This window comes from Phacochoerus africanus, chromosome 5 (assembly GCF_016906955.1).
Source record: "Phacochoerus africanus isolate WHEZ1 chromosome 5, ROS_Pafr_v1, whole genome shotgun sequence".
In the NCBI taxonomy this organism is placed as follows: Eukaryota; Metazoa; Chordata; class Mammalia; order Artiodactyla; family Suidae; genus Phacochoerus; species Phacochoerus africanus.
The window spans coordinates 2,035,949-2,159,181 of NC_062548.1; the positions used below are offsets into that span (position 1 = coordinate 2,035,949).

At 61.9% G+C, this 123,233-nt stretch overlaps 2 protein-coding genes across 7 annotated transcripts; both read right to left on the bottom strand.

Moving 5' to 3' along the window:
- Nucleotides 1–6,574: 6,574 nt before the first annotated feature.
- PDGFA (platelet derived growth factor subunit A) lies at nucleotides 6,575–24,232 on the bottom strand. 3 transcript variants are annotated; one of them, XM_047779349.1, is made up of 7 exons: nucleotides 23,634–24,232; nucleotides 22,065–22,161; nucleotides 17,353–17,457; nucleotides 15,873–16,060; nucleotides 9,624–9,750; nucleotides 7,661–7,771; nucleotides 6,575–7,341 (listed from the first exon to the last, which is right to left on the bottom strand). In XM_047779349.1, exons 1-7 carry the CDS (start codon nucleotides 23,694–23,696, stop codon nucleotides 7,331–7,333), a joined length of 702 nt encoding a protein of 233 aa, XP_047635305.1. In that variant the 5' UTR covers nucleotides 23,697–24,232; the 3' UTR covers nucleotides 6,575–7,330. The 3 variants fall into 3 exon arrangements, with proteins under 3 accessions (XP_047635305.1, XP_047635306.1, XP_047635307.1); XM_047779350.1 differs by lacking the exon at nucleotides 7,661–7,771 and adding an exon at nucleotides 9,130–9,198 and having other exon boundaries at nucleotides 23,634–24,229; XM_047779351.1 differs by lacking the exon at nucleotides 7,661–7,771 and having other exon boundaries at nucleotides 23,634–24,225.
- Nucleotides 24,233–45,450: 21,218 nt separating this feature from the next.
- Nucleotides 45,451–120,843, bottom strand: PRKAR1B (protein kinase cAMP-dependent type I regulatory subunit beta). 4 transcript variants are annotated; one of them, XM_047779352.1, is made up of 12 exons: nucleotides 120,756–120,841; nucleotides 119,879–120,084; nucleotides 106,713–106,898; nucleotides 105,269–105,360; nucleotides 79,851–79,912; nucleotides 79,148–79,194; nucleotides 70,136–70,195; nucleotides 69,797–69,955; nucleotides 65,649–65,709; nucleotides 59,784–59,905; nucleotides 46,960–47,041; nucleotides 45,451–46,677 (listed from the first exon to the last, which is right to left on the bottom strand). In XM_047779352.1, the coding sequence occupies exons 2-12, from the start codon at nucleotides 120,053–120,055 to the stop codon at nucleotides 46,505–46,507; spliced, it is 1,221 nt and encodes a 406-aa protein (XP_047635308.1). In that variant the 5' UTR covers nucleotides 120,056–120,084; nucleotides 120,756–120,841; the 3' UTR covers nucleotides 45,451–46,504. The 4 variants fall into 4 exon arrangements, with proteins under 4 accessions (XP_047635308.1, XP_047635311.1, XP_047635310.1 ...); XM_047779355.1 differs by lacking the exon at nucleotides 70,136–70,195 and having other exon boundaries at nucleotides 106,713–106,883; nucleotides 119,879–120,081; nucleotides 120,756–120,843; XM_047779354.1 differs by lacking the exon at nucleotides 70,136–70,195 and having other exon boundaries at nucleotides 106,713–106,883.
- Between the last annotated feature and the right edge of the window lie 2,390 nt (nucleotides 120,844–123,233).

Here is a 123,233-nt window from a genome sequence, read left to right on the forward strand (position 1 = left end):
CTGGACGCACAGCCTGGGATCTTCCACTGCTGGGGACTTGTCTCCATGTGCTTGTGCAGCCCCCTCAGCCATTCCGAGAAGGGTGCTGGGGTGCACACACACTGCCAGGGGCGGGGAGGGTGGCAGGATGTGACAAGGACCTTTAAATGTGTGCTTCCTCTTCTATAAGACTTTGCACCCAGGAACCGAGCCAGAGCCTGCAGGGAGCAGGGAGGATGGCCACAGAGGGGCCCGTGGGACAGCAGTCCCGGCAGGGGTCTCTTGGGAAGCTGCAGAAATCATGGTTCTGAAGACCGTTTAGGGCCTGGGGAGGTGCTCTTCTCATCAGCAGAAAGCGAGCAGAGACAGAAGGACACACAAGGAGCACTCGAGGGCAATTAAAACTACTTCGAGGTAAATGGAGTGAAAACACACACCCCAGAACTTCAGAGATGCAGCTAATGCAGCGCTCAGAGGGCAATTTATAACTCCAGGCCCCTGTGTCGTGAAGAGATCTCTACCTAGATCAGCAACTTAATGCGCCACTCAAAGAGGCTGGAACAAGAGCAAACAACCCCAAACATGCAGAGGAATGAGATAATTAAGATTAGAGGGGAAGGAGTTCCCACTGTGGCTCAGCACTAACAAACCCAACCAGTATCCATGAGGACACAGGTTTGATCCCTGGCCTCGCTCAGCGGGTTAAGGATCCAGCATTGCTGTGCCTGTGGTGTGGGCTGGCAGCTGTAGCTTAGACTCGCCCCCTATCCTGGGGACTTCCATATGCTGCAGGTGCAGCCCTAAGAAGACAAAAAGAAGAAGGAGATTAGAGAGGAAATAAGTCATGATTAGAAGAACAACAGAGAATATTAACAGAGGCAAAAGCTGTTTCTTTTAAAAGATCAACATAATTGATGGAGCTTCAGCTGCACTGACCAAGAAAAGGAAGAGAGACGACTCAAGCGACTAACATCAGAAATGAAAGAGGCAAAGTTACTACAAACCTTACAGAAGTAAAAAGAATTGTAAGGGGAAGACCCTTGGCAAGTATTAGCCAAGAAATTAAATAACCTGGATGAAATGGAAGAACTCTCAGAGACACACCAACCACCAAGAATGACTCAAGAAGAAACGATTCCAGGAAAAATGAGGGTCTCTAACAAGCAAAACACTTCCTACAGGAGTTCCCGTCGTGGCGCAGTGGTTAATGAATCTAACTGGGAACCATGAGGTTGTGGGTTCGATCCCCAGCCTTGCTCGGTGGGTTAAGACTCTGGCGTTGCCCAGAGCTCGTGGTATGGGTCGCAGACATGGCTCGGGTCCCACGTGGCTCTGGCTGTGGCGTAGGCCGGCGGCTACAGCTCCGATTGGACCCCTAGCCTGGGAACCTCCATATGCCGCAGCGGCGGCCCAAGAAATGGCAAAAAGACCAAAACAAAACAAAAACAAAAACAAAACAAAAACAAAAAACAAACTTCCTACAAGAAAAGGCCAGGAGGATTGCCCATTATGGCACAGCAGAAACGAATCTGACTAGCATCCCTGAGGACGCAGGTTCTATCCCTGGCCTCGCTCGGTGGGTTAAGGACCCAGTGTTGCTGTGGCTGTGGTGTAGGCCTGCAGCTACAGCTCTGATTTGACCCTTAAAAAGACGAAAAAAAGAAAAAAAAAAAAAAAAGAAAGAAAGAAAAAGGCCGGGACTAGACAGATCCACTGGTGAATTCTACCAAATTGTTTTTTAACGAATTAACACGTCACACACTCTTTCAAAAAATGTAAGAGGAAGGTACTCGCCCTCCTCAGGTCGTTATTTTTATGTGTTGACACCAAAATCAAAGACATCGTAAGAAAAGAAAACACAGCCCACTACCTTTACAAACAGATATAAACATCTTAGCAAACCACATGCATAAAAATAATGACTGCACCCCAGGCCCGGGGGGCTTCGGCCCAGGAGTGCGAGTCTGGTCCGACACATAAGCATTAGTCGACATGGATGTGTGTACACACACACACGCACATAGTCCATCCAGGGTATATCATCAATAGGATAAAGAAAAAAAGGACAATCGTCTCAGGTGACGTGGAAAAAGCATCGCCCAGAAAAATCCAACAGCCTCTCGTGATAAAAGCAGAAAGCACTCAGCAAACTGGAATCAGAAGGGACCCTCTCGACCCGGACGGAAAACAGGACCCGCCCTGCACAGAGTGGAGAGAAACGTAAAACCTCCCCTCGCCGAGATCGGGAGCAGGACACTGACGCCCGCTCTCCCCGCTTCTACTCAATGGTTCTTGCCAGGCCCACCGAACAAGAAAAAAAATAACTTAAACAGGTGTTCTCTTGGGGCTCCCCGGGCGAAGGATCTGGCGCTGTCACTGCTGTGGGGCAGGCTCAATCCCTGGCCCTGGAACTTCCGGAGGCCATAGGCAGGGCCAAAAATAAACAAATGAATAAAATAAAATAATAAAAATAATAAAACATATCCAGATTGAGAAGAAAAGAGTCACCTCCTCCTATTTGAATAGGCCATGAGGGTGTTCCCATCGTGGCACAGCAGAAATGAATCCGACTAGGAACCATGAGGTTGTGGGTTCGATCCCTGCCCTCGCTCAGCAGGTTAAGGATCTGGCATTGCTGTGAGCTGTGGTGTAGGTCGTGGACGCAGCTCAGATCTGGCGTTGCTGTGGCTGTGCTGTAGGCTGGCAGCTGTAGCTCTGACTGGCCCCCTAGCCTGGGAACCTCCATATGCTGCAGGTGCGGCCCTAAAAAGAAAAAAAAAAAAATAGGACATGAACTCGTCCATAGAAATGCCAAGGAATTTGAACACACACACACACACACACACACACACACACTAGCACAAAAAACAAGGCAGCAAAGCTGCGGGAAGCAAGATCGATACATAAAAACCAACTGCACAGTGATCAGTATGCACCAGCTACAAACAATCCAAAAATTAACTTAAGAAAACAATTCCACTGACAACAGCCGACAGAAAGAATAACATATTTGGGAATAAATTTAACCAAAGAATCTAAGACTGTAACATCGAAAAGTACAAAAATGTCTTTGGAAGGAAATCAATGACGTTAATTAAATGGAAAGATCTCCCGTGTCCCCAGTCGGAAGTCTTCATATTTAGGCAGCAAACCCCACGCTGATCCACAGATTCAACACGACCCCCAGCCAAGTCCCAGCTGCCTCTTGGCAGACTTGACAAGTGCACCCTAAAACTCAAATGGACCGTGGGCCCTAAATCGTCAAAATGGTGTCGGCAGAAGAACCAAGCTGGAGGACACACCCTCCTGAGTGCTTTTTTGGGGTTTTTTTTTTTTGTTTTAGGGCCACACCCGCAGCATATGGAGGCTCCCAGGCAAGGGTCAAATTGGAGCCACAGCCACACCAGATGCAAGCCACGTCTGTGACCTACACCACAGCTCAGGGCAACACCGGATCCTTTACCCACGGAGGGAGGCCAGGGATGGAACCCGCATCCTCAAGGTTCCTAGTGGGACTTGTTGCCACTGTGCCATGATGGGACCTCCTCACCCTCCTGATTTCAACATCCTACAAAATACAATAAGGGGTCAGTCCTGGCAGAACAGACGTATCAGTGGACCTGAACTGAGGACCCAGAAACACACCATCGCTTCTGTGGTCAAAGATTTTCAACACGGAGTTAAGACAGTTCAATGGGAGGAAAAGCCTTTTGACAAATGGACAACTGGACATTCACATGCAAAAGACAGCGGACCCTACATCACACCAGGTAGAAAAAGTACTCAAAACAGATCCTGACCCGCATTGAGAGCTGAGATTGGCAAGCTCCGAGAAGGAAACACGATCATACGGTTTTATCACTGCGCCGCATGAAGCGATTTTGTGCACAAAGCTTGGGGAATCCGGCCAGCTACAGCCTCACGCAACGGGGTTGTCACCTTACAGATGAGGAAACTGAGGCCCAGAGAGGGCCCTGTGTGAGGCCACCGCCCTGCCTCTGACACCTCTGGACGCTGTCCCTGCTGAGACAAGGATGAGTGAGTGAATGAATGAATGGATTTGCAGAGACCCAGCAGCCAGGGGTCTCAAACTCAAGAGTTCAGTTTTTCTGCCCATCGGGCCCCAGAGGAAGTCAGGCTCCTGATTCTGGTCAAGGGGACAGTGGCTGTGCCAGGGGGGACAAGGTGGAGAGCCAGGGACCAGCAGAGGAAAGAAAGCTGGCTCTGGGGTCAAGTTGAGTTCGTGGGCGCCGTGGGGTGAGTGGACTCGTCTTGACCAGGCAGCAGCCCTCCGGCTCCAGCTAGCAGCCGGCTCCCTAGGGGCCCGGGTCCTGGCAGCCTGCAGCAGCTCCTCCCGAGGACCCCAGGACACCTGGGGTATGGCAGGGGTACGGGGGCTGTGATGGGGATACCTGACTTTCCCTGAGACCCCGCAGGCTGAGCACGGACCTGAAGGGCCCTGGGAGCAGCTAGACAGAAAGGCCAGAGTTCCTGGGGCCCAGCCCTCAAAGCACCCAAGGAAGGAGCCACAGCACCCGAGCTGCTACAGGATGACGCCCACTGGACCAGCAGCTCGGAGGTGCAGCAGGAAGAGCTGGATCGGGGCTCAGCCAGCCTCCCCGCCAGGCCCTCGGTGGGCCTCCCCACTCTGCAGGGGGCACGCCCGCCCAGAACCAAGACATGCCAGAGGGCAGGACACACCAGGCAGGGGCTCGGGGGCCTGACCGCTGCGGGCTCTGACTTTCTTATCTCCAAGTGAGGGTGATGGGGGCTGGGGCCCAGGCCCCTTGGGAGCTTCATCTGGCAGCGGCTCCTCCACCAAGTCTGGGGCCCCCAGTGGGTCCCCGCCTGGAGCACACTTCTGTCTGTCCCCTCGCACAGCAGAACCACGAGGGACCCCTGCTCAGACCAGGACACCAGGCCTGGGAACATGGAGGATAACGGAGGCACCTGGACCCCTGGTGGTGGTGCCACCCAGCAGGGAGCCAGCCAGGACAGGTGTGACTGGGTGACTGCAGCCTCCGGGGGGCTTCGTTCCCCTGCAACGGGGCCACAAACACGGGAGAGGATGAGCCAGCGCCGGAGCGACATGCCTCTGCCCAGGAGGCCGAACAGCCCGAGCTCCAAGCCCAGATCCCAGCCCCTCCGGCGCTCAGCATCACACCCGTTTACAGACGAGCAGGACGAGGTCAGACAGGCCTGGCGCGTGGCCCACGGCTCGCACCCAAAGTAACAGGGGACTTCCTGGGTGCACCGGGGATGCCCAGGGTTACAGGGCCAGGAGGGGCCGGGCAGGAGCAGCAAGGCCAGCCTGCAGGGCGGAGTCACAGGACAGCCTGCAGGCCATGTAGCCAGCACCCAGAGACAACCCAGCCAGACGGCCCCACACCCATCCCGCCTGCTATAGACTCTGCTGGCGCCCAGACTCAGCAAACCACAGCCGGGCCCCGGCAACGGGTGAAGGACGGAGCAAGCACCGGCCCCAGCTCCCAGCCCCGCCGGTGGCACACGGCCTCCCCGAGGGCACGCCAGGCCCTTCCGCGCCATCGCTTTAATGGACAGACCGTTCACAGGCGGTTTTGCACAAAGAAAAAAACGGAGCAGCGTTCTCGGCATCTCACGGAACGTAAACACACAGCTCACACGTTTATACAGCAACATCGACACGTGTCCACGGCACGGCATCGGGTGGGGCTCCGCTGGGGGGCAGGGCAGTGCCCCCCCAAAGGGGTCTGCCGCAGCCAAAGCCACACCCTGAAGTCACGAAAAAGATGCACTTTTAGCAAATCTTCTGCAAACAGGTGGACGCCAGGGATGCTCGCCGCCACTGGAGATGACCCCCCGGGCAATGAGGGCATCCTGAAGGTCCCGTGGGCCCCGAGGCAATGAGGACACACAGAGGCCGTGGGCAACGCAGGGCCGTCCACGTGCAGTGGCACTCGCATGGGCACGGAGGTCAGCTTGCTCTGCGGCTTCGATTCTTCCTTGTCCCCTGGTGCTCTGATGGGTGGACCGCTCCTTGACTGTTCCAGCAGGTTCTGGAATCCCCAGGGCGGGCCCAGGCCACGGGCCACGGAAGGGCGGGCTTGGCAGCACAGCCCGGAAAACATGGCCAGAGATGCTTCTCACATGTGTGTGCTTTGTTGGTGGTTGGTTGGTTTGGTTCCTTTTGGTTCGAAAAAAACAAAAACAAAAACAAAAAACCATGGCAGGTTCTCAAGTATATAAAACTGGTAATATTAGATAAAAATACAAACTTCACTTTACAAAAAAACCAAAAACAAAAACCAACACACACACAATTTCTGGTGAATACACATAAAGCATAAAACATCCTACCAAAAATAAAGAGTTTAGGTTCTGTCCAGACCCTAGTGGCAGCAGGGAACAAGCCCATGCAGCCAGCCACTCGGCAAAGCCGCGTCCCCAGGCCTGCGCGGTGGCAGACGGGGCGGGGGGCAGGGGGGGGTGCGGCTCCAGGGATGGCCTGTGATTGCTTCTTGCACAGTTCTCTGGAAATGGCTTAAATTAAAAAGTGAGGAAAGGGGGGCAAGGAAGAAACACAGAAAGCCAGAAACATTTAGGAAATGATGCATAGGTGGGTATACCATGTTTATTTTAATACATCTCATTCGTTTGCATCCTGCTAGGAAAGATACCGTCCCATCGTCCTGACTGTTACAGCAGCCTGGTGTTATCGGTGTCAATGTCATCCAAGAGATAATTAAAAAAAGGAAAAAAAAAAAAAAGCTAGGCAAGGAGTAAAAAGGAAAGCTTAATAATCACTTTATGGTGTAAAAAAAAATCCACTTAAGGCTCTCAGGAAGGTTTCTGTATAGACTTAAACACTACGGCAAAGGAGATGTGGTTTCCAGACATCCCTGGCTCCTGCGCGCCCTGGCAGAGCCTGTCGGTGTCCGCGCAGCCTTCGGAAAGCAGGCTCTGTGTCCTTGGCAAAAGCACCTGTGACCACCCTGGACGGCAATCCAGTCCGCCGAGACGTCTGTCACTTCCTGGGGCGTCCCCTCCATGCCGGCAACGTTTAGATAGTTTTGTGGGTGAGTTTTGTTTGTCATGGTTCGTGGTTCTGTTTGCACGCTCTCTCTCTCTCTCTCTCTCTCTTTTTTTTTGACAAGGAAGCTTCTTATTGTTTCACCGAGTGCTACAATACTTGCTCTGATGTCATATAAACAACGTATACTGTCTCTTTGTTCTCCAGAGTGTGCACGGCGACAGTTTTCACGGAGGAGAACAAAGACCACGCTGGCAGTAAAAGCACCGTACATAGTAGGTTCAGGAATGTAACACGCCACGTACATCCGTGTCCCGGGAAAGGGCTGCGGGCTGATCCTCACCTCACATCTGCAGGCAGAGAGGAGAGAGACAGGTGCTGAGAGGGGGTCGTGTGCACACGCACCGCCGCGTGGACGGCAACCCTGTGAGACACTGAAGCCAGTCAGGGCTGTGCACACGCACACACACCCCGCGTGGCAGGACTGTAAAGCTGTCGTTAAAATTTTCCAATCAAATATCCTTGGTATCCTTTCTGTAACATCCTGACCAGATTTGGGACCAGACGCTCGGGATCTCGCAGAACACAGCTTCAGGGCAAGCCCCGTTCTCCCATTGTACAGATGGGGAAAACTGAGGCCCAGAAAGGGTCTTATGCCTTTCTCCTCACCTTCTGCTTGCTTCCAGCCTACAGCTTGATATGACTTCTGGAGCTCCTGCAGCCATCTCGGGCCACGAGGCAACACTGAGGATGGATGCCACCAGCCAGACATTGGGGTCTCTGTGACCAGACAGAGCTACACTGAGCAGAGCTAGGAGCACTCTTCCCCACCCTGTATCATCCGTCTCTTGCTCATCCCAACACTTGCACCACCACGTGCCCAGAGCCCGAATGGTAGCAGGGAAGCAGGGACACCTGCCTCTCCCTTCGGGGGTCTCTGTCATCAGCTGGCCCAGAGCGGCCAAGCCCAGTGGCCGCAGATGTGGATGCCCAGGCAGGCACACAACCAGCCCGGAACCACATCCTCGAGACCCAAAGCCAAGGCTGAGCAGGCTTCTGGGGGCTGCTTCAGCATCCATCCACGTGGACCTTTCCTCCCCGGAGGGTCCTTCCTTGTGAGGGGACCTGACCCGCGGGCCACCAAGGCTCCCGACCCGGCAGCGTTCCACAGGCACACACTGCTCAGCCAGAGCCCAGGCTCCCAGGCACCTGCCGCCAGGAATTCCCCTCACAACCATTCGTTGTGGGTGCCATGGGCTCCCACAGGCCGGGAAGCAACGAGCAGGCTCTCCAGAGGCCAACCCAAAGGACCAAGAAGGCCTGAGACTGCCTCCTCCATGACGACTGCAGCTGCCCATATCCCTCTTCTCCTCGGAAGCCCCTCTAAAAGACTCTTGCCCAGGTCCCCTCACGGCAGAGGGGTGGCCATCGAACTCAAAGCAAAAGTCGCTGTGTCCTTTCACCCTTCTCCCCGCTATGTACTTTCTTGCAGCCTGGAGTGTGACGTGATTTCTGGAGCTTGAGCAGCCATCTTGGGCCATGAGGCAACTCCGAGGATGGACACACCCGGTCCTGAATGGAAGAGGGTCCCTGGGGATACCTCAAGACTGCCATCCATGCTCCTGTCCCCCTACCTTTTCTCAACCCTTGTCGTTTCTGGTGAGTTACCAGCAGCCAAACACCCTGTCCAATGCAGTAGCCTAGATGTTTATATAGCGTTTTCCGAGGAGCTACTCAGCCTTCGACAATCTGTGACCCCTGTAAGCCTCAGTTTTTTCATCTGTCAAATGGGGTGGGAAGCCATCCAGGTGACCCCAGCTGGCAGATGTCAGAGCGACCCCACTGCTGCTCAGGAACCCAAATCTCGCTGCTCGTGTGATGTCTTTTGCCTTCCCAATCAACGAGGACCAAAGCCAGAGCGGGGCCGGAGCAGGAGGGGGCCGAGGGCCAGGCGGCCGAGCGGCCGAGGGGAGGGGGCCGGTAAGGAGCACGGAGACCCGCAGCCCAGCCAGGCACCGGAAGCTCGCGGACGATCAAGGCCAATCAGGGCGCGCCCTCGCCTTCGGGGTGATTCGCCGTGTGATCAGCATCGCGCCTCCCACCCCCGCACTGCGGCGCAGCCGGCAGGCGGCTCCTACCTGGTTGGCCGCGTTAGGTGGGTTTTAACCTTTTTCTTTTCCGTTTTTTACCTGACTCCCTACGCCTTCCTGTTGACAGAAGGGCAGGGAGGGTGAGTGGGCCTGAGAGAGCGCTGTCGGGTGGAAACTGAAGCAATAAATACCTGGGGTGTTTGTCTTTCTATAAAACAACTTGATGTCACTGGCTTGGAGACATTTCCTGGTCCCCTCGAGCCGGCCCGTCTCGGCACTCACAGCGCCAGGCCGCTCTGGGCAAAGTCTGCCGGAGGGGACCCGCCTGGCAACACTGCAGCCAGCGCCCACCACCCGCCAGGGGCGGGCCCTTCCTCATCGCGCAACCCATGCCGCGATGCCCGCAGGGGACACTCCGCCCCCAGGTCCAGGGCAGCGCCAGCCGCCTAGCAAGTGGCCGACGGGCCTCGGCTGCAGCCCCCGCGCCCTGGGACCCCTCCCCGGGCCACGGCAGCGACAGGGGGACTGGGGCCCCCGCTTACCCGCCTCCTCTTCTCGGCGGTCGGGGGTCGGGCCGGCGGTCGTGCACGTGCATTCCAGGTGCTCCTCCAGCCGCACCTGGACCTCTTTTAACTTTGGCTTCTTCCTGACGTATTCCACCTTGGCCACCTGCCCGAGACAACAGCCCCGTGACCGCCCGGCCAAGCCTCGCGTGCGCGCATCACGAGGCGCTGGGGGCAGGGACGGCTGCGCCCCACCTCTGACCTCCGACCTCTGCCCAGCGGGAAAGGCAGGGGCACCGGTGAGAAGACGAGCTTCATTATCGCCTTTGGGTTTGGTGCCATCTGAACTCAAAACAGAGCCAAAAGGGAGTTCCCGCCGTGGCGCAGCGGTTAACAAATCCGACTGGGAACCATGAGGTTGTGGCTTTGATCCCTGGCCTCGCTCCGTGGGTTAGGGATCCGGCGTTGCCGTGAGCTGTGGTGTAGGTTGCAGATGTGGCTCGGACCCCGCGTAGCTGTGGCTCTGGCGTAGACCGGTGGCTACAGCTCCAGTTTGACCCCTAGCCTGGGAACCTCCCTATGCCGTGGGAAGTGGCCCTAGAAAAGGCAAAAAGACAAAAAAAGAAAAAAAAAAGAGCCAAAGGGTTTGTTTACACGAGCCAGGAGAACGCCTGGAGGATGTGCTCAGGCGGGGACGCTGAGAAGCGGGGGTGAGAGAAGGCACCTGCTCCCATGTTTTGGGGACACAAGTTTGCAAATGCGCACCTGACTACCAGTGGCCGAGGGCCGGGGCTGCTGCCGCGCGTGGTTTGTGGCCTGAGTGTCACCTCCCTCCCCCCCACCTACCCATGGCCCAAGGAGGAGCACGCTCTGCTCCCAGGACCCAGGGAGGCCGTCGGTTTGGATGCAGATTCTGGCCTTTTACGGACTCCAGATAAGGACCCCGTGGTCCCCTGCTGGGCTCGCCCAACCCTCGGTCCCAGGAACGGCCCTCAGGGACAGCCCTGCCACCTCTCGGTGTTTACCTGCGAGATGGAGGTGGGAGGGGAGCCGTGCTTGCCCAGGTCACCCCCCGGCACGTGGAGGCACCAGGGCAGCCAGGCTCGGGGTCCACAGCTGGCAAGGGGGGTGAATGGGACCCCAGGCCAAGAGCAGAAGCCCCTGCCCGGGTCAGTGGGGAGGGGAAGAGGGGAGAGGGCCATTTTCCAAACTCCTTTACAAAGAGCCTGGAGGCCAGAAGCCAGAGGACCCTGGCAGCGAAGTCAGCCCTGCACCCCGGCAACCGGGCTGCCCACCCCATGAGTCCGCTGGGCCGAAGGCTTGTCCGGAAAGCATGGCCACTTGGCCACACATGCTGCTAAATGTGGGACATAAAGTGATTGGTGGCTCAGTGTGGGGCTCCAGAGCAGGGCCAGGCCCGCGAGGCTTCCTGAGTGGGGAGCAGGGAGAGGAAGTGGCCCCTGGGTGGAGTGGCTGCAGGAGAGAGGTCTGTTCTGCAAGACACCCAGCGCCTGGGGCACCTGGGATGTGGCTGCCCGGTGCCTGCCCCTGTCCCCGGTGCCTGCCCCTGTCCCCGCGGAGAGCACGACAGGGAGGGGTCTGCAGGCCGAGCAGACAGGCTGCCTCCACCTGCACGTCTGGAGAACGGGCCATGGGACCCATGGACTCAGGCGCCACAGGGAGCAACGACCAAGGTCACACAGGTAGAAGCACCTAGAACGTGGGACTGGATCACCTTGGGAGACCACCCCTGTGGGCACATTTAAACAGAGCCCCACCCTACAAATCAGCCCCAGGCTCCTGGAGGGCAGAGCAGGGTCCCCGAGTGACCCTTCCCTTCAGGGTACTGGGGGGGGGCGGTGCACCCACCTCACAGGCTTCCCAGGACCCCAGCCTGCACCCCAGCAGCCCCGCTGGCACTTTGAGAACCAGAAGTCGGCCTTGGTGTGACTGGCAGCCCCACCCTTCGGCCTGTGCAGGTCCCAGGGGTCTTGGCCCCGCCCAGGGGCACAGGCACAGGGACAGAGAGGCCGGCCGCACCCCGCTCTGAGCACCCATGGGCCCCCCCCCCCCCGCGCCAGCGTCTGCCAGGAGACATGGGGCGGCTTGAGGGGCTGCACCCCGGCCTCCCGATGGCACAGCCTCTTTGATCAACGAGCCCCTCCCCTAGTTTCCTCTTCGGGCGAATACAAGGACCCAGACTCCTGGGGGAGGGGCAGGCGTGTCATCCACCAGGGACGGCTGTGGGACAAGTGGGTGCTCTGGCAGCGCAGCCCCCGCGGCCCCCTTGGTGAAGGGTGCACAGCAGCAGCCGTTCCAGTCTGGGAGCCGCTTCCTCTCCAGAGAAACATCTTGTTTTTCTTATCAAAGAAAAACAAACAGGGGTTTATGATTGCACCTGCTTCTGGGTATGTAGGATTCCAGGCCAATCCACCACCTCTGTCTGGCCAGGAAATGGCCACATTTTTCCCCCAAGAACATGCTGCGAATACTAAATTCTCAGGAGCATCCTCCATGGCCGTCAAGGCCACCAATCAAGACGTTCACGTCCCTGGGACCCAGTGCCATCACCTGGACTCCGCGGACCCGAACTGGAGCCGCTTGGGGCCCTACGTGTCCCCTTCCTTCCCTGCCATGTGGCTCAGAGTCTGGGCTGTACCTCAAACACCGGACCGTCAGAGTCCCCAGGACGGGGCTGCTGTGTCATGAACCTGGGCAGACCCCCTCCCCCGCCACCGAGAAGCAATCCAGTGATGCCATCGCACTTCCAGTCCAGGGCCACCCCCCCGCCAGCTTATCCAGAGGGTCTTTCGGGACAAACACGGGCTCGTGCTGAACTCCACGAGCCAGGCGCTGTCACACAGCTACCCTGTGAGGCAGGACGGCGGCCTGCTGTGCAGATAGAAAAACCGAGGCAGCCCAGAGGAGTGCATTTCACCAGAAGGAGGCCTGGACTTGGAACCAGCGGAGGCCCTGAGGCCCTGCTGCTCCGGGCCTGGTGTTGGAGCCCTGCCTGGCCCCTCTCAGCCGCTCAGAGCTGAGACATGGCAGATAGACCTCAACTTGGTTCACAAGCTGGTGGCCTGGCCCAGCGGCAGAGGCCACAGCGGCACAGCAAACAGTGATCCGCCTCCAGGGCTTGAAGCCCATGGGCAATGCCCGCAAGACAGCATCTAGCCCCCGAGGCGCTACCGTCCCCCGACCACTAGGCTCCCCAGGTGAGCATAGGGTCCCCCGGCCCCGGATGGGGAGAACTCTGCCGAGACTCAGGCTGCCAGAAGCACTGCTTCTCCCCCAGATGGCAGTGGCTGATGGGGCCCCAGCTGGGACCCTCACCAAAGCACCCCAAGTCCATTACCGAGAGCACAGGCCTGTCCTGGGCACCGCAGGGGACACACCCAGACCCACCTTCCAGAAGTCTGAGGTCTACCAAAGCAGAATTGCCGCCAGCTCCCCAGACACAGCACCAAACCCAAACTTTCAAGGTGGGAGGGGCCGGCTGTCCTCACTCTGAGCCACAGCCACCCCGTCTGGAGCCAGGGCCAGCTCCACCCTGTCCCAGCCCCCCAAGGCGTGCGTCTGGGGGCAGACACCCAGTGCAGACGGTGGGGAGCCGAGCAGGTCCCCGGCCCACCTGGCAACACCAGGGGCCTGAGCAGGTGCCAGGGCCCCACCCCGCATGCTCCCCGTCTACCTGGCAGGCCCCAGAGGTCAAAGGCACGAGACGCCTCAGGCTACCCTCTAGGGAGGTTACAGTGGGGGGGATCAGGGGCCTGGCTGTCAACTCCCCTCGGGACACCAGGCCTGGGGGGCCGCCTTCCGCTGAGGGCACGCGGGGCCTCGGCAGGGAGATCACTCGCGGCCGTACCGCCATCCTCTTTCAGGAGGGGGCCTCTGGCTGGGAGTGACCGGGGTGCCAGCGTCTGCCGACCAACAACACCCATCACAGACTGCCCTCTGGGCCTCAACCCCAAATGGGGCAGGAGCAGCTCCTGGCCAGGATCGGGGGGCCGGGCTGGCCTCCACAATGGGCCTCCTGTTTCCAATGACCTTCTGTCTCCTCTCTGCCAGAACCCCCAGTGTCTGGGGGCCGGATGTTTTCCTGCCGACCTTCTGATGGGAGGGCAGGGAGGGGATGGGTGGCTGAGGAGGGCGGGGCTCTGGGCGTGGAGCCGGGTCATGGGCTGGTGGGACTGAGCCCTCTGGGCAGACGCGGCCTGGGGGAAGCCCCGGCCCAGCCCCCCCCCCCCCCCCCCCCCCCCCGACTCCAAATCGGTCATAGGACCACCCACTCTCACTCACGGTGCTACCAAGACCCCCGAGGGGCCCTGGACACCCACCCACCTCCTCAGGGCGGACTGGGGAGAGTTGGGATCACTGCCCGCCCCAGGACCCAACACGCGCTGGTCCTCACCCCACACGAAGCCAGAGTGGAAACAGCGGGGATCCCCAGAGCTGGAAACCAGGGTGAAGAGAGCCCCACCCCATTTCAGCCCCCCTGTCCCCCCAAGCCTGTCTCGCTGCCCTCAGAACGGGCCCAGAAGCCCACACATCAGACAATCTAAGGTGCCCCACCCCAGATTCTCGGGGCTCCTGAGACCCCGCACGTGAGAGCCCAGACCCAGAGGAAGCAGAGGCCGCCGGGCCCGGCGGCTGCAGCCGAGACCATGCAGGTGCGTCGTCAGACCTGTTTCCCCCTGGAAGCGAGGAAGAGGCAGGTGGGGGGCAGGGCTGCGGGCCGCAGTGCTGGGCTGGCGCCTGGGCTGGGGGCCCCCGCCGCGGGCGTCTGGAGGCCCCAGGAGAGCCCTGCAGGGGCGAGCCGGCCCCAAGGGGAGTGCCCGCCACGAGGCCGCGGGGCAGCAGGCTGTGGAATTTGCTTACTCAATGCCCAAAGCACGCAGAGGACCAAGTCCCCAAGGTCAAGTCCAGTCCCAGTTATGGGTCTAAAGTGCTTCTCGTGTGCCAGCTACAGGGTCCTTAAGCTGGCACCTCACTCCAGGGCCAGCCGCCCACTTGACGGGCCTTGACTCCCTGACTGGCAGGGATTTGAAATAATGTCCAGCAGAGGAATGGGGTCCTCAGGCACCCCCAGAACCGAAATCCGTGCTCCAGGGAAAACGGACCCACCTGCCGTGGAGGCTCAGCCGAGAGGGGGCGGGGCCGCTCCACCCAGAAGGCGCCTGCTCCACACCCTCAGGGGCCCACGGGACCGGGATGCACCCAGAGTGGGTTTCCAGGGAGGGCAGCTTGTGCCCCAGAGGGGAGTCTCCAGCCTCAGCCACGCTTCACAGAAACCAGGGGGCAGCCTGGGAGCCTCCCTCCCATCCTGCACTTTTGACACCCAGAAGCAGAGGAGTCCCCTCCAAGCAGCGAGGCCAACTTCCCTGGGGAGTTTCCAGCCCCCGAGATGGCGTCCGGGTGCTCCAGACGCCCCCCCACCGCCCGCACCACGGCAGAAGCAAGTGAAGCCAGGAGAGCAAACCCGGCCGAGGAGAGCTTCCAGCCATTGGGCCAGAAGCCAAACCCCAATGTGGCTGCCCACTGACCTGAGGAAACAGAATGCCGCCCCCCCCAGGACTCAGCAGAGACGCCCTCAACCTGCCATCTGAGCAGGCCCTTTCTGCATGCCCGCGCTGCTGCCCTTAGCCGGCACCATAGCCAGCCCCCGCCTGTGAGAGGACTCCAGGACCAGCACGGCTCTGGGCTGGCTCCTGGGGGCCCCAGCGGGGCGGCAGAGACATCCAACCCAAGCCATGGGACCGGGGGGGGGGGGGGCCCGAGCAGACCCCACCTTTGGGCCCCAGAACCTCGGCAGCCCCAGAAGGACCTAGCGCTCCTCTGACAAGCACGTCCAGTGGATGGATGTGCAGACAGGGATGGGGTCCCGGCCAGAGGGCTGAGCTGCTGGCCAGTCGCATCCCAGCACTCCTTTCCTGACTCCAGTGTGCAGAGGCTCAGGGAGGCGGGCTGGCTTCGAGGGGACCCCCAGCCTCCACTAAAGTGCCTGCGGGAACTCCCCAGGGCCTGAAGGAGACACCCGGCGGCTCCCCACTAAGTGGCTGACCACCTTGCAAGACCCAGGAGCGCAGCGTAAGATGCAACCCGCTGTTTGCCACCAAAGGCTCGGCCTGGGGTGCGGGGCGCTGAACGCCACCCCCGAGCATCCGCCCCGGACCCAAGCCCCGGCTGCAGCCCGGGCCTCAGTGCGCGCACCGGAGAAACGGAAGCGCCCCCAGTGCACGGGCCCCACCTGGCCACCCGCCCAGCCAGGGACACGCCAGGGCTCACCTTGACACTGCGGTGGTGCACGCGGGACGGCTGGCACTTGACGCTGCTGGTGTTGCAGCAGCCAGTACAGCGTTTCACCTCCACGCACGGCGGCCAGATCAGAAAGTTGGCGGACGTGGGGTCCACCTGGCTCCGAGGTATCTCGTAGATGACCGTCCTGGGCTTGCAGACGGCGGGGATGGCCTCCTCTGCAGGGGCAAGACCAGGGTAAGAGCGCTACCGCCCCTGCGGCCAGCGCAGGGGTCCCCACGTGCCCCTGCTCCCCCCGATGGGACAGGTCACCCAGCCCCCGCCCAGGAAGGCCAAAAGACCCCCGCCCCCAACAGGCTACAGCTGACCGGCCCAAACAGAAGCAGGGGCTTGAGCGCCTGCAGGGGGCCTCCCACAACCCTGTGGCCAGCACAAGCAGGGCCTCCATCACCCCAGGGTGGGGGCTGTCAGCCTCTCCACTGTCCCACCCCCAGGGGGCCCTGGGAGGCTCAGGAAGGAGCCGCCAAACCAAAAAGGCCAGTTGCTGGCCGCCCCCACTGGGGAAGGGGCTCCGCTCACAGCACCCAGCCCCATGTTCACCAGGCAGGAGGGGCTCGGGTAGCCCGGCCAGGTGGGGCTGGAGGGCCGAGCCAGAGACAGAGGCCTTCAGTCTAGCCCGTTTTGCTCATGGAGGTGCCCCCGGTACAGAGTAGGGCAGCCTCAGTAGAGGATCCCGCAGCCTTTGAGACTCCGAATGTCTGTTCCAGCGTCAGCTGGGGAGGCCCCTGGGCTTCCTGGGGTTCATTCAGCCACACCCACACCCAAGGTGGAAGCAATAAAAATCCATCTTCTTGGAGGAAAAAAAGCTCCGACAGAGGGAGGCCTGGGCCCAAGTCACACAGAGAATGAGCCGCAGTCGGGTCCCCCCAGGCTGCGGGGGACCAGGCGGACATAGCCCCGACCTGTGCCCCTGGGGCCAGATCTCCCCGCGAAGCTGGGCCCGAGCCGGAGGAGACCCCCACCGGCTAGCCCCTCTGAGGGGACCAGGCAGACGTGCGGATGCTCTGCCGGAGGGGACAAGGACCGGAACACCCCCAAACCCTGCCGAGCCAGGGAGCCAGGCCCGAGGGGGCTGGGGGTCTGCCAGGCGCAGCGCGGCTCGGCTGCGCCCCGCCCCCACCCTGCTCTGCAGCGTAGCCAGGAGCGCGCCGGGCTCCGCGTTACAAGCTGGAAATTAAACACGACCCGTCTTCCAGCAAGGCTGCCTCGGGAGCAGGCCCCGACAAGACCCGACACTGAAGGAATGTGTGATGCGCTCCCTCCTGGAAACTCTCGGCCCCGGCCAGGCCTGCAGCGAGGAGCAGCAGCAGGCGGGCTGGGGCAGGGAGGGAGGCGGGGGCCTGGGCGGGCTGGGCCTTTGTCTTAGGATCCAGAAGGGATGGCTCCCCTGAGGCCACGGTTGGGGAGCTGCAGGCCCCTGAGCCCCTCCCGCCGCCTGCCCCGGGCTCACCGATGCTTCTCTTCCTCCGAACGGGCACAGGCCGCTTCTCGGATGCATGCTTGGCACCGTGGCCCCCGTGGGCTCTCAGGCTGGTCTCCAAAGGGTCCTCGGCCCCTGCAGGTAGAAAGAGGGGATGGCGACGGGCCGCCCACGCCTGCGGCACCCCCAGGCCTGTCCGCCTGGGTCGCTGCCTGACCTCCCTCCCCAGGAGGGGCGGGGTCCCCCCCACACCCTTCCGTTGTGCGTAGGATGAAAGACTCCCCACTGCCAACAATGTCCCACCCGCCCCGGTCCCCAACATCCAGGCCCCGCTGCTCAGAGACCCGTGGGGAGGGGGCTGCAGCTGCCTCCCCCTGCGGTGTCTCCTCCAGGAAGCCCAGGTGAGGAGGTGCCTGAGGCCAGGCCTCCCGGCCAGGAGATCGGAGCCAACAGGGCTGCTGCTTCCAGCTGGACAGGGCACCTTGGACAGCGGGCTGGACAGCAGGCTGGACCAAGGACCAGCAGTGGCTTTTCCAGTGCCCGTGTCTCCCTCCTGCGCCACCCTCGCCATGCAGCGTCCTGCCCTTCCAGGGGCATCAGAGGCGAGGCCAGGCTGGGCCTCGGCCAGACCTCACCGCTGTGAGGGAGAGGCCACGGGAACGCAAGGGGGAGATAGGCGTCCAGATGCCCAGCAGCGGGGGAGCACAGCACGAGCAGCTTTCGGAAGGAAGTGCTTTGATGCCCAGCTATCTGAGTACCACAGCTCGGCAGCCCCAGAGCCAAGGTCAGAGCAGGGCCCTAGCCCCCCCAGACTGGCTACAGGCCCCTCAGTACATGCGCCACCACCCTCTCTGCCACCAGTGCTCCCTGACAAGGACTGGGAGGGACACACAGTCCTGCCACCTGCCGTCTGGCCTGACCCAGCCCAACGACACGACCTGCACCTGACTCCCACCTGGGCTCCCCACCTTGGCCCCCAGACCTAGGTGGGAGGGATCTCCCCCCTTCTCCCTTCCATCGCTGCTTCCCCACAGATAACCAGCGGCAGCGGGTCCCAAGAAGGCAGACCCCCAGTGGCCAGGAGCTCAGTGGCTGCACAAAGGGAGAAGAGCCCCCTCTTGCCACCTCCCCTCCCCAAGAAGTTCCAGTGGGGGCCCAGCCACCAGCGCAGACCCGCGAGTCTGGGATCTGCACTCAATGGAACACTGCAAACACGGCGGGAACACAGAAGACGTGCCCGCTTGGGTGCGGGAGTCCAGGAGAACCCGGCTCTTCCCTCAAATGACTCAAAGTTCCACGGCCACTAATTTTCTTTGAGACCCAAAATAAGATGAGAACAGAGCTACTCATGCAATAAGAATTTCCCATCAACCAACGGTTACGAGAAGCATTTTTTCATGAAAAAGTGACATTATGAGTCACGTCCTGGTGGTGGCCATCTTGCCATCGCCAAGCCCAGGAGCAGCTGGTGCCCCCTGAGCTTCTAAGAGAGGCTCACGCTCCAGCCAGGCGATGGCCGCTCCCCAAGACTTCGTGGGCACATCCACACACGACTGGTGATGCTGCAACCTCTTCGCCTCCGCGCAAGAGATGGAGGGACGAGCAAGGTCAACGGGAGCCACGTCCACCCCCAGATCGCTGTCCCGCCCAGGCCTCACCCCGAAGCCATAGAGGGACACAGCCCCCCAGGTCGGTCTGTCTTTTTTGTTTGTTTTTTGTCTTTATGCCTTTTCTAGGGCCGCTCCCATGGCATATGGAGGTTCCCAGGCCAGGGGTCCAATCGGAGCTGTAGCCGCCGGCCTACGCCAGAGCCACAGCAACGCGGGATCCGAGCCACATCTGCGACCTACACCACAGCTCACGGCAACGCCGGATCCTTAACCCGCTGAGCAAGGCCAGGGATCCAACCCAAAACCTCATGGTTCCTAGTCGGATTCGTTTCTGCTGTGCCACGACGGGAACTCCCATCACTGCCTTGAAGTCTGAAGCGGGGGCTCGCTCGCAGACGGCAGAGTAGAAGCAGCTCCTGGTTGGACAAGCTCACCCACTGCCCTATCACGATGGGTGGGCAGGACAGGCGGTGTGGACGTCGCCGATAGGAGACGGCCACCTGATGGAACCAGCGGGGACTCCCAAGAGAGGGCTTTGGTGAATCATGCCCTGAAATTGCTCTCAGGACAGTTCATCAATCGGTTTTCCCTTGTCTTTTACGCACAGACATCCCAGGATGGGGAGTCACCCTCCAGCCATCCGTCCTGGAGGAGCAGTAATGGCCAAGAGGGGGGTACTTATGTACAAACGGTTCCTAAATGACCACGGGTGCCCGGCCAGATGCTCAGAGAACAAAGCTCCTGGGCTCCCGGCGGGGCTCCGCCAAATGGCCTGCTCACAGCACACCCAACAGACCAGCCCCAAGCTCCACGATCCTGGCCAGTAAAAGGCCACATGCCAGGCCCCACCCCAAGGCCACATGTGAAAAGTCATCCGCCCTCACACACACTAGGAACTCCCAGGAGCTGGCACAGGAATCCACCGCCTCTGGGCCTCCAGCCACCAGGCAAGGAGTTCCAGGCTCAGTGCCTCACCTGAGAAATGGGAGCCAGGCGGGCGCACATGCCAATCACGAGGCCCCGCCCACTCAAGGGAGGAGCCAGTCTGCTGAAGGAGCCTCTCTCACAAGGCTGGAAGCCCCCCACCCCAGGAGTTACAAAGAGGAAGGACACCCCCACAGACCCCCACCCCCGCAACCGGGCCAGCACCTAGCGCCCTCTTCACTGACCCCAGACCAACCTCGAACTGGACTTGGTGGGGAGACCAGAGCCTGGAGGGCCCAGCACCCGGCTCCGTTTCAGCTTCGCTTTGGGCCGAAACAGAAGGTGGGGGAAAGACCCACCCCCCTCGGCAAAACAAGCTCTGGAAGCAAGCGGCTCAGGTCCTAGGTGGGGCAGACCAGGAGGGAGGAATTTGGGGTTTGTTTCATAAAAGGTCCCCAAGGAGCAAGGCTCGTGAGCTAGGGAGCCCCTGGGACCCTCCAGGGTCCCCTCCCCAGTTTCCCAGGCACTAGGCGTCCCACCGTCAGACCCTGGATCCTCTCACAGGTGGGGAAGGGGGAGGCGATCTCCACCCCCCATGCCCCCCCTCAGGGGGGGGGGGCTTTTGTAAGGGGGCAATTTGAAAGCAGCCCAAGAACCGGCTGGAGCACCCGAGCTACTTCTGTTAGGACCTTCCAAGAAGCCCCCAGGTCAGGAATGCTATCGGTCCGACCCCAGAGCTGCAAGGCGAAAAGCTTTAACGGGTGGGGGTTGGGGGGAGGCGGGGCTGCAGAGGCCAGAATAAGAATGGTCCCAGCAGAAAGTGAATGGCCCATTTCCCCAAAGCCGGTCCTGCGAGGAGGCCCAGCCAGGAAAAAGCCTCTCTGGGAGCCAGCCTCCCCACCTTCCCAAACCCATCAGGGAGCAGCAGAAGGCAGGCAAGTGTTTTCCTGGGCTCACCAAGGCCAACTCCTTCTCCCCACGGTTACACATCAAGGAACCAGATCAAAATCCCCCCTGGCCTGACGCTCATCTCCCAGTGAAATTCTATCCCCGTCTCCGATAAGGATCAGCCAAAGGATTTCCTGGGTCAAGAAACTACAGAAACCATCGGCCTTGCTAGAAAATGGTTTTGGCATGAAATGAAAATAGTTCAGGCCTCTCCTCCACCGTAATTAGGTACAAATTTCCAAATGACTAGACCATGTGATTTTACTTAATTCCCCCGCCACCGCCCCCCTTTTTCAGAGTAGTTTGCAGTGAGAGAAAAATTTTCATTTCACTTAAAATTCTTCCAAGCAGCCCCTGCTGCCCTTAGTCGCTAAATCCAACAAGTTCATTTGGGATGTCGTTTTATCCAGGCAATAGTAAGTTTTCCGATATGAGTATGTCCTTAGTTAACTCCCACTGGAGTTCCTGCCACAATCCTTGTCCTCTAGGAAGGGACTGCTCTCCGCTGCTCCACACCCAAGCGCAGCCACCCAACACCACCTGGCTCCCAGTCCAATGAACCCGGGCCCCTCCCCACCTTTGCCCACCTGGGGCCAGTCCAGCTCGGCAACTGACATTCAAGAGCTTCAGAAGTCCGCTTTGGGAATAAACTGTTGGCTAAAGCTGCTCGGCTCCAGAGCCTGAGGGTGAGCCCCCAAAGAGTCCCCAAGCAGCAGATGTGTCCAAGGCGCGCCTTTTTCTTGGCGCATGAAAACAGAGAGACAGGGGTCTCCTACAGCCACAAAAGCCCAACCCCCGCGGCAGGATCGGGGCAAGTTTGCAGCGATGACAAAGGGGCCCTGACGGGGTGCACTGGCTCCCCGGAGAGCGCCTGCCCGCCGGGTGCCCAGGGCCTGGGCCGGCTCCCGGTGTTCCTCCGGGCCCGAGGGCAGGCCCCGGGGCCGCACACCTGGCCGGAGCGCCGGCGCCCTCTATGCGGCTGAACTTTCTATGACACACACAGCATTTTCCTTAAATGCGAAAACAATCCCTGGGCGAGCGAGCAGCCCTCGGCCGCCGCCGAGGGAGAAAGTGGTGATTGGAAGAGAAACTCCTGACTCATCCGCCTGGGCTTTTATGGCCCGGGATTGGATTCTGACCTTTCGGTGCGCTCCTGCGCGGCGCCCCGGCCCGGCCCGAACGCAGGAGGCGGTGCGGGGCGCACACACCGCCCGCCCGCCCGCGCCCTCCCCGCGCGCCGAGGGAAGGGGCGCGATTTACCTACGGAGTCTATCTCCAGGAGTCGCTGGAGGTCCCGGATGCTGTGGATCTGACTGTGCGCCAGCCTCTCAATTACCTCGCGGGGGATCTCGGCTTCCTGCAAGCAGAGCCACACGGTCAGCGCCCGCGGCCCCAGCCTCGCCGGCTCGCGCCCCCGGCCGCCCAGAACGCCCGGTCCCAGGCCCGAGGTAGCCCCGCCCCAGCCCGTGCGTGCACCTCGCAGGCAGGCCGCCGGACCCCAGCCGGAGCTCTGGAGCCTGAGGCCGAGGGTGGGGCTGGACGAGACCCCAAATTCTCCGTTCCCATCCATGTCTGCCCTCTGCAACAAGAAAGCTCTCCCCATTCTTAAATTTTCCAAAGGGAAGAAAAAAAAAAAAAAAACCCACGCGGGCCCCTCCGCCCAGGGGTGTCAGTTACAGGAGGTCTGGGGGCAGCGAGGGGCCCGAGAGTTTCAGATCCAATGGTGAAATCAACATCTAGGAAGATCAAGTTGAAATGCGTCACGGATCGGCGACGAAAGTCACGGCAGCCCTAACACTTTAATCTAGCCTGGGGCTTAAATTTCACACCCGGAATCTCGGGCCGAACCCGCGGGGGAGAGGGTCTCTCCGTCTGCAAGGCGCGCGCAAACACACTCACACACTCGCCCCACCCCGGGCTACGGCCCAGCCCCGGCCCTAGCGCCGACTAAGACGCCCCAAATCCAACCGCCGCTGGGAGGGGCTGCCAGGGAACGTGAGGCTTAAATCCCCACCTCTGGCAGCTCCCGGTGCCTGCCCAGACCACCCCAACACAGCTGGGCTTCCTCCCTGCTCCTTGCAGATTTTTAAAGGGAGTCGGGGGTCGCTGGGGGGTCTCGAGCACTAAGTTCCCACGTCGAGGGTGTAGAAAGTCATTGATCACGGTGGAGCTCCCGGGGATCGGAATTTGAGACTGGGGGGTGGTGGGGGTGGGGACGCGGTTGGTGGGAGGGCGCGGGCGCCTGGCCCGGCCCCGGCTCGCCTCGCTCAGCCACCTGTAAGCAGGCCCCGGGCGGGCGGGACTGCGCTGGCCCAGCCGCCCCTGCGGGCGTGGGGACCGAGAACCGGGGTCTGCGGCTCCGCGCTGCCCACCCTGCCTGCCGGGGGCTCCCGCCGCAGCTGCCCCTACCTGTTTGTCAGCCGCTCTTCTCCCTTCCCCAGTTCTGCTGGCTCTCACACACACACACACACACACACACACCCCCTTCCGCGCTCCCCGCACCCCGATGCTGCATTGTCCGCCGCGCCCCGGGTTTCCCTCCGCGGAGAGGAGCCCGCGCCCCCCGAAGTTTCTCCCCACTCGTCCACCACGCCGCCACTCCGTCCCTCCACGGCAGAGCGACGCAACGCGCTGGAAACTCACCAGACATACTTAGGCATGGCAGAAAATAGAACCCAGTTGAGAAAATTAAAAAATCGACCACCCTAGCAGCAATCAAAATGCGCTCTGCAGAGCCCCAGAGCCTGGGGTGCCTCGGCCCGCAGGCGGCCGCAGGGGGCGTGCGCAGGGGGAGCCGGAGAGAGGACGGGGCGCGGGGGTGGCACCCACCTCGGCCAGGGCATTGGCGAGGTATCCACAGCCGAGGAGCAGCAGACAAGCCCAGGTCCTCATCGCGTCCCGAGGCGCTGGCGGCTCGGCGGGGAGTCGAGGCCGCGGGGCGGGCGCTCCAGCCGGGCTCCTGTGGCGGCGAAATTCAGTACCATCCCTCAGGGAGCGCGGCCCGGAGGAGGGTGGCGCGGAGAGCAGGGAGCCAACGAGCGCGCCCGGCGCGAGCAGCGAGTGCGGAGAGGCAGGCAGCGCCAGCGAGGAGGAGGAGGAGGAGGAGCAGGGAGTGCGCGCTTGCCGCGCCCGCCGCGCCGGGAGCCTCCTGGGCTGCCGGGTAGGGGGTGGGGACGGAAGGGGCGGAGGGCGGGGGTTGGGCCTCTTCCTTGGTGCGTTCCCGGTGCTGGCCGCCGCCGCGCTCGCTCCCCGGCGCTGGCTCTAGGAGCGACCAGGCCGGTAATTCTGCATATTTGCGGGCATCAGCCCCGAAAGGGACCCCGGAGCCAGGCTGGAGCTGCTGCCGCTGCACCACCCATCACCTGTCTGGACGCCCGGCCAGGCCCGGAGCGGGCTCGCGCTCTCCCTGCGGGCTGCGGGCGGCCCTGCGCGCCCACCGCCGGCCCCGCGCTCGCCTCCGGCCTCCTCCCGCCGCCGCCGCCGCCCGACCGGGCACGGCGCGGCCCAGCACGGCGCGGCCCGGCGGCCTGCGTGCGCCCCTCCGCGGCGCGCCCTCGGCTCCGGCGCCGCGCTCCGCCCTCCGCCGGCCCGAGCCGGGCAGCGCCCGCGGCCGCGCCGCCTGGCAGCCGCCGCCGGCCCGGGGCCTTGCCGCGCGGGCCTGAGGGCGGCCGCAGGGCCGGGCCGGCGCCGCCGCTGCTGGCAGGAGAGGAAGAGGAGGAAGGAGGCGCGGGCAGGCCCGGCTTGCCGGAGTTGTACGGGCTCCGCAGGGCGCGCGTGTGGAGCCGGCCGGCGGCGGGGAGGGGGTTATAGCGCCGCCGCCGCCGTGCCCCTCCCCCGCCCCCTCCCCCTCGCCTCCCCCGTATTCCGGGCCCCGGACCCGCACCTCGGAAGCGCGCGGGGGCCGCACGGGCCGGGCAGGGCCCGGCCGCCGCCGCCGCCGCCGCCGCAGTGAGCACACACACGCGCTCACGCAGGCAGTAAAATCCATCAAGGCCCCGCGCCCCGCTCCGAGCACAGCCGCGGGGGCTTCGCTCGCCGGCCGGGATTGCCCGCGCGCCCCTCCCTCGAGCTTGCCCACCCTCCAGTGCCAGCTGCAGTCCTGCAGCACCGGACGGGGAGGGGAGGAGGCCGCCGCAGAAGCGCCGCCGTCGCCGGCTCGCCTCTCTCGGGCCCCAGCGGCGGCAGAGGGCAGCGCCCAGAGCTGCTACGCCAAAAAGGGCAAAAGCGAGCCGGCCCCCGCCCCCCGCCCTGGCGCTCCGGCCTCTCTCCACGGTTCGGATCCTGGGCCCCTGCCTCCCCCTCTCCATAAAAGGAGGGGGAGGGAATCTTTGGTGAGAGGTGGGGCGGGTTTAGCCGCGCGTCTGGGGCACTCACCTGGCGGCTGCCACGCGCCCCCGCCCAGAATCCGATGCCTGGGGCATCTGAATGGGGAACCTCCACCCACATTCCGAGATGGGAGCGCGCCCGGGTCGGAGCAGGGGGCTGCAGCGGGCCTCGTCCCCACCCTGGGACCCCAAGTCCCCACTCCCTCGTGCAAGGCCGGGCCGCGGCCTGAGCCGGGAACCCGAGGGGAGGAAGGGAAGGAAGAGAAAAGAGCCGCTCGTGAGGAACCCCGGAGTCTGAGCCTCCGCGCCAGGATCCGCTGGGCGCACAGAGCGCCACCTCCGGCCGCGGCGCCGCACAGAGCGCGATGCGGGGGCGCGATGCGCGGGAGGCCGAAGCCTGAACAGGGCTGGACGGCTCCCCCGCCACCATAAGGGCGGTGCGCCGGGCTGTGGATTCCGCCTGTCTAGGCCAGGTGGGATCGCACCCGGGCGGCGGCCTCTCGAGGGGGCGGACGAGCCCCAGTACCAGGGCTAGACGGGTGATGGGCTATGCGATCCCGAAGCTAGAGGGCGAGACCCTTTGGAGGCGAGGAGACTTCCGAATGAGTGGGTGGGCGGCCGAAAAAGAAGCCCCTCCCGCCCTGGCCCTCCACCCCCTGCCCCGATCCTGCAGATTAGGCCCTGCCCGCCGAGGCCGCCCTCCCGCCGAAGGCAGTAAAGACGCAACCCTGCGGGCGGTCTTTCATCCTGGTTTGGCGGGCACCGGCTTTTCAAAGGCTGAGTCCGGTGGGCGCTTGGGGTGGGGGGGGGGCGCTAGCCTGCCCCTAAATACGTAGGGGGAAGGGCGAGCCTTTCCACATGCCTCCACACCTGCAGACCCCCCCCAAACTCACCTGCCTCCCCACTGTAGCCCCACCTGCGACCCCTCTCTCTCAAACGCGCTCTCGGGGAGGCTGGATCAGGGAGGACCCAGGCACACCTGGGGAACACTTGGAAACGTCTAAAAGCACGTGAGGGACAGTGGTCGTCCATCCAGGTGGACCTTACAGACCCCTGGATGGTTTCTGCAAGGGCACTGCCAGGACTCAGACTGGACCCCCAGCGGAGCCCTCTGTGGCTTAGCTCAGAGGCTTGAGCCTCAGATTCCTTTCGGGCAGAGGGGATGCGGGGACATTGCTTTGGGGTTAAAGGACTCGCTTTGACAGCGGGTGTGGGAATGAGGGAGGAAAGGTCACCTTTATTGCAGGGTGGGGGCGGGGCCTTCCCTCCTCTCTGTAGAGGCTCGCTGAGTCCTGGGGGGCTGCCACCCAGAGCAAACCTTCCTGAGTGATTCCCTCTGGGTCTCTTCTCCGCCTGGCACTTCAAGGGCTCCCAGTTCAAGTGCGGGGCGGAGGGAATGATCTGGGGACGGGGAAGGGGGGGCGCCTGCTGCGGGAACTCGGGCCGAAGCTTGGCGGGGAGCCGGGCAGCTTGGGTGCATCCTCGGTCCAGGGCTGAGATCTGTGGGGGGCGGCGCAGGCATCCCTCTAATCGCTGGCCGCTATTAAAAATAAAACCGCGGCGCGTCGTCGTCATAGCGACCACGGCAACAAGGCAGCGCGAGGGTGGCACAAACTTGTACAGCCGCCTTTGGGGAAGACTGGGGCGCTCGCATATCAAGGCTCTCCCTGAGGGTGCACAGGGACCTCCCCCCACCCCGACCCAGCCCGCCCCACCCTCCTGGTCCTCGGAAGAAACTGGCAGAAGCAGATCCCTAGAGGCTGTTTCAGAGACCTTGGACCGACTTGAACGAGAAGGCACCAACTTGGATGAGAACCCACGACCGCGGACTCGCTACAGAGCCCCGGTCCCTCTCGCCAAACCTCCTCCCCCTTTCAGACCCCAGCGTCCTCATCTCTGGAGAGGGGGCTAACGGAGGAGGCGGTTTGGGATGCTCCGCGGGAGAGGGGACCCTACATCCGTCTGGAGGCCAGGCGCACGGCGGCTCCAGCACCCGCCCAGCCTTCCTGTCGGCGATTCTTGCCGCTCAGGCGTGGTCACATGCTTCTTTGTGCCCAGGAATCGAGTTTCACTTCCAGCCGCTATTAGGCGGTTCACACGGTTCACTGCAAACATTTGATAAAGAGGCTAAATATACATCGCAGTCGGAGGAGGCGTGGGCGGCCGTGCCGAGCGCGTGGGCGCGGCGCTCCAGGCTCCGCTGGGCATCCCCGCCCAGGCCCGGAGGCCAGCTCAGACCCCTAATAAATCCCCCCCCACCCCGCCCCTCGCGCCACCCCGCCTCCGACAATTCCGACCCCAGGCCGAGGAACCGCCTGCCCGGCCAGCCAGAGGGCCCCGGCGGAAGAAGGGGGCGCTTCAGGGAGCTCTGGGGTGGGGAGGTGAGGGCGCACCTGGCGGCCGGACTGTCCGGTCGCCCCCGGAGCCGGTGCTTCCGCTCGCGGGCTATCTCGGGCATCCCCGGCGCGCTCCGACGTGCCGGCAGGCCCATAATTACAGTGAGTCAGGTGCTCCAAATAGGTGGAGAGAGGGGGCCCGCCGCGCAGCTGCAGTGACTGTCTGGGCGTCTGCCCCCTCGCTGTTTCCCTCTGGGCACCACCCATGACCCCCACACCCAGGGAGGAGTGGGAGGGCCTTGGCCATTCCTCAGAGCCTTGTAGAGGGCTGGGGGTGGGGGGGTGCCTTTGTTAAGGACCCGTCACCCAGCCCAGCCATCTCACCCCCTTCCAGCTCTGCCCTGTGCAGTGGGACCCGGTGCCAGTTGGCGCTCCATTACTGCTGCTGTCATTTTTCTCGAGGTGGGAGTCATCACTAGCCTCTCCTGGGCACCTCGGTCTCTGAGGGAGCCCCAGGAGAGGAGCGCCATCCCACCTCCCATTTTACAGGTGCCAGGAGTTAAGCATTTGCCCACAGCCCCAGAGCACAGTCCCAGGCGGGCAGCTCCCTGGCCCTGGCTGTTCTGCCAGAGCTCAGAGGGGCCGGGGGGCAGGGGGCACTCAGGCCGCTCGTCCTGCGGTTCTCGGCCCCGTGGGAAGGATGCTGTGGCTGACAGTAAAGGCACCCAGACTGAAGCCATACCCACCTGATGCCCAGTCCCAAGGTGCTCTAGTTGCCCTCTGCCCCTTGGCCTTGGTGGGGCTGTTTGTCCCTAGACTTCCTCGATTCTCTCCTCTCATCTGGAAAATTGGGACCAATAGCCTTACTGGGAATGGCTGTCCCCCGGCGGCATTGAGCCAGAAAAACAGCAGGGTGCACACACCTGCGGGTACGTACCTGATGCCCCAGCGCAAGGGCACAGCTGCCCAGCTGCCTGCGCCTGGGTCTTGCAGATGGGGGCCAGTGGGCATCCCAACGCAGGCCTCTGCCCGGTGCCAGAGTGGATTTCAGAGCAATTTGTAGTGAAGAAACTCCACATTCTCTATCTCTGGGCAGGGAGTCCTTGGTTTAGGGCAGTTACTGCAGGAACAGCCTCAGCTGAGTGGGCACGGCTCCTGAAGATCAAATGTGCCCTGCAGGCATTCATTAAGTCGTGATCTCAGGCTGCCCCAGGCCCTGCTGGGGATCAGGCCTTTCCAGTCCAGGCTCCCCGGAAAGGGAGCTGCGCCCGCCAGCAGCCAGGGGGGCGTTCTCAGTGTGCTTTGAACTCCTTCTTAAGTATCTTAATTCTCTTTTTTAAATGCACAAACTGCAAGGATGTTTTAAATAAATGAGCCCACGACCATTCTGGGAGTGAAGAACTATATAGGGAGCACGTGGGCCTCAGAAACGGAGGCCCGACCTAGGCTGTCCAGTGCGGGGGCCGCCAGCCCCGAGAGGCCATTGCGCAGCCTACAGGGCTTGGTGTGGAAGGAGAGGGTGAACTTTCTCACTGGTAATTTTTATATTAATTACCTGTTGACATGATAACAATTGTTGGTGGTTTTTTATGTTTGTTTTTTTTTTTTGTCTTTTTTTTTTTTTTTTTTTTTTTTAGGGCTGCACCCACGGCATGTGGAGGTTCCTGGGCTAGGGGTCGAATCGGAGCTCTAGCCGCCAGCCTACACCACAGCCACACCAGATCCGAGCTGCATCTGCGACCTGCACCAGAGCTCACGGCAACGCAGGGTCATTCACCCACTGAGCGAGGCCAGGGGTCGAACCCGCAACCTCATGGTGGGGTTCGTTTCCTCTGCGCCCCGTCAGGATCTCCGAAATGATAACATTTTTGATACATTGAGTTCAATAAACTGTGTAACTACAATTAATGTCACTCGTTTATTTTTCCTTTGTTTAATGTGGCTACTCGAAATTTTAAATTCCGTATGTGGCTTAAATGACATTTCTACGGGACAAGGCTTGTGTTAACACCCAGAGTTGAGAACTACTTGGTAAAAAGAATCAGGTGCCTGAGAGCGGGGGGCGGGGGGTGGCTGTCTGGCCCTGAAAACCTTGGAGGCCCTGGGAACCAGCAGAACCCATGGTTAGCTCTCCCCAGCTCCTTGCCTCCTCTGCTGTGGGACCTTGAACTCGTCTTAAACATCCTGGAGCCTCAGCTTCCTCCTCTGGGAAATAGCTCGAACGACTGCGTAGGAAACATTCATTCATTCCTGAAACAAGTATTCATGTGTCAGGTGCTGGGCAAAGCACGGGGGTGCAGCGCTAAAACCTGCCCTCCTGGAGCCCCCCATCTCTCTGGAGGAAAACAAACAAGCACCAGCTAAGTGGGCACTCGTCCAGGCCAGGACCTGGGGTGGTCAGGAAGGCCTGTTTGAAAAGGAGCCGGTCGGAGGACAATCCGGATGGAGCATTCTAGGCAGCAGAGCACCAGCCCATAGAGGCGCTGGGGCAGGAACTGGTTCGGCTTATCAAGGAACCACAAAGGGGGTGGCAGGAGGGCACGCGCTGGGACAAGGGGGCCATGGGCAGGTCACACTGGCCTTAAGACGAAACAAGAAATGTGGATTTAACTCAGGGGGGTGGGCACTGGAGGGCTTTGGGCGGGTACACAGCATGTAGGGCCTCAACACACACTTTGATAACCACACAGCCTGCCGCCCACCAGGCCGAAGCATCGGCTCCTCCTTCCCCGCCCTGGCCTCCCAGGGTCTTCAGGACTCGTGGCCAAGTTCCTGATCTTGCATGCGAATTCCAAGGGCTCACATCTGGCGGGTCCCTTGGTTTGAGCCCAAAGCCAACCTACGTGCCTTTCCCCTGGGCTGCCTGCAAGACCCTGTCCCTCTGTCCCGACCGTGGGCAGAGTGCGAGGGGCCCACAGTCCCCCTCGGCCATCAGGTTGGACAGGACTCGCCCCCCCAGGCAAAGGTTGGAGCCTGGGACTCAGGGGGTTGGCCGGGGACACCCCCCGGCTGGTTTATCTCCCCCGCCCCCAGCAAGGTGGGCTCCCTGGATACCAGAAGCCTCCATGGTCAGGGAAGGCCAGCACCTCCCTGGAGCAGAAGCCGCCCGGACCGGAGCTGGTGGGGCTAGCACGGAGGGAATCACACTGGCCTGTCCCGATGGGACTGAGGGGTGAGCACGGAAACTTCCAGAATGAAGAGCAGGGGCGTGAAGGTTAAACGTCACAGCGCTGTGATAATCAGACAGCGTGGCTCTCGTGACAAACAGACCGGAACACACAGAGCCCAGGAAAGACTGTTCTGGAGGAAGAAACCGGAAAGTCATTAAGGGTCGTTTAGTAGATGCCGCTGGGACGGTTTAGAAAAACTGCTTGCTCAAATCCTCACGTGTCCTCAACGCGAAATACACTCCCATGCAGTGAGGAATTAAGTTGTTAAATGTTCCAGAACAAACTTGCCCACGTGGGTCTCAGCGAGAGGCACCCACCGCCCCCTGGAATGTTCTCTTCAAAACCACTGTCTTGTGGGTGGATGGGGCATCCAGGCAGAGAGACACCTGCTTCTGGCCCTTCAGAAGAGCTTCGCAGGTGTTCCCGTTGTGGCTCAGCGGAAACGAATCTGACCAGCATCCATGAGGATGCGGGTTCAATCCCTGGCCTCGCTCAGTGGGTTGAGGACCCAGCATTGCTGTGAGCTGTGGTGTAGGTTGACAGACACATGCTGGGATGTGGCGTGGCTGTGGCTGTGGCCGGCGACCCCTAGGCTGGGAACCTCCATATGCTGTGGGTGCAGCCCTAAAAAGACAAAAAAAAAAAAAAGAATAGCTTTGCACTGTGGAGAACTGGGGAGGGTGCCAGCACAGGGCCTGGTCCTGGATAGCCCGCAGGTCACCACTGGGGCCACGGGAGGAATGTTCCATGATTGTATCCAAGTAAAACCCCCGGGGTGTGGTGACAGTGCTACAGTGACGCCAGAGAGCTTCCTTGTCCTCGAGAGACCCCGTGGTACCGGGGCGGGGGCGGGGGGCTCAGGAGGTCCGAGGCTTGTTTCCACGTGGCTGGGGGTGGGGGGTGGAGGTGAGAGATGGTAGACACTCAGGTGATGGCAGGCAGGTGACAGACGCCAGACGCAGGGATGGAGCCGCACAGGTGCGGGGAGCGAGCAGGAGCTGAACTCAGGCCGAGGTACCCAGCCGCGCATTGTACATTCTTATGACTGCAGTAAGATTGAAAGCTCCCTAAAGGAAAGTTGGGAAAAAATGCCGATTCCTATTTTCCAGCTTTCCCGTGGTCGATCAGACGTCTAGAAGATGCAGAGCAAAGCCCATTAGCTGCGTTTCCCACTTTTAAGTTGGAAAGACTCAGAGGGGACAGTACAGAAATTGAATACAGGTAAAAAAGTTGAACCCTGAACAAAGGGACTCCTTCAGTTGGGTGTGAAACTGTGTTTCCCGGGTCTGTGTCCGTGTGTCTACACAGAGTGAGTGTTAGCCAAATCTTCAAAACACAATACCCATGAGGCCTTTGCTCATGTTCTCGCATCAGAAAAACCACACGAGGAGTTCCTGTTGTGGTGCAGTGGAAACAAATCCGACTAGGAACCATGAGGTTGCGGGTTTGAGCCCTGGCCTTGCTCCGTGGGTTAAGGATCTGGTGTTGCCATGAGCTGCAGTGCAGGTTGCAGACTCGGCTTGGATCTGGCATGGCTGTGGCTGTGGTGTAGGCCGGTGGCTACAGCTCCCATTAGACCTCCTAGCCTGGGAACCTCCACATGCTGCGGGTGCAGCCCTGAAAAGACAAAAAAACCAAAAAGCAAAGGAAAACCACACAAGACCCACGAAAGCCACACATGCGGGGACACAGGCACGGACGCACTTTACCGCCAGCCAGCCACACGGATGCAGAACCGGGTCTGCGTTTCCGTGGGGGGAGGACCCGCAGGGGCCGTGAGAGCGGCTGTCCCAGCGTCTGCCTGCGAGGACAGAGCCGGCAGCGACTTGGATCGGAAGCTGTGAAAGTGGCCGTGGCCCCTGACCCTGTCATCCCACATCTGGGCGCCTCGCCTAAGAAAACGACCCAGATACAGAACCGCCACCGACTGAGGGCATCAGGACAGCGCGACGCGAGAAGCTGGAAACAACCTAAAACCCCAGGTGTGGACAGATCGTGTTCTCCTAACTCTTCCTCCCGGCTGGAAACGGCGCCCTCCCTCTGGGGGTTGTGAGGACGGGTTCCTGCCATGTGCGTGCGTGTGTGCGTGTGCGTGTGTGTGTGCGGCGGTGATGTGTCCTGCGCTCCCGCCCCCGCTTCCTCCCGCGGGGTTCCTGGCGCCCTGATTTTCTAGGTGTTAGCAGAAACACGGTGGTGGGGAGGGCGCGTGTCTGGTAGCTTTTCCACCCAACACCCAGGCCTGTGATGAGCTAATATTCTTCGTCTAAGAAGCTCCATCACTTCTATTTGAAAGAGACACTTGGGCAGCAGAAGCTGTGGCTCTGGGCTTGGGGGTGGGCAGGTCCCTTCCCTCCCTGGGCCTTGAATTTCCTCTGAAATGACGCTGTTGCCAGGTGGCCCTCCTCCTCCAGGAAGCCCTCTCCTCGTCTCGGCTGGACCCGGCCTCTTCTGACCCCGCGACCCCGGGCAAACCACATCACAGCTCCAAGCCTCGGCTTCCCCGTCAGGGAAAGCCGGGAGGTCATGCTTCTGGTCCAGGGCTGCCGGGAAAGAAAATGCACAGCCATGTAAGTTCCCCCAGAGCTTCGCTGCCATGTTCCCGCCACCTGCGAGCCACTGCCCAGGCAGGGACAGGAGGCCTGGTGGGCTGGCCTCTGGGGGAGGGACCGGGCCGGTCTGGGCCGGGGGCACTGGGCGATTCCTCCTACAGGCAGGTGTCCTCGGGCTGGGGCAGCCAGGATCTACCCACCCCTGCCGTGGGGGGCCAAGTGACATCTGTGGCAGGGAGTTTCTTGCAAAGGAGACTTGCACATGCTGGCCTGGCCCAAGGAGGGGCCCACCTGAGGGGACGCAGCCGGGGACTGGGGGGGTGGGAGGGATGCATCTTCCCTGAGCCTAGGAGGCCAGGAGGAGAGGGGCCTGCAACGGTCTCCCATGGAGGCCGAGAGGTGGCAGGAGGAGCGGATGGAGAGGGAAGAGAAAGGCTGAAAGAAACTGAGAGATGGGGGAGGGGCGAAGGAGGGAGAGGGCCAAGTGGGGGGGGGGTCCCCTTCATCCCTCTTGGGGGCCTGCCAGGAGGACCCCTCCCGGTCCCTGTCATTTCTCCAAATGCGACAGTTTTCAGACAAGAAGAGAAGTCACCGCCCAGCCCTGCCTTCCAATTCTTTAGGTCAGAACTCTTGGCTGCTGTGACGAGAACTCAAAGTGGCCCAAGGAATCAGACGGTGACTGCTGGGCCAGGAGCGAGCAGCTTCAGGTGTGGCTGGTTCAAGAAGTTCAGACTCCCATCTTCCAAACCGGCCTCAGCCTTCATCTCCCACTTTCTCCTCAGTGGAAGTGGCAGCCAACAGCCGGCCCCTGACACCCTCGCAGCCCCAGGCTTCTAAGGGCTGCATCTCACTGGCCACCTGGGATGCTGGCCGTGGCAGAGGGTGGGGACACATGCTCCTGCTGGCCAGGCTGGATCCAGTGCCCAGGACTCCTTAGATTGTCCTCGGAAGAGGAAACGACCACGCCCCCTCCCTGCACCAGGCCTTCCTGAGAGGGGCTGTCCTGCCTGGGCTGGTGACCTCCGACCCCAGCCCCCTGAAGCACCCCAGGATGGGGCCCTGGAATTCACGGCTCACACCCTGGCTCTGAGTGGTCCCTGGGGACTCACGGCTGCCCTTGGGACCTGGCCTGTATCGGCTGGACGGGTCTTCAGCTGTAGCTGTTTTTCTCACCAGCAGAGAGCAAAGTCCATCAGAGAGTCTTAGCCTAGTTCTGCTGCGATCTGGGGGCGCCCCTGGGGTGTGGGGAAGGCGTGGCCTGTGGGCATCTCCACGCCCCCACCTGTGGGGCCTCAGCGGGCAGAAACATCACAGGCAGGACGGAACCCAGGCCCAAGGCCCGAGAGCCAGTCCTGGGCTTGAGGACAGCTCCACAGCTGCCGTCTGTGCAACCTTTGGCTAGTGGTCCCCCTCTCCGAGCCTCAGTGGCCTCACAGACGGAGGAGGTCAATACAGGCAGAAGTACCTGCCAACTGGAGTTAAGGTGATGCCTAAGAAGAGGTGGGCACAGACCTAGGGGTGCGGCCGAGGGCAGCAGGTGATCTGCTGCGGGTAGCGGGGAGGGCGGTTCACGGAGTGGCTTGCATACAGCAGGGGCTCAGTGAACAGCACGGAGCACCCACCCCAGAGCCCCGACGTTCTTGTGACAAGAGCCTGGGCAGGGCAGCTGCGGGCAGCATGGCCACTCCTGTTAGGCTAGGGGACAGAAGCAGCCCCTCAGGGTCCCTCTGCACCTGTGACCCAGACAGGAGCCCCTTCCCTTGTCCTCCCTGGAGGCCTGGCCTCCACCTCTGCTGGCAAGGCGCCTGGCTGTGGCAGGCAGGTGCCCTGAGGCGGTGTGGGGGGGGGGGCTTCCTACTCTCCTGAAGGCTCCCCCAGACACCCAGCTCCCATCCCCTGGCTGCCCAGCTTGGGGACGGAAGGCCAAGCCACCTGCAGAAGGCAGCCTTGTGGCCTGAGCCCCAGCTGATGGCCCGGAGGCCCACGGCCGGGGAGGAAGGAGCTAGGTCGCGGCGGGCACTACGTGTCCAGGGCTCATCAAGCTCCATACAGCAAAGCTGGGCCAGCATCCTGAGTGGCCTGAGGGCCAGCCAGAGAGAGTGGACACCCCAGCCAAGCCCTGTCCTGGGACCAGCGAGCATGCGGCCCCGAGTTTCCGGCCAGCCCAGGTCTGATGGGAAGAGAGGGAGGCCAGGCTCCCGGGGGCTCCTCTCAATCCAGGGGGCCAAGGATGAATCTAAGAAGCCTTCCAGGAGGAGGTGGCGTTTGCGCAGAGCCTTGAAGGATGGCAGCCAGTATCGGGGCTCCTCAGGCCTGGAATTCTCCTCCCGCCCGCCCAGCCCCACCCATCTTATCTCCCTCTCAGGGGAGCCAGATCCCAGGGACCTTCCAGCCCAGCCTGCTCCCCTCCAGCCTACCGCCCACTGCAGAGCTGTGTGTCACCCGTCTGGAATGCACTCTCCATTTCCCGGCCCCTCCCCCGCCTCCCCTGCTGCCCATGCCAACCCATCACCACCAGACCCACCACCTCCCGACCCAGCTGTGCCAGAGCAGCCACCTGGCCCCTGAGAACGGGTCTGGGAATCTGCAGGTGGGGGACCCCTCTCACCCAGGGAAGGGGTTTCCCTTAGAACCTCCCCCGGGCCTGACGCGGGAGGCCCCTCTGAGCCGGGGCCGGCACAGGGCCACCTGCTCGGGTCCGAGAGTGACGGGCTCAGGCTCAGCCTCGCAGGGTCCCCACCTCCCCTGCACCCCAAGTCCTTTCTCTTTCTGGGGTTCCAGCTTCAGGAAGCCATGGAATGAGGGCCTCCCTGGTGGCCTCCCGTGGTGGGGATCCGCTGGGGTGTCATTCTGTGCTTCCCCAAGTCCTTTCATCTGCTCCCCCGGGGCGGCCGCTCTGGCCTCCAGCTTGGGCCGCTTCTGCGGTCTCCCTCTTGGGCTGTGGCCCCAACAGGGGGCTGGACGGGGCGCAGCGCACAGGTGTTGAGAGCGGGACAGAGTCCAAACACGCCAGCCTTCACTCTGCGCAGCCCTGCCCGCCCGTTCCCCAGGCATCCCACCCCCCCCAACCCCACCACATCCCTCCCCGCTGCTCACAAAGTGGGTTCTGTGTTCTTGGCTCCAGGGAGCTGTTCCGGGGGCCGGAGCCCAGCCAGAGAATGTGGTGCCCATTGCATGGCTGGGGCCAGACGGGACCTGTGGCACTTTCCTCATGGGACTCTGGAAGTCACTGCCCTTGTGTGCTGCCTCGCTGGCCACCCAGGACAGGGTTCTGGAGGGCAGGCCCATCCATCCACTGGCTGCCGGGACCCCAGGCCCAGCAGCGAGGGTTGTGGGACTGCACTCAGGCCCCATCTGTATGTAGTGGGAGGGGCTGGGCACCCCCGTGAGCCCCACGCTCTGCCCGATTCTCAGCCTAAAGCAGAAACGGAGGAGCACAGCACCCCGGCTGTGCCGAGGGGCGTGCGGGGCGTGGAGGCCCAGACCAGGGCTGGCAGGCTGTGCCAGGCCTCCTAACACAGAGCCAGGCCGGCAGGGAGGAGGGCACCGGGGCCTGGGAAGTAGAGCCTGTCCCTGTGGCGCCACCCTGCCCCGCCTCCCTGTACCGTGGGCCCCTCATGGTGGCAAGAGGGCACCCAGGGAAGGGGACTGCTGGCTCTCCTGGGTGGGGCCAGCCCATAACGGGAGGGCTGATGACCAGGGGCGGCGAGGTGCAGGCAGGCCTGGATCCCAGCCCAGCTTCCCAGTGGAGACCGTGCCAGAGAGGCACAGGCTGGAGGAGAGAGAGAGGAGGCCGCCCCGCAGCCCGACTCGCAGCCCGACTCCCGCGGGCCTCACCTGGCCCAACAGACGACAGTCGGTCCCCAGCAAGTCAGGGCTCCCTGCAGGGGAGCTCCCAGGGCGCTCCCAGCCCTTCTCTGGGCTCCATGGTCCAGCAGGACTGCTGGGTGGGTTCAGGGCACGGGGCCTCGGTGCAGCCTGGGCACGCATCCCGTCCTCGACCCAGCCCAGTGCCCATGCAGGGACAGGTCCCCCGAGGGCAAAGACCCCTGTGGGTTGTCACTGAGCGCCAGTGCCAGTGGGACCAGAGCAGGGCGGTGGGGATGGGGACGGCCAGGGCACCCTCGGGCAGAGCCAGGGCCGGCGACCCCTCCCCCACCTGCCCAGGGGATGCTTCAGGCCCCAGGGGTTCAGAATGCTTCTTCCCGAGTTCGACCACCGGGGGTGGGAGACTGGAACCGAAGGTCCTGCCCAGGACGCCCTCAACACCCACAGGCGGGGGCACCCCATTCCTGAAGGTTCCTGGCCTCACACAGCTCCGTACGGGCCCCTCCCTCCCGGCCCTCCAGCCCGAAGCCTGGAGGGTGGAGCTGGGCCCTCCTGGACCATAACCCACCCCCTCCTGAGGCCCCAGTCCTGGCCTTGGTCCCCAGCCTCCCCTCTGCGTCTCTCAGCCACAGATCTCTCTGGGTGGGCCACCAAGGGCCAGGCCCGGGAAGGGCGGGGAGCGCGACAGAGGGTGTCCCAGCGGCCACCTGTGGGGAGCAGGGGGCACAGGCAGAGGGGAGGGGCAAGGACGCCCAGGTCTGGGGGTTGGAGCTCCAGGAGGGGGTGCTGTGAAACGGGTCTGCAGACTCCCTGGGGCCCCACCGGCCCCACCTCCACCCTGCCCCAGGCCACAGCCTCACGGCCCCAGAGCATCTCAAACCCAGGCTCCGGGGGCAGGGGCCCCAGGGGTCCACCCCCACCGGCCAGGGACCACGGAGCGTCCTGGCCGCCCTCGCCGCTCCAGACGCACTGCACAGGAGCGCTCCGGCGGGGACCCCACGGACCCTGGCTGACTTGGAGAGTTTACACTGGGGTTGTCTAAATTCGAGAAGTTTTCCTGTCACGGTTTATTTAGTCTACAGAAAGAACGAACCAGGAGTTCCCACGCACGCTGGGGGCTCGCCCTCCTGAAGCAAGTAAAACCTGCGGGGAGCGTGGTAGGAAACAACGATAATCCCACCAAAAGCTGAGTAACAACTTTTCTTCAGACTTGGGCAGCTTGCAAGCCTCGCGTGGGGGCCTCCAACCTGAGCTCTGCGCGCCCCGACCGCCCCGAACCCGCTGGGCCTCTGCCTCTGGCTCTCAGTCTCCCCGCCCGTCTCAGGCTCCCAGGGCTCCCGAATCAGCCGTTTAATTCATTCTGACCCTTGAGCAGATGCATGGGTGCCTGCGCCTCTGTTAATGTTAATCATACAGTCATTCAACAAATGCTTGAGCGCCTACTGCGTGCATGGGGCTGGGACACAGCAGGACAAGGACGTCCTGGAGGGGCTGGGCTGCCTCCACAGCGGGACCCTGAGCTACACGGGGCCTCCACCCCAAGGACGTCGAGACACAAGGCACAGCATCCTGAGCTCAGCAGACCTCTGACCAAAGCCTGTTTGGACCAAGATCTGGAAACTGGGAGGGAATGGAGATTTTAAAACAAGATTGCAAAGAACGCCCATTGGGGCTCAGCGGTAATGAACCCAACTAGTAGCCATGAGAACTCGGGTTGCATCCCTGACCCTGCTCAGTGGGTTAAGGGTCCGGTGTTGCCGTGAGCTGTGGTGTAGGTCACAGACACGGCTCGGATCCCACGTGGCTGTGGCTGTGGCTGTGGTGTAGGCCGGCAGCTGCAGTTCTGATTCCACCCTAAGCCTGGGAACCTCCCTGTGCTGTGGCTGCAGCCCTAAAAAAAAAAAAAGCAAAACAGGACTGGACACTCTTTGATGCTTCTCCCGTCAAGAGGCGAATGGGGGCTTCGTCCCCTCCCTGTGTCCAGGTGGGACAGTGGGGGTGACACTGCGTGACGTGGGACACCAGGCCCCAGGAGGTGGTGCCGGCTCATGCTCACCTGGAAGCCTTTCTCCTGGGGGCTCCAGGCCGAGTGGGGATCTGGCCCTGCCACGTCCAGGGCGAGGGAAGGGGGGGTGTCCAGCCGTGAGTCGCCCCCATGGTTCAAGCCCCCACGGCGGGGCCCTGGCACAGGGAGCTGCCAGCCTGGCCCAAGTGGCACCTGCAGAAGCCACCAGATTCCGGGGAACGTCACACAGCGTTTGCAAACTGGCCGAAGGCTCGCTGCACCTGTTCGCCATCTCCCCAAAATTGGGGGCCCCTCATTCTCAGAGCCTGGCCCCAGGGGCTGTTCCTCTGCATGAGCAGGAGAAAGGGGCAGAGGGCACGCGTCCCTGCTGGCAGGCCCGGGAGGGGGCACCGCCGTTGCCTTGTGGGGCAGGTGGCGGGGGAGGGGCAGGCCTGGCCACGCGGGCCTGATGGTCCCCGTCTGGGTAAAGCCTGGGGCCGCCTGGGTCTCGTCCTGAACGCGTGCGGCGTGGCCGGATTCCCCTGTGAGAGCAGCGCCCAGTCTGTGTGTGTTCGTTCCCTCAGCACCGGTTCCCTGCTCAGCGCCTTCCTCGCACCACCCGGCTCGCGCACGGCCAGCCCCAGGAAGCGGTTACTGCTCATCCCACTTTAGAGATGCGATGGTGGAGCCCAGGGACGTGAAGGAACTTGCCTGATGCCCCAGCGCTCCTAGGAAACAGGACCGGCCCACCTGAGGCTGACCCTGGTGCAGCCCAGCACCCCAGGTCAGGGATCGCCTGGCTCGTGGTCCAGCGTGTTCCCGTGGTACCCCAGCCTGTTCTCCAGCTGCCCAAGCAAAAGGATTGTTTGAGCGCTGAGGTTGGTGAGGGGTCTGGAGGGGAGGTCTCCAGTGAAATGCCGCAGGGCTCTGTCCTAGAGGCGGACCTGAAACCAAGCTAGAGCAGAGCCCCTGCTGGGAGCAGCAGAAGCAAACACAGCGGCGCCTACGTGGCTGCAGGAAAGTGCACGTGTGGACTTAAATATCCACTGCGCAACGTAGGATTTCTTTGTTAAGCAAGAGCCACTAATGGTTCCGGGAGCCTCGGGGGTCCCCAAGCCCGCCGTGGGGCTGGGGTGTCCGGGCCCAGGTGTACAGACTAAGGAGGCCTTCCTGCTCTTGCAGCCCCAGTTAGAACCAGAGCAGATGAGCCCTGGACGGGGGAGACGGCAGGGCCGGAGCAGAGATGAGTCAGCATCTTGGAGTTGGGTCCCGCCCCTGGAGGCCCGAGAGGTCAGTGGGTGGGTGGCATTGGGACAGGCTTCCTGGCAGGGCAAGGGCAGACCCCAGGGACCTATCCGGTCTGAGCCGCTGAGGCCTGCGGGACCCTCAGGTCTCCCGGCCGGACTGGCCGCACCAAGCCACCCTGTGAGGAGCCACCCCTCCCCCGGGTCCCACGCCAGCCGCCGGCCGGGCCAGGCGGAAGCGCTTGACCTCAAAGTGAGTCAACCCCCGCCTGGCTGATTCAGCCACCGAGCTGGGCGAGGTGAGGCTGGGCCTGGGCATTGAGGGCCCAGCTTGCCCAGCAGGCCTGCCAGGGCCGCTGGGGACCACAGGACCTCACTTCTCCACACTTTGGGGGCCACCGCCCCCTTCTTCAGACAGGAGCAGAGGCTCGGAGAGTGCACGTGCCCGAGGCCCGTGGAGGGCAGAGCTGGACCGGGAGCCCAGGACAGCCCCCAGCAAGAGGGCCCCACGGCCACCTGACGGCTTCTGTCCTTGGATGCTCCGGCCAGAGTTCCAGGTGCTGAGGGAGTCAGGAGCGTCAGGCACAGGGCGCAGTGACTCCGAGTGGATGCGTGAGCACTTGGACCGGCCTGCTGTCCAGGCTCGGGGGCCGCCCTGGGGCCGCCCCCACACAGAGGCAGCCCTCCCTCCCTCTGGACGCCCCCACCCCCGCCACTGTGCTCCCCGTTCCACCAGCCCCAGCCCTGCCTGAGCCCCACTTGAGCCCACCCAGCTCAGGGAGGGGCTTTTTCCACGTATAGCCTGGGGGGTGCTTTCCTGGGCTACTTTAGACAGGGATGGGTGAGGCCCAGAGATGCCGAGGGACTCGCCAAGGCCACACAGCAAATGGCAGAGCCCCACGTGCGGCCTGGGGCAGGGAAGGGTGGCCTGCTGACCCCTGGGTTTCCCCTCTGCTCCCGCCTGTCCTGTCCCAGGAACGCCCCCCGGTTAGGGAAGCTGCAGCTTCACCCCGCCGCTCACTCCCAAGGACCTTCTGTGGCCGAAAGCAGACTGACCCTGGCGCCCAGCTCTCTAGCCGCTCCTCTCCGCCCTTCTAGTGGAGCCCAGACCCCTTCCCAGGGTCTCGCGGGATCTGGCTCCCACTCCCCACATCCCACCCCACACCCCACCTTTCCTGCTTCCAGCCTCCCCTTCCTGCTCCCTAGACACCAGCTCCTCTTTCCTTCCCACATGGAGAGATCGGGGGACCCTGCACCCAGGCTCCTCCAGTGTGACCCCCCTGCAAAGACCTCAGCTGGACGGGACGCTGGTCCAGCGGAGATGCAGGGCGTGCCACGGGGCAAGACTGCCCCCCTCCCCCAAGCTGCTCTGTTCCTGCTGCTGGCCCTTCGAGGATGTCTCACGTGTGCTGTCACACGCGGGCAACCCCGTGGGGTTGGGGGTTGGCACTGAGGAGCATCCGTGCTGTGAGCCTCACACTCAGCGCCTCCCCCACAGAGGAGGTCTGGGTGTTTCCGGTTCCGTGGGTGAGGCCTCGCGACCTCGCCGTGCAGGGGTCCCCGGGAGCGGGGCTGCGTGGTTCTGGGGTGAGTGCCCGGGCTGCGCTGGCCGTCCTACGGCAGCTGCATGTCTGGCTTCCATTCTGGTTTTTTGACAGAAGGCACCGGTCACCAGAGCGGCTGCCCCAGCCTGCGTCCCCACCAGCCACGTGTGGGCGACCCCATTCCCCTGCCCCCCGGCCAGCACTGGGCGTTGTCACCACTGCTCACCTCAGCCCTTCTGACGGGTGTGGACCGCCTCCCGGGGCTTAATCTGCTTTTCCAGCGGCCAGTGAGCCAACGTCTTCCGTGTGTGTTTGCTGCCTGCCCTCCCCGCGAGCATCTCCCCAACCTCATGCGCTCACGGCTGGTCCTGCATCCTGGGGGAGCCCTTCGTGTGCGGGTGGGGGTGCAGGTTGACAAGACCTTCCTCGCAGGAGCCTTCAGGGGCAAACATTTCAGTTTTCAGGACTCCAGTTCGTCCAGTTTCTCTCATTGCTTGTGCTTTGGGCAGCGTGGTCTGGGAGCCGTTTTGAGTTCACTTTCACAGATGGTACGAGACTTTGATCAAAGTCTTTTTTTTTTTTTTGCCTGTGCAAGCCAGAGCCTGAATTTTCCCAAATGTCCCTCCTGCAACCCTTAACCACTTTTACTTATTCTTAAAATATGTGTCTGTGCCAACAGAGCGTCCAGCCCCCTGAGGTCCCGGGGCCCCAGGTGAGACGCACACCTGCCCTCTGGGGCTGTCTGTACCGGCCCCCACTGGTCACGTGCTGACCCCTCCCAGAAGCTGCCTCGGGATCAAATGGCTTGTCCATGTCGGGCCTCCCCTAGACCAGCCTAGAGCAGCCGGGCCCCGCGGAGGGAGGCCTGGGGTCAAGCACGCAGCTCGTCCGCATGGACCCCGTCCCCATGTCCCTTTCCGCACAGCGCCCCTGGCACCAGCCTGGGGGCCACGATGGGGCAGGAACAATCGGCCGGCTTGTAGTCTTAGGCGGACACAAGCACGCTTTCACGAGCCCACAAGACCGGGTCTGTGCCGCCTGGCGCCAGAGGGAGCAGGCCCAGCGCCCAGCTGGGGAAGGGGCAGCTCAGCCAGGGCCCCCCCCCCGCCAGCGCTCAGCAGGGCCGGAGCCCGCCCTCCCAGGAAGGGTGCCCGCCACACCCTGCCGCACCCGACCAGAAAGACCCTGCGCTTCGGGGGTGGAGGTCACAGCCGCACTCGAGGCGGACAGAGCTCGGGCCTGACCCCGGAGGGGCCTCCATGCGAGCGTCCTGCGGGTGCTGTAACAAAACGCCCCAAACCCGCGGCTCAGAACAGCTCCACATGTCCCTACCCTCCGGCCTGAAGCCCTCCTGCAGCCTGCCCCCCGCTGCCCGAGGCGCTCGGGGTCCCTCCCCCTCTTCCTCCGGAGGGGCCGCGTTCCCGGCCCCGTGGCCGGCCCTCCATCCTCAGCCCGGGGCTTGTGTTTTCCCTCCTTCTGGCCTTGGTTCCCCGTCCGCCGCTTACGGACCCTCATGAGGTCCTTGCTTCCCGGCCCAGGGAACAGGCAGCGTAGAACCGGGGACACAGAAAAGGGACTGTCGCTTGTTCTACTCCACTTTAGGAGTGGCCCCTGTAACCCCTAAAATCATGTATGTGTCTCACTTCAAATGCTTATATTTCTATCGGGCAGCGCTTTGCAGTGAGAGGATCCAGTTTGATGATTCCCATAGGTCTTTTTTTTTTTGTCTTTTTTTGCTATTTCTTTGGGCCGCTCCCGCGGCACATGGAGGTTCCCAGGCTAGGGGTCGAATCGGAGCTGTAGCCACCGGCCTACGCCAGAGCCACAGCAACAAGGGATCCGAGCCGCGTCTGCAACCTACACCACAGCTCACGGCAACGCCGGATCCTTAACCCACGGAGCAAGGGCAGGGACCGAACCCGCAACCTCATGGTTCCTAGTCGGATTCGTTAACCACTGCGCCACGACGGGAACTCCTCACATAGGTATTTTAAAAGAAATCTGAAGGAGGCATGTGTTGATCTCATGTCACAGACACCCGTGGCCTCCGCCCTGCCCAGCATTCTGGATGCGGGGCCTGAGCCCTCGGCCGGAGCCGGGGGTCTGTCTACAGGAGACACGTAGGGCAGCGGGACCCCAGAGCGGGCCAGACCGCCCAGCCCGGGGGTCCAGGAGGGCTTGCGGGAATGCGATGGAGCAGGACCCAGGCCCAGCTTGGTGTCCGGGCGTCTCTCCTCCACCCTGAAAGTGAGCGCAGGGCCTTACCTCGCTGGCTTTGGACAGGCAGGGCTCACAACAGCTCCCCAAACTGCAGCCCTCACCCCTACTCCCCGGACCACCCCTCACAGCCCACGAGACAAGTCCCAGGCAGGTGCACGCAAGGTGCACACCTGTCCTGGACCCAGGAGCTGCTGCCCAGCTCAAGAGCAGCAACTTGCTGCAGGTCGAGGCTCCTCCTCCGTGGGTCTTTATTCTGGAAGCCCCCTGGGCTTTTCTGGGGAGGCTGCTCCATCCAGCCATCAGGGAACAGGGTGGGGGGCTGTCCCTCTGCCCCAGGGGTCCCTCCCAGGTCCACAGCAAGGCTGACGTGCTTGGTTCTAGGTTGACGCCTGCATGCTCTTGGCCTAGAGGGCAGCCTTCCTGGGAGAGCCTGGCAGAGGCTCTGCCCAAAAGCTGAGGCTCTGCCCAAAAGCCTGCTCCGCAGGGTCTGGACACGAGGCCTGGCCACACGTGCCCCCCAGCATCACCCCCTCTCAAGTCACTGCTTAGAAACGCCACCTGACCCCGACCCCAGGCATCAGACCACGGTCACCTGGGGGGACGGGCTGTTTCCTTCCAAACATCTCTCAGTCCCACTGCCCCTCCCCCGAAGAGCAGCCAGCCCGGGCCCCTCGTGATGGCAACCGAGGGCTTAAAACCCAAGGGCCCCTCGACACTGACGGGTGAACGGATAAAGAGACGTGATCCGTCCCCACAACGGGATACGGTTCTGCCTTAAAAGCGAAGGGAGCCGTCACAGGCCACGCCTGGGTGAGCCTTGAAGACATGACGCCCAGAGAGGTGAGCGGACACAAAAGGCCACCCGTCCTCCAGGGCCGTGGCGCCGTCAGGGTCATGGAGGCAGAGAGTGGAGGGCGGGCGCCAGGGCTGCAGGAGGGGACGGGCGCGGGCATTTCCTGGGGACCAAGTCCGGTTTGGGAAGACGCAACGCTCTGGACATGACGGTGCTGACGGCGGTGCAAACACACGGTGCCTCACGCCCCGAACCAGATGCTGGAAGACCGTGAAGATGCTAAGTTTTACGTTAGGACTTTTTTTCTTTTCTTTTCTTTTCTTTTCGGGCCACATCCGCGGCACATGGAGGTTCCCAGGTTAGGGGTCCAATTGGAGCTGTAGCCGCCAGCCTCCGCCACAGCCACAGGAATGTGGGGTCCGAGCCGCGTCCGCGAGCTACACCACAGCTCACGGCCACGCCGGATCCTTAACCCACGGAGCAAGGCCAGGGATCGAACCTGCAACCTCATGGATACGAGTCAGATCGTTTCCGCTGAACCACGACGGGAGCTCCGTGTCACAGCTATTTTATCACAGGAAAAACAAGAGGAGGAAAACCTTCAACCAAAGATTTCAGATCAAAACCCAGAGTTGCCAGATGTACCTCAGTGCACATTTAATATCAGCTCATGCAGCGTTCAGAACATCGCGACACACAGGCGGGGTTTACACGACACAGAAACACCCACGGGCAGAGGCAGGGCTGGCTGGGGTCTCCGCACGCCGGCAACCCCTCCAGACGTGCTGGGGCGCGACAGGGTCTGCACTGCGGCCACCGGAAGTCCCAGGAGGCGCTGGCCCCAGGCCCGTCCAGCTCAGGCTGGAGGTCGACTGAAGGTCCTTTCAGGGGGGTCTCAAGTGCCTGGTGACTCGGGTGTGTGGGGCCAGGGCTGGGGGACGGACATTCTCCTCCATCAGGAGGGTGGCGACTCCGCCAACGGACTGCGCGTCCCAGGGCGAGACCCCTGCCTACGGGGACGACCCCCCCGGGAACCCTGCTTCGCACAACTTCGCCCTGATGACGTTTCAGAAAATCCCGCCGCTTCCTCCAGAGCTCTCTGCGGGGCGGAGGGCAGGCTATGGCCGGGGAGTCCCCGAAGCAGCGACAAGGACACTCAGGGCACCGCGGAAAGTCCCGGCCTCACACGTTGCTTCCTCCGCTTCCCGGGCGTCTCAGCCCCGCCGGGCGCCCCGAGGCCCTGCCCATCCGGCAAGCGGGTCAGAGCTCCCAGCTTTCCAGGAAAGTGAGGAGACGCCCACACCCCCCAAGCTCCGTGGGAACCTGCGGCCGCCCCCTCTCTGAGGCCGGGACCGGCGTAAGCCACCAAAGTGTCCCCAGCCCAGGCATCTTAGGAGGACCCTAGCTGGGGGCCGGGGAGGGGGGATTTGCGGGCGGGGCCCAGACCTCCTCTCTTCTCAGCCTTGGCTTCTCACCCCAAGTCCAAGGTGCCTGTGGGGGCCCCCGGACCTCGCTGCCCACATCCTGACCGCAGAGCAGGCGCCCAGGGAGAACCAGAGGGGGGGCGGGGGAGGGGGCGCCGCCCCCTCCCGGGGGGGGGGGCTTCGAGATGCAAGGCGACTCTTTTATTCCCCGCGTGAGTCCGGAGGGCGGGGGCCCGGCCCGCGCAGCGCAGGGGGCGTGGCCTCAGACCGCGAGGGAGATGAAGCTGTTGTATCGCTGGATGTTCCTCTTGAGGATCTCGGAGCAGGGGCCCAGCACGCGCTCGAAGCGGGGCCGGTCCAGCTTCACGCACTTGAGCGGCCCCCGCGCCACCACCGTGGCCGCCCGGGGCCGGTTCAGCAGCAGCGCGATCTCCCCTGGGGGTGAGAGACAGCGTCAGGGGCGGGGGGCTCGGGGGCAGAGCGCGCCCAGGACACGGAGCCACCCTGAGTACGGGCCGCACACGGGCGTGTCTCCTGAAGACCTGGGACGCAGCCTTAGGCTCACACGCAGCCGGCCCGCCCCGCCACGGCCTCCCCGCTCAGCCGGCGCCCAGGACGGGCAGCCAGGCCTCCCACGCCTGCTGCGGCCCCCTCCTCAGCCCTTCTGGGGCCCTGGGACACGGGCACCCCCAGGAGGGTGCGACCCCACCCACTCACCGAAGTAGTCGGACGGCCCGAGACGCCCCACCTCCACGTACTCCTCCTTGGGGGACCGGCGCTGGAGGACGGAGGCTGTGCCCTGCAGGTGCCAAGGGGACACGTGAGGGCGGCTGGCTGGAGTTGGGGGGCAAGGGCGGGAGTGCCCGAGGCCCCCCGTGAAGTCACTGGCTCCTTTCCACACGCGCCCCCAAATCTAAAGTGAATCCCCCATCTTCCTCTCGCTGACAGAAGGGCAAGGGGTCTGGGAGCCGTGGCCTCTCCCCAAGACCACCGTTCTCTGAGCCTGGCTTGAGCCCGGGGCGTGGCGCAGGCTGAGTCTGGAGATGCCTCCGAAGGCAGCGCCGCTCCCGGCTGACCTTGGCTTAAGCCTCAAGGACGGGAGGAGTGTGGTCTCGGGGTCACACACCCGCTAAGTGAGGCAGCTCCCCCGGCCCCCAGACAGGTGGCTGCAGATGCCGGGCTCCATGCTTAACACAGGCATGGGCAGGGCAGCTCGGCCGGGCACCGCGTTCCACGCCTCGGCCTCGGCCTCGGCCCCGGCAGTGGCGTTCCAGCAGCCGGGTCCGGAGCCCAGAGCCCCTCACCTGCCCCTCGGGGGAAGCGGAGGAGGGCGGGCTCCTCCCTCTATGCCTGAGGATTAGGAGCCGGGCCCCATAAGCAGCGCCAGTAAATGAATGCAGCCCCATAGCTCAGCCCCACACGGCCGGCAGGCCTCAGAGGCCCCGCACAAAGTTCCCGGGGCGCTGCCCCCCCCCCCGCATCCACAGGGCCCTTGGCCTCCAGCCGCTCAGGCATGTCCCCAGCCTGCACGCTGGCACCCAATGCCCATGGGAAGGCGGTTTGTTTCCAGGTGGGCTCGGCTCACCCCAGCTCACCCGGACCTGGCCTCAGAAACGCAGGCCCGGCCAGGCCCTGGTTAATGGGTAACCCCTCTGCCCGGTCTGCGAGGCGCGGGTCAGGAGATCCTGCCTCTGCCCGGTGTGCCTGGAATCTCCCGGTGCCCGTGGGCGGCCCCCACACCGGCCCCCACTCCAGCCACGGGGTGTTTATGAAGTCAGCTGACGGATGGAGCGGGGCTTGTCTCTACCCCACGTGGGCAGACGGGAAGCCCTCCCAACTTGGGCTGAGGAACAGGGCCCGCGGGACACACGGTCCCAAGCTGACCCCACACACAGGACGGAGTCTGCCCCCACCTCCCGCCCGCTGCCCCTCGGCCTGCCACCCCCCAGCCGTCCTCGCGGCCAGTCTACAGCCTGCTCAGACCAGTCCTGGCACAGACCCGACGCCGGCTGAGGGGACTCACCCGGCTGTGCACTGTGGGCTGGTCCCCTGAACATGAGCTGCTGCCGGAAGCCCAGGGACAAAGCCGGAGTGGAGGGCGGCCAGGTCTGGGGCTGACGGCACCGCGGGGACAGCAGTGCTTCTCCCGATACAACAGCACGTCACCCCACTTAGCGTTTGCTTTCGCGACTGTACTTACGCAACTTACAGGCCTTTCATTCCCAGTTTCGACAATTTTCCATTTGACAATTGGATCATTTTCCTCTTCAGGACTCTCAGGACGGAACGGAAGCTCCCTGGTTTACAGAATTACTCAGCAGACTCCAAGCTCAGCGCGTCCGAGGCGCTGCTTCAACCCCACATAACGGAAACCCGACGTGAGATGCCCAGACTGGTGTCCGCACTCTTCTCGCCCTTGCCTTCCACTCTGCTGGCCTCGGTCGAGTCCTCCTGACGGCACCATGGCCGCCACAGTTCCGGGAGTCGACAAACGCCTCCCCATGTCATTCACAGGAGAACCTTCTGGAAGCTCCCAGCAACCTTCCCTCCCAGCTCACTCACTGGTCAGAGCAGGTCACACGCTCACCTTAAACCACCGTGACCGGCTTGCACCCCTCAGACGCTGCCCGGCCCGCTCAGGAGAGGCGTGAGGACTGGGGTTCTGTGGGCTCAGGTGGGCCTCTGCTCTGTTTCTCGCTCGTGCCCCTGCCCCCGTGCAGACAGCGTCCCGCCCTGTTCTCTCTGGAACCAGCAGCGTCCCCCTTGCGCCTGGCAGCTTTGCCTCCTGGTCTCACGCGGAGGCCCGTCTTACGATCCACCGCAGGTGGGATGAGGCGAAATCCACTTCCTTGGCAGTGGACGGAGCCTTCGCACCCAGACGCACCTCGACCGGGAGGCGGATGCGTGCCCGGGGACAGGTGTGACCACAGGGCCGCCGGGCTGGTCAGCGTGAGGATGGACGCTCAGGGAGTGTCCTCAGGGGAGCACCGAGCGAGCAGCCCCACGAGGCACATGGCTGGCTGGGGGCCCCCACCAGCGGCTGCAGGTGCTCGCGGCCAAGTGACCTGGGAGGGCGCACGTCATGTCCCCTCCCACGTGAGCTGCCAGCCCGCCTCAACCGGGAACGCCAGCCTCAGGTGGCAAGGGGCAGCGGGCCCACAAGACAAACCCATGCCCCCTGGGGTCCAGTGACAAACTGTGGGGTCTTCAGTCACGAGACCAACCCCCGGCTTTTCTTTGGGGGGCTCTTTGCTACAGCAGCCATGGCTGACAGGCTCTGCGCCCCAGCACTGATGTCACAGCAGGAGAGGGGGCGTCCCCGGCTGGACGGCCTGGGGCGGGGAGCCAGGGACCCGGGCCGACGGACTGGACACCGTGGGGTCGGGCGGGCCTCCAAGCGGCAGGGCGTAGCGTTCCCACGACACGGCAACAGGCGTGACCACTGCGTGCCCCGGGTCTTCCGGGATGGCGAAACCATCCCGGCCCTGGGACAGCTGTCCTGTGCTGCTCTCCCTGCCGGCCAGGAAGGCAGCACAGACACCCTCAGGGGACTGAGGGCTGGAATTCTGGGGGCTGGAAACACATACTTGCCAAAACTCTAATGCATATTCCCCAAATCTCTCGCTTATTGATTCCGACCCAACTCTAAAAATAAATCGGTCACACAGGAATCAGCCCGGAGGACGCACGAGAAAAAATGCCTCTGCCGCTGCCTGGGGCACAGGGCTGTGAAAGGCCCGTCCGCCTTTCGACGTTTTCGACTTTTTAAATTTTTCTACAAAATCAAAACCCAACCCAGCTCTCTGGTGCCTCTCCTTTTGGTCTTTGCAGGGCCACACCCGCGGCATGTGAAGGTTCCCAGACGAGGGATCGAATTAGAGCCGTAGCCGCCGCCCCACACCACAGCCACGGCAACGCGGGATCCTTGACCCGCTGAGCAGGGCTGGGGATCGAACCTGCATCCTCACATGGATGCGAGTCAGGCTCATCTCCGCTGAGCCAAGACGGGAACTCCACCTCCCTGGTTTCTGCGACGGGCAAGCGTGGCCTCTGCAGGACAGCAGCGGCCAAGGCCGAGGTGCAGGTGCCTGTGGAAGCTGGGGCTCGGGGCTTCCCACGCCTCGAGCGGCCCCTCCAGCCCGGCCCAGAGCCCCCGCGGCTCAGGCGCCGTCGGAGCCGGGAGAGGCGGCCCCACCCGCGGGGGCCGCAGTGGGGGGCTCAGAGGGCCACGTCTTCTGCTTGTGAAGAAGAGGGAAGAGAAGAGGCCATCACGGCCCATGTGGGGGGAGGGACAGACACCGCCCCCCGTGCCGCTGTGGTGTCGGTGCCCAGGGGCTGACCGTGAGCCCAGGCCGGCCGAGCAGTGAGCAGGCGCCTCAGATCCCCATACCACGTGCCAGCACAGGAAATATTCCTTATTTTTTAAAAAAAATACGTATTTTAAAAGAAACAATCAGGAGTTCCCGTCATGGCGCAGTGGTTAACGAATCCGACTAGGAACCATGAGGTTGCGGGTTCGGTCCCTGCCCTTGCTCAGTGGGTTAACGATCTGGCGTTGCCGTGAGCTGTGGTGTAGGTTGCAGATGCGGCTCGGATCCCGCGTTGCTGTGGCTCTGGTGTAGGCCGGTGGCTGCAGCTCCGATTCGACCCCTAGCCTGGGAACTTCCATATGCCGCGGGAGCGGCCCAAGAAATAGCAACAACAACAACAAAAAGACAAAAAGACAAAAAAAAAGAAAGAAAAAAAACAATCACAGCCACAAACGGAAACTGGCATCGCGTGCCCTAAATTAAAGGACAACTAAAGAGGAGGTAGGTGCAGGGAAGGTGTGGAGCCATCGGCCCCCACCTGAGGCTCCCTGAGGCTCCGACGGCTCCCCGCGGTCCCCGCCCGGCTCCTCTACGTGCTGGTCGCGGTCCCGGGCAGGCCAGCCTCCGCGTCCTCATGGGCACAGCGGTACGATGCCGGTCAGCTCATCAAAGTCAGGGTGGGAGCAGAGCCCCAGAGACACTGATGCACGTCAGACACGGCAGGTGGTCACGAAGGCAGCGGACACGAGTCGGCGTGAAGCGGGGAGGCAGAAGGTACCCAGGTTCGCGGAAAAACCTCGAACCTGGAAATGCAGGTGCCCACCCGCTCGCCTGGCTGACCGTGACTACGGCTCTGCTCCCCGTGCTCTTCCGCGGCTCCGCTTCTCCCCGCCACCTGCGGATGCGGGAGCCGGGGCTCGCCTGCCCTTCCTCAGGGGTGGAGGATGGGGAGAGCTGGAAGCTTCCAGTTGAGACTGAAGTGCAGGACCAGGCTCCTGCGCCTCCCAGGGTGGGGCAGGGGGCTGCTCTGGCAACAAAGCGGTTTCTGGTGCTCAACCCCCAGAATCTGAAGGGGGCCCCCAGGCACCTCCGTCTGCAGGCTGATGGCCCCACCTGAAGGCAGGGCCAAGCAGCGGCTCCAGCCTCAATACCCTCTCCCCCCTCCCCAGCCAGCAGGGGATCGAGCCTGTATCCTGCCCTCTGGGGTCCGCGCTGGGCTCCCCACATGGCCCTCTGTCCGGAGAGGCCACCAGCCGTCCCTGGGGACCCTGTGCTCGTCACACGCGCGATGACCCCGGGAAGACGGCCCACATTGGAAGACTCATGCCCAAGCTCCCACAGCCAACCGTGGGCACAGGGGTGGGTATCAGGGCCCCACGGCTGGGGACAGAACCCGCAGCGAATCAATCACCTCTGCGGGTGCCGGGAACAGCTTTCCAGCAAAGGCCACCATTAGCTCTGAGTGCTTCGGAGGAGGGGGTTCCCGAGAACTGAGCCGCACTGGATGCCACCATGGGGAGGAGAAGGAGGCACACAGCTGTCCACCCACCCAAGCCAGAGCCACCCTCGGCCAGTGGGCAGCAGGGGGAGTGACACCCCCACGGACCGGCTCAGAACGCACATCCGGAAGCCATCCCGCCAAAACACCCGCCGTCATGGCAACGGTCCTCGCACACCACGTCTCTCCTCCCTGGTGGCCGGATCCTGGGGTCCCGCTCAGGACAAAGCAGGACCGAGACCCCAGCACGGCCCTTCCACACCCGTCCGTCTGGGACGCCTCCCTCCCGCCAGGCAACGGGATGTCCGCGGGTGGGAAGCAGCCCCTGGGGCGCCTCTGGGACGGGGCGGGGGTGGGGGGAGCGAGCGGAGTGAGGAAGACGGCGCTTTCAGACTTTCGGGGGCACATCCCCAACGTTTTCCACTTTTCCATCAGAAAGTCTCAGAAAGGCACGGGGAGGGGCCGCCCAGACTGCCGTTGGGGCGGGGAGGCTGGGAGCCTGCGCTTCTGAAGGCGCTTCTGTGTCGCTGGTCTCAGTCCAGCGGGCGACACTGTACTTGCTTAGTCGTTCAGAATTCATGCTGTAAAAGGGCCCCCAGCTCCACAGGCAGAAGCCCCGAGCTCCAGGCCCCGGCCCCCAGAAGCCGAGCGCGGCAGCCGCACCAGAATCTTGGCGCACAGGGTCACGGCCCTGGGAGGGACCGCGAGGCAGGCGTCGGGGGCCGGGTGTCCACACGTCGGCGGACGGGGACAGGTCATTTCAGAGCCCAGAGCGCCCGCTCAGCTGGCGCTGGGAGCTGCCCTCTCCAGGGAAAGGGCGGCAGAGGCGGGCTGGGGTCCGGGGCCTACAGAAGGGGTCCCGAAGGGACGAGCCCCGAGCCCCGGATGACACGGCCGTCGAGTGGGGAGGAGACGGCTCCTCGGACACTCCTGCGGGACATCAGGGCTGCCCAAAGACAGGCCTGGGAGACCCTGGGCACAGAGCCCCCAGTGGGGTCAGAGCACAGGAGGAGGGGGGCTGGGAGCCACCCAGGCACCAAGGGGACACGAGGCAGGGAGCGGCCCCCCAGACCCCCCGAGATGTGGCAACTATGCCCTCGGTGTCCACGCAGAGGGTCTGGTGAGTCCCCAGAGAACCCACACACGGACGCTGACGGCAGCTTTAACTGCACTGTCAGGACCTGGAGGCAACCAAGGTGTCTCGCAGGTGATGGATAAATCACCGCCTGAGTCCAGACAGCGGAGCAGCGCTGGGCCCTGAGGAAAGGCGCCCGTGAGCCGCGGGGAACCACAGAAGAGAGGTGCACACGCGTCACAAAGCAGGAGACGCCAGAGAGGGGAGGCCGCAGACTCTGCGCCCCCGCACATGTGACCTCCTGGAAAAGGCAAGAGGAGACGGACAGGAGAGGATCAGAGCCGGGGGAGGGGGGGACCAGGGGCGCAGAGGCGGTCTTCACGGCAGGGCGACGACCTGCGTGACACGGCGATGACCACACGTGATCGTGCGAGTGTCCAAACCCTCAGTGCAGGTGACTGCGACCTGCCGGTGGGGGCTGCGCGTGGGGGGACAGGAGGCACGTGGCAAGTTGGGGTACTTTCCCCTCGGCTCTGCTGTGAACCTGAAACAGCCCCCTCAAATGAAGTCGTGAAATAAAAAAGACTCCTCTGAGACTGTGACACTCCCACTGCTGGTGACCAGCCAGCTCGGAGGACAGAGGTCTGAGCTGGCCCAGACGGGTGGACGTGGGTGCGGCGTGGCTCCCGGCCCAGCCCGGCTTCTGGAAAAGTGTTCCTGCTGCTTCAGCCCAGGAGGAAAGTTTATCTTTCTGCTACTTTTTGGACCAAGACCACTGTCCTTCCACACTGACCTGGGCCAGCAAGCGCCGGCCGCTCTCACTGCCTGACGGGGAGGGTCAGGCACCGACCACGGAGCCAACAGTGACAACCGGGGGGCGGCGCCGGCCTCCTCCCAACGGGGCCCACACGGCTAAGCAGCGAAGGACCCTGGCTGGCGGGTGGACGCCAGGGCGAGCCCCTCAGACCGGCTGCAGATCGAGGGAGGGTCCCAGGACAGACGCCCACGCCTAGGCACCCGGGAGGCTCCTAGGAGCCGAGCTGCCGGCCGGATGCTGCGGTTGTCTGGCTTACGGAGAAGCTGGCCTTGCTGGGGGCACACAGGGTGGACGTCAAGACCCCTGTCAGGGTGCAGGGCGGGTGGGGTCCAGCCCGCCTCCTCTGCCCCTAAACCGGCCCCTCTCCCCCCGTCATCTTCCTCCGCAGGATCTCCACTCATGCGTCAATGCCCAACCCCACGGGCCCAGCCGCCATCACCCTGGGGTCGCTGCGCCACCTCCCTGGCCTTCCTGCTCCGGCCTGGCCCTTCTCCATGCCGGACCCGAGACGCGCCTGTGGCGAGTGGCCTGGATGCTCTCCCCTCTCTGCAAACGCCGGGAGCCGACCAGCGGCTGCCATCGCCCCATTCCCTCGGCCTGACGCGCAGTAGGGGCACAAATGGGCGGAGTCACAAGTGGCCGTGACTCTCGGATCTGCGCATCGGGCTCCGGTGGTCACCCTGAAAGTCCCCGAGGCAACAGTGACCTCTGAACCCTCTTCAGCCATGAGGAGGGAGGCGCGGGCCCGGGGACAAGCTGCGAAAGCCCCGAGCAAAGGCGGACTTGGAATAGGATTGTTCTGCAGTCGCCGCAGCCTTGCAGTCATCAAACTAATTCGCAAAGAGAGGAGATACGGCCAACCTCACGTTTCCATGGCAATGCCTCCCGCTGCAGCCCGCGTGGGAGCGGGCAGGGAGGAAACGCGTCTGGTCCGGCTGCCCCCAGGCCGGAGGTCCTCCCAGCAGGCGGGAGTCTGGCCTCAGGAGGGTCGGTGGGGAGGGGGCCTAAGGTGCCACCCTTGCCCCGCCCTAGCCGCCCTCCCAGAGCAGGTCGGCGGGGCAGTCTGTGCACCCCGAAGAAGCTGACACGTTCTCAGCCCCAGAGGCCCCTCTTCCCCACCACAGGGCGGGGGGGGGCACCAGGGTCCCTCTGGCCAGACGCAGCCAGGAGCCCCTGTGGGTCCCGCTGTTGGCGCCGAGAGCTCCTCGGGCCACTGGGTGCTTCAGATCTTTGGAAGCCAGAGGGGTCCCGAGAACGGCCCCCACAGGCTGCGGGAGGTTGAGACCCGGAGGGGAGGGGGCTCAGCCCTGGGAGGACCCACTGGTGCTTTCTGTTCTCACGTCTGTGAGCCCCAGGTTCACGAGCGCAGGTCTGCTCTGGTCGGCTGAGAACACCCAACAGCTTGGCCTCGGTCACAGTGGTGGGAGCCTCCAGCACTCGGAGACAAGGAGAGAGGCTGTGGGGACCCGGAGCCCAGCCTGGCACCCAGGGCCCAGCAGGAGTCAATGACTCGAGTCTCACACCCGTGCACGCCCGTCTCCGCCAGCCCCTCCACAGCTGGGGAAACCGTTCCCATAGAAGCGGATCCCGGAGCCAGGCCTCTGCTCGCCACATCCATCCAGGAGGGCAGGGGACAGGACACCACATAGGCGGGAGGGGACTCCAGTCCAGCGTGGAACAGCCAGGGTCCTGTCCCAAGGCCAGCGAAGTGCACCTGTGCTCCGGCAAAGAGGAAAGGCAGCACCAAGCCCACCGGCCACAGGGAGACCCCCACCGGTGTCCTGCAGCCCCGCGGGCCAGCGCCCACACCAGGCAGCCCTTGGGCCTGTGGGGCTGTGAGGGGCCCTGGCTCCCAGCAGGCACAGGGGACCCCCCCCCGCCCGCCTGGGGCCCTGACCGCTCGGGCAAAGGCAGGGGCAGGGGTGATGGCTGGGGTTCTCCAGAGAGAGGGGCAATGGGACGGGTGATGGAGAAAGACGCAGGTTAAGCCATCGGCTCACACGGCTGTGGGGCGGCAAGTCTGAAACCTGCAGGGGGGCAGGGAGGAGCGAGCACTGGGGCTGAGGCCAAAAGCCAAAGCCGGCGCAGGGACCCCCTTCTTCCTGGGGGACCGCGGTCCTTTGCCTCTCAAGGGCACATAGCCGGATTGGACGAGGCCCACCCTCGCCACAGGGATCATGGGTTCCGCCAAGGTCAGCGGACGTCACACCGTCGCACCTCAAGAGCACCTTCACAGAAACACCGGGACCCACGCTGGACCAAACGCAGGGGTCCCACCGCCTGGCCAAGCCCACCCACAAAACCAACCCCCACAGCACACCTAAAGGGGAAACATCGCTCCCTTCCCGCCGCTGGCTCCGAGGGCATCGCTGTGCCGAGACGGATGGACGTGCCAGCAGCGTGTGTGAAGGGATCCACCGGAACAGCCCGTCCCCTAAAGGAATGGCATCCCTGCCACCCCATCCGCACAGCGGCCCGGGGGAGGGCAGGGCTGGAGGTGGGGGACACCGCGTCGCTTTCAGATGTGCCGGCGACCGCTTCTGGCCACGCGGGAAGCAGAGGCCGCGGCCACACGAGTCTGGGAGGGTGCGTTTCAGTTCTGAGCGCGTGCGATGCCCTTGAAGCCCAGGGCCCCACCGTGACGCACCGATTCGGCTGGTCACAGAGCACACGGGAAAAGAATCCCGGTTGCCAAGGAAACCACTGCAAATACATGTTACAATGTCGTGAAAACCATACCTTCGGAGAGGCTTGGGTTACACGCGGGGGTCTATTGTGAATCTGCCCCCCCTCCACGTTCTCGCCCCCCCCCCGCCCCCCAGGCAGCGGAGGGTGACACTCGGCCTCCAGGCTGGGCTGTCCTGGCGGAAGCAGCAGAGCTGTACGTCCCCAAACCGCTCTCCCAGGACCCTTTTGTGCAGGAGGCGGCAGGAGCCCCCGGAGAGGAGGAGCCGCCCCACCAGCCCAAGCTCCTGGCGAGTCTGTGTGGAGCCTACAGCCCTGAACACAAAACCACACATCTGCGGCGCCAGGCGCAGCCTCCGTAACAACAGTGGACACAGCGCAGAGCCCTTCCGTGGACAGGCCAGAGCACACCCAGCCCCGGGGCCGAAGAGATGATGGGGTCCATCCTGCCCCGTCCACGGGGAGGCCTGGACACACGTGCACACGCCACACACAATGCACGCGCACGCTCACGCACCGGGAACGCTCAGCACAACCGCAGTGAGAGCGCAGGACGTGGGGAGGTGGATGCAGGAGCCAGACGCACGGCTGCCCCTGGGATCCCCCACCCGCCCTCCGCCCGACCTTGGGGGAAGAACGGCCTCCGCTGCCCGCCCCTCGCGGGAGAGGGACAGTCAGGGCCCCCCTCCAGGGTGAGGTCACACTGCACGTCCGCGAGGCTCATACTTGTAGCTCCAAAAGAGCCAGGTCCCATTATCAAGGCTCACGTGGCGACGCCCTCCTGCCCCCGAGAGTTCTGTGACGAGCCCCCAGTGACCCCGCCTCTCGCACAGCTTGACGACCCCGTGGCCTTGGACATGGCTGGGAGGAGGCCTTGGCCCAGAGATTAGTGGACAATTGTCTGCGCTGGCCAGAGCGACTCACTCCTCAGCCTCAGGACCATCAAAACCAAGGCTGCACACTCAACGGCCAAGGGCCTGCAAGCCCGCCCGCCGGTGGGGCAAGAGGGCTGGAGGAGGACTGGGGCAAAGCGGGGTGCACGGCACACGCCGGGATCCAGCTGGCTGCAGCCCAGCGGGGATCCGAGGTGGCCAGGTCTCAGTGGTTCAGGCGAAGACATCCAGGTTTTTAAGTGAAATACCTGATTTTTAGATACTGACAAGTAGCTCGAATGTTTCAAAAAAAACCCACAGCGCAGGCCAGCGCAAACCTCACAGCCCTGTGTGTCTGAGAGCAGCCTGAGCTGCCTTTGGACAGTATGAGTAATTTTGTGCTGGAACATCCTCCAGAAACCACGAGCCAGACCCCAGCTCTCTCTGCGGACATGCAGGAGGATCTGAGATAAAACCTCGAGGGCCTGCCGTGCCCTCCACGGCCTGCAAGCAAAGCCCTGGCAATGTCCCGAGTCAAGCCATCACTTCACCCCAAGGGCTCCCTCTGCGGGGAGCAGGCGTGAGGTCACAGCCCGGGCGGGAGCTGAAACGCCGGTTTGCCGCCTCTCGGGTCCACGGAGCGGAGACCTCGCTGGCAGGAGTCATAATTTGCTCTGTCTGTGGTTTTTTTCCTTCTTTCAAGAAACATTATTGTCGAATGAGTCACCCGGGCGAGCACAGGAAAGCCGCCCAAGGACCCCCCTCGCAGCGTCCCTGCAGAAGCGCCCCCAGCCCCGGGGCGCTCAGGCGCAGACCGAGTCCCCGGTTCATGCCTGCACCCCCAGGCCCTCCTGTCCCAACGTCTCCGGCTCCAAACACACCCTGCGAAGCTCTGTGCTGGCCCCGGCAGGACCCACCCAGCACCTCACAGGCCCCTCAGACCCAGGGTCTCCCTCCTGCAGTGTCCCCTGCGGACCCCGCAGCCGTCCAGATCTTTGCTGAGGGACCAGCAGGCAGGTGGCGGGAAGAGGTCCAGGCACGGCCTTCTAGGAGGGGCTCCTGGGGAGCCCTGGATTCTCGGGGCTCAGCGACAGACTTTGGTTGGGCATGGAGCAGGGTGAGCGCAGGCCAAGGGCATTCTGAGCATGCTCGCCAACATCGACCTGGGAATTCGCTTCTGCTACTCCTTCTCTTTTTGGGCCACCCCGCAGCATATGGAGTCCCAGGCCAGGGGCCAGGTCCGAGCTGCAGCTGCAGCAACAATAAATATTTAACCCGCTGCGCGGGGCCGGGGATCAAACTTGCGTCCCAGCGGTCCCAAGACGCTGCCGATACCGTTGCACCAGAGCAGGAACTCCTGCTTCTCTTATTTTAAGGCAGGAAGGCGGCTCCAGGCCTGGTCACACCACCTTGTCACTGCTTGTCTCGGCACCAACCCCAAGCCGGGTGCCACTCTCTCTAGATGGCACCGGGACCCCCCTCGCTGCTGCGGCCGTGGCCCGCGTGGGCACTTGGTGCTGCACGAGCAGCACCAGCCTCTGCCACGCTGGAGGTTCTGTCCTCGGACGGCAAAGCCGGCAGCTGAAGCATGTGCTTCACCCGGCGTGGGACAGAGACCCGCCTCGCCGGGGGGGCCGGGGAGGTAGGAAGTGAGCCAAACTCACATAGTTTCAGGCTGTGTCATGGGGAGGTTCCCACGGCGAGGCGGCCCGCTCATTCATTCCGGGGCTGCGGTGGCTCTGTCCCTGGGGACCACAGCCGAGGCGCAGCCCCCGGGGGCCACGCCGGCCACGCAGCTGCTCGGCCCCGTCAGTGACAGGCCGAGCGTGGCCGCCACGGATTACGGCCCGGAGCCAGCTGTCGCTGTGGTGGGGGCTGGGGGCGGCAGCAGTGAGTCACGCGGGTCCAGGTGGAGAAATCTGGTGCTAATCCTAAGTTCACACACGCGGTGGCAAGACCGGCAGGAAGGGACCCCACGCGCCCTAACTTCACACGCTTCCCTCGACGAAGACACAGACGTCACAGCGGCTCTGACCCAGAGCAGCACACGTGTGGGCCCGGGGGCCCGACCCCGCTTTCCAAGGGGAGACCCTCTGGTTCTCAAGCTGAGGCCCCACAGGGGGGTGGGAGGCGGCCATCCGCTCAGTCCGCTGAGGGCGGCGGGGGCTGGAGGGGGCGCTCGGGGACCACTGGCCCGCAGGGGCGGGGAGGGTGTCGGCGGGATGCTCCCCTCCCGGGCAGCCCCCTCCCCCAGCGCCCCACCCGCGCCCTGGGGGGGCCTCACCTCCGTGATGATGAAGAAGTCGTCCCCGGGCTCCCCCTGGACCACAATCTTCTCTCCATCCTCAAACTGGACGGGCTCCAGGGCATCGGCCACCGTCAGACGCTCCCACTTCTCCAGGGACTCTGCAGAGGGGGACAAGGGGGTCACGGGGGGGGGGCACGGAAGATCACGGGAAGGGGGCAGCTCCCCACCCCAGACGCCTGACTGGATGAACGCGGCAGAGTAAATTTCTGTGCTGGGGGCCCCCAGTATTTTCACGCGTCAGCCGGGCCCAGGGTGGTGGCGCTCCACCCTCAGCAGGTGGACAGGGCCTGAGCCGAGGGGTTCTGACCCACATCCCTGGCTTCAGAGCCAGGAGGGACACTGCTCGCGGGCTCCAAGTGAACCCAGCGTGAACCGCCTTTGTGAGCCTCAGGAACAGAGCTGCCTGTGCTTTTGCAAACAATGCCATCACAGGTCAGCCCTCAGGGCTACGAAGGGGATGAAAGAACTCAGAGGCCGAGGCCGTGGTCTGTCTGAAAGGAACGCCGTCCGACCGACCGTCGCCATTCAAAGAGCGCGTGTGCACCTGCGGGCGCGACACCGAGACCCGCCACCTCTCCCCTCATCGGAGATCAGGACGCGACCCTCCGCGGCAGCTTTACCTTTGCCGCCTGCAAATTCTGTCTCCTTCTGCCCTCTCTCCCACCTGCCCTCGGGAAGGGGAAAAAAACGCTCCTTTTATAAGAAATTAACGACCCCCCTGACGAACTGTTCCTTTTTTGGCCAAAGGAACATCTCTGGCCTACGGTTATCAGATGCGCTTATGTAGGGCAGCTGCTAAAAATATAGAGCAAAGCATTTATTTTAGGTCCAGGCCGGGATGGGATTTCTCCTGCCAATGCCACACGTCGACAAGGACACACTTCCGACCCGCCCGGGCCGGAGCAGCTTCTGCAGGGAAGTCGCTGCCAGCTGGCCCGCCAGCTTCCCGAAGAGCCCCAGTGGACGGGAGCTGCCCGGGGACCCAGGCCCCACGCACCCCCAGGGGGCGACGCCGGTGGCTTTGGAGTGGGTGGCGGTGTGGCGATGGGGAGCCTGTGAACACGGGCGTGGCGGCTCGGGGTTCCCCTCTGGGGCCGCGAGACGCTGTTGCTTTCACAACGTGGGCCTCGGGACGCTCACCTCCGCGTGTGGATCGGTGGGGTTTCCGCACGTTTGAAACCGGGTCCCTGCTGCCGTCCGAGTCCCAGCTCCACCCCCCAACAACACAGGTCCCGGAAGGGGACTGTCCTCTCAGAGGCGGCGACGGCGATTCGCGGGCCCCCCGCGTCTGGACCCGGGGGGCATCCAGTCCCAGGGCTCCAGGTCACCCCGCTCCCGACCCCGCCCTTCTGGGGGTGTGCCTCCCGCGGAGGTGGTGGACACCGCACAGAAGAGACGCAGGACGCCCCCCGGAGGCAACCCCACGAGTCAGCCTGCAGCCGTGGGGCGGCTCACATCTCCCCCTGGTCTCGCACAGCTGATGCTCGGGAGCAGAACGGGGACCCCAGGGTGCCCGGCTCTGAGCCCGAACCTGATCCAGCTCTGGGGACGCTGGCTGTTCCTGCCCGGAGGCCTGGCGCCGCTTTTTTCCTGGACGCTGGCTCAGGGTGCATCTCAGGGTCCATCCCAGACTTGCTCTGGGTCCCCTGGGAGGACCGAGCCCCCCTCGTGCCATGCCCCACACTCTGCTCCCCATGCCACCAGCTCCGCGCAGGTGTGCCTTTTTTTTTTTTTTTAAATCTGGAGAACAAGAACCAGAACAGTAACACGAACTACACAGCCAACCCCCATCCTGAACAGAGAGACAGGAGGACCCGGCCCTGCCCGCACGGGAGCTCCTCCCTCACGACACATAACAACACTGACGAAACCGAGGGGCCGGCGCCCCAGCCTGAGTTCCCTCTGCCTCCCCAGATGCTACGCCTCTGGAGGGTTTGGTGGATTCTCTTTCTAACGTTAGGAGGTCTGGCGAGGTTCCTCCCCGCTGGTGCTCTCACGCCTCTACGGCAAGGCAGCAGCGTCTTGCACACGTCGCGGCGTCGCCCGAGGCGGGCAGAACCACCGTCCGTCTCTGCCGTCTCGCATCCCAGGTCCGGGGTGTCACGTGGAGACCAGGCCACGCGCCAGGCTGGAGGACAACCCGCGCCACGCGACGTCCGCCACGCGGCCCTTCCTGCGACGACAGATTTAGCTTGTTTCCCCTTTCCGGTCATTGCAGAGATTTGCTGGAACGAACGTCACATCTGGGTGTCTTTGTTTTAGGAACCTTTTTTTTTTTTTTTTTTGTCTTTTGTCTTTTCACCATCTCTTGGGCTGCTCCCGCGGCATATGGAGGCTCCCAGGCTAGGGGTCCAATCAGAGCTGTAGCCGCCGGCCTAGGCCAGAGCCACAGCCACACGGGATCCGAGCCGTGTCTGTGACCTACACCACAGCTCCCGGCAGTGCCGGATTCTTAACTCACCGAGCGAGGCCAGGGATCGAACCCGCAACCTCATGGTTGCTAGTCGGATTCATTAACCACTGTGCCAGGAAGGGAACTCCAGGAACCATTTTTTAAACTAAAGTGCAGTGGACGTACAATGGCACTCGTTTCAGGCGTCCAGCAAAGCGATTCGGTTACCTACGTACGTACGTGTATGTAATTTTTCACATTCTTTTCCATATGGGTTATTGTGAGATATCAAAGGCAGTTCCCTGTGCTCTACGGCGGGGCCCTGGTATCTATTTCATTACGGTAGCTTGCATCTGCTAATCCCCAACTCATTTATCCCTCCTCCCCGCTTCCTTCCCCACTAGGTTATTTTTCGTCTGCGAGTCTGTTTCTACTTTATAAATATTCATTTGCATTATTTTTAGATTCCCCATATAAGGGATATCATATGATACGTCTGAAGGCAGTCTCTGTCTGACTTCACTCGGGGTGGTTGTTTCGAGGGCCATCCACGTTGCTGCACGTGGCAGGATCGCATTCTTTTTCACGGCTGAGTAGCATTCCACTGTCTACACACCCCACGTCATCTTCTCCACCCACTCCCTCCTCAGTGGACACTCAGGTTGCTTCCAGGGCTTGGCTATTGTGAATAGCGCTGCTATGAAAAAAAAAAAAAATGCAGCTATCTTTTCAAAGTATGGTTTTCTCTGGATAGATGGCCAGGAGTGGGATTGCTGGACCATATGATAGTTCTTTTATTTTTATTTATTTACTTTTTTGTCTTTTTAGGGTGGCACTCATGGCCTATGAAGCTTTCCAGGCTAGGAGTTGAATTGGAACTGCAGCTGTCAGCCACAGCCACAGCCACGCAAGATCTGAGCTGCCTCCGAGACCTACACTGCAGCTCGTGGCGACGCCGGATCCTGAACCCACCGGGCGAGGCCAGGGACTGAACCTGCATCCTCCTGGATACTAGTCAGGTTCTTAACCTGCTGAGCTACAACAGGAACTCCATGAGAGTCCTATGTCCATTTTTTCAAGTAACCGTCCGCCGATTTGCATTCCCCCCAGCGGTGTAGGAGAGTCTGCTTTTCTTCACACTCTCTCCAGCATTTGTTATTTGCAGAGTTTTTGGTGATGGTTTTTTCTGATTGATGTGAGGTGACCTCATGGTAGTTTTGATTTGCTTGCTGCAATAACTGGTGATGCTGAGCATATTTCAATGGGTCTACATGTCCTCTTTGGAGAAAAGCCTATTTCGGTCTTCTGCCCATTTTTTTGATGGCTTTGTTTTTGATGCTGAGCTGTAGGAGCTGTTTATCTATTTTGGAAATTAACCCCTTGTCAGTCACGTCGTTTGCACATATTCTCTCTCATTCTGTGGGCTGTCTTGTCGTTTTGTTTATCGTTTCCTTTGCTGTGCAAAAGCTTTCAAGTTTAAAGAAGTCACGTTGGTTTATTTTTGTTTTTATTCCCATGACTTGAGGAGGTGGATCCAAACAGATACTGCTGTGATTTAGGTCAGAGAGTGCTCTGCCTGGGCCCTCCTCTAGGAGTTTTACTCTCTGGTCTTACTTACATTGCGGTTTTTAATCCATTTTGAGTTTATTTTTAAGATGGTGTTAGAGGGGTCTGATCTCATTCCTTTGCGTGCAGCTGTTCGGTTTTCCCCGCACCATTTACTGAAGAGGCTGTCTTTGCTCCGTCGTATACTCCTGCCTCTTTTGCTGTAGATTTACTGACCAGAGGTGTGTGGGTTTAGTTCTGCACTTTCTCTCCTGGTCCACTGAGCCGTGTGTCTCTTTGTGCCAGCACCACACTGCTGGTGGCTGGAGCTTTGCAGCAAAGCCCACACGGGGATCCTGGTTCCTCAGGCTTGTCTGCGTCTCTGTGTGTCCTTGCGAGAAATTCTCTCAAAGGCGAAGACCCTGAATCTGAAGCACCAGCGGTACTGGTTCTGTCCCCACAACCCCTCATTTACTTCCAAGGCTGTTAGGTCTGTTTTGGTCCTTGATCTGTCTCCACCAACCGCGTAATTTACCCCATTGTTTTATCTTCCGGCCTCTGGCCTCCTATTTGACTGAGCTGTGTTCTCAATCATTTCTCCACTGGCATTTTCCCGACGGGGTTCCTGCCCCTGCAGCTGGTCTGCACAGCAGCCTGGGCAGCTACTACCCCCAGCCTGATCAAGGACACAGGGCCATGGGGGGAGGTTCGTGGGGCAGGCAGAGAGCCCCTTCCACGCTCCTGCAGCAGGGAACCGGGGCTGCTCTGACCTAGAACTCTCCAGCGCCCCACGAGGGCCGGGCTCTCTCCTTTCTCTGCGAGTGTCAGCCCAGGCGCCGCTGCCTCGCGCCCACAGATCTCCACTTGCTGCTTCTCCTCGACCTGCAGGTTCTTAGAAAAGGGGACTAAGCCTCACCATCACCTGCACCCAGAGGGCCCCCACCTCCAGATTTGTTCGTTTTTTTTTTAATTAAAAAAATTTTTTTGGTGTTTTTGTTTTTTGGGGGGGTTTTTTGGTTTTGGTTTTGTTTTGTTTTTTTTGTTTTTTTTTTTTTTTGCTTTTTAGGGCCACACCCAAGGCACTTGGAAGTTCCCAGGCTAGGGGTTGAATCAGAGCTGCAGCTGCCAGTCTACACCACAGCCACAGTAACACAGGATCCAAGCTGAGTCTGTGGCCTACGCCAGAGCTCACGGCAACACCAGATCCTTAACCCACTAAGCAAGGCCAGCGATTAAACCTGCAACTCACGGTTCCTCATCGGATTCGTTTCCGCTGCACCACGATGGGAACTCCCACCCCGGAGTTTTTAAAGCTGTGATGTTCCCGAGGGAGCTCCTGCTGGACTCCTACATCCTCTGGTTCCCAGGGCTCTAACACTTCGCTGTCACTCCCGCTCCCAAGTGCATCCCCCTCCGACCTTAACAGGAGCTGCTAGACACACACTCGCTGATACTCCAGTTGACTGCAACGACCTCGCATGCAAATCCTCAAGGGCCCGACGCAGACGTGCGCGCCTCCACCCTGGCCGAAAGTTCTACATCCTACCGGCCGGGCTGGTCTGGAGCAATATGCAACCATCAGAGCAAGTTCAAAACTCTGAAGGGCGTGTCTGAGAGCCATGCCGACCCTCTCGGAAGCCCAGGAAACGTGGCCGAGTCGCTCAGGCCCCCAGGCCAAGAGCCCACGTGCAGGGACGAGAGCCAGGAGGTCAGGAAAGACACTCGGCACAGATGCGCCTCTGCGGATGGAGGGCGGACACCCAGCTGTGTCGCGCGCGTGTGTGCGCAGGCTCCTACGGGCACGAGGCGGGGGGGAGGGGGGCGCACGGCACACGTGTACGCATGCGCGCGCGTGCACGGGACCCTCGCGCCGCAGCCCCGTCCGCCCACCGCCGAGCACGCACCCAGGATGGAGACCTTGCTGAGGAACTCCTGGTACACCCGGCGCTTCCTCAGTGTGCTGCCCTGCGGGAAGAAGACAGAGGACGGCTCAGAAAGGCGGGCGCCCGGCCCGTTTCCACCCTCCCCCGTCTCCCCCATGACACTCGGGGCGCTCCTGGAAGCCCCCCGAAGGAACGAGGGTCTGAGCCCATTGCCGTTTCTACCCCCAGACCCCCGCTCCCGTCTCTGGGTGTCCACCCTGACTGCCCCCACGACTTAGAGCCTCATCAGACCCACCCCAACCCCAGCGGGGCGGGGGGGGGGGCGAGGGGAGGCTGAGGGGACCCCCTCTGAGCCTTGGTCCCCTGGTCTGGCGCTGGAGTACTTAAATGCTTGCCCCGCGGGACCCCGGGAAGGTGACCGGAGCAGACATCAGTCAAGGGACATGGGGAGGGGACCCCAGCTTCCCCTTCCCCACCAGCTCTGCACGGCTCAGGGCCAGACCAGCACTAAAAAGGCTGCAAGTCCCAATGTTAGAATCCTGGAGGCCTCCGCCACAGAAGCCCGGACACCCCAGGACCTCTTCATCTGGCAAAGAGCCCCTGCAGGGCTGGGCCCCTGAGCCAACAGGTCCAAGACCACCTCCTAACTGGACCAAGACGGCTTTTAGGGCGGTTCTGCACCGCCGGCTGGTGGCCATGGCGGGGACACAGCGGCCAGGTGTGTCTGCCATGAGGTGTCTGGATGCCCACGGTGGGGTGCATGCTCGGCACAGCACCCCCCCCCCCCCGCCGGCCTGAGCCATCTCGGATCCCCACCGGCCATGAGAAAGGCATTTCTTTTGAAAGATAATTTATATTCCCACTGACCTCCCGGCAGCAACGCCCACCCGGTGGAATGCAGGCGTGTTTGCCCGGGAACTTTAGACATTAAAGCCCAGCACAACTGGCTCATCCATCTCCCGCCCCAGAATGACAGCTGGAGGCGGCCGCCCGGGACCCTCGGGCAAGGGGACCTGCCTCAAAGGCTGGCCGAGGCGCCTGCTCCTTGGCGTCTTCCTTCTGGGATGAGACAGCCAGGTCGGCCAGGCTGGGCCCCCACCGTCTGCTCGGGCGTTCACGATGCATGTGGGGGGCGCACTGCACATGTGTCCATGGACCATGCCGGCCCGGAAACTCAGGGGCTGCCAGCGGCCCCAAGTGGGCTCTGTGCCTGGCGAGGCTGGTGCTGTGTCACTGGGATGGGGCCTGTCCAAGGCCATGGCGCAGGGAGGGGCCAGCGGGGCCTGGAACCCGCCTCCTGAGGGACGTGGCTGAGGACCCACGCTGGTGGGGGCGGGCTGGGGGGGCTGGTCCAGCTCAGCTCTGCCCCTCCTCCCTGGTACCTACAGCCTTGGTTTCCACCTCTCTGTGATGGGATCTGCCGGGCAGACTTTGAGGAGCCGAGACGCTACCTCCCCATCCCCAGGGCCCCCAGCCCCCACTCACCGCACGCCCCTCCCCGCCGCTCCCCCCTAGGGAGACCAGAGCCTGTATCCCCCACCTGACCCGGGAGCGACCTCCCACCTCGCTGCCAGCAGGCCAGGGCCTCACCCCGCGCCCCCTGGCCCCAACCCATGGCACGAGGCACGAGGCCAGGCCCCGAACTGCACCCCGTTGTCTCGGGGGAAACGACAGGTCCTGAGGCTGGAATCTAAAAGTCCGCGAAGTCCAGGCTCCGTCGTGCCACCGGGCGTGGCCTGAGCTGGCCCCGAGGAGGGGCTGGGACCTGGGTCCCGGCAGGTGCCAGGCTCTGGCCAAAGTGCACACACGGCGGAACGGCACCACGGGTCCGGAGCCTTGGCCCAGCTCTGGGAAGGTGAGAGCCGGCCAAGGCCGAGAAGGGATCTCCGACCCGGACCAACCCCTCCGGGACCCTGCCCGTTTCAGGTCAGTGTAAACCCCCCCACACCCCCACGGCCCAGTGCCCAGCCGGTGGGAGGCATTGCTGTGGGGCCCAGGCTGGGTGGGGCCTGGGGCAAAGGAGACCAGAAGGGGGTCCCAGCCCCCTGCTGCCCCACTTCACAGATGGGAACCGGGGCCCCAGCAGGTGAGGGGGGCTCAACACTGCGGCTCAGGACCCAGTTTCAAGGGTCTCAGGCAGGTGAGGCTCCAGGGACCCCAGCCCAGCCCCTCCCATGGGAGGCTATGTTCTTAGTTCCAACTCGGGGTCTCACATAGGATTCAGGGGAGTTCCCATTGTGGCTCAGTGGTTAACGAATCCGACCAGGAACCATGAGGTTGTGGGTTCGATCCCTGGCCTCGCTCAGGGGGTTAAGGATCTGGTGTGGCCGTGAGCTGTGGTGTCAGTCACAGACACGGCTCGGATCCTGTGGTGCTGTGGCTGTGGTGTAGGCCGGAGACTACAGCACCGATTCGACCCCTAGCCTGGGAACCTCTGTGTGCCGCGGGTGCAAGCCTAGAAAAGACAAAAAGAAAAAATAAGTAAATACATAAAGATTCAGGGTGAACAAAGGGTCCTGAAGCTTAAAAGGAAGAAGTGTGGGGCACTGGGGCCCTCGGGCCCTGGTCCTGCTTGGAGACGGTGGGCAGCCAGCAGGCTGGTCTCAGCGAGCCCTACCCATCCCTCCAGCACCACACGGAGCAGCAGAACCTTCTGGACCAGAGGTTCTGGGATTCAGAGGCGGCCCCCTCCCTGGAGACAGCACATCCCCCCGTCCTGCGTCCCCCACGCATGTCCAGCTCAGGGTCCGCTCACTGTGGGACGGGCACGAGTCCGCCCAAGCTGAGGGCTGATGCAGAAACGGGCGCCGGCAAGGATACTCCCTTCCGAGTGCGCCGCACTGTCATTTTCTCCCCGAGATGTAGCGGCTCTGCAGGCTGCCGGCACACCGCGGCTATTCTTAGCGCCCAGGGATCCAGAATTAAAGCAGAGGAAGCGCCAGCTGCCTCGGTGGTTTGGGAACTTCCCTGAATATAAGGTTCCAGCCACAAAAACCCCACAGCCCAGGAGGACTCGGCTGGCCGGTGGCAGAGGAACAGCTTATGCAACCAGGCCAGGTGTGTCCCGGGGAGACAGGAACCGGGAGGGGGGGGGTGCCTGGGGCGCCTCCCACACACACGAGGTCTCTCTCTCTGGAGAAAACAGGGATTGGCAGGTTTAGACAAAGATAGGGAGCCAGGAGGCACCAGGACTCACCTCGCAGGGCAGGGCCTTGGCACGATCCGATGGCTGAGGCACTAGAACAGCCCCTGTGGACGGTGGGCACCCAGGATACCCCCCGAGGGCAGAGAGGAGTCTCGTGAAATGCTGGGCTGCAGACTGAACGGACCCCTCCCTGTGGCACGAAGGGCCTGGCGCTACATGGGGCCAGGATGGCTGCCTGGCTGCCTGCTCGGACCTCTGCTGGATGCCACCTTGTCACGGACGGGGTCTCAGGCTTTTCTGTAACATGGCACCCCCACCTTTGCTTCTGCTCTGTCACTCTCCATGGAAACTGTCGCCAGGAGGCATGAGTTTGCTCTGTCACCTCCTCCACTGGCATGTCAGCCTCCTCTGCGGGGGTGCACCTGTGACATTCCCTAAGGGCCCCCAGCACCGATGACCAGCCAGTGTGTGCGCAGGACAGAGTGGGGAGGCCTTCCCAGCACACGAGCTTCCCCCTGGAGCCTCTGGTGAACACCGTCCCTGCTGCCCAACACGGCCCCCCAGAGGGCCTGCACAGGTGTGTGCGCCACCTAAGACAGGACCTGGCCGCCTGTAAGAAAACGTGAAACGGCTACCCTTGTGTAAGGAGTGGAGGCCAGCAGCCTGCCCAGGACCACAGTTCCACTGTGCCTCTGGAAGCCGGCCCCTCCCAGCCCTTTACTCCACCACCTTGGTGAGAGTCACCTCGTAGTCCAGAATGGCAGCTGGAGCTCCAGCCATCGCAACCACATTGCCAACAATCGTAAGGAGAATGGGAAGGAAGGCAATAGGAGCTACCCCAGCTGTGTGCCTGCCTTCAGGGAAGCTTCCCAGAATCCCTCCTGACACCGGCCACCCATCCCAGCCCTACCTGGCACACCACCTAGACACAACCAGACTCTCACACGATGCTTGACAGCAGGCAGCCTCGAAGGGCTGCCCACCCCGCCCTGGAAAAGCCCCCACACAGGCGCCGCTCACTCACCATGAGGATGCGCCGGTAGCTGTCCCGGTCGATGCCCCAGAGCTTGAGGTCCGTCTTGGCCTTCACAGTGGCTGCCCTGGGGGTGCCATAGATGAGGGCGAGCTCCCCAAAGCTGCCGCCTTCACTGATGCTGGTCACCCACTCCCCGTTCACATACACCTGCAGGCGACAGGGGACAGCGTCAGGGCCTGGGGTCACCCTCTCTCCATTCACATACACCTGCAGGCGACAGGGGACAGCGTCAGGGCCTGGGGTCACCCTCTCTCCATTCACATACACCTGCAGGGGACGGGGGACAGCGTCAGGGCCTGGGGTCACCCACTCCCCGTTCACACACACCTGCAGGGGACGGGGGACAGCATCAGGGCCTGGGGTCACCCACTCCCCGTTCACATACACCTGCAGGCGACAGGGGACAGCGTCAGGGCCTGGGGTCACCCTCTCTCCATTCACATACACCTGCAGGGGACGGGGGACAGCGTCAGGGCCTGGGGTCACCCTCTCTCCATTCACATACATCTGCAGGGGATGGGGGACAGCCTCAAGGCCTGGGGTCACCCTCTCTCTGTTCACATACACCTGCAGGCGACAGGGGACAGCGTCAGAGCCTGGGGTCACCCTCTCTCTGTTCACATACACCTGCAGGGGACAGAGGGACAGTGTCCCGGGCCTAGGGTCACACTGCAGCTTCCAGGGCTGGGAGCCCACTGCAGCCCCAGATCCCTTGCTGGTGGGTGGAACTCAGCTCTACCCAGGCCCAGGATCACCCGAGGTGCCCGCCTCAGGCCCAGCACTTCCACAGCCGAGGCTGGACGGGCACATAGGTGAGAGTGTCACTGAGGCACTTGACCCACGGGAAAGTAAGTCCTGCCACCTCCAGGAGGCCTCCCTTCAACTCTCACCGACCTGAGAAGGGCCGGCCAGCCCAGGCTGCAGTCTCTCTAACCACACAGCAGAGTCAGAGGTGACTCCCCGGGCACCTGAGGCTCCAGCCACCGTTCGGGGCCCCTCACCTGGGCCTCTCCGGTCCCTGCCATTCTAGGCCCCACGCCCGCCTCCACCAGCAGGGCTGACGACCGGAAGAAGCCACGCTTCCTGAGCCTGGGGCGCCCCTCCCCATGGGCAGCACCCACACGGCACGCAGTCAATGGGCACCAAGGCCGCCCTGCGGGCCGAGCCCAGAGGGCAGACAAGATGCCCTGTCAGCTTGCGAGGGCGGCGCCCCCAGCACAGGGCCTACTGTGCATTGACACGCACGTCCGCATCCTGCAAGAATGGCCCAGATTGTGTATTATGCAGATCTGCTTACTATAAATTAACACAACGCACTGTTCATTCCCCGCAGTGTCAATGAGCTTAAAGAATGGTTCCCGTTGGCAGGAAGGGTGCCTGCGGGAGAGAACGGATTGGCTGAATCATGGAAGCGATTCTTGCGGAATCAATGACTCATTATCTTGTCGATAACTGAGGACAGATCTGCCAATCTGCGGGGAACACCACGCAGGCGATAACTGCATGGTGTGAGCCGGGGCCGGGGGAGGGGTGTGGGGAACCGGCCGGCCCACGGTTTGTGAGGCCCCTGCCCGCCCCACCCGGGGCCACCTGCGCTCACCTTCTGGAATCAGGGCCACTGGGCCTCAGCAAGGGTCCCCAGGAATCAGGGCAATGCCCGTCCTGCCCACGAGGCAGGGAGCGTGCCCGTCGGCTGTGCCGCGGACGTGGAGGGCCAGCAAGCCGAGGTCTAGGAGTGAAAGGGCCGTGCGGAGCGTCCCCGGGGCCCCCACTTCCGGTTTCCCTCGAAGGGGCCCAGCGTCCACGGCGGGGCTGGCACTGGGTCTTGGCCAGCAGCCGGTGGCCCCCTTACAGGCCTGTGTCTGTGCACAGTCCTCCCTGTGCTGACGCAGCTCAGACGCTTACCTGCCCCCCCCCCCGCAGCACGCGGCCTCGTGTTCTCCCCCAACTCAGATCAGGGCACAGGCGTCAGTGCCCCCCACCCCAGGACGGGGGCCTGAAGGTCACCACGGCGCATCCTCCTGGTCCAGCCTCATCTGCATGCTGGGCTCTGCCTGTCCGGTCTCAGCCACGCAGCCGCTATGCGCGCATGGGTGAGGGGCGCTCGAGGTTCAGCTCCAATTCGGAATTCTTCCCGCTTGTGACCAAGTGCCGTCACCTCACGGGGATGCCAGGTGGGGGTGGCGCAGGCCAAATCCCGGGTGGCCGTACAATTGTCCTAACACCGTCTCCTCAGATGGTACCGACCCCCAGCCCACTGCACCTGCTCCCTGAGCAGGGTCACCCCAGCGACGTGGGCTCCGAGGCTGCGCGAGCCTTGCTGGACGCAGGGAGCCTGGGGAGCGCGTGCGGCCTCAGCCCTCACGCTTGGGGGAAGAAGGAAGCCGCCCTCCTCCTGGCTGCCGAGGGGTGGGGCAGGACACTCCCAGCACCCGCCAGAGCGCACAGGGCCCCAGGGGACAGGCCAGGTGCCTCAGCAGAGCCCACAGTGGTGGTGGCAACCCCACTTTCCTGGGGCGCAACCCCAAAGGGCAGGCGGCGGCGGCAGGTCATCAGCATCCCCGGGGCCGCAGGACCCCTTCCTCGTGAAGTCCCGAGAGCATCCTCGGGGCCTCAGAGAAAACCATTGTGTGGAGCCACAGACGGCCGCGGCCACCCCCAGAGCACAAAGGGCCATCCTTCTGGGGACACTGGCCTCTGTCACCACGGCCGCGCAATGCCCAGCCCCACCCCAGCTGGCACGCAAAGGGGCTACTTCTTGCTTTGTTTCATTTTTGCTTTTTCTTTTTTAAAAGAAACGTGGGGGGAGGCCCCACCGAGCTGCTTTATGCTCCCCAATGGCCTCAGCTTCTCCGGCTGAACCCAGGGCTCCCGCCCCGCCTTCTCGGCTCATTCATTCCCTGTCACCCCCAGGGGTACCCAGCATCCTCAGTGCCCGCACGTGCTGACCGCTGGGCTCAGCTTCCTGTTCACGGGGCTTTACTGACCAGCCGGTCACTAATAATCACGCAAACACAGTCACCATTAAAACGAGCTGCAGGAGTTCTCGTCGTGGCGCAGCAGAAACGAATCCGACTAGAAACCATGAGGTTGCGGGTTCGATCCCTGGCCTTGCTCGGTGGGTTAAGGATCTGGCAATGCCATAAGCTGTGGTGTAGGTCACAGACGCGGCTCAGATCTGGTGTTGCTGTGGCTGTGGTGTCGACTGGCGGCTCCAGCTCCAATTAGACCCCTAGCCTGGGAACCTCCACATGCCACGGGTGTGGCCCTAGAAAAGACAAACAAACAAACAAACAAAAAACCCACGAACTGCACGCCTTGAAGAGAACAGGAGGCCGATGGCTCAGGGGAAGAGCCCCAATCAGACTTTCCGCGGAGCTGAATTTGAGCCCAGCCTGAGTGGCCCCGTACGGAGACCTGGGGGAGAGCGGAGGGCGGAGAGAGGAACGTGATGGGCCGCGGCCCTGAGGCGGGACTGGACTTGGCGAGCAGCAAGCATGCGGGTGGTTTTCTCCCCGAACCACAGAAGGTTCCGGCAGGTGGCTGTTGCTCCCTCTGCACAGGAGCGCCCAGCTCAGGGCGGCCAGACGGAGGCAGGTGGGGAGCGAAGGGCGTCCCAAGGACACGGCCTTTGACCAGGTCACTCAATGGGGGTGCACAGCCCCCCCCCCGCACCGCGCAGGGGCCCCCGGGTCAGCACCTCACAGGCGGCCCTGCTGTGGGCCACCAGGGACCAGCTCTGACTCCAACCTCGGGGCGGAGGCGGAGGCGGAGGCGGTGAGGGAGTCCCAGGCGCAGGACTCGGCTCTGGGAGACCCCAGGAGCGCCTCACAGCAGCGCTGCGTTTCCATGGGTGGGGTCTCCAGAGGCTGATCTCGACCCCGCTGAAACCACAGAGGGCAGCTGGGAATGCCGCCAGGGGACACGGGGCACCCCAGCCGCCCGCCGCCTGCCCCCAACCCTGGGACGGTTCCGTTCAACACTAGACTCCACAGAAAGTAAAAGTTCAGTTGCAACAACTGCTAGGTAAGTAGAGACACGGTCACCAAGTTAGTTATCCATTTAACTGGAGGGGGCCTCCTGCGGCCTCACCCCCACGGCCCCAGCGGCACTTCACACGCAATCCGGAGCTGCCCGGGCATGGAGGTAACTCAGCTATGCCACCCGCTGTTGTTTTTCTTTCCCCAGATGGTGAGAAAATGTTAATGGCCCATCTCTGCTGCTGTCCCAGGCTCTGGCTGCCAAGAGTGGGGGCACCTGAGCAGGTGAGTCTGGGCGGGTGATTCCAGGTACATCAGCTCCCCACACGCACCCTGGACGGTCTCCTTCTGGGGCAGCGTCCGCCACGCCCAGCCGCCCTCTCCCGCCCGGCCCAAGACGCCGCCTCCCAGGCTGCTCTTCCCACCAGGTAAACCTGGTTCTGAGCCTCCATCCTCTTTGGCCCAGAACACCTGGGGAGGGTGGACTTGTTGGGCTTTGCTCGAGGGTGCCACAGGCGGTCAGCTACCACTCCTCTGGGTGGCGGGCTGCCAGCCAGTCTCCCTCTGCGGAACCCAGATCCGTCAAGCTTGCGGGCCGCCCTCCTGCGGACGCCGCTCTCCGCCAAGTTCCCACGGACGGTTCCGCCGGGATCCTGACCCGCAGCCGGGGCACCGCTTGCTCCTCCATCAACCCTGCACGCCAGTCAAGGGCCCATGTCCTTCTCAAGCTGTTGTCACATGACCACCACCACGTGGGGGGCCCAGGGTCTCCTGTCCCCCGATTCCAGAGCCGCCACTGCCCACAGTGGGGCCATCAAGGCCTCAGCAGGAAGCCGAGCGTGTGCTCGGGCCCCCAGACACTCTCTGGGGAGACAAGGCAGGAAAGCTTCACAGCCCGCTTGGGGCCACGGCCGCCCAGCACCCAGGAAGTGACTGGTCAGCGCGTGCCCTGAAAGCAGGACTCGACCGGGCCCTGGCGCGGCCACGCCCGCAGCAGCACTGCTCACGGCGGCTGCGACACAGGCGGGCACGAAAGCGCCAGGTGCAGGCGGTGCAGCGGACGGTGAACCAGAGAACAAGATGCTCAGAGGACAGAGACCCCACTTGAATGAGGGCCCTGGAGGGGTCCAGCTCACAGACAGAGCTCGGAGCGGGGGCCGGCGGGGGGGGGCAGGCAGTGTTTAGCGGGGACAGAGTCTCCGTTTGGGACCGTGACATGAGGTCTGGAGGTGACATGGTGATGGTTACATGACACCGCGAGTGTCCTTAAGGCCTCCGCACGGGACAGTCCAACGCTTGGGACGGCGCCTCTTATGTTATGTGTAAGTCCCCACTTAAAAAAGAAAAACGGAGTTCTTGCTGCGGCCCAGTGGGTTAAGAACCCGACATAAGGACGTGGGTTCAATCCCTGGCCTCGCTCACTGGGTTAAGGATCCGGCGTTGCCACAGCCTGAGGCTTAGGTCGCGGATGCGGCTCAGATCCGGCGTTGCTGTGGCTGGCAGGGCAGCCGAAAAAGAAAAAATAAAATAAAAATAAAAACAGGACACCAAGCGAGCAAACTAAATGGCCGTGACCACTGCAGCCAGACGGCCTGTGGTGCCCTGTTCCTGGGGCGCTGCCAAGGCCCCGTGCTGACCTCTGGAAGCTGGACACGTCCTCCCAGACGGCTGGTGAGGAGGGAAGCCTGGGGGGGGGGGGCAGAGCCTGGGGTGGGGTGGACCCCCAACAAGGAGGGCCCTCCAACACCAGAGGCCTGGACGGGTCAGGGAGGAACGGCGCTCCAGCGCCTAAAAAGTTGGCCACTGAGTGTCCTTTTAGGTGGAAATGCTATGTTCCACGAATAAAACAAATTGGGAGATATTTTTATACTTAGAAAAATGGATTACAGCTCCCGGCACTGTCCGTGTCTCTCTGGAACACCGTAATTTAAGCCAGGCTGGTGCTCTGGCATCCGGTCACCTGGCCGTGCCCCCCAGGGGACCACTGGTCAGAGGGCAGTGTCCAGCCCGCAGGAGGAGAGGCTCAAGACGGCCGGGGCGCGGTCCTCCGAGGATGGCGCGTCCCGGGGTCTCGGGCTCAAAGGACCGTCACAGTTTCCCCTCTTGTTCCCACGAGACTGGTCTTTTTTTGGTAATTTTTGTCATTTTTTTTTTCATCTTTTTGTCTTTTTAGGGCCGTACCCGCGGCATATGGAAGTTCCCAGGCTAGGGGTCAAATCAGAGCTGCAGCTGCCGGTCTACACAGCCACAGCAACGCGGGATCCAAGCCGCGTCTGTGACCTACACCCCAGCTCACGGCAACACCAGATCCTTAACCCACGGAGTGAAGCCAGGGATCGAACCCGCAACCTCATGGTTCCTAGTCGGATTCATTTCTGCTGCGCCAAGACAGGAACTCCGAGACAGGTCTTCTTAAAAGCTGCCCTCAGGACCCTGGCAATCGGCCGGTCCTTGAGCAGCTGCTGCCCTGCGCGGGGCCAGGCTGGCTGGTCACGCCCCTGCCCCCCCGCAGGCAGTGCTGGAAAGGCACAAACAGAGCGCGGCTGGGGCCTGAAGAAGCTACGGCTTCTACCCGAGGCAGTAACAATAGTCCTGACTACCCTGCGGCCCCCACACGCGCCTGCCAACGTGCCCTCCATATTCCTGACGGAGCAGCTTTGGATTCTTTTAAATGTGGCCTTCACCCACACGGCTCCAGCCCCGCGTGCTCACCCTGTGCTCGCGGCCACATCACAGGCTGCCCTGCACGGGCCCCTGCCCCCGGCCCCGCCGGCACGCCCTGCCGCCCACGGCTGGAAACTCTGATCAGGCTGACGGAGGGGGTGGCCTCGACCGGTGTCACGGGACAGCCTCACACGTCACACCTGGTCCCATCCGGGGCCCAAGTGTCCCAAATTCAAGACTGCAGCCAGGAAGCGGGCATCCGCCCACAGTGCCCCGACAAGCTGGCCCTGGCAGCCAGGGCCACGAGGGCCTCACAGCTACCTTGGGACCTGAGCCGCCGTGGGGAGGGCTGGGCCTGCCCGCTCACAGGGTCTCGTAACGCCCGGGATGAGAAAGCGGCCCCGTCTCCCCTCACACCGCTGCCTCCCGTGTCCCCGCCTGCAGGGAAGCCACCCGCAGAGGCAGCCTCATGGCCGACAGGGAAGACTGAAGGTGCCCCGTGACAGAGCCATCAGCCTGGCCCTTCCCCGCGGGACCGGGACCTGGCTGTGACCTCCCTGGGGCGGGAGAGCAGGTCGAGCCAGCACCTTCCCCCAGTCAGCATCGGAAGGTGTGGGTCCAGGCGAGAGGCCGGGGCCACTGGAGTCAGCACTTCGAAGGGGTTCCCGGGACTGGAGAGGCAGAGTCATACGACTTCGAGGAACAAAGCAGGAGGACGTCCCCGGGGAGGAAGGCGGGGCAGGATCTCTGGGGGGGGTCCCTGCGCTGGGAGGAGCCTGCACCTTGGTGGTCGGCCCAGCAGCTCTGCCTGGATGGGGAGGAGCTGGGCCCGAGCGGGTCCTGAAGGATGCACAGGAGTTCGCGAGGCAGGGCAGGAATGAGAGCAGACGGACAGGAGGGGCGGAGGCCCAGGCGCATTTCCTTAGAGGTCACATCCCCACGCCCACAAACCCAGAGGAAATGTGCCCTCAGGGCGTGGGTAGTGCCCAGCACAGATCAATCGCCCAGTTGACGTCTGAGCAAGAGAACAAGGGACACAGCAGAGGGGGCCTGGGGAAACAGGAACACAGAGCAGAGGGGGCCTGCAGAGTGGTGACCGCAGAGGTGCAGGTGGAGCGCCACAGGGGTCAGAGCCGGGTCTGTGCCAACGCCGGCTGACCCCACGCCTCCCTGGCGGCTCTACCCCTCAGCACCTGTGGGGCGGCTCCAGGACCGCCAGGTCCCAGGACGGAGTATCCTCGTCTGTCTGCTCTGCTTCCTGGGCTGGTGTTGTTTTTAACCCTGAGCAGAGCCAGCAGGAGGGGACTGTGGGCTGGCAGCCTGAGCCCAGGGTCGGAACCGTGGCTCCTTCTAACCCTCCCCTCTGCCCACTTCCTCTGCGACACTGCAGCCCAAGGCCCTTCAGCTCCAGCCTCAGTTTCCTCCTTGGGTGAGAGACCCAGTCCAGGGCAGAGCACGGGTAAAACCCCAGGACAGAGAGAAAGCCCAACCCTGCACCCCCTGCCCTGAGGTCCCAGCCAGCCACCTCCTGTGCCACCAGCCCCAAAAGCCGAGGGCCCCCAGCCTGGTTCCCAGAACGGGCAGCCGTGGTGGATGCAGGTGCTCTGCTGGGAAATACATAAGAAAACGCCCTACCCCAGGACGGCCTGGGCTAGACCGCGGGCCGAGCCCTGATCCCTGGGCAGGGGCAGCATCACTGAGCCAGGTGAGCCCCACCTCGCAGGGACATGACTGGCAGGGAAGCCACCAAGTGCCCCATCCCTGCCCCATCCTGGTGCGGGCGGCCCTTGACCAGAGCCCCCACACAGCTGTGTGTGGGGTCCCCCGGACGTGTCCCGTATATGGGGACGGCAGACGCCAAAATGCCAGGACAGCCTCAGTCCCATGCTCAGGAGGCTCCCGGTTGGCCTGGGGACCAGCCTTAAACAGATGCGCCTCAGAACAGGGGCAAAGCGGCAGCTGAGCTGAATCTGGGCCACAGAAAACACCCTGGGCAAGACACAGCTGCGGGCACGGAGGCCAGAGCGGGGGCAGGAGGGGACGGGCCACACCTGGGGGGGGACAGGGGGGCGGGAGGGGACGGGCCACACCTGGGGCAGGACAGAGAGGGGCAGGAGGGGACAGGCCACACCTGGAAGACAGAGGGGGGAGAGGAGGGGACTGGCCATGCCTGGGAGGGGACAGAGGGCAGCACAGGCCAAGCCCCAGCTTTCAGAGATACCCACGGGGGGTGTCAGTGCCAGGCCGGCGTGCGGGTGGTGGTCTGCGGGCAGCCGCAGGGGCACTGGGGAAGGACGCCACATCCCAGCAGGGCCAGGGGGGAGGCAGTCAGCCTGGGGGGCAGGGGACTGAAGGAGGTGCCTGTCCTTCCCCACCCGAGCTGGGCCCCATGTCCTGAGACAGGGCGTCGCAGAGGGAGAGGGTGGGGGCACCACCTTCCCAGGATGGACGGCCGCGGCCCAGCGCTCCCTCGTAAAGCCAGAGCCTCGGGGCCGCGGACGCTGAAAGAGACCGTGCGGGCACCTGCCGGGCACCTCATTTCCCACTGTGCCTGGATGTGCTTCGCGTGTCCTCGGAGGAAGTTCTATCAGCCTTCTGGTTGGAAAAAGCCCGAGCACCACTCCCCAAGTGCTTCCTCTAGAGCTTTTGGGCAGAACGAGGCCCCATTTCCCAGACACGGTTGTAAGATACTCACATCCACCTCCCCTTGGTCGACCACGTAGAAGTTGTCCCCTTCGTCCCCTACGAGAAAGAACAGGACACATGATGCAAGATCCCAGGGCGGCTGTTTTCTCGTAACAAGCCACTCCTGACACTCTTCCTACACCACCACCAAGCAACACCGGCTCTCAGCAAAATTAAACACTTGAAACAAAAGCTGTGTGGGAGTTCCCGTTGTGGTGCAGTGGAAATGAATCCGACTAGTATCCGTGAGGATGCAGCTCTGATCCCTGGCCTCACTCCGTGGGTTAAGGATCCGGGGTTGCCGTGAACTGTGGTGGGGGTCACAGACGCAGCTTGGAGCCTGCGCTGCTGTGGCTGTAGTGCAGGCCGGCAGCCGCAGCTCCGATTCGACCCGTAGCCTGGGAACCTCCATTTGCCGCGGGCGAGGCCCCCAAAAGCAAAAAAAAAAAAAAAAAACAAAACACAAAAGCTGTGTGTTTTAAGGTACACGACACAATGAGTGAACCGATGACAGCGGTCAGCCTGCCAGACCCACCCCCTCCCGACACCATCGGGGCTCTGAAATCCACTCCCAGGACTCGGCAATTTTGTGACAAGAAGTCATGGAAATACATTAACACATGTGAACTTGTGGACCAGGCGGTCTGAAGCCTCCGTCGGGGACTCAGCGATGCCCGGCCATGCGCTCTGGCTCCGAGGCGCGGGGCGCGCACCTTGCTGTATGACGGTCTCCCCGGCGATGTGCGTGACGGGGAACATGGCATCGAATATGTCGCTGGAAAAGAAAGCACGGCGTGTGACGGCTGCGGGCGCCCGCCCGCCCCAGCCCCGCGAGGGCGGCGCGCCGATCGTTCCTGCGACCCAGCCCAAAGGAGGTGAAGCCCTCGGCGACCCTGCTGCCCCGAGGCTCACGGCCTCCTCACCGGGTGTTCTGGGATTCTACGAAGACGGGACCGGCAGGGACCAAACCCTGGGACCGCGTCCCACGGCGGCAAGGAGGACCCGCCGGAGCACGGCAGCCGGGCTTGACGGCCTGTTCGCTGTGTTTTCCCAGGGAAATGCTTTCCATCCAAGCGTGTCGAGACGCCAGATGCAGAAATGGGAAGAAGCCAGAGTCATACCAGCTCACTCAAGGGGCCCAGAAGCCAGGGGGCTGGTACGGGGCTGTGCCCAAGGGCCACCTGGCCATTTCGTTTCCTGAGTTCAGAGTGAGAAGGACCCACCAGCAGGACGGGCTGGATCCCAAAAGGCAATGACCACCCTCGGGGGCTTCATGACGCTGGGGCCCCTCGGGTAGCAGGTGCACCTTCACGGGATGCCTGCCTGCTGCCCCCCGCCCCCCGGCATTCTCTGCCACTGGGTCAAGGGGGGGCCTCAGAGGAGCTCACAGCGCGGGCCCAGGAGCAAACACAGGGTCAGACCCAAACGGCCCTGTGCCCGCTGTTCCCAGGGTCCACAAAATGTAAATCAGTCTGCCTTGAAGCAGTCACCTTCCGTCTAGGTACATGCTTCTTTCTCTGCGGAGGAGGGCAGCACTGGGGGTAGGGGTGGGGGGTGACGGGCGAGCACGGGGCGGGGGGTGACGGGCGGGGGCGGGTTCAGAGGAGCACGGCAGGGCCCAGGTTCTCAGCCCTGATGCGCCCCAGATGCCTTCCTTCTGCGCTTGGCTAAATCATGCTGCCACCTCCAGGCCCACCTGAGCCGCACCAGAGCCCCGCTCGGCTGCCCTGCTCCCTTGTCCCCCCAACCCAGACAGAAAACGAGGCAAAAATCCAGCGTCTTCCCCCGAGAGCCACACAATCTCATCCCAGGTGCATGGGTCTGGCCCCCGAGGCCTCTGAGCAGCGTCCTTGTGGGTTTTGCACTGAGGGCAGAGTCCGCAGACGAGGCACCCAGGTGCCATCAGACAGCTCCTCGGCCACCCAGCCTCCCCAAGGCGCGGGTCCACCTCCGAGATGAGACGTTTCCCACTTCGCGCCAGGGCGTGGCTTTCCCACTGTCCACGTGGAACCGACGTTTCCAAACTCGTCGTCAAGATGGGGTCTGACCCTCGCAGTCGAAACACCAGGGATGAAGGAAACGCAAACCAGAACGAGGCTGAAGCATCACTCACGCGGGTCAGAAGGGCCCCCAGCAAGAGGGACACGGGTAACGACTTGGCAAAGGAGCCCCCACACTGTGGTGGGAATGCAACTGGGTGCAGCCTCTGTGGAGGTTCCTCAAAAAACTAAAAATGGAGCTACCATGTGATCCAGCCATTCCACTCCTGGGTACTTATCTGAAAAAACCAAGAACACTACTTCGAAAAAGATCCACGCGCTCAAATGTTCACAGCGCCACTATTTACAATTGCCAAGGTACGGAAGGCACCTAAATGTCTGTCTATCGACAGGAAGAGCTAAGAAGATGTGGTACATACACAATGGAATATACAATGGAATACTACTCAGCCATGAAAAAGAACGAAATATTGCCATCTGCAGAACACGGATGGACAGGGAGGGTATGATACTGAAAGAAATAAGTCAGACAGAGAGATGAGTACCGTATGACCTCGTTTATATATGGAAGCTAAAAAATACGACAGACGAGTACATTTAACAAAAAAGAAACAGACTCATATATAGATATAGAAAACAACCCTGCCGTTGCCAGTGGCAAGAGGGAAGGAAGGAGGACAAGACGAGGCAAGGAGATAAGAGGCTCAAACCACTACTTATGAAATAAATAAGATACAACGATGTGGTATATGCAGCACGGGCAACACAGCCAGTATTTTGTAGTAACTAGAAGCACAATATAATCTTTAAAAATCATGAATCACTACCTTGTACACCTGAAACATATAATACTGTAAATCAACTACACTTCAATTAAAACAAAACAAAACAAAGCAAACAAACAACAAAAACCACCCCTGGCGAATTCCAACTTGATACATTTCTGGGGAAAAAAGAGAAAAGAAAAAAAAAAAGCATGCAAACGGAGCCGCTCCATCTTGGGCTTGTTATTCTCAGCCCAACAGAAGTAGTTTAAATGTATGTCACAGCTAATTCCAACAACACAGACATTTTGGGTTTTGTTTGTTTTAAATCTAAACCCCGCTGCCCAAGTGCCATTTTAAAATAAGGCTACTTCTTGACTTGCGAGTAAATGTTTAGAACACGGCCTGCTGGTGAGTTACTTGTTCTGACCTTGGAAACAAGACCTCTGAAGCTGTGGTCAAGCCAGCAGCCAAGGCCCCCAGGCTTGACTTCACCTTGACCTCAGGAAAGCATCTCCGTGCCTCTGAAGACAGCTCCTCTGAAAACCCGCCCCATCGGTGCCTCCCTGGACCCTGAGACACGCCTGGCCCCAGGGGTGGGTGCTGGGTGTGCCTGGTTCCCAGTGGCACCCACCTCCCTGGGAGGGCCACGTGGCCCCCCCAGACACCTGCTGGGCAATGGGTCCTGCTTGTCACTGGCTGTCCCTCTCCTGGCAGAAGCCGGACGCTGGCCCTGAGCCCATGGTGTGGCAAACGGCAATGGCCAAGGGCCAGGCCTGCTCCAACTGGCGGGCCCTCCATGAAGACAAGGAATGTTTTCTGATGGCCAGAGGACCCCCGCTACGGAGCGAAATACCAGCCGAGGTCCTGCCTATCCTCTTTCTTCCCTTCCTCACGAGTGTTGCTTAGGCTGCCGTGCCACTGTGTCCTCACATGGGGGGGATGGTAGGGGGGAGGCTCCCCAGGTCTCCCAGGGATACTAATCACTTCACTGCCCCCCCCCCCCGACCTCAACTGAACCCAGTCCCTCCCAAAGGCCCCACCTCTCGACACCATCCCCCTGGGGTCAGGGCTTCAGCAGGTGAATCTGGGGACCCAGTTTAGCCCATGGCAAAATCCACCTTCTGCCAAAGAGCTTTCATATTCACGTTCAGGCCCTCGGCCCACGAGGAAGGATCTGGTCGTTCCCCCCAAAGCCATCAGCCAGTGCCCCCAACAATGCCTATTCGCCATGCCTCCCTGTGGGGCCGCACGTTCCTCCAGGCTGGTATGTGTCCCCCAGATCCATATGGAACCACACACTGAGCCAGGCAGCTTTCTCTCCTTTTCTACTTTCTGGAGCAACTCGTAGAAGAAGGGACGGTTGGCTGAAGCTTGACAGGATTCACCCGCAAAACTTTTGGGACCTGGGCCCTTTGGGAGGGCAGGTCCTGGGCCATCACCCACTTTCCTGGTGCTTCACTGAGCCTTCACGGGCCACTGAGGGCACCATTTTCGAAGCTGGCTCCCAGCATTTAAAAACTGAGAGGGGGAGTTCCTGTTGTGGCGCAGCGGAAACAAACCTGACTAGGAACCATGAGGTTGCGGGTTCGATCCCTGGCCTTGCTCCGTGGGTTAAGGATCCGGCGTTGCCGTGAGCTGTGGTGTGGGTCACAGACGCAGCTTGGAGCTGGTGTTGCTGTGGCTCTGGCGCAGGCTGGAAGCTGTAGCTCCAATTCGACCCCTAACCTGGGAAGCTCCATATGCCTCGGATGTGGCCCTAGGAAGCACAAATAAAATAAAATGAAACAAAATAAAATTTTAAAAATTGGGGGTTTCTTCAGAGAAAAAGGAGTATTTTTGGCTTTTCTTTGGAAAAAATAAAGGCATATCTAGTAGCGTGGGGCCTTTGTTCTCACAAAGCAAGAACTGAGCGCCCTCCCCACCTGGCGGGAGCACGTCGCCCGATTCCCGATTCCGCCTCCGTCTGCGGCTCCTGCCTCAGGGGCTCGCTGTCCAGCGGGGGGTGACAGATGTGCGAGGAGAAGGCCTTCACAAGGAGGGGGTCATCCCGGTGGCAAACTCTCCCTCGGTGGCAGCCCAGGGACCCGGCGCCGCCCCTAAACTTGCCCGGAGGGACCCAGGGGCTCAGTCTCCAAGGAGTCAACCCACCGTAACAAGGGCAAAGTCACAGGCCTGCACCCACAGCCCCGCGCGAGGTTAACCCGACACCCACACTCCCTGCGCAGGGCAACGCGCAGCCCCGCGAAGATCACGGCTGTTCCCCAGCCCGCGCGCACAGCAGCTCCCAGCGCCTTCTCCCAGCCCTGGGAATGACGCCAACCTCAGCCAGTCTCCTGATCCAAGTATATGGCTTTTATTCCCTTTTATTGGCTCCCACTTCTAATACACTGCGCTCTGCTGCTGCAGGTGGCCTGACAGGTAAACACCCTGCCCCCACCCCCGCCAAGCCACCCACAGGAGCAAACAGGTTGGACCAGGTCTCAGAGCGAGGCCACCCCAGTGGGCGACCGGGCGGAGGAAGGGAGGGAGGGAGGGCGCCCACAGTCAATGGCAGCCACACCTGCCCCAAGCCCCTGCCGCCTTCCGAGGCGCACGCGTGGGGTGGGGGTGACAAGGGTCCCTGCCCCACAGTCCCAGGCAGGACCCTCTGCTCCCTTAACCCCAAGAATCTACACTTCTGCATTCTAGAAACAGGGGAACGGGGTGGGAGCGGAATTCCTGTGATTTTCAGCCAAAGCACTGTGACAATGACCAGAGGACCCCCCTCCAGTCACGAAGGAAAGAACAGACTTAGCACTCGCAACATTTCTGTGGCTTTCTCTCTTTACATGTCTTCTTTTGTAAAACATCCAACTTTGGGGAGCCTGGGGTGGTCAGAGCCGGGATGTGTGCATACCCCTGGCTGGTGAGGCTGCACGAGCAGCACAGAGCAGAGCGGGGCGCTCCAGGCGTGAGTGTGGTGCCAACTGGCAGGGGACCGCTGCGATGGAGACGACATCAGGGAAGGGGCCCCACTGAACACACAAAACGTGTTCAAGTGCAGACGCCCGCGTCTTCCCACTTCAAAGTGAGGCCAGGAGGGGACAGTGGCCCTGACGGCCAGTCTCCCCGCCTTCGCACGTGGTTCTCAAAGCCCCGCACCTGCAGCCTCTGCCTGGAAACACGTCGCTCTGTGGCCGGTCTGGGCTGATGGTCAGTGGTATTCACCTTTCAGGAACCAGCCCAGGCGAAACGCTGGTGCACCGAGCACCGCGGCGACACCCTGTTTTATGCTGCCTGTCGCAGCCCGGGTGACAGAGGGGCTTCTGTCTGCTGGGAGCCAGGGCCCCAGACAGTGTCCCTGGCTTATGTTTAGGCTTTTCCACTGTTTGGGTGAAAGCTCACTACGTTTCTGTATTGACTGCAAGTTTCCAAGTAATTCTCTCTAAACAGCAATAACTCAGGCATAGCTGTTTACTGTGGGGGATGCCGAGGCTGCCTGCTGGTACTGCAGCATCTAGAAATCCGTGTTTATTTAAACCAGGAGCCTCTGCCACGGGAGACCTGGTGCCATCCTGTCTACGGCTGGTTCATCAACCGCAACGCCTGGCACTGGAGAAGCACACACACGCCTGGGATTCCGTGGGGAGTGCATCCGGGGAGTCCCCAGAGGAGGTGCCAGCTGAGCACTGGTACACCTGGGTGCAGCCGAACATATAAAGTATGAATCACACAGCGCCTGCCCTCAGACCACAATGGAATTAAACTAGAAATCAATAACAAAGATACCTTAAAATCCCCAGATATCTGGAGATGAAGCCACACACCATTACACATGGGTGAAAGAAGCAGGCGCAGGAGAAGCTGAAAACATTCTTAACGAAAGGAAAATGCAACTTATCAAAGTGTATGAGATGCAGCAAAAGCACCGCCTGGAGGGACACTCGCAGCACTGGAAGCGCACACGTGAAAAGGAGGAAGGTGACGGATGCAGCTCCGGCGTGGGGCGTGACCGCGCCCCGGATCGGATCCCAGCCCGGGAGCGCCCCAGGCTTTGGCGTGGACGAAAAAGAAAAAAAAGAAAATCAAGGAAGAAGATCTAAAAGCAACCCCCCAAGGAAACCAGAAAAAGAAGTTCAAAGCAAGCAAAAGAAAAGAAAGAATAAAAATTAAGGAGAATTTAAATAGGAAATTAATAGAGAAAAACCAATGAAACCAAGGCTGGTTCCTTGAAAAGAGCATAAAAACCTAGGAATCCCTAGACAGGGTCACAAAAAAGGGGGATAGGAGAGAAACTGAGAGACAGAGAAGACACAACAGACGTCAGAAATGAAAAAAAAAAAAAAAAAAAGCACCACGACGGAGCCCTGAACCGTAGAAGGATGATAACGGAATCTTGGAACAACTCTGCATCACACTGGAAACGCCACACGGGAAAGTCCGAGCTGGTGCAATGAGACAAAGAAAAGGAAATAAAGGTATGCAGACTGGAAAGGAAGAAATAAAACTGTCTTTGTTTGCAGAAGATATGACCATCTCCGTAAAAAATCCCAAAGACTCAGCAACAAAGACCAAACCTACGGGCATCTAAGCTGTGACTCCAGCAAGGCTGCACAATACCGGTCAACCGGCAAACGCCCGTCGCTGTCGCAGACGCCAGCCAGGAACAGATGGCATTTAACATGAAAACAACACCGTGTCCATTAACACCCCCAAAATGAAGGGGGAGCCACCCTCACAAACTATGCACAAGCTCTAGATGGGGGAAACTACCAACTGACAAAACGTAAACACCAAACGCAGGCACAGGCATCCCGTATTCGTGGACAGGAAGACTCTGCACGGTCAGGCCAGCTCTTCCCAGCTTCGTCTACAGACTCCACCCAAATCTGACCCCGACCTCAGCAAGACAGCGGGTGTCAACCAACGGATCTTAACGGCTACGCGGGGGCAAGAGATCCAGAATGGCCAACAGAGCATGGACAGAGAAGAAAATCCGTGGCCTGAATACCCGACTCCGAGACTTACCACCAGTCTGGAAGCTCGCTCGCACTCTCCTGCCCTCACTCCTGTCCTTCCAGGGGCTGCCTGAGACCCCGGGTCTGTACGGGGCACCGCCAGCCCATACGGATCAGCTCTGGAACAGCGCCTCTCGCCACCCCCCGGACCTCAGCCTCCCCACCCCTGCCACCCAGGGAGACATTCTCATGCCCGGGGCTCAGGTCCCGCGCGGCCACCCGTGTCCGCCCCTGCAGTGGCGCCGGGCTCTGTGGAGGCCGGGGTTCACAGAGCACAGGAGGTGAAGGCGCCCGGGTCAGGGGCTCCAGGCGCTGGGCCGGGGCTGCTTCTGCTCATGACGCCGGCCCACGCCCGTCTCTCCCTCCCAGCTGCTGGCTTCCCACCGCTCGTCTCACAGGAAAGCACCAGCTCTGCCGCTCATCAGCAGCCACAGCGCGACATGCCTGGCAGGCACCTGTGCAAACCAAGGCCCATGGAGCATTCCCGAGGCTCGGGGCGTGGGCCTGGCACCTGCCAGGGCACAGACACCTCACTCCGATGCTCACTTGCGGGGGAGCCTGGGCCAGCAGCTTCCTGTTCCAGGAGGCGGGCACTGCTGTGACTAAGGAGAAGCCAGCTTGTGCTCCACCACCGCCCCAGCTCTGGGGCAGCTCCCACACAGCCAGAGGGCTCTCTGCGTCAGCAGGCTGCTAAGGCGTGAGCTCCGGGGCACATCAGACCGAACAGGGAGTGTGGAAGAAAAGGGGAGGGGACGTGACCCTCCGGGCACACCTGCTTACTTACCTGCTCGCGCCAACCCAGACCACCCCAGGACAAACGGGCCCTACAGGTGTCGGGAAGGAAGCGCTGTGGCCACCAGGGCACCAGGAAGGCGAGGCTCCGGTGGAGGCACCTCCTGGGGCGGGTGGCTTCGGAACCATGTCACTATTTGACATAATTATTAAAACAAGATTGTCATTTGAATGATAACACTTACAAATCAGAAGTGGAAAGTAACAAGTGAGCTGAACTGTGTGTCCAATTGACAGCATTGCCTCTGAAAACACAGATGCTTCAGGGCAACACGGGCAGGACTGAAATCTTCACCGGTGGCTACTAATCATGCTGGTGGCAATGGCAACAGTGCTTTGACTCTAAGGTCCGACGTGTGTGTGTGTGAACGCACACACTCGCATTTGTGCGTGTGCATGTGTGGTGCAAGAAAGCAAAGACATTCTTTTGTTGGTGTTATTCAGAGCTGGGATTTTCAGCATGAGAGAAAAGAGATAAAGACAAAATTCATCGTGTCAGGTTAAAAGGAAGGAAGGAAGGAAGCCCGCTGATCCCACAGCCCTGAATTGAAATTGGAAGAATCAGTATGAACTCATGAAATATTTTATCTTAGAAAAATAGTCCCGGTTCTGTTTGCAAAAGAAGAAACACCCCAGCAACAAGGACAGACTGAAGCACCGAGCACCCCTACCGCCCAGAATCTCGACTCTAAACACACCTTCCCACTGAAAGGAGCCAAGACGTCTTTAGAGCAGAAACGGGTCCCTCTCCTGGGGCAGAAAATGCATCCGACGAGCCTGCCACATCTGCAAAGACCAGAAAGCAAGGAGAGGGGCAAAAATGACGGCTCATGGAGCCTACGGGCCAAAGACGGCCGATCCGAGCGTTGGTCGGACCGTAACGGCAGACGATGACACAACACAGGGGACTTAACTCAGAGGCCAGGAAGGAACAGCGGCCGGGCAGGCACAGACGCTGGAAAAACCGCAACGGGGGCTGTGGAGGGACCGAGGCGTGCGGTTTGCCAGGCCCCGGAGTCCAGCGCCACTCCCTGTGCCAGCCCTTCCCGTCTCAGCCACGAGCTGCACGCGCTCGGGGTCTGGGTTCTACACTCTGCGGTCCACGTTTCACGGCCCCACGGTCCCTGCCCCTCCCACGCTGTGCTGAGACTAGAATTCACTCTCCCCTAACCTGATGGGTGCCACGTGGCGCCTGGGCCACAGCACCGCGGGTCCGTCCTCCGAAGTGGCCTTTGTCCGCAAGTCCACGTGGCCTCCCAGGAGCGGTGGGGCTGGGGGGGGGAGCCCGAGGCAGGCGCCCCAGGACAGGGACAGGACACCCCAGCTGGCGGGAAGTCCAGCCCCGGCCACCCCTCTCCCAGGGCCCCAGGCCTTGGCAGGCGGCCACAACGGAGTCACCCCACTCAAAGCCTGGCCATTTCCACCCTCGCCCCACACCCTCCAAGGCCGTAACCTGAGAGTGCTCGCAGCGGCCGGGCCCTGCCCTCTGCCTGCCACTTTCAAAGGCCATCCCTGCATCCTCGCGCCCAAACAGCAATGCAGGCCCTGAGGCGCCAGGCATCCCGACGCGCCTCTGCCCGGACGCCCTCTCCACGCGGCTCTGCTCCCTGGAGCCTTCCCATGGGGTGTCCACGGCTCCTGCTCTGTGCCCTCGCGGCCCCCACTGCCCCACCTCTGACTCTCCCCCCGACGCAGGCTCAGCACAGAGGGCGCTGGGCTGTGTGGGGGCGGGGGTGATGGGGGTGAATGGGGGTGGGGGGTGAGGGGAGGTGGGGGGTGATGGGGGCGCTTCCTGCAGAGTGTGGATCTGTGGACTTCTCCCCCCTCCGTGCCCATCACAGCACTTTCTCGCTTGTCAACTGGCTTCTTGAGAGGCTGAATCTGGCAGCGGACACTCGGAGAACTTGTGTCCTGGCCAAGGTTCCCCAGCCAGCCCCAGTGGAGCTGGGCTCCTGACGCAGCCCTGAGGCTCTCGAGCTGGCAGCTTCCTCACCAGGTCAGGCAGGAACCAGGGTCTGAGATTGGCCTCCAGAGCTGCCCCTGAGGTCAGACAGGGACAGGGGCCCACGACAGTGGCTCAGACGGCAGGTTTCCCGGTGGCCTCAAACCCTTAAACCCACCTTCCACACAGGGCCGTGATGTGGCCGTTTTCCCAGCCAAACGCACCACCCAACCCTGACCTGGAGCAAACCTCACACCCCGACTGTGCAGCCCCTTCTCTGGGCACTTGGGAGATCAGGGCACACGCGGAGCCTGGGCTGCGGGTCGGCCACCCACGCCGAGGCCCTGAAAGGTCCCGAAGACGAGCAGCACACCCTCTGCCGGCCCTGCTCCCGGGAGACGTGCGGGGGGCCCCGGGGGTCCCGGGTGCCCACGTGGAGCAGGGAGCTCACGCGGCAAGACCCGGACGGAGGAGACGAGCCGAGCGCGCACGAGTGCCGAGGCGCAGTCGCCCCCCTGGGTCGTCGGCCGGTCTGCTCCCTTGAAACTTTACTGGTTGAGAGTTTTCAAAAGAAAACTTTAAATCAAAACTCACACAAAAAAACTAGATTTCACAAAAATTGGGACTTTTTTTTTTTAATTTTTTTTTGCCTTTTCTAGGGCCACACCTGCGACATATGGAGGTTCCCAGGCTAGGGGTCTAATAGGAGCTGTAGCCACCGGCCTACACCACAGCCACAGCAACGCAGGATCCTTAACCCACTAAGCAAGACCAGGGATTGAATCCGCAACCTCATGGTTCCTCGTCGGATTCGCTAACCACTGAGCCACGACGGGAACTCCGGGACTTTCAGCTTCTGTGGAAAAAATCCGAGCTGGCCACCCAGGCCCACTCCCCGGGGCAGAGGCCGCCACCAGGGGGTCCTCCTCACTGGAGCCCCCGCTCAGCAGCTCCGCTTCCCCGCTGGCCCCAGAGACCCGGCCTCTGGGCCAGAGACGTGCTGACACCCAGCCTGTCTTGCTTGCAAGATGGGACCCTCAGTCCTCTGGGGTGCGGCGGGCTCAGAGAGGCAGGGAGAGGGGCCAGACCTCAGCTCCCTTAGCAGCCGGGGTCCCGGGAGCCCTCCCACAGGGCCTCAGCCCTTCATCCGCGACACGGAACGACTGGCAGAGCTGCAGAAGCAGCAGCACCATGCCCAGCACATGCCACCCACACGGATGCCTACCGCGTCCCCACCCCCACATGGCGCTATGCTCATCGGAGGCACAGGCTTCTTCAGTGTGAGGGACCCTGCCCACCAAGGACAGTGCCTCGTCTCAGCCAGCCCCTCCCTCTCCAGGGGCTGGGGGACAGTGACCCCAGGTGGCCAGCACCTCCCAGCCAACCGCCCCCAGTCGTAAGCAACAACAAGGGGACGGCCCGTGTACGGGTCACCATGTCCCCAGGTAATCCTGCGAGACCACGGCACCCAGACTGTGCAGGACGATGCCAGCCAGAGGCACAGGGGCGCCACCCAATTCCCAACCCCTGGCCACCACCCATCTGTCCGCCACGTCCACAACCTTGTCACCTCGGGAACGTCACTTAAACCACGTCAGGCAGGAACGTCACTGGGGGACTGGCTTTTTTCACTGCACACCCTCCCCGAGAGATTCCCACCCCCCCGCCGCCTCCGGGTCGTCCTGTGTGTCAGCCCGTGTGCGCTTCGCCGCCATCGGGCTGTTCCACCCCATCCAGGCACCCGGGGTACTGAGCCACTCAGCCGTCGCAGGCTCCGGGATTGTTTTCAGTGTGGGGCTCTACAAACAAAGCTGCCGTGAGCAAAACCACTGTACAGGTTCTCACGTGAACCTAACTTCCAGTTCTCTGGGATAAACGCCCAAGAGGGCAACTGCCAGGTCACAGGGCAGCTACGCATTTGGTTTTCTAAGCAATGACTACAACGTTTTCCAGGCTGGGAGAGCTGCCGTTCCACCAGCGCCCGACGAGAAGCCCGGCTCCGCCAGCGGCGGAAGCATCCCCGGGTTTCATTTAACCGCCCCCAGGGCTGCAGAGCACGTCCTGCTGCCTAAGGAGTCGGACAGCTGGTCACGGGTTTCTCCTCCGTCGGAGCGTCCTCTCTGGTCGAGAGTCTCTTCAGGCCATTGGCCAGCTTCTACCTGCTCTGCTTGGTCCTGCAGCTTCGAGTCACGAGAGATTGTCCCACAGTCCAGAGGCCAGTCCCTGCTCAGACGTGGGGCTTGCAGACACCTGCTCCCAGCCCCCAGCTTGGCTTCCAGTCCATGTTCCACGTAGCAAACGCTGCCCTCCGGGAGCAGAAGCAGCCCTGGCAGCGCCTAGGTGCACGCGGGCACACAGCAGGCACCTAATAAACGCCTTGGAACGACGCTGTGAACGAGAGCCGAAAATAGCTCCAGAAACCCTGAGTTCCTCGATGGGGCGCGTTTTCATCTGAACTCCAGCCCTGTGCCCAGATCAACAGCGCTGCCAACGTTCAGCCCCGGAGTCACTTCCCTGCCAGTCCCAGCGGCATGAGAAGTCAGTGAACTTCCCGGGGAGACGCTGCCCGGGGGGCTCTGGGCACCTGAAGCCCCCACCCCAGCTGCCGCAGAGAGGTGCTGGTGCACGGCCGCGGGCTCCCTTCTCGCCAGACCCCCCCTCTCCCAGCCTGCTGCCCGCCCGCCACCAGAGACCCCAGGGCCGCCACAGCCACACCGTCCTCAAGGCCACGGCCGGCCCACCCTCTGGATCCTCCTCCCGAGAGCATGGAGGAGGACCACGCACTGCAGGACCCACCTGCCGAAACAGGGCGAGACACGCCCACCGAGTCGCCAGAAACCGCCCAGGAAGCACAGATCTGCGGAAAGGCAGGACGCGCCTGGCCGTCACCGAGACACTGACGGGGTGCCGGGTCTGTACCGAACTGTTCCATAAATTCACGGCAGGCTTTTAAAATAGAAAGTTATCTCAAATTCCTACGGAAATGCAAAGGCCCTAAAGCAGCCCAGACAATCCTGAAAAAGGAGGACAAAGTGGGAGGGTTTTACAAGACCCGACTCAAAACTCAAAATCAGAGCCCCAGCCACCCAGAGGCCGGTGTGGGCGCAGCAACACGGCTCACGGATCCGGTCCAGACCGCAGGACCCAGAAACAAACCCTCGCACCTGGGGCAGGGGACTTCTGACGCGGGGCCGAGACGAGCCAAGGGGAGGTAACGGCCTCTTCAACAGATGGCGCTGCGACAACCGGACGTGCCCCCGAGAACACCGGCCTTCGTCCCCACCTCACACCACACACAGGAAGCAACTCAGAACGGATCACAGACCTAAACGCGAGAGCTAAGATCCATCACGCCCAGACGACCCTGCAGGAGGAAGTCCTCACGACCGGGGGTTAGGCAGAGAGACCTCGCACAGAACAAGCACGGCTCATGGAAGAGAGGAAGGAGAACCTGGACTGTAAATACGTTATTAAGAAAACGAAAAGACCAGGAGTTCCCGTCGTGGCGCAGTGGTTCACGAACCCGACTGGGAACCATGAGGTTGCGGGTTCGAGCCCTGGCCTTGCTCAGTGGGTTAAGGATCCGGCATCGCCGTGAGCTGGGGTGAAGGTCACAGACGTGGCTCGGATCCCGCGTTGCTGTGGCTGCGGTGTAGGCCGGTGGCTACAGCTCCGATTCGACCCCTAGCCTGGGAACCTCCATATGCTGTGGGAAGCAGTCCTAGAAAAGGCAAAAAAAAAAAAAAGAAAAGAAAATGAAAAGACGGGAGTTCCCGTCCTGGCACATCGGAAACGAATCCGACTAGGAGCCATGAGGTTGCAGGTTCGATCCCTGGCCTCGCTCAATGGGTTAAGGATCCGGCATTGCTGTGAGCTGTGGTGTAGGTCGCAGACACGGCTCAGATCTGGCGTTGCTGTGGCTGTGTGTAGGCCAGCAGTTGCAGCTCCGATTAGACTCCTAGCCTAGGAAGCTCCATATGCTGCAGGTGCGGCCCTCAAAAGACAAAAGACAAAAAAAAACAAGAAAATGAAAAGAAGAAAATCACAGACCAGGAGAAAAACACCTGCAAACCCTGTATGTGATAGACGGCTTGTATCCAGAATTTTCCAGAAGCTCTTGTACCGTGAGTTCCCACTGAGCCACAGTGGGTTAAGAGCCCAACTAGTATCCATGAGGATGCGGGTTCCATCCCTGGCCTCGCTCAGTGGGTTAAGGATCTGGCATTGCCGTGAGCTGCGGTGTAGGTTGCTGATGCAGCTCGGATCCCATGGTGCTGTGGCTGTGGTGTAGGCCGGTGGCTGTAGCTCCAGTTTGACCCCTAGCCTATCTGGGAACCTCCAAGGGCTGCAGGTGTGGCCTTAAAAAGCAGAAGAAAAAAAAAAAAAAAAAAGCTCTTATAACTCAACAGCAAGAAGATCAAGACCTCAAGCAGTGAGCAAAAGGCTTGGGTAGACATTCCGACAAAAATGTTATACAAACGGCTGCAAAGCTCATGAGAAGAGGCTCGATGTCATCAGCCTTCAGGGCAACGCAGAACCACCGGGCGACGCCACACCCGTTAGAGTGACTCCAGCTGGGGGAGAGACGGCACCCAGGGACGCAGGGCCATGGGGACCCGGTCACCACGGGCGGGCATGGACACAGCACCACCACTTTGGAAAAGAGGAGGCTTCCTAAAAAGTTGGACCTGAAGTTACTGAGCATGCAACCCGGAAATGCCACCCATCGGAACCCACCCGAGAGAAGTGAAGACGTGTGCCCACGGCGACTGCACACGCGTGTTCACGGGCTCAGAGATGCTGCCGCTGCCGCCCGGCCAGCAGGTGGCCTTGTGCCTGCACCACTCCGACCTGCTGACCAGAGGCTCACAGGCCGACCCAAGGCTGGGGGGAGAGGGGACAGGGCTGGCGACCTTCCGCCCGGCTGAGGCGACGGCCCCTGACCCACCGAGGAAGCTCTAAACTCCTGCCTGCGTGGTCCCCACCGGGTCCCGCCGCCCCCCAGGCCCACAGGTGGACCCTGGGCCAGGAAAGTGACCTGTGCACAGATGCACACCTGGGGAAGGAGGTCCAGGTGCACAGGGGACGAGGCGGGGGCCAGACGCCGCGCCCTAAGCAGCTTCAACACCCACAACCTCAGCCTCACGCGGTTCTCAGGGAATCACTTCGGCGCTTCTGGATGGACAGGGCGGGTTTAGACCGTGCGCTCTTCCCAGGCTGCAAGTCCAAGCGGTGAGACGGTGGCAGAGGGACCACAGAACACACCGTCCCTCTGTCTCGGGTCCTGGCTCACGGCGGCTCTCACGTCACTGAAAGGGCACAGACACTTTTCCTCCCGGAGCCGCTTTCGGAATCATCGTCGTTCCCACGTGGTTAAGCCCCATCTTCCGGGAAAGCATCCCTTGGAAACGGCCCTGTCCTGGGCGCCGGCCCTGAGCGCGCAGGAGCCACATAAAATCCTCGAGAAGGAAACCCGCTCCGAGCGGCGGCACAGGTCATGGAGAAGAAGCCACACGAAGCTAAATGAAAGTCAAGATTTAAATGCGCAAACTGGCCGCCAGCCCAATCCTAACAGGAAGAGAGTCTGAATCCAAAAGGCGCATTAGCTGGGCTCACGGCCCCACGGGGAGCCGAGGGGCCTGGCAGAGGTGGCGCAAGGGCCACGTGGGGCAGGGGGCTTGGCCTCCCTGGGAGGCAAGACTGACACTGATGAGGCGCAGAGGTGCGGGGCCGCAGGACGAGAGCAGAAAATGAGCCTGGGGGAGAAGCGCCACCACAGGGCCCCTGATGCCGCTCTCAGGACACGGGGCAGGCCAGGCTGCTCCAGCCTGTGGGCACAGCCTGTCTCCCTGCCCCGACCCCTACCCACCAGGCCACCATCAGCCCTGAGCCTGAAGGCTCCCCAGCCTCCGTCCAGCCTGTCAGCCAAATTTGGGGCCCAAGTTGGCACAGCCATCCGCCTGCCCACTGCCCCACATGCAGCCTCTGTGGCCGGGCAGCCAGATGCCCAATCCCTGACTCGGTCCTCTCACCACCAGGGTCTCTACCAGGGCCGCCCGCTCTGTCCCTGAGGGTCTAAAATGCTGCACTTGGAGTTCCCGTCATGGCACAGCGGCAACGAATCCAACTAGGAACCATGAGGTTGCAGGTTCGATCCCTGGCCTTGCTCCGTGGGTTAAGGATACAGCATTGCCGTGAGCTGTGGTGTGGGTCACAGACGTGGCTTGGATCCCATGTGGCTGTGGTGTAGGCCGGCAGCTTTAGCTCCGACTGGACCCCCTAGCCTGGGAACCTCCATATGCCACAGGTGCTACCCTAAAAAGCAAAAAAAATAAAATAAAAAATAAAATAAAATGCTGCACTCAATGTTCACACTGGCGAAAGGGCGTTGTTTCGGGTCTACTGCAAACACTGACATTTTAACCAGTGAAATGACCATATTACTCTTTTAAACGTGGACAACGAAATAACAATCTGTAGCTTTTCATTATGGAGCCAATTTTCAACACGGAGTCAATCCCGCGTCTGCACCTGGGATGCGTCTGTCCTGGGTTCCGCGTCTCTGCAGAGCTCCGGGTCCCCCCGGGGACCGAGCACCCCAGCAGCTCTTTAAAACAAGAGATACTCGGGGTAAAAAACCCTTGTAGGGGAATTTCTGCGTCGTTCGTTCTCTCTTCGAATGGTTTCCCACCGAATTTACCCGAGTGTGACAACATTTATGCCCACAAGCATTTTATCCATCGCCCTACGTGCTTTTCCATAAAAGAAAAGCATCTCTTCTGTGAATCTATGGAATTTTTTTCAATGACCATAGAACTCTATAAACATTTATATTTTCCTTCAACATTGAGCTTTTTATTTTTATTTGTTTCTTTATTTATTTATTTAGTCTTTTTTTTTTTTTTTGCCATTTCTTGGGCCGCTCCCGCAGCATATGGAGGTTCCCAGGCTAGGGGTCTAATCAGAGCTGGAGCCACCAGCCTACGCCAGAGCCACAGCAACGCGGGATCCGAGCCGCATCTGCAACCTACACCACAGCTCACGGCAACGCCGGATCGTTAACCCACTGAGCAAGGGCAGGGACCAAACCCGCAACCTCATGGTTCCTAATTGGATTCGTTAACCACTGCGCCACGACGGGAACTCCAAGATTGACCTTTTTAAAAAATTATTGGCACACAGCAGACGAAAGGCACACACGTTACATTTTGAGAAACAGCTATGAATCTGAAAGAATGAAACGGCTTTGGAATATACCACGCACGACACTCTCGCGGACTCGCAGTCCCTTACGGAAAGCGGTGGCGTTGTCCTGATGCCTGCGTCCGGGGGCTGCCCCCCCCCCAGGTAAGACCGGGGTGAGAGCTGAGCCTCCGCCCTCAGAGCAGGGCAGACACATCCTGGGGAGGACGGGGAGGCTGGCGTCAGCTGCAGATGCGGCCCCTGCGTGGCAAAGTGGGCCAGAGCTTGAGGCCGGGTCAAGGCCTGGGCCCCTGCCCCTGTCTGCGTGGCCCTCTGTGACCACAGTGACCAGAGGATCTGCCGCCGGCCCTCCCAGCTCTTTCTGCCCTCAGACTGTCCCTCTGCCAGAGCTGGCTTCCCTGCCCCTCACAATTCCCAGGTCCGGGGCTGCAACACCTCCTCCTCCAGGAAGCCCTCCCTAGGTGCTCTGTCCAGCATAGATCTGCCCACCTGCTCACCGCCCTGGGATAACGTCGACACCTGCAGGATGGACAGGTGAGTGGACGCGAGCTCCTCCCTGGATATCATGGCCTTCCTGCCTCCGAGGGCAGAGGGGACACAGGGAGCTCACAGAGGTCACGTCCTTGCCGAGGTCACGCAGCCAGCAAGCAGCAAGGCCAGGACAAGACCAAAGCCTTCGCCCCTCCTCAGAGCCAAACAGCCCCTGACGTCACCGCCCCTCTGGGCCAGAAGCTCAGAGGCCCAGGGCTCACTGGCCACTCAAGCCCTGCCACCTTCAAGCTTCCTGGGCTCCACCCCACACCCCACGCCGAGGTGGGGGTCGGCAGAAGGGGCCACGTTTCCCAAGTGGGGAGCCCTGTGGTCCATCTGGACCCCGGCCTGGCCAAGCAGGGGACCACGTGCAGACCGCTTCACCTGGCTCTTTGGCCACTGCTGCAGGGCTGGAGAACAGCCTCCTGCTTGCCCTTGGGTTACAGGGCCCATCACAGAGCCTTGGCAAACACGCTCAGCCAGACCGGGTTAAAGCCAGGTCCACCCCCCAAGGCCCAGAGCAGACTCAGCCCCTTCGCCGACCAGGGGCTGCTGCGCAGGAGGAGAAGGGCAGGAGCGCTGAAGAGCCCACAGCACCCACCGCGGGTGGTTTCTGGGAAAGCCTGCTGGGAGACGAAGTCACCTACACACACCCAGTTTAGTGCGTAACTCACGCTCCCCACACCACCTCCTCCGCCACTCCCGCCAGCACCACCTCCACCTCCACCGTCGCTACCAGCACCAGCACCAGCATCACTGCCGGCATCACTCCCGCCGCCGCCACGACCAGCCCCAGCCCCGCCATGTTCTGGCTTTTTTTGTCTTTTCAGGGCCGCACCCGCGGCATGTGGAGGTTCCCAGGCTAGGGGTCGAATCGGAGCCGTAGCCACCAGCCTACGCCACAGCCACAGCAACACAGGATCCGAGCCACGTCTGCGACCCACACCACAGCTCACGGCAACACCGGATCCTTAACCCACGGAGCGAGGCCGGGGATCGAACCCGCACCCCCAGGGATCCTCGTCAGGCTAGGACGGGAACTCCCCGTCTTCACCTTCTTCAGCAGCGTCGTCACTTCCCAGCACCAACCCCTCCCCCCGCCACCTTCGTGTTCTTCGTCACCGATGTCACCGCCGTCACCACCCACACGACGTCGTCACTGCTTTTACCTCCCAGGAATCCCGCTGCCAAAGCAGGGACCCAGCCCTGGAGGCAAACGCGGGACCGAGCCGTCCCGGGCCGGACAGCCCGCTCCTTGACACACGCAGAACGAACCACCCACTACCTCCAGTGGTACCGCCCGGGTTCAAGACACCGTCACCTCACCTGGGTCAGCAACACATCCCCTCAACAGGCTTTCCTACTTCTGCCCCGGTGCCCCCGTATCCTCTCCTCCGAACACAAACCGGCAGTATTCAGACAAAAGCCCTGACGTGCTAGCTCTACGCCCGAACCTTCCAGAGGCTCCCACCTCAGAGCACAAGCCAGAGCCCTCACAGTGACCCAGAAGACGCACCTGTGTCCTCACTGCCTCTTCCCGGCCTCTTCACTGGCTCTTTTCAGCCTCGCTGACCTTTTGGCTGACCCTGACGCTCCGGGCGTGCCCCAGGGCCTTTGCATCTGCACTCCTGCTGCGTAAACACTCGTTCCCCACTGCCTGCCCGATCTGCTTCCTCTCTCTTGGGTTTCACCTCCTCCTACGCGAGGCCTCCCAGGTTGCCCCACTGCCTGCTCCCCGTGCGCCTCCCCAGCCCCCACCGCGTCCGTGGACCTGGCCTCTCCCCAAGGATGGAGCCCCGTAGGGGGAGGTGTCTGCCTCTTGGCCACACCACACTTCTGGCCCCTAGAGCAGGACGTGGCAGAAAGGAGGCACTCACCACGCCTGAGATGGGCAGGTGGCCGTGGCCTCTGTCACATGTCCCCACCTGCCACCTATGATTCAGAGTCACCTCCGGGCAGGTGAGAGCTTGGCCCCAGGAGACCATGACCCTGCGGCCTCAGGGTCCCTCGCTCTGGGGGTGAGGACGACCCGACCTCAAGGGCCACGTGGCTGCATGAGCCGCTGCGCAGGGCGGCCGGCTGGGATCAAGGGCCTGCACCCACGGGAGGGGTGGGATTCTGTGCCGGGAAACCAGGTCACGTGCCTTCGAGAGACCAGGATCCCCTTCCGAGCAGCCCCAGGCCCTCCGAGGCCACCTCCACCTGCCCACCCATGGCGGCGGCCACACACGTCCCCCGGGAGGGAGGAGCACCGCGAGTCTCCCCGGCGTCTCCACGGCGCCAGCCCAGCACCCACCAGACGCCCTGGTGGACAGGCGTGGAGGAACCGGCCAGGGGCTGCCCCCCTCCTGGCCCTGACGGCCGGTTTAGCCTCAGTCACATAGCAGGATGCACGTCCGCCGTCGAGAAGCCAGACACCTAGGACGGCCTCAGGTGGGTGGACAGGGAGGGAGGAAGGGCCCGTGGCGCCAAAGGGTTAAAGCCAGGCTGAAAATGAGGACTGAGCAGCTGACAGGGCTCTGTGTGCCCTCCCACAGCTGTTCCCGGGACTCAAAGCACATCTTTGTCTGCCAGACTCTTAGCAACTGTTGCTTTTTCTGAAGGACAAGCTCAAACCAGCTGTCCCCTCGCAAGATGCAACGCAGGGGAGGCTGAATCTTGAGCGCAACACGAAGAAAACACCGATTGTCTCAGGCGGGAGGGTCCTGGCTGTTCCAGTCTGACCTCCCCACACCGCCCTCGAGTGTCACGGACGGGACCCCGCCTCGGGAGGCCCCGGTCAAGTGCAGACAGGACCCAAACCCGTAGGCAGGACACGTCTCAGAAACTGCAGGCTGGCGGCACAGACGCGGCCCCCCATGCGCGTACGGCGCGTGGGGCGGCCGCGAGGACAGGAAACCACACTAGAGCAGCGCCTTGTACTGAAACGCTGACACAGGAAACTCTCTGGTGGCCGAGATCCGCTTCTGAGAAGCCTGCGTGGGGACGTGGGTGGGAAGGGGGAAAACCACCCCGCAGGTCACCAGGGCTCATCAGGTGACAGCGAACCGGCTGCGTGAGAAGATGGGCCTGGAGACCCCACACCACAAACTCCCCAAGGTTTTGCTGTTTTTTAACTTCTGGCCGCAGCATACGGAAGGGCCAGGGATTGAATCCAAGCCGCAGATGCGGCCACGCCAGATCCTTTTAACCCGCTGGGCCAGGCCAGGGGTCGAACGTGCACCTCAGCAGTGACTGGATCCACGGTGGTCAGGTTCTTAACCCACTGTGCCACAGCGGAAACTCCTCTATACGTTTTAAAGCACCATGGCACCAAACTCGCAAGACAGTGGGTGAGCTTAGCGGAGGGTAAAGGAGCTGGGCACTGCCCTCGTGGCAGGGAGGCAGGTCAGCCCAGGGTGCCTCGTCCTAGCCAAGGGTTCAAATCCTGCTTCTCTCAGTCCTGCTGGGCGGCCTTGGGTAGCTCAATTGACTTCTCTGTGCCTCCGTGACGGACCTCCCCAGAGGCACCACAACAACGCCCGTGTTGTTCAAACAAGACGAGCAGACGAGGCCTGAGGTCTGGGGACTGGCTCAGAGCCATGTGACCCAGGCTCCAGAGCCCCAGATCTCACCCTCCCACCCAAGACCCCGGACCTGCTGGGGTCACGTGGCCCACGGCTCGCTAACCTGGAGGCCTCCTCTGTGCAGAGCGAGCCTGGCTTTGTGCAAAATGGAAAACAAATTCTTTGCATGTTCAAGCCATTAAGCATCTCCTTGGATGAGGCCCTGCATTTTCCAAAATGCTAATTTTGTTTTTTAGTGTTGCCTGAAGGGGAAGCAACAAATCCCAAAGCTGGAGCCAGGCTGGTGAGAGGGTCCGAGGGGACTCGGAGAAACAGAGCCCATCCCCTGAGCCGCATGTGAACTCAACAGACGGGCATGTTTTTCCCATCACCTGGGGGCCCGAGCCAATGTGTGGAAAAACAGACGGCAGAGATACGGGGTGGGCGGGAGACAGACAGCTGTGCGGCGAGGGGGGCAGCCAGAGGCCTGTTTTAATTCGAGCTGCAGAGCGGACCGCTGCCGGCAAGGCCACCCGCCACAGGGTTGAAGGCCCTCACCCACCTGCCCAGCTGGCGGCTCCAATGACGAGCCCAGCCGATGGCCCGCCGCAAACGGCCGCTGCCCGGCCCTGGCCCCCACGCACGCACACCGGGGCCTGCTCATCACCACGCTCTGGCTCCCCCCGGGGGAGGCTCTGCCTCTAGGCCCCCTGGGAGGCCAAGCCGGGAAGGGACCTGACTGAACCCAAGGTCCTCCCCCCACCTTCCCCAGGCCTGGGTGCACCCTCGGGGGACAGGCTGGGACCACAGCACCTCCCCGGGCTCTGGAGCATCGCGTGGGCTCCCTGCTGAGGCCACTCGGGCCCCCGCGTCCCCAGCAAGGGCAGAGAACCTGCTGTTGCTCACAAGAGCTGAAACCAAGCAAGGAGGCTGCACCCGCCACCACCGCTGGGACCCGCGGCACGACCAGTGACCTCTTCACAAGGGCATGAGGACATGTGACAGTGCTGCGTGGCCTGGAGCAAGGGGCCAGGGCCCTCCTCTTTCTGGGCCCAGAAACCTCTGTTCACGAGACAGGGGGATGAGCCAGCCCCCAGGTCCCTCCTGCTGTGTCTTGACAGCCACAGCATCCGGTTTTCCTACCCGAGGCCCAGGTGGAGCAGAGAGTGACACTGGGGAGTGGCCAAAGGGCCACGCCAGCCCTCTCCGCACACTAAGCGCTAAGGGCAGAGGGTCTGGCTGGGGGCTCCACCCGTACGGCTGAGCCAGCCTCGGAGGGGCAAACCGCACCCAGAGAGAAGCCCACCAGCTCAGCCCCCACCCGCAGGTCAGAGGACCAGAAAGACGCCGACGATGAGGACGCGCTGGCGATGACGGGCGTGGTGGCAGCGGTGACGGTGACTATGGCGGTGCTGGCCGTGGTGCTGGTGGTGCTGGTGGGAGGAGCAGTGGGGCTGGTGACGGTGCCTGTCGCCCCGTATGCAGGAGTCCCCTGGCCCCTCTCTGGCTCCCCCGACCCAGCAAGCCAGGGCCAGGTCCCTGCAGTCCCAGGGCCCCAGGACCCCAGGACCCCACACGCGTGACAGTCCCTGGATCACCTGCCCCCCGCCTTCTTGCCCCTCACAGGTGGGTGTGGCCTGTCATCGCAGGAGGCGGCAGAACCCGAGCTGTGGAGCCCCAGCTCTGCCATGCAGGTGGTGTGGGTTGGCCAAGGGACACCCTTTTCATTCCCAGGAGGGCGGTGGCGGGGGACTGAGGCTCCAGAGCAGCCACACAGACCCAGAGAAAGCCTCCGATAAACGTCGACGAGAAATGCCGCCCCATCCAGCAGAAAGCCGTGCGGTGTGGGGCAGGGACTCTGTCCCACAGCCAGGCTGCATCATCTTCTCGGAGAGCAAAGGGCTGGAACGCAAGCCTCCCCTCCTTCCACGCTGACACACCTCCACGCAAATGAGAAACACTGGCAGGAGCAAACCACCCAGCCCCTGACCGTGGGGTTATGTGCCTCTCAGCTGAATTTCGCAGGAGGGGTTAAAAAGCAGCAGGTGGCACCTCCCCAACTGTGGATCTACCTACATGAGCATTCTGGTTACTCTACCCACGCGGAGAAGTGGGGGGAGCCGCAGGCAGCGTCCCCATCCAGGCGCACCAGACGCCCTGCAAACCTGGCAAGAATCGTGCAGCAGCACGCGCCAGACCGCGGCGGAGCAGAGGCAAAGCTGCGAAGCCCAGCGTCCAGAAAACTGGAAGAAGCGAAGGCTCTGGATGCCGCAGCGGGAGACTTCATGTGAGAGCCCGGAGACAGCGTCTCCCTGCCCACACCCTCTGGAACCATTTCTGAACCATCCGCCTGTCTCTTCAGGGGTTGCGGCCAGAAACAGGAGCCCGCTGGGGTTTTGGTCTGGAAAGTGAGTTTTCCTATGTGCAAAACAAAAGATCTGAAGCAGACACGCCCCGTGTGAAAGCTTTCTTTCCAAGCCAGCCTTGAAAAGAGGAATTTTAATCCAACCATCTGCTTCCTCCACTTCTTGTCCACCTGGCTCCTGGAGGCAGAAAAGTTTGAGGCAGAGGGAGCCACGTGGTTCTGGAAACTTAGGGTCAAGGGCACAGGACTCCAGCAGACACTTCCTGGACACATGCAGCTGGCATGAGCCACAGAACCCAGATGAGCTCGCCTTAACCGGGCTGGCCCTACACCAAGGCTTTCTGAACCAGCTGGTCCCTGGGGGCTGGAAGGGGCCACCAAGGGCCTGAGGAGTCTGCTTTAAACACAACTGCCCCCGGGGGCACCTGGGCGCCACAGAGAGGAGAGGCTCAGCCTTCAGTGGGGCCAGAAGAGAAGCTGAGCCTGCAGTTCCTCTGAAAGTTACACGTGGACTCCGCACGGAATCCAGTGGTTCCTCTCCTAGGGTCGTGACCAGAGACACAGACACCCCTCCCACAGCAGCACCAGGCAAAGCGACCAAAGCTGGGGCGAGCCCACACGTCCATCAACTGACAAACAGAGAAACAACTGTGGTCCATCTGCTCCCTGGAATATTACTCTCCCTTCAAAAAGGAAAGGGGCTGCCGCCTGGATGACCCCTGAGGACATGATGCTTGTGAAGCAGACAACACAAGAGAGGACCCAGGCTGCATGACTCCACTTAGTCAAAATAGAAGAGGCACCTCCACAGAAGCAACAAGCAGATCAGAGAGGCCGGGGGCGGGGTGGGGGGGGGCGGGTTTCAGGGATTGGGGGGGATGCGGAGTGACCGCTTAACAGCCACTGGTTTCTGTTCAGGAGGATGGAAAATTCTGGAAATAGTGTGGTGGCCGCACAGGGCTTACTGAACGTAACTAATGCCACCAACTGGTCCACCTGCAGACGGATTAAATGGCGCACCTCACACACATTTGCTAAAACTGCAATGAAAAGAGAGAAGGTGGCAGGGCAGGTCTGGGCGGTGCTTCCGAGGTCTGAGTAAATGCACACTTGGGGGGACAAGTGGGGGCCATCAGAAGGCAGAGGCCGTGACGTCAAGAGCCCCATTTCCTGGCGTCCCCTCCTCAGGCCAGTCTCCCCACAGCTGGGCCGGGCGAGGCGACCGCCCTGACCCGGCACCTTCGGAAGTGACGTGTGACACTCCCAGACCAAGGGGGGGGACGAGCGGGGCCTGGGGAGCACGGAGCCCGCGCCTAGCCCCCCCACCAACCTCGGCCAGGCTCGCAGAACTCAGATTCTGAAAAAAGGCAGGGCCCTGGGACCCCCTGGGGAGGAAAACCCGGGGACCCCAGTGTGGCCACCGCAAGAGGAAGGAACTGAACAGAATGGGAAGCGTGGCCCAAGGAAGCACCAGGACCCTTGGAAACTCGAGGACACGTCTGTGAATCCAGAACAACTCTGAGGGCGCAGTGTGGGCTCCCCGGGGCCCAGCCCCCAACAGGGTGGACGACACAGGCGCGCCCATAATTTACACAATCACAACTCCCAAGCGAAGCGTCTGAGCCCCTTCATGCCTCCCTGGACGCCTCCCTGGAATGACCTTTGCCCCCAGCCCACAGCCGCTGCCCAGGCCCCTCTGGTCCGTGCCAACCATCACCTGGCTCAGGATCACGTGCCCCTGGGACTGGCACGCCTTTCACCATGTCCCCAGGAGGCAGCCAGCTCAGCGTGGGCTTGGAAGCCCTGTGCAACCCGGAGAGGCTGGGGGACGAGGCCCCGGGGTCCTCCTGTGACGAGAATGGGCCTAGGGCGCCTGGGGTGCGCTGAATTTCTGGTCGCCGCCTCCGCCGCCACCCCGGGAACCCGTGCCTCCCAAACCGACCCTCGAGCCTGGGAGTCGGACTGCCGCCTGCTCCCGCCGGCGCTCACCTTCTCTCGTTGTCGTCCAGGTGCGCAAAGAGCACGTTCTTGGAGATGGCCCTGGCCAGTGCCGTCATGGTCTTGTAGTCTTTGGGGATGACCTGCCGGGGAGGCCGGAGCACGTCAGACCCCGCGGGCCTTCCCAGACCCCCCCGCCTGGCCCGCAGCTCGAAACCGGGCCGCTTAGCCCTCTGGGTGTTGCTACGGTGACGGCAGACGGGCGCCTTGACGTGTGAGGCGCACGTCCCAATTTTTTGAAATTTAAAAAAACAAGGTAAAGAAGGAGTTCCTGTGGCAGCTCAGTGGTAATGAACCCGATTCGTATCCATGAGGATGCAGGTTCGATCCCTGGCTCAGGGGGTTACGGAGCCTGCGTTGCTGTGGCTGTGACGCAGGCCGGCAGCTGCAGCTCCAATTCGACCCCCTAGCCTGGGAACTTCCCCAGGCCGCAGGTGCAGCCCTAAAAAGCATAATAATAACAACAATAATAAGGTAAGAAAGAAAAGGTAAAGGACCCAGAGTGACTGAGAGTTGGCGGCGAGCACCGCTCAGAGCCTGGGATCCTGGTGAACAGGCCCCAGGGGCCTCGGACGCCCCGGAAACTGCAAGACCTCCAGGCGCTTGCATGACCACGTCTTGTGCGGGTTTCTTAACTCGCTGGCTTTTTTAAAGGAATTAATACTTGCGATGTTTGAAAACGGAAAAAGATAACTTGATCCATGCTTGGGGCCGCAGCCACGGCCGGCTCCACCTTTCAGGCGGTGGCAGAGGGCCGTGCAGCGGTCTGGACCCCGCCATCAAAATCCAGGTAACCAGGTGGAAAGTAAGCCAGATCCACGCCCGCTGGGACCAGCCTGGGGAGCTCATGGTGTGTGTCCTGGGAACCAGGGAGCAGCTGATGGCTGGCAGCGGGGTCGCCAATGCCAAGATTCCTCCCATAAAACGAGAGCCACAGAGGGGGCGGCCGTCTGGGCCGCGACGTGACCCCACCTCACGCGCAGATGCCCCTAACTCTCCTCCAGGCTGAGGGGTGACAGCGGGACCCCGCCTGGGGGTGTCCTGCCTCTAAAACCATGGGGCCCTTTACAGAGAGACCCTGAGGGGCAGGACGGAGCCCCTTAAAGAGCCACTGCAGCTCCGACAACCGAGTGACAGTTCAGATTTGCAGACGGTGACAGGAAGCGCCCTCCACTCCGCTAATCTGGTCACTCGGAGGCACAAATCCCATCTAGGGAACCAGCCTGGTACCTTCCAGGGAACCAGACCCACTCGTCCAGCCCATCCCCCCCCCCGGTTTCTTCAGGACCCCACCCAGGCCACCCCTCCCTAGGATGCGGGGCGGGGAGGGGGGGCGGGGGGGCGAGGATATAGGGAGGGCCTGGGATACCCGGGGTGGGGGGAGGGGGACTCCCTGGGATGGGGGGGTCTGGGATGCGGGGAGGGGGGCGCCCACCTTTCGCACGTAGGACACGGCGTCCTCCTCCGTGTACACCTCGGCGCTCACGCCCCCGCGCCGGTGCCGGGCTTTCACCACCGGGTTGGGCAGCGGTGGGGACACCTCCTCGTCGTACAGGTCTGACTGGGAGGCCGATTTCTGCTGAGCCAGAATCTGTCTGTTTTCTTCCTGGGGGAGGATGGCCTGGGAGGTGAGGAGAGTGCAAAACCCGAGTCTGTCCCACTCACGGTGGGGGCGGCAGTCACAGGGCCCCGGGGAGGTGGGGAACCCACATAGCCCGGCCCCTCGCCCCATCCCCAACGCCTCTGGGGCGACCCTGTGCTGAGCCCACCCCCCTCCAGACGTCAAGGCCACCTCCAAGCCCACCTCCGCCCAGTCCACAGCTCTGCCGGCCACAGAGCCCGGCACCCAGAGGCCTTTGGTTCCTTCACACCTGAAGCAAAGTGTCCAGGTCCCAGATTCCAGAGGTCACCCCCACAGGGTCCGAGGCCCCACCAGCCCCACTGGGTTCACGCAGAGGGCGGAAGGCGCCCTACTCTGCTCACGGATGTGCCGGAAACAGGAGGTGGGTGAGGGACAGAGAAAAAGCCATTCCTCATTTTCCTCTCTCTTTTCAGTATCGCTTTTTTTTGAATTTTCTTCTTTTTAGGGCCGCACCCGTGGCATATGGAAGTTCCCCGGCTAGGGGTCGGAGCTACAGCTGCCAGCCTACGCCACAGCCACAGCCACGCCGGATCCTTAACCCACTGAGCGAGACCAGGGAGCAAATCTGCATCCTCACGGATGCTAGTTGGGTTCCTTACCGCGGAGCCGCGACAGGAACTCCCCAGCATTGCTTTTTTAAAACTATTTACGTACAGAGGGCACAAAATCCAGAAAGTGCAAAGGGCCACGGGTGACAAGAGGCCTCCCAGCCCTGACCCTCTGTCCCACGTCCCCAGAACCACCTCGATGACCTCCCTGGACGAGCACCGGCGCCCCGGCACAGCGCCCAGGACGGAGCCGAGCATGTCAGATTGTTCACTTCTGCAAGCTCCCCCCTCCACACGACCCCACAGCACAGCCAAAACCAGCACGGAGGCCCCGACCACCCTAACACATGCGTGTCTTCGTCAAAAACCCAAGGCTGGGTGGGGGCCCCTGTGCCTGGTGGGCTGGGGGGGGGGGGTCTGGGGGCACTGGTGGGCTGGGGGGGGCGTCTCCCTGAAGGTCAGCCCTGGACGCACCAGCAACCACTGCATCGCTCCAGAACTGCCTTCCAAGTAAACCCCTCGCCACTCTTCTGTCACCATGACAACGGGCCATCTCGTCCTGAGGCCAGCACCACACCGCCCTGGCACCAGGAGTCACGCGCTTGTTTCCCACCCTTCGCGAGAATTACTGGGGGAGAAACATGTCAGTTACACGGTGTGTTAATTCTCTGCAGCATTAAGACTGAAGTGGGAGTTCCCGTCATGGCGCAGTGGTTAATGAATCCCACTAGGAACCATGACGTTGCAGGTTCGATCCCTGGCCTGGCTCGGTGGGTTAAGGATCCGGTGTTGCCATGAGCTGTGGTGTAGGTCACAGGCGCAGCTCGGATCCTGCACTGCTGTGGCGTAGGCCGGCGGCTATAGCTCCAATTGGACCCCTAGCCTGGGAACCTCCATATGCCGTGGGATCAGCCCTAGAAAAGGTAAAAAGACCAAAAAAAAGAGACTGTTGTGAAGCCTGTTCCACTTTTACGGAAACCACAAACTCCACTGAACACTCATATAAACCATGAATTTTAACTGGAAATATCAGCTGCAAGTAAGAGATGCTGAGCCTTAGCTTTTGTAAGCTACTAAAAATAAGAACAATAATACAGATAACGACAAGTCCGTGGGATCTTGATGTGGGATTGGGAGCCCGAGTGGGAAAACTCCGCCAACTGCAGGGTGAACCGCTGACACCGACGCCGAGCTCCGCCACCGAGGGACGTCCGCAGAGTCAGGCCTGCGGGAGCGACCGGGCTCCAAGCGGATGGCGACAGACAGGCGAAGGGCGACCTCGGCTGAGGTTGGGAGGAAGTTATTCCAGGCTCCCGAGGAAATGAGGAGACCACCCCCCCACCCCACCCACCCACCCCCCAAGCAAATCAGGGGATGTTTTCTCAACGGAGGCAAAATTCACATAAAAGTCACAGGTAACCAACGTAGAGTGTGCAATTCTGCGGCGTTTAGCACTTTCACGGTGTTCTGCAAACATCGCCAATATCCAGATCCCAACATCTCGTCATCCCCAAACCCCAGGTACCCATCAGCAGCCCCTCCTCTCCTGCCCCCGCCCCCCCGGGCGTGGCATCCGCGAACCAGCCTCCGTCTGGGTGGATGTGCCCACTTTGGATACTCGACAAGAAAAGAACCAAACAAGGCGTGTCTGTCCGTGGCCAGCAGCACTCCGTCCTCGGGCGCGTCTGAGCCGTGCACACGGGCACGCGTCCCCCCTCCACCCCGGCCGCCTTCTGCTGCGGATCGCACGCTGGGTAGCCCGGCTCGTCGGCTGATGGACACGGGCTGGGGCCGTCCTTCCGCTGGGTGGGTGGGCAGGCATGTGCTTCCGAACTGTTCTCAATTCTTGGGGACACCCCGGGGCGTAGGGCTGCTGGTTCCCACGGTGACTCGGGCTCAGCTTGATGAAGAGCCTCCAAACTGTCTCTACTGCCTCACGGTTCCACGTTCCCAGCAGCAGCGCCTGAGTCCTCCGGTTCCCCCGACGCCCTCGCCACTCTCTGCATTTGGTTCGGTTTTTTTGGTTTTGGGGGGGGTTGTCTTTTTAAGGCCACACCCACAGCATATAGAGGTTTCCAGGCTAGAGGTCGAATTGGAGCTGCAGCTGCTGGGCTACGCCACAGCCACAGCCACACCAGATCTGAGCCACCTCTGCCACCCGCACCACAGCTCCTGGCAAGGCAGGATCCATAACCTGCTGAGCAAAGCCAGGGATAGAACCTGCATCCTCATGGATGCTCATCGGATTCTTTAACCAATGAGCCACAAGGGGAGCTCTCGTTTGGGTCTGTTTTTGATTCAGTCGATGCAAGCTGGGCTTTTACACTGACTTCACGATAACAGTGTGACCTGCACTTGGGAATGGCCCACAGACAGCTGGGGTCCCAGGCCCGGGGCACAGACACAAGCTCATTCTGGATGCTCAGCTCCAAGGGGCCCCAAAAGTCACCCCAGAGACAACCGGGAGCCAGGAACTCACCGAGGGAGAGGGCCACGAGCGGCCCACAGGGCTTCCTTCCTCTTAGAGCTCATCCTCCTCATGCTGTTCCTGGCAAACTCCTACACATGCATCAAGGCCCACTCCAACGACGCCTCCAGCATATAAAGCCTTCCTATCACCACCCCCCTTCCTCAAAGATTTCGTTCATACACTGGAGCTCAAGTCACGTTGCCGCAAGACGACGTGCCACAGGACAGTGACACCACTACCCGGCAGAAGCGGTGCGACGAGCTGGTTGAAAGCAAGAACGAGGAACCCGGAGCTCCCGATGGCTCAGCGGGTTAAGAATCTGGAACTGGAGTTCCTGCTGTGGAACAAACCCGAAGAGCATCCACGCACCCACGGGAGCATCAGCAGCCTAAGGAACTGTGACCCAAAAGAGCAGCTGCATCAGCTCTGGTGACACGAGTGTGGGGTCGGTCGGTCGGTCCGTCCGCAGGTTCCCCGCCCGGGGCCCTTGGAAATGGCAGCCCTCGAGTCCCGCCGGCAGAGGCTCGGCCCCGGCCCCGCGCGACCACCAGAAGGTGCTCTTCTTCCAGGAAGCGGCGGCCCAGGCCTCTGCTCGATTTTCCGCCTTTAGCGGCAGAGGTCCAAGGGGGCAGGACACAGGTGGCTCACAACACGAAGGCCACTTCAGGGGGTGCTGAGAGCACATGGGGGGCAGGGCCCCCAGGGCGCGGGGGCAGCTGCCCGGGGCTCTGCCTCAACGGCACCGGCGCGTTATTTCTGGACGGCACCCCTCCCCCCGGGTTCCAGGAACCCTCGGATGCTCGGAGCTCCCCTTCCTGTCTCCTGTTTTCATGCTGACGAATCGTCTGCGCTGCAGGATGGCTGAGGGCGCGGGGTCAGGACGGGCGATCAGGCCAAAGGAATCTTCATAACAAGAGTGTGGGAACGGCGTTTCCAGAAAGCTCCGTGACCAGAAACTGCCCTGAAACGCGTAACGCAGCTCCAGGGACTGGCCCCGTCCTGCCCCCCGGGGCCGAGGCGCCCTGGGTCACGGGGGACCGTCCCTGTCATCCCCTGACCCCGTTTCTCCTCCACGAGGGCCTGAGAGGGGGCGACGCGGGAGCCCTTCCGGAAGGAGCTGACCCTACGGCCGGGGCCCTGGGACGGGGAGCCCCTCCAAGTCCCCGCTCCCTCTCCGGGCGAGGACCCCACCCCGGGGGCGTCCCAGCCCAGGCCCAGGGGTGGCGTCTGAGGCCCCAAGGACCAGGGCGGGGCCGCTGTCGCAGTGTCCCCACCCCTGGAGCCCCATGCCCTCCCCTGTGGCTGCATCTCCGACCGTGAGGCACCCCCACCACGAGGCAGAGAAACCAGGGCCAGAGGGCGTGAGGGGCAGGTGGGGGCACCTGGCCGTTCAGCGGCAGGGTGAGAAAAGGAACACGGAGCTGCCGTCATTTGCTGAGCGCCTTCTGTGTACCAGGCCTCACAGAGAAACTGCAGAGAAAAAGCGGTCTGTCATGAGCTCAAACAGGACAGATGGACGGGGAGAGGCCGCAGCTCGGCGAGGAGCGAGCCCCTCTAAAGCACCGGGTACGGGGGGCTCCTGCCCACCTGCAGGAAGATGGAGTCAAGGAGGGCTCCCTGGAGGAGGCGGCTTCTGGGTCCACCCAGAGGAGAAGAGCTGATGCGGGCGGTTGTGAGCCCCCCCTCGCCCCCCTCCGCCCCCACCTGAGCAAGTTGCGGTTGGTCTGGCTCCTCACGAGGGAGTAGCCCCAGCTGTGGGTCACCCGGCCCTCAGACTCGGATTCGGTCGTCTGCGGCCAGTCCTCCAACTGCTGCTTCATTAATTTCACCTTTTAGCCGCCTTATCTTGCCTTCTTTCTGCCTGGCTTTCTTCCTCTAGTCCTGATTCTCAGCGGGCACAAGGCAGTGGGCTGAAAAGGGTCCCTCAAGATTCGCGTCCATCCAGAACCTCGGAGCGTGCCTTTATTTGGAAACGACTCTTGGCAGATACCGCCAAGATGGGATGGTCCTGGGTCAGGCCGGCCCTAATCCCGTGGCGAGCATCCTTGTGAGAAGCGGACGCCTGGACAGACGCACAGGGACAAACACCCCCAAGGGGTTGGGGGGCGGGTGCTGGGGCAGACCCTCTATCAGAGCCCCCAGGGGCTGGAGGGGGTGCCTGGGGCAGATCTTCCATCAGAGGCCCCAGGGGCTGGGGGCAGCTGGGGCAGACCCTCCACCAGAGCCCCCAGGGGCAGCCCCCAGAAGCAACCCCCTGCCAGAAGCCTCTTGGGCTTCTGGCTTCCAGAACTGTCAGGCAATGACTATCTCTTTTAAGCTACCCAATTTGTGACAATTTGCTCTGGTACCCTAGGAAACCAAGACATACAGCTAATTTCTCATCTCATTTGTCATGAAACTGCAAACGTCCCTCTAAGTACCCATTCTGATACATCCAACATGTTTTGATATGAACCCTTTTCCTGTCATTCGACCTAAATATTTCATAAGTTTTTACAATTTTCTTTAACTGGTAAACCTGTGCAGACGCTTGCTACTCATTTCCAAACGTACGAAGAGGCCGCCTCTTTCTCTTTTATCTGGCCGTCTTTTTATTCATGATTTGTAACTTTACTGGAAGATAGTCCAAGAATTCGGTTTCCGAGCACGAAAAAGGCTTAAATTCATCCTGTGATTCCTTGAAAGAACACGTCCCACCGGGCACTTAATTCTCAGATTCTGATTTGCACACACGTTTCCCGGATCGCCCGCGCAGCTCGCTCGTGACCGAGAAAGGACACGGAGCCGCGTGACGACACGAAGGAAGACGCCCTGTCCCCTCCGAGATACGGCCCCGCCCGCCTCTCGTGCCTCAGGGGGAAACACGGCTTCCTGGTGAGCTCGCCACCACATCCTCGGCGCCCGGCGCGCAGCAGGTGTCAGGGATTTCTGAATGAATGAGTGAATGCGTGGAACCTCCCAGAGAAGCGGCGTGACTTATCCGTGGATACTGCTGAGCCCGTAATTCTGTCTCTCACAATACCTCCCAAGGAAACCATGAGAGGCATCAAAAAGATACCTGTATGAGAATGGTCCTTGCAGTGCTAAAAAAAAAACGCTTTAATCCAACCAGCAACAATAAGAGATTACTCACGTCAGGTCAGAAACATCTATAGAACACTCTACACCACCAAATCATACTTCAGTACATTTAGTGATCACATAAAGATTGGTTTAGAACACGCAGGATTCAAAATTATATGTAGTTAGAGTTGCCGTTGCGGCTCAGTGGAAACGAATCTGACTAGGAACCATGAGGATGCGGGTTCGATCCCTGGCCTCACTCAGTGAGTCAAGGATCCGGCGTTGCCGTGAGCTGTGGTGTAGGTCGCAGACGCGGCGTGGATCTGGTGTTGCTGTGGCTGTGGCGTAGGCCGGCAGCTGTAGCTCCGATTCGACCCCTAGCCTGGGAAGCTCCATATGCCGCGGGAGCGGCCCAAAGAAATAGCAAAAAGACAAAAAATAAAATAAAATAAAATAAAACAAAAAAATAAAACAGTCCTGGAGTTCCCGTCATGGCGCAGTGGTTAACGAATCTGACTAGGAACATGAGGTTGTGGGTTCGATCCCTGGCCTCACTCTGGGTTAAAGATCCAGTGTTGCCGGGAGCTGTGGTGTAGGTCGCGGACGCGGCTCGGATCTGGCGTGGCTGTGGCGCAGGCCGGCGGCTACAGCTCCGAATCGACCCCTAGCCTGGGAACCTCCATATGCCGAGAGTGCGGCCCTAAAAAAGACAAAAAAAAAAGAAAACAGGCCAAAGACATGGACAGACACCTCAACAAGGAAGACGCAACAAGTGGCAAATATGCACGGGAATGAGGGGCCACGAGACACGTGGAAACTCGGAGTAAAACGAGACGCCAGCACGCAGCCATCAGAGTGGCCCAGCCCCAGAGCACCGACGCCACCTCGTGCTGGCAGGGACCTGGGGCAGCAGGAAGCCTCGTCTGTCGCGGGTGGGAACACGACGTGGTGCAGCCACTCTGGAGGACAGTCTGCGGGTTTCTCACAAACTAGATGCGCTCTCGCCAGGCAATCCAGCAACGGCACTGCAGGTATTGAGCAAACGGACCCAAGGCTCACATGGTGTAAAAACCCACCCACGGACCGTCGTGGTGGCTTCACTCACAACAGCCACAACGTGGAAACAACCAAGACGTCGCTCAGCCGGTGACGGATAAATAACCCGTGGTCCCCGGAGAACAGAGTACCGCTCGGCTCCGGGAAGGAGCGAGCTGTCAAGTCACAAGAAGACTTGGACGGCCCACGTTCGTTCTCTGCAGCCAATGTCCACCCTGAGCAGCAGACCCGCTCACTCAGTGCCTGGGCTTCTGACCTGCAGAACTGTGCGCCGCCGAGAAATACAGATGCACCCAGTGGGTGGTGGTTTGTTACGCAGCTAACACACAGAAGTTCTCTCTGTTTAAAAGGATACCCCCTTGGAGTTGCCGTCGTGGCGCAGTGGTTCACGAATCCGACTAGGACCCATGAGGTTGCGGGTTCGATCCCTGGCCTCGCTCTGCGGGTTAAGGATCCGGCATTGCTGTGAGCTGTGGTGTGGGTCGCAGACGCAACTCGGATCCTGCATGGCTGTGGCTGTGGTGTAGGCCGGTGGCTACAGCTCCGATTGGACCCCTAGCCTGGGAACCTCCATATGCTGCGGGAGCGGCCCTAGAAAAGGCACACACACACACACACACACACACACACACAAGTCACTCCTAGCACACAGCAGATACTCAAATATACTCTCAAAGTGCAGTAGGTTCATCATACACTTCAGCTTAAAAAATCAGACTCAAAATTCCCGAAAGAACCTCATCCAGGTCCCAGGAGAAAGCTCTCTGTGGACGCAATGCCACATACACTTGCTTTTCCCGTATTCATAACAACAACAACAAAACTTGGAGGAACCGGGCGCCTGTGAGAGAAGCCAGTCTGAAAAGGCTGCGGGCTGCGTGATGCCAGCGGCCTGACCTCTGGGAGCCAGCAAAGGGCTGGGATCGCCAGGGGGCGGGGAGGGGCGGGGGACCAGGAGCAGCACGGGCGGTTTTGAGGGCGGCGAAGACGCTGGGCGACACGAGAATGATGGAAACGGGGACCACCTTTGTCCAAACCCGCAGCATCTGCGACCGCAAGACTGAGCCTCGGGTAACCTCTGGGCGTTTGTTAACGAGGCCACAGCAACGCGGCCTCTGAATCTCAACAGGGATCCCCGCTAAGGCGGGCGAGGCCAGCAAAGCTGCCTCCCTTTGCTGCGGACCTAACCCTGCTCCTCAACCGGCTGAGGTGCTGACAGCGGCCAGCGGCAGGTGCTAACCTAGTGCCCTTGTGGGGAGGAAGAGCGCCCCCAAAGAGGCAGCAGCACAGAAAGCACCGCTCCGGGAAACGCCCAGGGTCAGACTCGTGGCGGAGACCGCTGCGCTCCTTTCTCCTCTCCTGAGCCCTCCTGCGATTGTGCGGGGTCGACCTTTCCTTCCAGGACGCCATCCTCTCTGAACGTTTTCAACCTTTTTAAAAAACGCCCCAAACGCTCTGGGGTCCCTGCAGAGCTTCCTTACATCACGTGGGGAACAGCTGCCCTGCGCGCCGGAGACGCCTCTCACGGAGACACGGCTGGATGGACAGACACAGCTGCGCCCTCGCGTGCAGACACCTGCTGCTCTCGGGCTGTCCCTGCCCACTGGGCTCTGTCAGGGCCGCCCCTCCGCACCCCTTGAAATGCTGGGGCTCAGAGGCCCACCTGGGGCCCCTCTCCACCCCTGCACCCCAGCCCGGGCCTCGCCCCAAGCCTGCTGTCTCCACCACCCCCACCAGACCTTGAGAGCCGCTGTCTGCTGCTAAGGGTGCCCAGGACCCTCCCACTCCCGCCCAGAAACCTGAGGATCCCAGAGCACCCCTCCCTCCCACCCCCACCGTCTCCAAACCTCCCCCTTCTTCTGACTTCTCCCTGGCTCCGTCCCCGCCCCTCCACCGCCACTCAGGCGAGCGGGCGTCTCCACTGAACAGCGCCAAGAATACGGGGTCACCCACGTGCCTCTTCTTTCTCACATCGCAGGGCTTCCCCACAGGCCTCTGGTCTGCACACACGCACAGCCTCCCCCACCGGGCACCCCCCTCGCACGACGGCCTCCTCCTGTCCTGTCCGCGCTCAATCCTAGGCCCGAGGGATCACGACACATCCCCCCGGCCTGGCGGCCACCGGAACAGCCCCAGACTCTGGCCTGGACATCCAGGGCCACACGCCCTGCCTCCTCCAGGAAGGCCTCCTGGCCTGCCTCGGCCCACAGCAATCCCCCAGCCTGCGCCGGCTCCGGACTGCACGCGCCGTGCCTGGCCAGCATACAGGGCTCCCTCCACGTCCACGCAAGCCCCCGTCCCCCCGAGCCTACCCACCCCATCGCCCCGAGGAAATGCCTCCATCCAGAAGGTTCCCTCACAGCTGGCTGCCCTCCCCCGCAGGGCGCCATCCGCAGGCTCAACGTGAACTCATCCCCCCCCCACCTCGGCCTCCCCGGTGGCCACCTTGGGGCCGGGAAGAGGGACGGCCCCTCGAGGTCCTCAGGACTTCAACACCAACCCACCCAAAGTACGCCTCTGTCTGAATGACAGACGGAGAGCCGTCATCAGAGGCACAGGGGCCCCTCCGCGCCGTCTCCAGACTCACCCGATGCCCCGTTCCGCCCGCAGCCCTTGGGAGGCGCCACTGGAGCCGACAGCACTTCCTTCGGCGGAAGCCCCGCGGGTGTAGGTTCTGCCGGAGGAGCGTCCGCTCACCCCAAGTGCAACCGCGTAGCCACTCATTTTATCGAAGGCCACCAAGCAGCCTGCGTCTCCAGCGTCTGCCCGGCGGACCACAGGGAAGCCACCCCTGAGCCACCCTTAGGGGACGGTGGTGGTACGAAGGGAACAAGGGTCCAAGGTCCACAAACCAGCACAGAAGCGGGCGGCACAGAGCAGGTGGACGCGGATTCGGGAAAGGGCGGCGGCCTCACGTCGGGGAAGCCGTGAGTTGGTCCGGTCCTTTGGGAGCAGACGGGGAACAGGGTTCAAGAGCCACAAACACCCAGACACTCTGGGCCCCCAGCCTGTCCCTGACATGTCTGCATACACACCCCTTTCTCCTCTACGTCGTCTCCTTGGCACAAAGGTGATTTCTGAAGGGAAAAACCCTGAACGCCATCAAACGCAAAACGACAGGAAGGTGAAATTATGACACATCCACGTCATGGATGCGCGACAGCCCCCAGATGCCATAAAGACCCTGCTGCTCAAGTGCACACTGAAAAACGGCCAAAGTGATTACACTGTGTCATGTTTCACCACAACAAAACAAGCTACTAAAAGAGCTCCCGGTGTGGCTCCGTGGTTAACAAACCTGACCAGTGTCCACGGCGGCACAGGGTCCACCCCTGGCCTCGCTCCGTGGGTTGAGGATCTGGTGTTGCCGTGAGCTGTGGGGCAGCCAAAGCTCCGACTGGACCCCTAACCTGGGAACCTCCATAGGCCACAGATGTGGCCCCCAAAAGACCAAAACAAATTTTTAAAGCACCAAGAATAAAAAAGTCGGAGTTCCCGTCGTGGCGCAGCGGTTAACGAATCCGACTAGGAACCATGAGGTTGTGGGTTCAGTCCCTGCCCTTGCTCAGTGGGTTAACGATCCGGCGTTGCCGTGAGCTGTGTTGTAGGTTGCAGACGCGGCTCGGATCCCGCGTTGCTGTGGCTCTGGCGTAGGCCAGTGGCTACAGCTCCGATTCGACCCCTAGCCTGGGAACCTCCATATGCCGCGGGAGCGGCCCAAGAAATAGCAACAACAACAACAACAACAATAATAACAACAACAACAAAAAAAAAAGACAAAAAAAAAAGAATAAAAAAGTCAAGCAAGGACTGCGCATAGTCCACGTATCCATATCCTTCAGCAAGTGCGCCTGCAGAACAAGAAAAGGCCTCAGAGGGGTTCTCGGCGTGGCGCAGCCGAAACAAATGCTACTGGGGCCGTGAGGTTGCGGGACCGATCCCTGGCCTCACTCAGTGGGCTAAGGATCTGGCACTGTCGTGGTACAGGTCACAGGCACGGGCGGAACTGGCATTGCTGTGGCCGTGCTGTAGGCTGGCAGCTATAGCTCTGATTCAACCCCTAGCCTAGCAATTTCCATATGCCTCGGTGCAGCCCTAAAAAGCCCCCCCAAAAAGGAAAGGCCTCAGAAAAGTGTCGGGCCAGCACACAGGTGCAGTGTGAGGGGTGCATTTTCATAGGACGGCCTTTCTCTGCACCGTTTTGAATTCAGTGTCAAAGGGACGGATGACTATCCGGACGAGATCTGGAAGGCGGGGTCCTGGGGGAGCCGCACGCTGTGTGTTGCCAGCAAAAGATAAAGACTGTCTCTCGGTCTCAGGTTTCCACCGGAGAGGAAGCCCACCTCCGGGCCCGAGTACCCACTGAGGCCTGGGTGGCCTGGCCAGGGCAGCACCCGGAGAGCTGGGCCATCCCACCTGGCTGTGTGGGCAGCACCGCCTCTGACCTTATAAGAGGCCTCACAAACATGCTTCCTGCTCCAGACACAAGAGGAGAAAACTGTTCCCCCCAGGCTTCTGCCCCGGCCCACCTCCAGGCAGAGAGAGCTCCAGGACCCAGAACCCATCCTGCGCCCATGCCACCAACATTTTGCAGCAGCTCCCTGGTCGGCAAATGTGTCAGGAAGTGAGACTTCGGTGGGGTTTAGGCTCTTTAACCCCCCTCGCGTTTGGGGACCTTGGCTCCACCTGCACATCCGCTGCTAACGCCAGGGAGGGACTCCCGGGAAAACGCACCCATGTGCGAAAGCTTGCACACGACCTCGGAGACTCCGCAAGACTGCCCCCAGAGCCTGGAACCTAGGCTCCCTTGTCACCTGTGGACAAGTCACCCTATCTCTTCCAGACCTCAGTCCTAACTTGTCAAAGGCAGGTAATAAACTGCCTCTCTGGGCAAGTAGGATCAGTTAATCTTCCCCAATGTTTATGCCCGTCCCAGCCTCTCCTCCAAGCTCCAAACTGATAGGACGCTCCGATCTGGTGTTGCTGTGGCTGCGGTGTAGGCCGGCAGCGGCAGCTCTAATTTGACCCTTAGCCTGGGAACTTCCAGATGCCACAGGTGCAGCCCTAAAAAGAACCCCCCCCCCAAAAAAATTTTTTTTAATGGATTGTTTTAAAGAGAAGAAACAAATACATCCCTTTGGATTAAGGCTATGTGTCCCAGGAGCCACTGTCCAAACTAAACCACTGGGGGGCGGGGGGGGGGGGCTCGGGGACGCAGAGGTGCTTAAAAACAGACCATGGCCCCCGCTGGGTTCCCGTTCAGGGCCCATGAGAGACGGGCAGGGGCAGCTGTGACAAGGACCGGGAGGAGGAGCCTTGGGTGACTCCAGAGAGAGTTCCGGGGAGGAAGGGGGCCCACGCGGAGGAAGCAGGAGGGCATGAGAGGCGTCATTCACGGGGCAGTGAGCTGGGGGTCTCCCTCCTCAGAACAGAGGGTGTGGAGCAGGCCCGCGCCCCCCTGCCCAGGTCTGAGGGGCAGGCAGCATCCGCCAGGCCGCAGAGAGCAGGTGAACCTGGACTCCAACTTCACACGCCCCCATCACAGCGATATTCTTTTACACCAAGTGCCCGCGGCCTCTGTAACGGGTCCCCTGCCCTGAAAGCTGTCAGTGACCCCGTTAAGCTACAGCCACAGGCAGCCGTTCCCAAGCCTGTGCTCCGCCTTCCACAAGGCCGCCGAAGACCTGAACCACCCGGAAGAGGCAGGGGGATTGTGCGGCCGGAACACAGAGCCTGGGATGAATGAACCCACCTGGGCCTCCCTGCCCAGCTGCGCAGCCCCCTGCAGCGGAGGGACCTGCACCGGCGGGGCACCCACTGACCTTCTCCAGCTTCTCGAAGTGCTCCCGCAGGAACTTCATGGGGCGGGCGGGCTTGGAGACGCACAGCTGCACGATGCAGTCCTTGAGCACCTGCTGGACGCCGTGCTTCTGCACATAGAGCTCGCAGCCTCGCAGGCTGTCGTCCTCCTCCAGCTGGTGCGGGGATGGGGAGGCCATGGCCACGGCTGCCTTCGGCCCACTTCCTGCTGAGGACACACAATCATGCGGGCCTCGCAGGGGCAGGACCCCCGCGCCACAGACATGCATCTCACAGGCGTTATAAGGTGTGGCCAGTGAGCAACATGACAGGGGTAAGCGGCTGGGCCGGGTGTTTGCATCTGTCAAAGGTGCCTCCGCGTGAAATGGCCTGGCAAGAGAACTGCAAAGCTACCTCCAGGCAGATCGTGGCGGGGGCGGAGGGTCTGCCCGGCAACGACGCTGGCGGCTGGGCAACCTGACGGTGGCGAGTGGGGGCGCGGGGTCCTGAGGGCCCGGCCCGGCGGTTAAGTGGTCTCGCTGGCGTCCCTCCCTCCCCCTGCAGGACACTGCGTGTCCTCCACGCTATCTGCCCCCGCGGCCGGCCCGAGGGTCCTGGGCGCTGCCAGGCAAGGGGGTGGAGACAGGAAAGCGACAAAGCCCGGCGGCGGCGGCGGCCTCGGGGGAAGAAGAGCCCTGAGAACAATGGCAGGGCCGCGCGTTCTCGGCTACGCGCCGCGGGTCACAAAGCCCGCCCCGAACCGGTCCAGAGGCCGGCCGCCCGCGCGGCGCACGCAGCCCGGACTCGGGCCTCCGCGGCGATTCCGCCCGCTCCGGGAAGAGGTCGGCGGCAGGGGGCCCCCCAAGTTTCCGGCGCAGCCCCCTCCCCAGCCCCGTGTACCTGGATGTGCGGCGCCAGAGGCTGGAGGCGGCTGCGCGGGGACGCGGGGACGGCCGGCGAGCGGTCCCCGCACTGCAGCGGCGCCGCCCTCCGTCCGCCCCCGCGCCACGCCGTCCACCCCCCGCCCGGCGCGCATCGGCCTCCCCTCTCTCCTCCCGCACCCCGTCCACCCCCGCACGCCCCTCCCCGCCCGCACCCTATCTCCCACAAAAGCGGCTTTTCCTTCCAGGACCCCCCCCCCCTCCCCTGCTCCCCAGATTTCCCGTCACCCGCAGCCCACGCCTGTCCCCCTCTCAGCTCCTTCTCCCTCCTCCTCGCTGCCCCCCACCCTCCCTCCCATTCCGGTCTGGGCATCCAGGCTGACAGGCTTCCCGGTGGACAGACGGACCCACACGTCCCCGCGCAGTTGCACAGATTGGCCAGGACCCCAGCCACCCCCAACTCCCTCCCCAGACCTCCCCCCACAACCCCTCCCAGACCCTGCTAGTACCCACCCTGGCTGGTTTCAGCCCCTGGAGTCTCAAGCTGTTGGCCAGGACCCCACTTCCACTGCCCACACCCGGGCTGTCACATCCCTCTGTCATTGAGTCTGCGGGGGTAGCCAGGTGAGCCCAAGTTATTCCTTTTCTTGGTTAGGGACCAGTTTCACCCGGATGCTCCAGGAGGAAATCAAAGGGTCCCCCTCAATTCTTCCCACCACCCGCGGGCGTCCAGGAGCTCCCCGAGGCCAGCACAGTCCCTCGGGGTCTCCTGATCCCAGGCCTTCGGGAAAGGGACTCACTCCCCCTTATTCTCCCAGAGTCATATCTTAACTGCATTCTTCTTCCAGGGTGGCAGAGACTGCATCTCAGGCAGTTGGGGGTCCCCAGCCTTTACCTAAAGTGGTCAAAATACCGTGGAGCAGGGTTAGGGATCCCAGGCCTCAAAGCAGAAGCCCCCTGAGCCCACCCCCCCCCCTACCCCCGCTTCTTCCTCTGCCTGGAGGTAAAGGAACAGGCTGTGCTCAGGGGCTCAGGCCAGGGGCTCCTCTCTGCTTCTCCATCCACTGCCTCCAGCCGTGCCTCCTGGTCGGTCCCCATCTCAGGTGCATTCACACCTGTGTTCCCATCACACCTGATGGAAGAGTCATTTGGGGGAACTGAAGTCCAGTCTCAATCAAAACTTTACCCCCCAACCAGCTTAACCCTCTGGCTGTTCGCTCAGGCCACCTCTCCTCCCTTGCCCGCCCCCCCATCCTTCCCCTCTTACTCCTGACTCCTCCAGGGTGGCCTGGTGAAAAGGGGGACATAAAATCCGGGCTACACATCCCTTGACAGACTGGGGGGGGGGGGGGACATGCTCCAGGGCTGGCCTGTGCTCTCAGCCTCTCCTGGGGTGTTCCAGAGCTCTCTGCACGCTCCCCCCAGAGTGGGGGACCCTCTCTAAGGACTACTGTCTGATCCCGAGACACCCTCCCACCACAGCCTCATTCTGCCCGAGGCTTTGCCCTGACACAGAGCCCCCCGGACAGCGTTTTGCAAGACAAGGTCCTCCCAGGTGCAGGGGCTGGCAGGTGGCCGGGAGCCCTGAGCCCCCCAGACACTTGGCCCCTTGGTCTCTCTCAGCTGCGACTGCACGAGTCCCGTTCGCCACCTCGGTGGCAGTTCCCGCCAGCCCCTCTGCTGCAGACCCCTCCAGGCCACTCGGGCCCCTGTTTCAGAGGCTCCCAGCCTCCAGGGACTGCAGGCGGCTCCCCCTAAGAACTCCGTCCCACCTCCCTCCAGCAGCAGGCCAGGGCCTGGCTCCACCCGCAGCCCAGCCTGCAGACGAGCCCTGGCCACCTCTCTTGCGGCCCCTGCTCCCAAGATGTCCAGCTGGCTGACTGCTGTGAGGAAGGGAGCCAGGGACTCTGAAAGCAAGCCTGACACTCAGCGTCTGTCCAGGCCTCCCGGCTGTGTCAGCCAGGAAATGTCTGTATTGGTGGCACGGGGAGGGGGGGGGGTTGTAACTGAGAAGCACGCAAGCAAACGGCTCCACTTGGAAGGACACCCCCACCCCGTGAGGGGTACAAGCACAGGGACAGCCGGGAAGGCTGACTGGACCGCTGGCAGCCAGTGGCCTTCGTGAGGACAGCAGGACCATCCCTCAGTGAAGTCAGGAAGCTGTGTGGCCCAGTGCCACCATACACAGCTAGGCTGAGGCCACCACCCCACCAGTGACATGTGCCCATATCCTGAGGGTCCGAACAGCCGTGTCCTCCTACCTGCAGTGGTGATCACGTCATCACCCAAAAGTCCCAGCCAATCATGGCCTGCCTGTCCCCCCCCCACAGTAGGTGCAGGTGCCCCAGCCCCTGGGCCTCCCCTCACCGTGGAACCCCGTGACTGAGTCCTGCAGAAATCCAACCTCGAAGCCACATTCTCCAGCCACCAACCACCCACCTCCACCCCCCGCCCCCAAGTCCTGGCTCTGCCAAGCCCAGACCCCCCCCCAAGACTC

Excerpts from the sequence above, each read along its gene's own strand:
- PDGFA (XM_047779349.1), bottom strand. The coding sequence starts at position 23,696 with ATGAGGACCTGGGCTTGTCTGCTGCTCCTCGGCTGTGGATACCTCGCC. Across the intron at positions 17,458-22,064 it reads CCTGGAGATAGACTCCGTAG|GGGCCGAGGACCCTTTGGAG; the intron begins GTAAATCGCGCC and ends TTCTACCTGCAG. Across the intron at positions 7,772-9,623 it reads CCGCCGAGAAGAGGAGGCGG|AGACCCCAATGTCTGGCTGG; the intron begins GTAAGCGGGGGC and ends GTCTGGTCACAG.
- PRKAR1B (XM_047779352.1), bottom strand. The coding sequence starts at position 120,055 with ATGGCCTCCCCATCCCCGCACCAGCTGGAGGAGGACGACAGCCTGCGA. Across the intron at positions 79,195-79,850 it reads GGAGACCGTCATACAGCAAG|GGGACGAAGGGGACAACTTC; the intron begins GTGCGCGCCCCG and ends TCTTTCTCGTAG. Across the intron at positions 65,710-69,796 it reads GCTACCGGCGCATCCTCATG|GGCAGCACACTGAGGAAGCG; the intron begins GTGAGTGAGCGG and ends TTCTTCCCGCAG.